Source organism: Nothobranchius furzeri, chromosome 6 (assembly GCF_043380555.1).
Source record: "Nothobranchius furzeri strain GRZ-AD chromosome 6, NfurGRZ-RIMD1, whole genome shotgun sequence".
Taxonomy (NCBI): domain Eukaryota; kingdom Metazoa; phylum Chordata; class Actinopteri; order Cyprinodontiformes; family Nothobranchiidae; genus Nothobranchius; species Nothobranchius furzeri.
In genome coordinates, this window is record NC_091746.1 from 11,336,714 (window position 1) to 11,480,892 (window position 144,179).

Consider the following 144,179-nt stretch of genomic DNA (forward strand, 5'->3'; position numbering starts at 1 on the left):
GCTCCTCGGGACGCGTCTTGCTTGGGCTTCTCTCCTCGAGGCCCTCAGTCAGACTCATTGTTGACATGTGGCAAGACGCTCCTCGGGGCGCGTCTTGCTTGGGCCTCTCTCCTGGAGGCGCTCAGTCAGACCCAGTGTTGACACGTGACAAGACGCTCCTCGGGGCGCGTCTTGCTTGGGCTTCTCTCATGGAGGCCCTCAGTCAGACCCATTGTTGATATGTGGCAAGACGCGTCTCGGGGTGCATCTTGCTTGGGCCTCTCTCCTGGAGGCGCTCAGTCAGACCGAGTGCTAACATGTGGCAAGACGCTCCTCGGGGCGCGTCTTGCTTGGGCTTCTCTCATGGAGGCCCTCAGTCAGACCCATTGTTGATATGTGGCAAGACGCTCCTCGGGGCGAGTCTTGCTTGGGCTTCTCTCTTGGAGGCCCTCATTCAGACCCATTGTTGACATGTGGCAAGACGCTCCTCGGGGCGCGTCTTGCTTGGGCTTTTCTCCTGGAGGCCCTCAGTCAGACCCATTGTTGACATGTGGCAAGACGCTCCTCGGGGCGCGTCTTGCTTGGGCCTCTCTCCTGGAGGCGCTCAGTCAGACCGAGTGCTGACATAAAGCAAGACGCTCCTCGGGGCGCGTCTTGCTTGGGCTTTTCTCCTGGAGGCCCTCAGTCAGACCCATTGTTGACATGTGGCAAGACGCTCCTCGGGGCGCGTCTTGCTTGGGCTTCTCTCATGGAGGCCCTCAGTCAGACCCATTGTTGATATGTGGCAAGACGCTCCTCGGGGCGAGTCTTGCTTGGGCCTCTCTCCTGGAGGTGCTCAGTCAGACCCAGTGTTGACATGGTGCAAGACGCTCCTCGGGGCGCGTCTTGCTTGGGCTTCTCTCTTGGAGGCCCTCAGTCAGACCCATTGTTGACATGTGGAAAGACGCTCCTCGGGGCGCGTCTTGCTTGGGCATCTCTCCTGGAGGCCCTCAGTCAGACCCATTGTTGACATGTGGCAAGACGCTCCTCGGGGCGCGTCTTGCTTGGGTTTCTCTCCTGGAGGCCCTCAGTCAGACCCATTGTTGACATGTGGCAAGACGCTCCTCGGGGCGCGTCTTGCTTGGGCCTCTCTCCTGGAGGCGCTCAGTCAGACCGAGTGCTGACATAAGGCAAGACGCTCCTCGGGGCGCGTCTTGCTGGGGCCTCTCTCCTGGAGGCGCTCAGTCAGACCCAGTGCTTACATGTGGCAAGACGCTCCTCGGGGCGCGTCTTGCTGGGGCTTCTCTCCTGGAGGCGTTCAGTCAGACCGAGTGCTGACATGTGGCAAGACACTCCTCGGGACGCGTCTTGCTTGGGCTTCTCTCCTGGAGGCCCTCAGTCAGACTCATTGTTGACATGTGGCAAGACGCTTCTCGGGGTGCGTCTTGCTTGGTACTCTCTCCTGGAGGCGCTCAGTCAGACCGAGTGCTAACATGTGGCAAGACGCTCCTCGGGGCGCGTCTTGCTTGGGCTTCTCTCCTGGAGGCCCTCAGTCAGACCCATTGTTGACATGTGGCAAGACGCTCCTCGGGGCGCGTCTTGCTTGGGCTTCTCTCCTGGAGGCCCTCAGTCAGACCCATTGTTGACATGTGGCAAGACGCTCCTCGGGGCGCATCTTGCTTGGGCCTCTCTCCTGGAGGCCCTCAGTCAGACCCATTGTTGATATGTGGCAAGACGCTCCTCGGGGCGCGTCTTGCTGGGGCTTCTCTCCTAGAGGAGTTCAGTCAGACCGAGTGCCGACATGTGGCAAGACGCTCCTCGGGACGCGTCTTGCTGGGGCCTCTCTCCTGGAGGCGCTCAGTCAGACCCAGTGCTTACATGTGGCAAGACGCTCCTCGGGGCGCGTCTTGCTTGGGCCTCTCTCCAGGAGGCGCTCAGTCAGACCCAGTGGTGACATGTGACAAGACGCTCCTCGGGGCGCGTCTTGCTTGGGCTTCTCTCATGGAGGCCCTCAGTCAGACCCATTGTTGATATGTGGCAATACGCTCCTCGGGGCACGTCTTGCTGGGGCTTCTCTCCTAGAGGCGTTCAGTCAGACCGAGTGCCGACATGTGGGGAGACGCTCCTCGGGACGCGTCTTGCTTGGGCTTCTCTCCTCGAGGCCCTCAGTCAGACTCATTGTTGACATGTGGCAAGACGCTCCTCGGGGCGCGTTTTGCTTGGGCCTCTCTCCTGGAGGCGCTCAGTCAGACCCAGTGGTGACATGTGACAAGACGCTCCTCGGGGCGCGTCTTGCTTGGGCCTCTCTCTTGGAGAACCTCAGTCAGACCCATTGTTGACATGTGGCAAGACACTCCTCGGGGCGCGTCTTGCTTGGGCTTCTCTCCTGGAGGCCCTCAGTCAGACCCATTGTTGACATGTGGCAAGACACTCCTCGGGGCGCGTCTTGCTTGGGCCTCTTTCCTGGAGGCGCTCAGTCAGACCGAGTGCTGACATAAGGCAAGACGCTCCTCGGGGCGCGTCTTGCTGGGGCCTCTCTCCTGGAGGAGCTCAGTCAGACCCAGTGCGTACATGTGGCAAGACGCTCCTCGGGGCGCGTCTTGCTGGGGCTTCTCTCCTGGAGCCGTTCAGTCAGACCGAGTGCTGACATGTGGCAAGACACTCCTCGGGACGCGTCTTGCTTGGGCTTCTCTCCTGGAGGCCCTCAGTCAGACTCATTGTTGACATGTGGCAAGACGCTTCTCGGGGTGCGTCTTGCTTGGGCCTCTCTCCTGGAGGCGCTCAGTCAGACCGAGTGCTAACATGTGGCAAGACGCTCCTCGGGGCGCGTCTTGCTTGGGCTTCTCTCCTGGAGGCCCTCAGTCAGATTCATTGTTGACATGTGGCAAGACGCTCCTCGGGGCGCGTCTTGCTTGGGCCTCTCTCCTGGAGGCGCTCAGTCAGACCGAGTGCTGACATAAGGCAAGACGCTCCTCGGGGCGCGTCTTGCTTGGGCCTCTCTCCTGGAGGCGCTCAGTCAGACCCAGTGGTGACATGTGGCAAGACGCTCCTCGGGGTGCGTCTTGCTTGGGCCTCTCTCCTGGAGACGCTCAGTCAGACCCAGTGTTGACACGTGACAAGACGCTCCTCGGGGCGCGTCTTGCTTGGGCTTCTCTCATGGAGGCCCTCAGTCAGACCCATTGTTGATATGTTGCAAGACGCGTCTCGGGGTGCATCTTGCTTGGGCCTCTCTCCTGGAGGCGCTCAGTCAGACCGAGTGCTCACATAAAGCAAGACGCTCCTCGGGGCGCGTCTTGCTGGGGCCTCTCTCCTGGAGGCGCTCAGTCAGACCCAGTGCTTACATGTGGCAAGACGCTCCTCGGGGCGCGTCTTGCTTGGGCCTCTCTCCTGGAGGCGCTCAGTCAGACCCAGTGGTGACATGTGGCAAGACGCTCCTCGGGGCGCGTCTTGCTTGGGCATCTCTCTGGGAGACGCTCAGTCAGACCCAGTGTTGACACGTGACAAGACGCTCCTCGGGGCGCGTCTTGCTTGGGCTTCTCTCATGGAGGCCCTCAGTCAGACCCATTGTTGATAAGTGGCAAGAAGCTCCTCGGGGCGCGTCTTGCTTGGGCCTCTCTCCTGGAGGCGCTCAGTCAGACCGAGTGCTGACATGTGGCAAGACGCTCCTCGGGGCGCGTCTTGCTTGGGCTTCTCTCTTGGAGGCCCTCAGTCAGACCCATTGTTGACATGTGGCAAGACGCTCCTCGGGGCGCGTCTTGCTTGGGCTTCTCTCCTGGAGGCCCTCAGTCAGACCCATTGTTTACATGTGGCAAGACGCTCCTCGGGGCGCATCTTGCTTGGGCCTCTCTCCTGGAGGCCCTCTGTCAGCCCCAGTGTTGACATGTGTCAAGACGCTCCTCGGGGTGCGTCTTGCTTGGGCCTCTCTCCTGGAGGCGCTCAGTCAGACCGAGTGCTGACACGTGGCAAGACGCTCCTCGGGGCGCGTCTTGCTTGGGCTTCTCTCCTGGAGGCCCTCAGTCAGACCCATTGTTGACATGTGGCAAGACACTCCTCGGGACGCGTCTTGCTTGGGCTTCTCTCCTGGAGGCCCTCAGTCAGACTCATTGTTGACATGTGGCAAGACACTCCTCGGGACGCTTCTTGGTTGGGCCTCTCTCCTGGAGGCGCTCAGTCAGACCGAGTGCTGACATAAGGCAAGACGCACCTCGGGGCGCGTCTTGCTTGGGCTTCTCTCCTGGAGGCCCTCAGTCAGACCCATTGTTGATATGTGGCAAGACACATCTCGGGGTGCATCTTGCTTGGGCCTCTCTCCTGGAGGCGCTCAGTCAGACCGAGTGCTGACATAAAGCAAGACGCTCCTCGGGGCGCGTCTTGCTGGGGCCTCTCTCCTGGAGGCGCTCAGTCAGACCCAGTGCTTACATGTGGCAAGACGCTCCTCGGGGCGCGTCTTGCTTGGGCCTCTCTCCTGGAGGCGCTCAGTCAGACCCAGTGGTGACATGTGGCAAGACGCTCCTCGGGGCGCGTCTTGCTTGGGCCTCTCTCTGGGAGAGGCTCAGTCAGACCCAGTGTTGACACGTGACAAGACGCTCCTCGGGGCGCGTCTTGCTTGGGCTTCTCTCATGGAGGCCCTCAGTCAGACCCATTGTTGATAAGTGGCAAGACGCTCCTCGGGGCGCGTCTTGCTTGGGCCTCTCTCCTGGAGGCGCTCAGTCAGACCGAGTGCTGACATGTGGCAAGACGCTCCTCGGGGCGCGTCTTGCTTGGGCTTCTCTCCTGGAGGCCCTCAGTCAGACCCGTTGTTTACATGTGGCAAGACGCTCCTCGGGGCGCATCTTGCTTGGGCCTCTCTCCTGGAGGCCCTCTGTCAGCCCCAGTGTTGACATGTGTCAAGACGCTCCTCGGGGTGCGTCTTGCTTGGGCCTCTCTCCTGGAGGCGCTCAGTCAGACCGAGTGCTGACACGTGGCAAGACGCTCCTCGGGGCGCGTCTTGCTTGGGCTTCTCTCCTGGAGGCCCTCAGTCAGACCCATTGTTGACATGTGGCAAGACACTCCTCGGGACGCGTCTTGCTTGGGCTTCTCTCCTGGAGGCCCTCAGTCAGACTCATTGTTGACATGTGGCAAGACACTCCTCGGGACGCGTCTTGCTTGGGCCTCTCTCCTGGAGGCGCTCAGTCAGACCCAGTAGTGACATGTGGCAAGACGCTCCTCGGGGCGCGTCTTGCTTGGGCCTCTCTCCTGGAGACGCTCAGTCAGACCCAGTGTTGACACGTGACAAGACGCTCCTCGGGGCGCGTCTTGCTTGGGCTTCTCTCATGGAGGCCCTCAGTCAGACCCATTGTTGATAAGTGGCAAGACGCTCCTCGGGGCGCGTCTTGCTTGGGCCTCTCTCCTGGAGGCGCTCAGTCAGACCGAGTGCTGACATGTGGCAAGACGCTCCTCGGGGCGCGTCTTGCTTGGGCTTCTCTCCTGGAGGCCCTCAGTCAGACCCATTGTTTACATGTGGCAAGACGCTCCTCGGGGCGCATCTTGCTTGGGCCTCTCTCCTGGAGGCCCTCTGTCAGCCCCAGTGTTGACATGTGTCAAGACGCTCCTCGGGGTGCGTCTTGCTTGGGCCTCTCTCCTGGAGGCGCTCAGTCAGACCGAGTGCTGACACGTGGCAAGACGCTCCTCGGGGCGCGTCTTGCTTGGGCTTCTCTCCTGGAGGCCCTCAGTCAGACCCATTGTTGACATGTGGCAAGACACTCCTCGGGACGCGTCTTGCTTGGGCTTCTCTCCTGGAGGCCCTCAGTCAGACTCATTGTTGACATGTGGCAAGACACTCCTCGGGACGCGTCTTGCTTGGGCCTCTATCCTGGAGGCGCTCAGTCAGACCCAGTGGTGACATGTGTCAAGACGCTCCTCGGGGCGCGTCTTGCTTGGGCCTCTCTCCTGGAGACGCTCAGTCAGACCCAGTGTTGACACGTGACAAGACGCTCCTCGGGGCGCGTCTTGCTTGGGCTTCTCTCATGGAGGCCCTCAGTCAGACCCATTGTTGATATGTGGCAAGACGCTCCTCGGGGCGCGTCTTGCTTGGGCCTCTCTCCTGGAGGCGCTTAGTCAGACCGAGTGCTGACATAAAGCAAGACGCTCCTCGGGGCGCGTCTTGCTGGGGCCTCTCTCCTGGAGGCGCTCAGTCAGACCCAGTGGTGACATGTGGCAAGACGCTCCTCGGGGCGCGTCTTGCTTGGGCCTCTCTCCTGGAGGCGCTCAGTCAGACCGAGTGCTGACATAAGGCAAGACGCACCTCGGGGCGCGTCTTGCTGGGGCCTCTCTCCTGGAGGCGCTCAGTCAGACCCAGTGCTTACATGTGGCAAGACGCTCCTCGGGGCGCGTCTTGCTGGGGCTTCTCTCCTGGAGGCGCTCAGTCAGACCGAGTGCTGACATGTGGCAAGACACTCCTCGGGACGCGTCTTAGTTGGGCTTCTCTCCTGGAGGCCCTCAGTCAGACTCATTGTTGACATGTGGCAAGACGCTCCTCGGGGCGCGTCTTGCTTGGGCCTCTCTCCTGGAGGCGCTCAGTCAGACCCAGTGGTGACATGTGGCAAGACGCTCCTCGGGGCGCGTCTTGCTTGGGCCTCTCTCCTGGAGACGCTCAGTCAGACCCAGTGTTGACACTTGACAAGACGCTCCTCGGGGCGCGTCTTGCTTGGGCTTCTCTCATGGAGGCCCTCAGTCAGACCCATTGTTGATATGTGGCAAGACGCTCCTCGGGGGGCGTCTTGCTTGGGCCTCTCTCCTGGAGGCGCTCAGTCAGACCGAGTGCTGACATGTGGCAAGACGCTCCTCGGGGCGCTTCTTGCTTGGGCTTCTCTCATGGAGGCCCTCAGTCAGACCCATTGTTGATATGTGGCAAGACGCTCCTCGGGGCGAGTCTTGCTTGGGCCTCTCTCCTGGAGGTGCTCAGTCAGACCCAGTGTTGACATGGTGCAAGACGCTCCTCGGGGTGCGTCTTGCTTGGGCTTCTCTCTTGGAGGCCCTCAGTCAGACCCATTGTTGACATGTGGCAAGACGCTCCTCGGGGCGCGTCCTGCTTGGGCCTCTCTCCTGGAGGCGCTCAGTCAGACCGAGTGCTGACATAAGGCAAGACGCTCCTCGGGGCGCATCTTGCTTGGGCTTCTCTCCTGGAGGCCCTCAGTCAGACCCATTGTTGACATGTGGCAAGACAGTCCTCGGGACGCGTCTTGCTTGGGCTTCTCTCCTGGAGGCCCTCAGTCAGACTCATTGTTGACATGTGGCAAGACACTCCTCGGGACGCTTCTTGCTTGGGCCTCTCTCCTGGAGGCGCTCAGTCAGACCGAGTGCTGACATAAGGCAAGACGCACCTCGGGGCGCGTCTTAGTTGGGCTTCTCTCCTGGAGGCCCTCAGTCAGACTCATTGTTGACATGTGGCAAGACGCTCCTCGGGGCGCGTCTTGCTTGGGCCTCTCTCCTGGAGGCGCTCAGTCAGACCCAGTGGTGACATGTGGCAAGACGCTCCTCGGGGCACGTCTTGCTTGGGCCTCTCTCCTGGAGACGCTCAGTCAGACCCAGTGTTGACACGTGACAAGACGCTCCTCGGGGCGCGTCTTGCTTGGGCTTCTCTCATGGAGGCCCTCAGTCAGACCCATTGTTGATATGTGGCAAGACGCTCCTCGGGGCGCGTCTTGCTTGGGCCTCTCTCCTGGAGGCGCTCAGTCAGACCGAGTGCTGACATGTGGCAAGACGCTCCTCGGGGCGCTTCATGCTTGGGCTTCTCTCTTGGAGGCCCTCAGTCAGACCCATTGTTGATATGTGGCAAGACGCTCCTCGGGGCGAGTCTTGCTTGGGCCTCTCTCCTGGAGGTGCTCAGTCAGACCCAGTGTTGACATGGTGCAAGACGCTCCTCGGGGCGCGTCTTGCTTGGGCTTCTCTCTTGGAGGCCCTCAGTCAGACCCATTGTTGACATGTGGCAAGACGCTCCTCGGGGCGCGTCTTGCTTGGGCTTCTCTCCTGGAGGCCCTCAGTCAGACCCATTGTTGACATGTGGCAAGACGCTCCTCGGGGCGCATCTTGCTTGGGCCTCTCTCCTGGAGGCCCTCTGTCAGCCCCAGTGTTGACATGTGTCAAGACGCTCCTCGGGGTGCGTCTTGCTTGGGCCTCTCTCCTGGAGGCGCTCAGTCAGACCGAGTGCTGACACGTGGCAAGACGCTCCTCGGGGCGCGTCTTGCTTGGGCTTCTCTCCTGGAGGCCCTTAGTCAGACCCATTGTTGACATGTGGCAAGACACTCCTCGGGACGCGTCTTGCTTGGGCTTCTCTCCTGGAGGCCCTCAGTCAGACTCTTTGTTGACATGTGGTAAGACACTCCTCGGGACGCGTCTTGCTTGGGCCTCTCTCCTGGAGGCGCTCAGTCAGACCGAGTGCTGACATAAGGCAAGACGCACCTCGGGGCGCGTCTTGCTGGGGCCTCTCTCCTGGAGGCGCTCAGTCAGACCCAGTGCTTACATGTTGCAAGACGCTCCTCGGGGCGCGTCTTGCTGGGGCTTCTCTCCTGGAGGCGTTCAGTCAGACCGAGTGCTGACATGTGGCAAGACACTCCTCGGGACGCGTCTTAGTTGGGCTTCTCTCCTGGAGGCCCTCAGTCAGACTCATTGTTGACATGTGGCAAGACGCTCCTCGGGGCGCGTCTTGCTTGGGCCTCTCTCCTGGAGGCGCTCAGTCAGACCCAGTGGTGACATGTGGCAAGACGCTCCTCGGGGCGCGTCTTGCTTGGGCCTCTCTCCTGGAGACGCTCAGTCAGACCCAGTGTTGACACTTGACAAGACGCTCCTCGGGGCGCGTCTTGCTTGGGCTTCTCTCATGGAGGCCCTCAGTCAGACCCATTGTTGATATGTGGCAAGACGCTCCTCGGGGGGCGTCTTGCTTGGGCCTCTCTCCTGGAGGCGCTCAGTCAGACCGAGTGCTGACATGTGGCAAGACGCTCCTCGGGGCGCTTCTTGCTTGGGCTTCTCTCATGGAGGCCCTCAGTCAGACCCATTGTTGATATGTGGCAAGACGCTCCTCGGGGCGAGTCTTGCTTGGGCCTCTCTCCTGGAGGTGCTCAGTCAGACCCAGTGTTGACATGGTGCAAGACGCTCCTCGGGGTGCGTCTTGCTTGGGCTTCTCTCTTGGAGGCCCTCAGTCAGACCCATTGTTGACATGTGGCAAGACGCTCCTCGGGGCGCGTCCTGCTTGGGCCTCTCTCCTGGAGGCGCTCAGTCAGACCGAGTGCTGACATAAGGCAAGACGCTCCTCGGGGCGCATCTTGCTTGGGCCTCTCTCCTGGAGGCCCTCTGTCAGCCCCAGTGTTGACATGTGTCAAGACGCTCCTCGGGGTGCGTCTAGCTTGGGCCTCTCTCCTGGAGGCGCTCAGTCAGACCGAGTGCTGACACGTGGCAAGACGCTCCTCGGGGCGCGTCTTGCTTGGGCTTCTCTCCTGGAGGCCCTCAGTCAGACCCATTGTTGACATGTGGCAAGACACTCCTCGGGACGCGTCTTGCTTGGGCTTCTCTCCTGGAGGCCCTCAGTCAGACTCATTGTTGACATGTGGCAAGACACTCCTCGGGACGCGTCTTGCTTGGGCCTCTCTCCTGGAGGCGCTCAGTCAGACCCAGTGGTGACATGTGGCAAGACGCTCCTCGGGGCGCGTCTTAGTTGGGCTTCTCTCCTGGAGGCCCTCAGTCAGACTCATTGTTGACATGTGGCAAGACGCTCCTCGGGGCGCGTCTTGCTTGGGCCTCTCTCCTGGAGGCGCTCAGTAAGACCCAGTGGTGACATGTGGCAAGACGCTCCTCGGGGCGCGTCTTGCTTGGGCCTCTCTCCTGGAGACGCTCAGTCAGACCCAGTGTTGACACGTGACAAGACGCTCCTCGGGGCGCGTCTTGCTTGGGCTTCTCTCATGGAGGCCCTCAGTCAGACCCATTGTTGATATGTGGCAAGACGCTCCTCGGGGCGCGTCTTGCTTGGGCCTCTCTCCTGGAGGCGCTCAGTCAGACCGAGTGCTGACATGTGGCAAGACGCTCCTCGGGGCGCTTCATGCTTGGGCTTCTCTCATGGAGGCCCTCAGTCAGACCCATTGTTGATATGTGGCAAGACGCTCCTCGGGGCGAGTCTTGCTTGGGCCTCTCTCCTGGAGGTGCTCAGTCAGACCCAGTGTTGACATGGTGCAAGACGCTCCTCGGGGCGCGTCTTGCTTGGGCTTCTCTCTTGGAGGCCCTCAGTCAGACCCATTGTTGACATGTGGCAAGACGCTCCTCGGGGCGCGTCTTGCTTGGGCTTCTCTCCTGGAGGCCCTCAGTCAGACCCATTGTTGACATGTGGCAAGACGCTCCTCGGGGCGCGTCTTGCTTGGGCCTCTCTCCTGGAGGCGCTCAGTCAGACCGAGTGCTGACATAAGGCAAGACGCTCCTCGGGGCGCATCTTGCTTGGGCCTCTCTCCTGGAGGCCCTCTGTCAGCCCCAGTGTTGACATGTGTCAAGACGCTCCTCGGGGTGCGTCTTGCTTGGGCCTCTCTCCTGGAGGCGCTCAGTCAGACCGAGTGCTGACACGTGGCAAGACGCTCCTCGGGGCGCGTCTTGCTTGGGCTTCTCTCCTGGAGGCCCTCAGTCAGACCCATTGTTGACATGTGGCAAGACACTCCTCGGGACGCGTCTTGCTTGGGCTTCTCTCCTGGAGGCCCTCAGTCAGACTCATTGTTGACATGTGGCAAGACACTCCTCGGGACGCGTCTTGCTTGGGCCTCTCTCCTGGAGGCGCTCAGTCAGACCCAGTGGTGACACGTGACAAGACGCTCCTCGGGGCGCGTCTTGCTTGGGCCTCTCTCCTGGAGGCCCTCTGTCAGCCCCAGTGTTGACATGTGTCAACACGCACCTCGGGGCGCGTCTTGCTGGGGCCTCTCTCCTGGAGGCGCTCAGTCAGACCCAGTGCTTACATGTGGCAAGACTGTCCTCGGGGCGCGTCTTGCTGGGGCTTCTCTCCTGGAGGCGTTCAGTCAGACCGAGTGCTGACATGTGGCAAGACGCTCCTCGGGGCGCGTCTTGCTTGGGCTTCTCTCCTGGAGGCCCTCAGTCAGACCCATTGTTTACATGTGGCAAGACGCTCCTCGGGGCGCATCTTGCTTGGGCCTCTCTCCTGGAGGCCCTCTGTCAGCCCCAGTGCTGACACGTGGCAAGACGCTCCTCGGGGCGCGTCTTGCTTGGGCTTCTCTCCTGGAAGCCCTCAGTCAGACCCATTGTTGACATGTGGCAAGACACTCCTCGGGACGCGTCTTGCTTGGGCTTCTCTCCTGGAGGCCCTCAGTCAGACTCATTGTGGACATGTGGCAAGACACTCCTCGGGACGCGTCTTGCTTGGGCCTCTCTCCTGGAGGCGCTCAGTCAGACCCAGTGGTGACATGTGGCAAGACGCTCCTCGGGGCGCGTCTTGCTTGGGCCTCTCTCCTGGAGACGCTCAGTCAGACCCAGTGTTGACACGTGACAAGACGCTCCTCGGGGCGCGTCTTGCTTGGGCTTCTCTCATGGAGGCCCTCAGTCAGACCCATTGTTGATATGTGGCAAGACGCTCCTCGGGGCGCGTCTTGCTTGGGCCTCTCTCCTGGAGGCGCTCAGTCAGACCGAGAGCTGACATGTGGCAAGACGCTCCTCGGGGCGCGTCTTGCTTGGGCTTCTCTCCTGGAGGCCCTCAGTCAGACCCATTGTTTACATGTGGCAAGACGCTCCTCGGGGTGCATCTTGCTTGGGCCTCTCTCCTGGAGGCCCTCTGTCAGCCCCAGTGTTGACATGTGTCAAGACGCTCCTCGGGGTGCGTCTTGCTTGGGCCTTTCTCCTGGAGGCGCTCAGTCAGACCGAGTGCTGACACGTGGCAAGACGCTCCTCGGGGCGCGTCTTGCTTGGGCTTCTCTCCTGGAGGCCCTCAGTCAGACCCATTGTTGACATGTGGCAAGACACTCCTCGGGACGCGTCTTGCTTGGGCTTCTCTCCTGGAGGCCCTCAGTCAGACTCATTGTTGACATGTGGCAAGACACTCCTCGGGACGCGTCTTGCTTGGGCCTCTCTCCTGGAGGCGTTCAGTCAGACCGAGTGCTGACATAAGGCAAGACGCACCTCGGGGCGCGTCTTGCTGGGGCCTCTCTCCTGGAGGTGCTCAGTCAGACCCAGTGCTTACATGTGGCAAGACGCTCCTCGGGGCGCGTCTTGCTGGGGCTTCTCTCCTGGAGGCGTTCAGTCAGACCGAGTGCTGACATGTGGCAAGACACTCCTCGGGACGCGTCTTAGTTGGGCTTCTCTCCTGGAGGCCCTCAGTCAGACTCATTGTTGACATGTGGCAAGACACTCCTCGGGGCGCATCTTGCTTGGGCCTCTCTCCTGGAGGCGCTCAGTCAGACCCAGTGGTGACATGTGGCAAGACGCTCCTCGGGGCGCGTCTTGCTTGGGCCTCTCTCCTGGAGACGGTCAGTCAGACCCAGTGTGTTGACACGTGACAAGACGCTCCTCGGGGCGCGTCTTGCTTGGGCTTCTCTCATGGAGGCCCTCAGTCAGACCCATTGTTGATATGTGGCAAGACGCTCCTCGGGGCGCGTCTTGCTTGGGCCTCTCTCCTGGAGGCGCTCAGTCAGACCGAGTGCTGACATGTGGCAAGACGCTCCTCGGGGCGCTTCTTGCTTGGGCTTCTCTCATGGAGGCCCTCAGTCAGACCCATTGTTGATATGTGGCAAGACGCTCCTCGGGGCGAGTCTTGCTTGGGCCTCTCTCTCTCCTGGAGGCGCTCAGTCAGACCGAGTGCTAACATGTGGCAAGACGCTCCTCGGGGCGCGTCTTGCTTGGGCTTCTCTCCTGGAGGCCCTCAGTCAGACTCATTGTTGACATGTGGCAAGACGCTCCTCTGGGCGCGTCTTGCTTGGGCCTCTCTCCTGGAGGCGCTCAGTCAGACCGAGTGCTGACATAAGGCAAGACGCTCCTCGGGGCACGTCTTGCTTGGGCCTCTCTCCTGGAGGGGCTCAGTCAGACCCAGTGGTGACATGTGGCAAGACGCTCCTCGGGGCGCGTCTTGCTTGGGCCTCTCTCCTGGAGACGCTCAGTCAGACCCAGTGTTGACACGTGACAAGACGCTCCTCAGGGCACGTCTTGCTTGGGCTTCTCTCATGGAGGCCCTCAGTCAGACCCATTGTTGATATGTGGCAAGACGCTCCTCGAGGCGAGTCTTGCTTGGGCCTCTCTCCTGGAGGCGCTCAGTCAGACCGAGTGCTGACATAAAGCAAGACGCTCCTCGGGGCGCGTCTTGCTGGGGCCTCTCTCCTGGAGGCGCTCAGTCAGACCCAGTGCTTACATGTGGCAAGACGCTCCTCGGGGCGCGTCTTGCTTGGGCCTCTCTCCTGGAGGCGCTCAGTCAGACCCAGTGGTGACATGTGGCAAGACGCTCCTCGGGGCGCGTCTTGCTTGGGCCTCTCTCCTGGAGACGCTCAGTCAGACCCAGTGTTGACACGTGACAAGACGCTCCTCGGGGCGCGTCTTGCTTGGGCTTCTCTCATGGAGGCCCTCAGTCAGACCCATTGTTGATATGTGGCAAGACGCTCCTCGGGGCGCGTCTTGCTTGGGCCTCTCTCCTGGAGGCCCTCTGTCAGCCCCAGTGTTGACATGTGTCAAGACGCTCCTCGGGGTGCGTCTTGCTTGGGCCTCTCTCCTGGAGGCGCTCAGTCAGACCGAGTGCTGACACGTGGCAAGACGCTCCTCGGGGCGCGTCTTGCTTGGGCTTCTCTCCTGGAGGCCCTCAGTCAGACCCATTGTTGACATGTGGCAAGACACTCCTCGGGACGCGTCTTGCTTGGGCCTCTCTCCTGGAGGCGCTCAGTCAGACCGAGTGCTGACATAAAGCAAGACGCTCCTCGGGGCGCGTCTTGCTGGGGCCTCTCTCCTGGAGGCGCTCAGTCAGACCCAGTGCTTACATGTGGCAAGACGCTCCTCGGGGCGCGTCTTGCTTGGGCCTCTCTCCTGGAGGCGCTCAGTCAGACCCAGTGGTGACATGTGGCAAGACGCTCCTCGGGGCGCGTCTTGCTTGGGCCTCTCTCCTGGAGACGCTCAGTCAGACCCAGTGTTGACACGTGACAAGACGCTCCTCGGGGCGCGTCTTGCTTGGGCTTCTCTCATGGAGGCCCTCAGTCAGACCCATTGTTGATATGTGGCAAGACGCTCCTCGGGGCGCGTCTTGCTTGGGCCTCTCTCCTGGAGGCGCTCAGTCAGACCGAGTGCTGACATGTGGCAAGACGCTCCTCGGGGCGCGTCTTGCTTGGGCTTCTCTCCTGGAGGCCCTCAGTCAGACCCATAGTTTACATGTGGCAAGACACTCCTCGGGGCGCATCTTGCTTGGGCCTCTCTCCTGGAGGCCCTCTGTCAGCCCCAGTGTTGACGTGTGTCAAGACGCTCCTCGGGGTGCGTCTTGCTTGGGCCTCTCTCCTGGAGGCGCTCAGTCAGACCGAGTGCTGACACGTGGCAAGACGCTCCTCGGGGCGCGTCTTGCTTGGGCTTCTCTCCTGGAGGCCCTCAGTCAGACTCATTGTTGACATGTGGCAAGACACTCCTCGGGACGCGTCTTGCTTGGTCCTCTCTCCTGGAGGCGCTCAGTCAGACCGAGTGCTGACATAAGGCAAGACGCACCTCGGGGCGCGTCTTGCTGGGGCCTCTCTCCTGGAGGCGCTCAGTCAGACCCAGTGCTTACATGTGGCAAGACGCTCCTCGGGGCGCGTCTTGCTGGGGCTTCTCTCCTGGAGGCGTTCAGTCGGACCGAGTGCTGACATGTGGCAAGACACTCCTCGGGACGCGTCTTAGTTGGGCTTCTCTCCTGGAGGCCCTCAGTCAGACTCATTGTTGACATGTGGCAAGACGCTCCTCGGGGCGCGTCTTGCTTGGGCCTCTCTCCTGGAGGCGCTCAGTCAGACCCAGTGGTGACATGTGGCAAGACGCTCCTCGGGGCGCGTCTTGCTTGGGCCTCTCTCCTGGAGACGCTCAGTCAGACCCAGTTTTGACACGTGACAAGACGCTCCTCGGGGCGCGTCTTGCTTGGGCTTCTCTCATGGAGGCCCTCAGTCAGACCCATTGTTGATATGTGGCAAGACGCTCCTCGGGGCGAGTCTTGCTTGGGCCTCTCTCCTGGAGGTGCTCAGTCAGACCCAGTGTTGACATGGTGCAAGACGCTCCTCGGGGCGCGTCTTGCTTGGGCTTCTCTCTTGGAGGCCCTCAGTCAGACCCATTGTTGACATGTGGCAAGACGCTCCTCGGGGCGCGTCTTGCTTGGGCTTCTCTCCTGGAGCCCCTCAGTCAGACCCATTGTTGACATGTGGCAAGACGCTCCTCGGGGAGCGTCTTGCCACATGTCAGCACTCGGTCTGACTGAACGCCTCCAGGAGAGAAGCCCCAGCAAGACACGCCCCGAGGAGCGTCTTGCCACATGTAAGCACTGGGTCTGACTGAGCGCCTCCAGGAGAGAGGCCCCAGCAAGACGCGCCCCGAGGAGCGTCTTGCCTTATGTCAGCACTCGGTCTGACTGAGCGCCTCCAGGAGAGAGGCCCAAGCAAGACGCGCCCCGAGGAGCGTCTTGCCACATGTCAACAATGGGTCTGACTGAGGGCCTCCAGGAGAGAAGCCCAAGCAAGACGCGCCCCGAGGAGCGTCTTGCCACATGTCAGCACTCGGTCTCACTGAGCGACTCCAGGAGAGAGGCCCAAGCAAGACGCACCCCGAGGAGCGTCTTGACACATGTCAACATTGGGGCGGACAGAGGGCCTCCAGGAGAGAGGCCCAAGCAAGATGCGCCCCGAGGAGCGTCTTGCCACATGTAAACAATGGGTCTGACTGAGGGCCTCCAGGAGAGAAGCCCAAGCAAGACGCGCCCCGAGGAGCGTCTTGCCACATGTAAGCACTGGGTCTGACTGAGCGCCTCCAGGAGAGAGGCCCCAGCAAGACGCGCCCCGAGGAGCGTCTTGCCACATGTAAGCACTGGGTCTGACTGAGCGCCTCCAGGAGAGAGGCCCCAGCAAGACGCGCCCCGAGGTGCGTCTTGCCTTATGTCAGCACTCGGTCTGACTGAGCGCCTCCAGGAGAGAGGCCCAAGCAAGACGCGCCCCGAGGAGCGTCTTGCCACATGTAAGCACTGGGTCTGACTGAGCGCCTCCAGGAGAGAGGCCCCAGCAAGACGCGGCCCGAGGAGCGTCTTGCTTTATGTCAGCACTCGGTCTGACTGAGCGCCTCCAGGAGAGAGGCCCAAGCAAGACGCGCCCCGAGGAGCGTCTTGCCACATGTCAACAATGGGTCTGACTGAGGGCCTCCAGGAGAAAAGCCCAAGCAAGACGCGCCCCGAGGAGCGTCTTGCCACATGTCAACAATGGGTCTGACTGAGCACCTCCAGGAGAGAGGCCCAAGCAAGACTCGCCCCGAGGAGCGTCTTGCACCATGTCAACACTGGGTCTGACTGAGCACCTCCAGGAGAGAGGCCCAAGCAAGACTCGCCCCGAGGAGCGTCTTGCCACATATCAACAATGGGTCTGACTGAGGGCCTCCATGAGAGAAGCCCAAGCAAGACGCGCCCCGAGGAGCGTCTTGCCACATGTTAGCACTCGGTCTGACTGATCGCCTCCAGGAGAGAGGCCCAAGCAAGATGCACCCCGAGACGCGTCTTGCCACATATCAACAATGGGTCTGACTGAGGGCCTCCATGAGAGAAGCCCAAGCAAGACGCGCCCCGAGGAGCGTCTTGTCACGTGTCAACACTGGGTCTGACTGAGCGTCTCCAGGAGAGAGGCCCAAGCAAGACGCGCCCCGAGGAGCGTCTTGCCACATGTCACCACTGGGTCTGACTGAGCCCCTCCAGGAGAGAGGCCCAAGCAAGACGCGCCCCGAGGAGCGTCTTGCCTTATGTCAGCACTCGGTCTGACTGAGCACCTCCAGGAGAGAGGCCCAAGCAAGACGCGCCCCGAGGAGCGTCTTGCCACATGTCAACAATGAGTCTGACTGAGGGCCTCCATGAGAGAAGCCCAAGCAAGACGCGCCCCGAGGAGCGTCTTGCCACATGTCAGCACTCGGTCTGACTGAGCGCCTCCAGGAGAGAGGCCCAAGCAAGACGCGTCCCGAGGAGTGTCTTGCCACATGTCAACAATGAGTCTGACTGAGGGCCTCCTGGAGAGAAGCCCAAGCAAGACGCGTCCCGAGGAGTGTCTTGCCACATGTCAACAATGGGTCTGACTGAGGGCCTCCAGGAGAGAAGCCCAAGCAAAACGCGCCCCGAGGAGCGTCTTGCCACATGTCAGCACTCGGTCTGACTGAGCGCCTCCAGGAGGGAGGCCCAAGCAAGACGCACCCCGAGGAGCGTCTTGACACATGTCAACACTGGGGCTGACAGAGGGCCTCCAGGAGAGAGGCCCAAGCAAGATGCGCCCCGAGGAGCGTCTTGCCACATGTAAACAATGGGTCTGACTGAGGGCCTCCAGGAGAGAAGCCCAAGCAAGACGCGCCCCGAGGAGCGTCTTGCCACATGTCAGCACTCGGTCTGACTGAGCGCCTCCAGGAGAGAGGCCCAAGCAAGACGCGCCCCGAGGAGCGTCTTGCCACATATCAACAATGGGTCTGACTGAGGGCCTCCATGAGAGAAGCCCAAGCAAGACGCGCCCCGAGGAGCGTCTTGTCACGTGTCAACACTGGGTCTGACTGAGCGTCTCCAGGAGAGAGGCCCAAGCAAGACGCGCCCCGAGGAGCGTCTTGCCACATATCAACAATGGGTCTGACTGAGGGCCTCCAGGAGAGAAGCCCAAGCAAGATGCGCCCAAAGGAGCGTCTTGCCACATGTAAACAATGGGTCTGACTGAGGGCCTCCAGGAGAGAAGCCCAAGCAAGACGCGCCCCGTGGAGCGTCTTGCCACATGTCAGCACTCGGTCTGACTGAGCGCCTCCAGGAGAGAGGCCCAAGCAAGACGCGCCCCGAGGAGCGTCTTGCCACATGTCAGCACTCGGTCTGACTGAACGCCTCCAGGAGAGAAGCCCCAGCAAGACACGCCCCGAGGAGCGTCTTGCCACATGTAAGCACTGGGTCTGACTGAGCGCCTCCAGGAGAGAGGCCCCAGCAAGACGCGCCCCGAGGAGCGTCTTGCCACATGTCAACAATGGGTCTGACTGAGGGCCTCCAGGAGAGAAGCCCAAGCAAGACGCGCCCCGAGGAGCGTCTTGCCACATGTCAGCACTCGGTCTCACTGAGCGACTCCAGGAGAGAGGCCCAAGCAAGACGCACCCCGAGGAGCGTCTTGACACATGTCAACATTGGGGCGGACAGAGGGCCTCCAGGAGAGAGGCACAAGCAAGATGCGCCCCGAGGAGCGTCTTGCCACATGTAAACAATGGGTCTGACTGAGGGCCTCCAGGAGAGAAGCCCAAGCAAGACGCGCCCCGAGGAGCGTCTTGCAACATGTAAGCACTGGGTCTGACTGAGCGCCTCCAGGAGAGAGGCCCAAGCAAGACGTGCCCCGAGGAGCGTCTTGCCACATGTAAGCACTGGGTCTGACTGAGCGCCTCCAGGAGAGAGGCCCAAGCAAGACGCGCCCCGAGGAGCGTCTTGCCACGTGTCAACACTGGGTCTGATTGAGGGCCTCCAGGAGAGAAGCCCAAGCAAGACGCGCCCCGAGGAGCGTCTTGCCACATGTCAGCACTCGGTCTGACTGAGCGCCTCCAGGAGAGAGGCCCAAGCAAGACGCACCCCGAGGAGCGTCTTGACACATGTCAACACTGGGTCTGACTGAGCACCTCCAGGAGAGAGGCCCAAGCAAGACTCGCCCCGAGGAGCGTCTTGCCACATATCAACAATGGGTCTGACTGAGGGCCTCCATGAGAGAAGCCCAAGCAAGACGCGCCCCGAGGAGCGTCTTGCCACATGTCAGCACTCGGTCTGACTGAGCGCCTCCAGGAGAGAGGCCCAAGCAAGACGCGCCCCGAGGAGCGTCTTGCCACATGTCAACAATGAGTCTGACTGAGGGCCTCCAGGAGAGAAGCCCAAGCAAGACGCGTCCCGAGGAGTGTCTTGCCACATGTCAGCACTCGGTCTGACTGAACGCCTCCAGGAGAGAAGCCCCAGCAAGACGCGCCCCGAGGAGCGTCTTGCCACATGTAAGCACTGGGTCTGACTGAGCGCCTCCAGGAGAGAGGCCCCAGCAAGACGCGCCCCGAGGTGCGTCTTGCCTTATGTAAGCACTCGGTCTGACTGAGCGCCTCCAGGAGAGAGGCCCAAGCAAGACGCGTCCCGAGGAGTGTCTTGCCACATGTCAACAATGAGTCTGACTGAGGGCCTCCAGGAGAGAAGCCCAAGCAAGACGCGTCCCGAGGAGTGTCTTGCCACATGTCAACAATGGGTCTGACTGAGGGCCTCCAGGAGAGAAGCCCAAGCAAAACGCGCCCCGAGGAGCGTCTTGCCACATGTCAGCACTCGGTCTGACTGAGCGCCTCCAGGAGAGAGGCCCAAGCAAGACGCGCCCCGAGGAGCGTCTTGCCACATATCAACAATGGGTCTGACTGAGGGCCTCCATGAGAGAAGCCCAAGCAAGACGCGCCCCGAGGAGCGTCTTGTCACGTGTCAACACTGGGTCTGACTGAGCGTCTCCAGGAGAGAGGCCCAAGCAAGACGCGCCCCGAGGAGCGTCTTGCCACATGTCACCACTGGGTCTGACTGAGCGCCTCCAGGAGAGAGGCCCAAGCAAGACGCGCCCCGAGGAGCGTCTTGCCACATGTAAGCACTGGGTCTGACTGAGCGCCTCCAGGAGAGAGGCCCCAGCAAGACGCGGCCCGAGGAGCGTCTTGCTTTATGTCAGCACTCGGTCTGACTGGGCGCCTCCAGGAGAGAGGCCCAAGCAAGACGCGCCCCGAGGAGCGTCTTGCCACATGTCAACAATGGGTCTGACTGAGGGCCTCCAGGAGAAAAGCCCAAGCAAGACGCGCCCCGAGGAGCGTCTTGCCACATGTCAACAATGGGTCTGACTGAGCACCTCCAGGAGAGAGGCCCAAGCAAGACTCGCCCCGAGGAGCGTCTTGCACCATGTCAACACTGGGTCTGACTGAGCACCTCCAGGAGAGAGGCCCAAGCAAGACTCGCCCCGAGGAGCGTCTTGCCACATATCAACAATGGGTCTGACTGAGGGCCTCCATGAGAGAAGCCCAAGCAAGACGCGCCCCGAGGAGCGTCTTGCCACATGTTAGCACTCGGTCTGACTGATCGCCTCCAGGAGAGAGGCCCAAGCAAGATGCACCCCGAGACGCGTCTTGCCACATATCAACAATGGGTCTGACTGAGGGCCTCCATGAGAGAAGCCCAAGCAAGACGCGCCCCGAGGAGCGTCTTGTCACGTGTCAACACTGGGTCTGACTGAGCGTCTCCAGGAGAGAGGCCCAAGCAAGACGCGCCCCGAGGAGCGTCTTGCCACATGTCACCACTGGGTCTGACTGAGCCCCTCCAGGAGAGAGGCCCAAGCAAGACGCGCCCCAAGGAGCGTCTTGCCTTATGTCAGCACTCGGTCTGACTGAGCAACTCCAGGAGAGAGGCCCAAGCAAGACGCGCCCCGAGGAGCGTCTTGCCACATGTCAACAATGAGTCTGACTGAGGGCCTCCAGGAGAGAAGCCCAAGCAAGACGCGCCCCGAGGAGCGTCTTGCCACATGTTAGCACTCGGTCTGACTGAGCGCCTCCAGGAGAGAGGCCCAAGCAAGACGCACCCCGAGAAGCGTCTTGCCACATGTCAACAATGAGTCTGACTGAGGGCCTCCAGGAGAGAAGCCCAAGCAAGACGCGTCCCGAGGTGTGTCTTTCCACATATCAGCACTCGGTCTGATTGAACGCCTCCAGGAGAGAAGCCCCAGCAAGACGCGCCCCGAGGAGCGTCTTGCCACATGTAAGCACTGGGTCTGACTGAGCTCCTCCAGGAGAGAGGCCCCAGCAAGACGCGCCCAGAGGAGCGTCTTGCCTTATGTCAGCACTCGGTCTGACTGAGCGCCTCCAGGAGAGAGGCCCAAGCAAGACGCGCCCCGAGGAGCGTCTTGCCACATGTCAACAATGGGTCTGACTGAGGTCCTCCAGGAGAGAAGCCCAAGCAAGACGCGCCCCGAGGAGCGTCTTGCCACATGTCAACAATGGGTCTGACTGAGGGCCTCCAGGAGAGAAGCCCAAGCAAGACGCGCTCCGATGAGCGTCTTGCCACATGTCAACAATGGGTCTGACTGAGGTTCTCCAAGAGAGAAGCCCAAGCAAGACGCGCCCCGAGGAGCGTCTTGCACCATGTCAACACTGGGTCTGACTGAGCACCTCCAGGAGAGAGGCCCAAGCAAGACTCGCCCCGAGGAGCGTCTTGCCACATATCAACAATGGGTCTGACTGAGGGCCTCCATGAGAGAAGCCCAAGCAAGACGCGCCCCAAGGAGCGTCTTGACACATGTCAACACTGGGGCTGACAGAGGGCCTCCAGGAGAGAGGCCCAAGCAAGATGCGCCCCGAGGAGCGTCTTGCCACATGTAAACAATGGGTCTGACTGAGGGCCTCCAGGAGAGAAGCCCAAGCAAGACGCGCCCCGAGGAGCGTCTTGCCACATGTCAGCACTCGGTCTGACTGAGCGCCTCCAGGAGAGAGGCCCAAGCAAGACGCGCCCCGAGGAGCGTCTTGCCACATATCAACAATGGGTCTGACTGAGGGCCTCCATGAGAGAAGCCCAAGCAAGACGCGCCCCGAGGAGCGTCTTGTCACGTGTCAACACTGGGTCTGACTGAGCGTCTCCAGGAGAGAGGCCCAAGCAAGACGCGCCCCGAGGAGCGTCTTGCCACATGTCACCACTGGGTCTGACTGAGCGCCTCCAGGAGAGAGGCCCTTGAAAGACGCGCCCCGAGGAGCGTCTTGCCACATGTAAGCACTGGGTCTGACTGAGCGCCTCCAGGAGAGAGGCCCCAGCAAGACGCGGCCCGAGGAGCGTCTTGCTTTATGTCAGCACTCGGTCTGACTGAGCGCCTCCAGGAGAGAGGCCCAAGCAAGACGCGCCCCGAGGAGCGTCTTGCCACATGTCAACAATGGGTCTGACTGAGGGCCTCCAGGAGAAAAGCCCAAGCAAGACGCGCCCCGAGGAGCATCTTGCCACATGTCAACAATGGGTCTGACTGAGGGCCTCCAAGAGAGAAGCCCAAGCAAGACGCGCCCCGAGGAGCGTCTTGCACCATGTCAACACTGGGTCTGACTGAGCACCTCCAGGAGAGAGGCCCAAGCAAGACTCGCCCCGAGGAGCGTCTTGCCACATATCAACAATGGGTCTGACTGAGGGCCTCCATGAGAGAAGCCCAAGCAAGACGCGCCCCGAGGAGCGTCTTGCCACATGTTAGCACTCGGTCTGACTGAGCGCCTCCAGGAGAGAGGCCCAAGCAAGATGCACCCCGAGACGCGTCTTGCCACATATCAACAATGGGTCTGACTGAGGGCCTCCATGAGAGAAGCCCAAGCAAGACGCGCCCCGAGGATCGTCTTGTCACGTGTCAACACTGGGTCTGACTGAGCGTCTCCAGGAGAGAGGCCCAAGCAAGACGCGCCCCGAGGAGCGTCTTGCCACATGTCAACAATGAGTCTGACTGAGGGCCTCCAGGAGAGAAGCCCAAGCAAGACGCGCCCCGAGGAGCGTCTTGCCACATGTTAGCACTCGGTCTGACTGAGCGCCTCCAGGAGAGAGGCCCAAGCAAGACGCACCCCGAGAAGCGTCTTGCCACATGTCAACAATGAGTCTGACTGAGGGCCTCCAGGAGAGAAGCCCAAGCAAGACGTGTCCCGAGGTGTGTCTTTCCACATGTCAGCACTCGGTCTGACTGAACGCCTCCAGGAGAGAAGCCCCAGCAAGACGCGCCCCGAGGAGCGTCTTGCCACATGTAAGCACTGGGTCTGACTGAGCTCCTCCAGGAGAGAGGCCCCAGCAAGACGCGCCCAGAGGAGCGTCTTGCCTTATGTCAGCACTCGGTCTGACTGAGCGCCTCCAGGAGAGAGGCCCCAGCAAGACGCGCCCCGAGGAGCGTCTTGCCACATGTCAACAATGGGTCTGACTGAGGTCCTCCAGGAGAGAAGCCCAAGCAAGACGCGCCCCGAGGAGCGTCTTGCCACATGTCAACAATGGGTCTGACTGAGGGCCTCCAGGAGAGAAGCCCAAGCAAGACGCGCCCCGAGGACCGTCTTGCCACATGTCAACAATGGGTCTGACTGAGGTTCTCCAAGAGAGAAGCCCAAGCAAGACGCGCCCCGAGGAGCGTCTTGCACCATGTCAACACTGGGTCTGACTGAGCACCTCCAGGAGAGAGGCCCAAGCAAGACTCGCCCCGAGGAGCGTCTTGCCACATATCAACAATGGGTCTGACTGAGGGCCTCCATGAGAGAAGCCCAAGCAAGACGCGCCCCAAGGAGCGTCTTGCCACATGTCAGCACTCGGTCTGACTGAGCGCCTCCAGGAGAGAGGCCCAAGCAAGACGCGCCCCGAGGAGCGTCTTGTCACATGTCACCACTGGGTCTGATTGAGCCCCTCCAGGAGAGAGGCCCAAGCAAAACGCGCCCCGAGGAGCGTCTTGCCACATGTCAACAATGAGTGACTGAGGGCCTCGAGGAGAGAAGCCCAAGCAAGACGCGTCCGGAGGAGCGTCGTGCCACATGTCGGCACTCGGTCTGACTGAACGCCTCTAGGAGAGAAGCCCCAGCAAGACGCGCCCCGAGGAGCGTCTTGCCACATATCAACAATGGGTCTGACTGAGGGCCTCCATGAGAGAAGCCCAAGCAAGACGCGCCCCGAGGAGCGTCTTGTCACATGTCACCACTGGGTCTGACTGAGCGCCTCCTGGAGAGAGGCCCAAGCAAGACGCGCCCCGAGGAGCGTCTTGCCACATGTAAGCACTGGGTCTGACTGAGCGCCTCCAGGAGAGAGGCCCCAGCAAGACGCGCCCCGAGGAGCATCTTACCTTATGTCAGCACTCGGTCTGACTGAGCGCCTCCAGGAGAGAGGCCCAAGCAAGACGCGCCCCGAGGAGCGTCTTGCCACATGTCAACAATGAGTCTGACTGAGGACCTCGAGGAGAGAAGCCCAAGCAAGACGCGTCCCGAGGAGCGTCTTGCCACATGTCGGCACTCGGTCTGACTGAACGCCTCTAGGAGAGAAGCCCCAGCAAGACGCGCCCCGAGGAGCGTCTTGCCACATATCAACAATGGGTCTGACTGAGGGCCTCCAGGAGAGAGGCCCAAGCAAGACGCGCCCCGAGGAGCGTCTTGCCTTATGTCAGCACTCGGTCTGACTGAGCGCCTCCAGGAGAGAGGCCCAAGCAAAACGCGCCCCGAGGAGCGTCTTGCCACATGTCAACAATGAGTCTGACTGAGGGCCTCCAGGAGAGAAGCCCAAGCAAGACGCGCCCCGAGGAGCGACTTGCCACATGTTAGCACTCGGTCTGACTGAGCGCCTCCAGGAGAGAGGCCCAAGCAAGACGCACCCCGAGAAGCGTCTTGCCACATGTCAACAATGAGTCTGACTGAGGGCCTCCAGGAGAGAAGCCCAAGCAAGACGCGTCCCGAGGAGTGTCTTGCCACATGTCAGCACTCGGTCTGACTGAACGCCTCCAGGAGAGAAGCCCCAGCAAGACGCGCCCCGAGGAGCGTCTTGCCACATGTAAGCACTGGGTCTGACTGAGCGCCTCCAGGAGAGAGGCCCCAGCAAGACGCGCCCCGAGGAGCGTCTTGCCTTATGTCAGCACTCGGTCTGACTGAGCGCCTCCAGGAGAGAGGCCCAAGCAAGACGCGCCCCGAGGAGCGTCTTGCCACATGTCAACAATGGGTCTGACTGAGGGCCTCCAGGAGAGAAGCCCAAGCAAGACGCGCCCCGAGGAGCGTCTTGTCACATGTCACCACTGGGTCTGACTGAGCGCCTCCTGGAGAGAGGCCCAAGCAAGACGCGCCCCGAGGAGCGTCTTGCCACATGTAAGCACTGGGTCTGACTGAGCGCCTCCAGGAGAGAGGCCCCAGCAAGACGCGCCCCGAGGAGCGTCTTGCCACATGTCAACAATGAGTCTGACTGAGGACCTCGAGGAGAGAAGCCCAAGCAAGACGCGTCCCGAGGAGCGTCTTGCCACATGTCGGCACTCGGTCTGACTGAACGCCTCTAGGAGAGAAGCCCCAGCAAGACGCGCCCCGAGGAGCGTCTTGACACATATCAACAATGGGTCTGACTGAGGGCCTCCAGGAGAGAGGCCCAAGCAAGACGCGCCCCGAGGAGCGTCTTGCCTTATGTCAGCACTCGGTCTGACTGAGCGCCTCCAGGAGAGAGGCCCAAGCAAAACGCGCCCCGAGGAGCGTCTTGCCACATGTCAACAATGAGTCTGACTGAGGGCCTCCAGGAGAGAAGCCCAAGCAAGACGCGCCCCGAGGAGCGACTTGCCACATGTTAGCACTCGGTCTGACTGAGCGCCTCCAGGAGAGAGGCCCAAGCAAGACGCACCCCGAGAAGCGTCTTGCCACATGTCAACAATGAGTCTGACTGAGGGCCTCCAGGAGAGAAGCCCAAGCAAGACGCGTCCCGAGGAGTGTCTTGCCACATGTCAGCACTCGGTCTGACTGAACGCCTCCAGGAGAGAAGCCCCAGCAAGACGCGCCCCGAGGAGCGTCTTGCCACATGTAAGCACTGGGTCTGACTGAGCGCCTCCAGGAGAGAGGCCCCAGCAAGACGCGCCCCGAGGAGCGTCTTGCCTTATGTCAGCACTCGGTCTGACTGAGCGCCTCCAGGAGAGAGGCCCAAGCAAGACGCGCCCCGAGGAGCGTCTTGCCACATGTCAACAATGGGTCTGACTGAGGGCCTCCAGGAGAGAAGCCCAAGCAAGACGCGCCCCGAGGAGCGTCTTGCCACATGTCAACAATGGGTCTGACTGAGGGCCTCCAAGAGAGAAGCCCAAGCAAGACGCGCCCCGAGGAGCGTCTTGCACCATGTCAACACTGGGTCTGACTGAGCACCTCCAGGAGAGAGGCCCAAGCAAGATGCGCCCCGAGGAGCGTCTTGCCACATGTAAACAATGGGTCTGACTGAGGGCCTCCAGGAGAGAAGCCCAAGCAAGACGCGCCCCGAGGAGCGTCTTGCCACATGTCAGCACTCGGTCTGACTGAGCACCTCCAGGAGAGAGGCCCAAGCAAGACGCGCCCCGAGGAGCGTCTTGCCACATATCAACAATGGGTCTGACTGAGCGCCTCCATGAGAGAAGCCCAAGCAAGACGCGCCCCGAGGAGCGTCTTGTCACGTGTCAACACTGGGTCTGACTGAGCGTCTCCAGGAGAGAGGCCCAAGCAAGACGCGCCCCGAGGAGCATCTTGCCACATGTCACCACTGGGTCTGACTGAGCGCCTCCAGGAGAGAGGCCCAAGCAAGACGCGCCCCGAGGAGCGTCTTGCCACATGTAAGCACTGGGTCTGACTGAGCGCCTCCAGGAGAGAGGCCCCAGCAAGACGCGCCCCGAGGAGCGTCTTGCCTTATGTCAGCACTCGGTCTGACTGAGCGCCTCCAGGAGAGAGGCCCAAGCAAGACGCGCCCCGAGGAGCGTCTTGCCACATGTCAACAATGGGTCTGACTGAGGGCCTCCAGGAGAGAAGCCCAAGCAAGACGCGCCCCGAGGAGCGTCTTGCCACATGTCAACAATGGGTCTGACTGAGGGCCTCCAAGAGAGAAGCCCAAGCAAGACGCGCCCCGAGGAGCGTCTTGCACCATGTCAACACTGGGTCTGACTGAGCACCTCCAGGAGAGAGGCCCAAGCAAGACTCGCCCCGAGGAGCGTCTTGCCACATATCAACAATGGGTCTGACTGAGGGCCTCCATGAGAGAAGCCCAAGCAAGACGCGCCCCGAGGAGCGTCTTGCCACATGTCAGCACTCGGTCTGACTGAGCGCCTCCAGGAGAGAGGCCCAAGCAAGACGCGCCCCGAGGAGCGTCTTGCATCATATCAACAATGGGTCTGACTGAGGGCCTCCATGAGAGAAGCCCAAGCAAGACGCGCCCCGAGGAGCGTCTTGTCACGTGTCAAAACTGGGTCTGACTGAGCGTCTCCAGGAGAGAGGCCCAAGCAAGACGCGCCCCGAGGAGCGTCTTGCCACATGTCAACAATGAGTCTGACTGAGGGCCTCCAGGAGAGAAGCCCAACTAAGACGCGTCCCGAGGAGTGTCTTGCCACATGTCAGCACTCGGTCCGACTGAACGCCTCCAGGAGAGAAGCCCCAGCCAGACGCGCCCTGAGGAGCGTCTTGCCACATGTAAGCACTGGGTCTGACTGAGCGCCTCCAGGAGAGAGGCCCCAGCAAGACGCGCCCCGAGGTGCGTCTTGCCTTATGTCAGCACTCGGTCTGACTGAGCGCCTCCAGGAGAGAGGCCCAAGCAAGACGCGCCCCGAGGAGCGTCTTGCATCATATCAACAATGGGTCTGACTGAGGGCCTCCATGAGAGAAGCCCAAGCAAGACGCGCCCCGAGGAGCGTCTTGTCACGTGTCAAAACTGGGTCTGACTGAGCGTCTCCAGGAGAGAGGCCCAAGCAAGACGCGCCCCGAGGAGCGTCTTGCCACATGTCAACAATGAGTCTGACTGAGGGCCTCCAGGAGAGAAGCCCAACTAAGACGCGTCCCGAGGAGTGTCTTGCCACATGTCAGCACTCGGTCCGACTGAACGCCTCCAGGAGAGAAGCCCCAGCCAGACGCGCCCTGAGGAGCGTCTTGCCACATGTAAGCACTGGGTCTGACTGAGCGCCTCCAGGAGAGAGGCCCCAGCAAGACGCGCCCCGAGGTGCGTCTTGCCTTATGTCAGCACTCGGTCTGACTGAGCGCCTCCAGGAGAGAGGCCCAAGCAAGACGCACCCCGAGGAGCGTCTTGACACACGTCAACACTGGGGCTGACAGAGGGCCTCCAGGAGAGAGGCCCAAGCAAGATGCGCCCCGAGGAGCGTCTTGCCACATGTAAACAATGGGTCTGACTGAGGGCCTCCAGGAGAGAAGCCCAAGCAAGACGCGCCCCGAGGAGCGTCTTGCCACATGTCAGCACTCGGTCTGACTGAGCGCCTCCAGGAGAGAGGCCCAAGCAAGACGCGCCCCGAGGAGCGTCTTGCCACATATCAACAATGGGTCTGACTGAGGGCCTCCATGAGAGAAGCCCAAGCAAGACGCGCCCCGAGGAGCGTCTTGTCACGTGTCAACACTGGGTCTGACTGAGCGTCTCCAGGAGAGAGGCCCAAGCAAGACGCGCCCCGAGGAGCGTCTTGTCACGTGTCAACACTGGGTCTGACTGAGCGTCTCCAAGAGAGAGGCCCAAGCAAGACGCGCCCCGAGGAGCGTCTTGCCACATGTCACCACTGGGTCTGACTGAGCGCCTCCAGGAGAGAGGCCCAAGCAAGACGCGCCCCGAGGAGCGTCTTGCCACATGTCAACAATGAGTCTGACTGAGGGCCTCCAGGAGAGAAGCCCAAGCAAGACGCGCCCCGAGGAGCGTCTTGCCACATGTTAGCACTCGGTCTGACTGAGCGCCTCCAGGAGAGAGGCCCAAGCAAGACGCACCCCGAGAAGCGTCTTGCCACATGTCAACAATGAGTCTGACTGAGGGCCTCCAGGAGAGAAGCCCAAGCAAGACGCGTCCCGAGGAGTGTCTTGCCACATGTCAGCACTCGGTCTGACTGAACGCCTCCAGGAGAGAAGCCCCAGCAAGACGCGCCCCGAGGATCGTCCTGCCACATGTAAGCACTGGGTCTGACTGAGCTCCTCCAGGAGAGAGGCCCCAGCAAGACGCGCCCCGAGGAGCGTCTTGCCTTATGTCAGCACTCGGTCTGACTGAGCGCCTCCAGGAGAGAGGCCCCAGCAAGACGCGCCCCGTGGAGCGTCTTGCCACATGTCAACAATGGGTCTGACTGAGGGCCTCCACGAGAGAAGCCCAAGCAAGACGCGCCCCGAGGAGCGTCTTGCCACATGTCAACAATGGGTCTGACTGAGGTTCTCCAAGAGAGAAGCCCAAGCAAGACGCGCCCCGAGGAGCGTCTTGCACCATGTCAACACTGGGTCTGACTGAGCACCTCCAGGAGAGAGGCCCAAGCAAGACTCGCCCCGAGGAGCGTCTTGCCACATATCAACAATGGGTCTGACTGAGGGCCTCCATGAGAGAAGCCCAAGCAAGACGCGCCCCGAGGAGCGTCTTGCCACATGTCAGCACTCGGTCTGACTGAGCGCCTCCAGGAGAGAGGCCCAAGCAAGACGCGCCCCGAGGAGCGTCTTGCCACATATCAACAATGGGTCTGACTGAGGGCCTCCATGAGAGAAGCCCAAGCAAGACGCGCCCCCCGAGGAGCGTCTTGTCACATGTCACCACTGGGTCTGACTGAGCGCCTCCAGGAGAGAGGCCCAAGCAAGACGCGCCCCGAGGAGCGTCTTGTCACATTTCACCACTGGGTCTGACTGAGCGCCTCCAGGAGAGAGGCCCAAGCAATACGCGCCCCGAGGAGCGTCTTGCCACATGTCAACAATGAGTCTGACTGAGGGCCTCGAGGAGAGAAGCCCAAGCAAGACGCGCCCCGAGGAGCGTCTTGTCACGTGTCAACACTGGGTCTGACTGAGCGTCTCCAGGAGAGAGGCCCAAGCAAGACGCGCCCCGAGGAGCGTCTTGCCACATGTCACCACTGGGTCTGACTGAGCGCCTCCAGGAGAGAGGCCCAAGCAAGACGCGCCCAGAGGAGCGTCTCGCCACATGTCAACAATGAGTCTGACTGAGGGCCTCGAGGAGAGAAGCCCAAGCAAGACGCGCCCCGAGGAGCGTCTTGTCATGTGTCAACACTGGGTCTGACTGAGCGTCTCCAGGAGAGAGGCCCCAGCAAGACGCGCCCCGAGAAGCATCTTGCCTTATGTCAGCACTCGGTCTGACTGAGCGCCTCCAGGAGAGAGGCCCAAGCAAGACGCGCCCCGAGGAGCGTCTTGCCACATGTCAACAATGAGTCTGACTGAGGGCCTCGAGGAGAGAAGCCCAAGCAAGACGCGTCCCGAGGAGCGTCTTGCCACATGTCGGCCCTCGGTCTGACTGAACGCCTCTAGGAGAGAAGCCCCAGCAAGACGCACCCCGAGGAGCGTCTTGCCACATATCAACAATGGGTCTGACTGAGGGCCTCCAGGTGAGAGGCCCAAGCAAGACGCGCCCCGAGGAGCGTCTTGCCTTATGTCAGCACTCGGTCTGACTGAGCGCCTCCAGGAGAGAGGCCCAAGCAAGACGCGCCCCGAGGAGCGTCTTGCCACATGTTAGCACTCAGTCTGACTGAGCGCCTCCAGGAGAGAGGCCCAAGCAAGACGCACCCCGAGAAGCGTCTTGCCACATGTCAACAATGAGTCTGACTGAGGGCCTCCAGGAGAGAAGCCCAAGCAAGACGCGTCCCGAGGAGTGTCTTGCCACATGTCAGCACTCGGTCTGACTGAATGCCTCCAGGAGAGAAGCCCCAGCAAGACAAGCCCCGAGGAGCGTCTTGCCACATGTAAGCACTGGGTCTGACTGAGCGCCTCCAGGAGAGAGGCCCCAGCAAGACGAGCCCCGAGGAGCGTCTTGCCTTATGTCAGCACTCGGTCTGACTGAGCGCCTCCAGGAGAGAGGCCCAAGCAAGACGCGCCCCGAGGAGAGTCTTGCACCATGTCAGCACTCGGTCTGACTGAACGCCTCCAGGAGAGAAGCCCCAGCAAGACGCGCCCCGAGGAGCGTCTTGCCACATGTCAACAATGGGTCTGACTGAGGGCCTCCAAGAGAGAAGCCCAAGCAAGACGCGCCCTGAGGAGCGTCTTGCACCATGTCAACACTGGGTATGACTGAGCCCCTTCAGGAGAGAGGCCCAAGCAAGATGCACCCCGAGGAGCGTCTTGCCACATGTAAACAATGGGTCTGACTGAGGGCCTCCAGGAGAGAAGCCCAAGCAAGACGCGCCCCGAGGAGCGTCTTGTCACGTGTCAACACTGGGTCTGACTGAGCGTCTCCAGGAGAGAGGCCCAAGCAAGACGCGCCCCGAGGAGCATCTTGCCACATGTCACCATTGGGTCTGACTGAGCGCCTCAAAGAGAGAGGCCCAAGCAAGACGCGCCCCGAGGAGCGTCTTGCCACATGTAAGCACTGGGTCTGACTGAGCACCTCCAGGAGAGAGGCCCCAGCAAGACGCGCCCCGAGGAGCGTCTTGCCTTATGTCAGCACTCGGTCTGACTGAGCGCCTCCAGGAGAGAGGCCCAAGCAAGACGCGCCCCGAGGAGCGTCTTGCCACATGTCAACAATGGGTCTGACTGAGGGCCTCCAGGAGAGAAGCCCAAGCAAGACGCGCCCCGAGGAGCGTCTTGCCACATGTCAACAATGGGTCTGACTGAGGGCCTCCAAGAGATAAGCCCAAGCAAGACGCGCACCGAGGAGCGTCTTGCACCATGTCAACACTGGGTCTGACTGAGCACCTCCAGGAGAGAGGCCCAAGCAAGACTCGCCCCGAGGAGCGTCTTGCCACATATCAACAATGGGTCTGACTGAGGGCCTCCATGAGAGAAGCCCAAGCAAGAAGCGCCCCGAGGAGCGTCTTGCCACATGTCAACAATGAGTCTGACTGAGCGCCTCCAGGAGAGAGGCCCAAGCAAGACGCGCCCCGAGGAGCGTCTTGCCACATATCAACAATGGGTCTGACTGAGGGCCTCCATGAGAGAAGCCCAAGCAAGACGCGCCCCGAGGAGCGTCTTGTCACGTGTCAACACTGGGTCTGACTGAGCGTCTCCAGGAGAGAGGCCCAAGCAAGACGTGCCCCGAGGAGCGTCTTGCCACATGTCACCACTGGGTCTGACTGAGCGCCTCCAGGAGAGAGGCCCAAGCAAGACGCGCCCCGAGGAGCGTCTTGCCACATGTAAGCACTGGGTCTGACTGAGCGCCTCCAGGAGAGAGGCCCCAGCAAGACGCGCCCGAGGAGCGTCTTGCTTTATGTCAGCACTCGGTCTGACTGAGCGCCTCCAGGAGAGAGGCCCAAGCAAGACGCGTCCCGAGGAGTGTCTTGCCACATGTCAACAATGGGTCTGACTGAGGGCCTCCAGGAGAGAAGCCCAAGCAAGACGCGCCCCGAGGAGCGTCTTGCCACATGTCAGCACTCGGTCTGACTGAGCGCCTCCAGGAGAGAGACCCAAGCAAGACTCGCCCCGAGGAGCGTCTTGCCACATATCAACAATGGGTCTGACTGAGGGCCTCCATGAGAGAAGCCCAAGCAAGACGCGCCCCGAGGAGCGTCTTGCCACATGTTAGCACTCGGTCTGACTGAGCGCCTCCAGGAGAGAGGCCCAAGCAAGATGCACCCCGAGACGCTTCTTGCCACATATCAACAATGGGTCTGACTGAGGGCCTCCATGAGAGAAGCCCAAGCAAGACGCGCCCCGAGGAGTGTCTTGTCACGTGTCAACACTGGGTCTGACTGAGCGTCTCCAAGAGAGAGGCCCAAGCAAGACGCGCCCCGAGGAGCGTCTTGCCACATGTCACCACTGGGTCTGACTGAGCGCCTCCAGGAGAGAGGCCCAAGCAAGACGCGCCCCGAGGAGCGTCTTGCCACATGTCAACAATGAGTCTGACTGAGGGCCTCCAGGAGAGAAGCCCAAGCAAGACGCGCCCCGAGGAGCGTCTTGCCACATGTTAGCACTCGGTCTGACTGAGCGCCTCCAGGAGAGAGGCCCAAGCAAGACGCACCCCGAGAAGCGTCTTGCCACATGTCAACAATGAGTCTGACTGAGGGCCTCCAGGAGAGAAGCCCAAGCAAGATGCGTCCCGAGGAGTGTCTTGCCACATGTCAGCACTCGGTCTGACTGAACGCCTCCAGGAGAGAAGCCCCAGCAAGACGCGCCCCGAGGATCGTCCTGCCACATGTAAGCACTGGGTCTGACTGAGCTCCTCCAGGAGAGAGGCCCCAGCAAGACGCGCCCCGAGGAGCGTCTTGCCTTATGTCAGCACTCGGTCTGACTGAGCGCCTCCAGGAGAGAGGCCCCAGCAAGACGCGCCCCGAGGAGCGTCTTGCCACATGTCAACAATGGGTCTGACTGAGGGCCTCCAGGAGAGAAGCCCAAGCAAGAAGCGCCCCGAGGAGCGTCTTGCCACATGTCAACAATGGGTCTGACTGAGGTTCTCCAAGAGAGAAGCCCAAGCAAGACGCGCCCCGAGGAGCGTCTTGCACCATGTCAACACTGGGTCTGACTGAGCACCTCCAGGAGAGAGGCCCAAGCAAGACTCGCCCCGAGGAGCGTCTTGCCACATATCAACAATGGGTCTGACTGAGGGCCTCCATGAGAGAAGCCCAAGCAAGACGCGCCCCGAGGAGCGTCTTGCCACATGTCAGCACTCGGTCTTACTGAGCGCCTCCAGGAGAGAAGCCCAAGCAAGACGCGCCCCGAGGAGCGTCTTGCCACATGTCAGCACTCGGTCTGACTGAGCGCCTCCAGGAGAGAGACCCAAGCAAGACTCGCCCCGAGGAGCGTCTTGCCACATATCAACAATGGGTCTGACTGAGGGCCTCCATGAGAGAAGCCCAAGCAAGACGCGCCCCGAGGAGCGTCTTGCCACATGTTAGCACTCGGTCTGACTGAGCGCCTCCAGGAGAGAGGCCCAAGCAAGATGCACCCCGAGACGCTTCTTGCCACATATCAACAATGGGTCTGACTGAGGGCCTCCATGAGAGAAGCCCAAGCAAGACGCGCCCCGAGGAGTGTCTTGTCACGTGTCAACACTGGGTCTGACTGAGCGTCTCCAAGAGAGAGGCCCAAGCAAGACGCGCCCCGAGGAGCGTCTTGCCACATGTCACCACTGGGTCTGACTGAGCGCCTCCAGGAGAGAGGCCCAAGCAAGACGCGCCCCGAGGAGCGTCTTGCCACATGTCAACAATGAGTCTGACTGAGGGCCTCCAGGAGAGAAGCCCAAGCAAGACGCGCCCCGAGGAGCGTCTTGCCACATGTTAGCACTCGGTCTGACTGAGCGCCTCCAGGAGAGAGGCCCAAGCAAGACGCACCCCGAGAAGCGTCTTGCCACATGTCAACAATGAGTCTGACTGAGGGCCTCCAGGAGAGAAGCCCAAGCAAGATGCGTCCCGAGGAGTGTCTTGCCACATGTCAGCACTCGGTCTGACTGAACGCCTCCAGGAGAGAAGCCCCAGCAAGACGCGCCCCGAGGATCGTCCTGCCACATGTAAGCACTGGGTCTGACTGAGCTCCTCCAGGAGAGAGGCCCCAGCAAGACGCGCCCCGAGGAGCGTCTTGCCTTATGTCAGCACTCGGTCTGACTGAGCGCCTCCAGGAGAGAGGCCCCAGCAAGACGCGCCCCGAGGAGCGTCTTGCCACATGTCAACAATGGGTCTGACTGAGGGCCTCCAGGAGAGAAGCCCAAGCAAGAAGCGCCCCGAGGAGCGTCTTGCCACATGTCAACAATGGGTCTGACTGAGGTTCTCCAAGAGAGAAGCCCAAGCAAGACGCGCCCCGAGGAGCGTCTTGCACCATGTCAACACTGGGTCTGACTGAGCACCTCCAGGAGAGAGGCCCAAGCAAGACTCGCCCCGAGGAGCGTCTTGCCACATATCAACAATGGGTCTGACTGAGGGCCTCCATGAGAGAAGCCCAAGCAAGACGCGCCCCGAGGAGCGTCTTGCCACATGTCAGCACTCGGTCTTACTGAGCGCCTCCAGGAGAGAGGCCCAAGCAAGACGCGCCCCGAGGAGCGTCTTGCCACATATCAACAATGGGTCTGACTGAGGGCCTCGATGAGAGAAGCCCAAGCAAGACGCGCCCCCCCCCGAGGAGCGTCTTGTCACATGTCACCACTGGGTCTGACTGAGCGCCTCCAGGAGAGAGGCCCAAGCAAGACGCGCCCCGAGGAGCATCTTGCCACTATTGAGTTGTAAGTGATCTGAACGTTTCATGATGATCGCACATTCCTATAGGGGGTCAAACCATGTCCCAAAAGTCACCGGGCCTGGTGTCACTTTAAAGAAGTAGTCCAGTTACACCTTTGTGGGCTTATAACTTGGCTTCTGAATATCCTAGAGAGGTCAGGTTTGTTTTAGAGTACTCCAATTAACAGCCCCCATTACCACAACAAGGAATGCAGTCATTAGCACTTATGGTTTTTAAATGGCACCCAGAATGATGTTGCACGAAGCACAATTTCACATCATTCTGGGTTCATTTGTGTGAAAACAAGGTCCAATCAGGCTGAAACGTTACAAGAAGGCAGAATCTATTGAGTTGTAAGTGATCTGAACGTTTCATGATGATCGCACATTCCTATAGGGGGTCAAACCATGTCCCAAAGGTCACCGGGCCTGGCGTCACTTTAAAGAAGTAGTCCAGTTACACCTTTGTGGGCTTATAACTTGGCCTCTGAATGTACTAGAGAGATCAGGTTTGTTTTAATGTACTCCAATCAACAGCCCCTACAACCACAAAAAGTAATGGAGTCATTAGCACTTATGGTTTGTAAATGGCACCCAGAATTATGTTGCACGAAGCACAATTTCACATCATTCTGGGTCCATTTGTGTGAAAACAAGGTCCAGTCAGGCTGAAACGTTACAAGAAGGTAGAATCTATTGAGTTGTAAGTGATCTGAACGTTTCATCATGATCTCACATTCCTATAGGGGGTAAAACCATGTCCCAAAGGTCACCAGGCCTGGTGTCACTTTAAAGAAGTAGTCCAGTTACACATTTGTGGGCTTATAACTTGGCTTCTGCATGTCCTAGAGAGATCAGGTTTGTTTTAGTGTACTCCAATCAACAGCCCCTACAACCACAAAAAGGAATGGCGTCATTAGCACTTATGGTTTGTAAATGGCACCCAGAATTATGTTGCACGAAGCACAATTTCACATCATTCTGGGTCCATTTGTGTGAAAACAAGGTCCAATCAGGCTGAAACGTTACAAGAAGGTAGAATCTATTGAGTTGTAAGTGATCTGAACATTTCATGATGATCGCACATTCCTATAGGGGGTAAAACCATGTCCCAAAGGTCACCAGGCCTGGTGTCACTTTAAAGAAGTAGTCCAGTTACACATTTGTGGGCTTATAACTTGGCTTCTGAATATCCTAGAGAGGTCAGGTTTGTTTTAGAGTACTCCAATTAACAGCCCCCATTACCACAAAAAGGAATGGAGTCATTAGCACTTATGCTTTTTAAATGGCACCCAGAATTATGTTGCACGAAGCATAATTTCATATCATTCTGGGTTCATTTGTGTGAAAACAAGGTCCAATCAGGCTGAAACGTTACAAGAAGGTAGAATCTATTGAGTTGAAAGTGATCTGAACGTTTTATGATGATCGCACATTCCCATAGGGGGTAAAACCATGTCCCAAAGGTCACCAGGCCTGGTGTCACTTTAAAGAAGTAGTCCAGTTACACATTTGTGGGCTTATAACTTGGCTTCTGAATGTCCTAGAGAGATCAGGTTTGTTTTAGTGTACTCCAATCAACAGCCCCTACAACCACAAAAAGGAATGGAGTCATTAGCACTTATGGTTTTTAAATGGCACCCAGAATTATGTTGCACGAAGCACAATTTCACATCATTCTGGGTTCATTTGTGTGAAAACAAGGTCCAATAAGGCTGAAACGTTACAAAAAGGTAGAATCTATTGAGTTGTAAGTGATCTGAACGTTTCATGATGATCGCACATTCCTATAGGGGGTCAAACCATGTCCCAAAGGTTACCGGGCCTGGTGTAGCTTTAAAGAAGTAGTCCAGTTACACCTTTGTGGGCTTTTAACTTGGCTTCTGAATATCCTAGAGAGATCAGGTTTGTTTTCATGTACTCCAATCAACAGCCCCTACAACCACAAAAAGGAATGGAGTCATTAGCACTTATGGTTTGTAAATGGTACCCAGAATTATGTTGCACGAAGCACAATTTCACATCATTCTGGGTCCATTTGTGTGAAAACAAGGTCCAATCAGGCTGAAACGTTACAAGAAGGTAGAATCTATTGAGTTGAAAGTGATCTGAACGTTTCATGATGATCGCACATTCCTATAGGGGGTAAAACCATGTCCCAAAGGTCACCAGGCCTGGTGTCACTTTAAAGAAGTAGTCCAGTTACACATTTGTGGGCTTATAACTTGGCTTCTGAATGTCCTAGAGAGATCAGGTTTGTTTTAGTGTACTCCAATCAACAGCCCCTACAACCACAAAAAGGAATGGAGTCATTAGCACTTATGGTTTTTAAATGGCACCCAGAATTATGTTGCACGAAGCACACTTTAACATCATTCTGGGATCATTTGTGTGAAAACAAGGTCCAATAAGGCTGAAACGTTACAAGAAGGTAGAATCTATTGAGTTGTAAGTGATCTGAACGTTTCATGATGATCGCACATTCCTATAGGGGGTCAAACCATGTCCCAAAGGTTACCGGGCCTGGTGTCACTTTAAAGAAGTAGTCCAGTTACACTTTTGTGGGCTTATAACTTGGCTTCTGAATATCCTAGAGAGGTCAGGTTTGTTTTTGAGAACTCCAATTAACAGCCCCCATTACCACAAAAAGGAATGGAGTCATTAGCACTTATGGTTTTTAAATGGCACCCAGAATTATGTTGCACGAAGCACAATTTCACATCATTCTGGGTTCATTTGTGTGAAAACAAGGTCCAATCAGGCTGAAATGTTACAAGAAGGTAGAATCTATTGAGTTGTAAGTGATCTGAACGTTTCATGATGATCGCACATTCCTATAGGGGGGTCAAACCATGTCCCAAAGGTCACCGGGCCTGGTGTCACTTTAAAGAAGTAGTCCAGTTACACCTTTGTGGGCTTATAACTTGGCCTCTGAATGTCCTAGAGAGATCAGGTTTGTTTTAATGTACTCCAATCAACAGCCCCTACAACCACAAAAAGGAATGGAGTCATTAGCACTTATGGTTTTTAAATGGCACCCAGAATTATGTTGCACGAAGCACAATTTCACATCATTCTGGGTCCATTTGTGTGAAAACAAGGTCCAATCAGGCTGAAACGTTACAAGAAGGTAGAATCTATTGAGTTGTAAGTGATCTGAATGTTTCATGATGATCGCACATTCCTATAGGGGGTCAAACTATGTCCCAAAGGTCACCGGGCCTGGTGTCACTTTAAAGTAGTCCAGTTACACATTTGTGGGTTTATAACTTGGCTTCTGAATATCCTAGAGAGGTCAGGTTTGTTTTAGAGTACTCCAATTAACAGCCCCCATTACCCCAAAAAGGAATGGAGTCATTAGCACCTATGGTTTTTAAATGGCACCAAGAATTATGTTGCACGAATCATAATTTCACATCATTCTGGGTTCATTTGTGTGAAAACAAGGTCCAATCAGGCAGAAACGTTACAGGAAGGTAGAATCTATTGAGTTGTAAGTGATCTGAACGTTTCATGATGATCGCACATTCCTAAAGGGGGTCAAACCATGTCCCAAAGGTCACCGGGCCTGGCGTCACTTTAAAGAAGTAGTCCAGTTACACCTTTGTGGGCTTATAACTTGGCTTCTGAATATCCTAGAGAGGTCAGGTTTGTTTTAGAGTACTCCAATTAACAGCCCCTACAACCACAAAAAGGAATGGAGTCATTAGCACTTATGGTTTGTAAATGGCACCCAGAATTATGTTGCACGAAGCACAATTTCACATCATTCTGGGTCCATTTGTGTGAAAACAAGGTCCAGTCAGGCTGAAACGTTACAAGAAGGTAGAATCTATTGAGTTGTAAGTGATCTGAACGTTTCATGTTGATCGCACATTCCTATAGGGGGTAAAACCATGTCCCAAAGGTCACCAGGCCTGGTGTCACTTTAAAGAAGTAGTCCAGTTACACATTTGTGGGCTTATAACTTGGCTTCTGAATGTCCTAGAGAGATCAGGTTTGTTTTAGTGTACTCCAATCAACAGCCCCTACAACCACAAAAAGGAATGGAGTCATTAGCATTTATGGTTTTTAAATGGCACCCAGAATTATGTTGCACGAAGCACAATTTCAGATCATTCTGGGTTCATTTGTGTGAAAACAAGGTCCAATCAGGCTGAAACGTTACAAGAAGGTAGAATCTATTGAGTTGTAAGTGATCTGAACGTTTCATGATGATCGCACATTCCTATAGGGGGTCAAACCATGTCCCAAAGGTCACCGGGCCTGGTGTCACTTTAAAGAAGTAGTCCAGTTACACATTAGTGGGCTTATAACTTGGCTTCTGAATGTCCTAGAGAGATCAGGTTTGTTTTATTGTACTCCAATCAACAGCCCCTACAACCACAAAAAGGAATGGAGTCATTAGCACTTATGGTTTTTAAATGGCACCCAGAATTATGGTGCACGAAGCACAATTTCACATCATTCTGGGTTCATTTGTGTGAAAACAAGGTCCAATCAGGCTGAAACGTTACAAGAAGGTAGAATCTATTGAGTTGTAAGTGATCTGAACGTTTCATGATGATCGCACATTCCTATAGGGTGTCAAACCATGTCCCAAAGGTCACCGGGCCTGGTGTCACTTTAAAGAAGTAGTCCAGTTACACCTTTGTGGGCTTATAACTTGGCTTCTGAATATCCTAGAGAGATCAGGTTTGTTTTAGTGTACTCCAATCAACAGCCCCTACAACCACAAAAAGGAATGGAGTCATTAGCACTTATGGTTTTTAAATGGCACCCAGAAATATGTTGCACGAAGCACAATTTCAGATCATTCTGGGTTCATTTGTGTGAAAACAAGGTCCAATCAGGCTGAAACGTTACAAGAAGGTAGAATCTATTGAGTTGTAAGTGATATGAACGTTTCATGATGATCGCACATTCCTATAGGGGGTCAAACCATGTCCCAAAGGTCACCGGGCCTGGTGTCACTTTAAAGAAGTAGTCCAGTTACACATTAGTGGGCTTATAACTTGGCTTCTGAATGTCCTAGAGAGATCAGGTTTGTTTTAGTGTACTCCAATCAACAGCCCCTACAACCACAAAAAGGATTGGAGTCATTAGCACTTATGGTTTTTAAATGGCACCCAGAATTATGTTGCACGAAGCACAATTTCAGATCATTCTGGGTTCATTTGTGTGAAAACAAGGTCCAATCAGGCTGAAACGTTACAAGAAGGTAGAATCTATTGAGTTGTAAGTGATCTGAACGTTTCATGATGATCCCACATTCCTATAGAGGGTCAAACCATGTCCCAAAGGTCACCGGGCCTGGTGTCACTTTAAAGAAGTAGTCCAGTTACACATTAGTGGGCTTATAACTTGGCTTCTGAATGTCCTAGAGAGATCAGGTTTGTTTTAGTGTACTCCAATCAACAGCCCCTACAACCACAAAAATGAATGGAGTCATTAACACTTATGGTTTTTAAATGGCACCCAGAATTATGTTGCACGAAGCACAATTTCACATCATTCTGGGTTCATTTGTGTGAAAACAAGGTCCAATCAGGCTGAAACGTTACAAGAAGTTAGAATCTATTGAGTTGTAAGTGATCTGAACGTTTCATGATGATCGCACATTCCTATAGGGGGTCAAACCATGTCCCAAAGGTAACCGGGCCTCGTGTCACTTTAAAGTAGTAGTCCAGTTACACCTTTGTGGGCTTATAACTTGGCTTCTGAATATCCTAGAGAGGTCAGGTTTGTTTTAGAGTACTCCAATTAACAGCCCCCATTACCACAAAAAGGAATGCAGTCATTAGCACTTATGGTTTTTAAATGGCACCCAGATTTATGTTGCACGAAGCACAATTTCACATCATTCTGGGTTCATTTGTGTGAAAACAAGGTCCAATCAGGCTGAAACGTTACAAGAAGGCAGAATGTGTTGAGTTGTAAGTGATCTGAACGTTTCATGATGATCGCACATTCCTATAGGGGGTCAAACCATGTCCCAAAGGTCACCGGGCCTGGCGTCACTTTAAAGAAGTAGTCCAGTTACACCTTTGCGGGCTTATAACTTGGCCTCTGAATGTACTAGAGAGATCAGGTTTGTTTTAATGTACTCCAATCAACAGCCCCTACAACCACCAAAAGGAATGGAGTCATTAGCACTTATGGTTTGTAAATGGCACCCAGAATTATGTTGCACGAAGCACAATTTCACATCATTCTGGGTCCATTTGTGTGAAAACAAGGTCCAGTCAGGCTGAAACGTTACAAGAAGGTAGAATCTATTGAGTTGTAAGTGATCTGAACGTTTCATCATGATCGCACATTCCTATAGGGGGTAAAACCATGTCCCAAAGGTCACCAGGCCTGGTGTCACTTTAAAGAAGTAGTCCAGTTACACATTTGTGGGCTTATAACTTGGCTTCTGCATGTCCTAGAGAGATCAGGTTTGTTTTAGTGTACTCCAATAAACAGCCCCTACAACCACAAAAAGGAATGGCGTCATTAGCACTTATGGTTTGTAAATGGCACCCAGAATTATGTTGCACGAAGCACAATTTCACATCATTCTGGGTCCATTTGTGTGAAAACAAGGTCCAATCAGGCTGAAACGTTACAAGAAGGTAGAATCTATTGAGTTGTAAGTGATCTGAACATTTCATGATGATCGCACATTCCTATAGGGGGTACAACCATGTCCCAAAGGTCACCAGGCCTGGTGTCACTTTAAAGAAGTAGTCCAGTTACACATTTGTGGGCTTATAACTTGGCTTCTGAATGTCCTAGAGAGATCAGGTTTGTTTTAGTGTACTCCAATCAACAGTTCCGACAACCACAAAAAGGAATGGAGTCATTAGCACTTATGGTTTTTAAATGGCACCCAGAATTATGTTGCACGAAGCACAATTTCAGAACATTCTGGGTTCATTTGTGTAAAAACAAGGTCCAATCAGGCTGAAACGTTACAAGAAGGTAGAATCTATTGAGTTGTAAGTGATCTGAACGTTTCATGATGATCGCACATTCCTATAGTGGGTCAAACCATGTCCCAACGGTCACCGGGCCTGGTGTCACTTTAAAGAAGTAGTCCAGTTACACCTTTGTGGGCTTATAACTTGGCTTCTGAATATCCTAGAGAGGTCAGGTTTGTTTTAGAGTACTCCAATTAACAGCCCCCATTACCACAAAAAGGAATGGAGTCATTAGCACTTATGCTTTTTAAATGGCACCCAGAATTATGTTGCACGAAGCACAATTTCATATCATTCTGGGTTCATTTGTGTGAAAACAAGGTCCAATCAGGCTGAATCGTTACAAGAAGGTAGAATCTATTGAGTTGTAAGTGATCTGAACGATTCATGATGATCGCACATTCCTAGAGGTGGTCAAACCATGTCCCAAAGGTCACCGGGCCTGGTGTAGTTTTAAAGAAGTAGTCCAGTTACACCTTTGTGGGCTTATAACTTGGCATCTGAATATCCTAGAGAGATCAGGTTTGTTTTAATGTACTCCAATCAACAGCCCCTACAACCACAAAAAGGAATGGAGTCATTAGCACTTATGGTTTGTAAATGGTACCCAGAATTATGTTGCACGAAGCACAATTTCACATCATTCTGGGTTCATTTGTGTGAAAACAAGGTCCAATCAGGCTGAAACGTTACAAGAAGAAAGAATGTGTTGAGTTGTAAGTGATCTGAACGTTTCATGATGATCGCACATTCCTATAGGGGGTCAAACCATGTCCCAAAGGTCACCGGGCCTGGCGTCACTTTAAAGAAGTAGTCCAGTTACACCTTTGCGGGCTTATAACTTGGCCTCTGAATGTACTAGAGAGATCAGGTTTGTTTTAATGTACTCCAATCAACAGCCCCTACAACCACAAAAAGGAATGGAGTCATTAGCACTTATGGTTTGTAAATGGCACCCAGAATTATGTTGCACGAAGCACAATTTCACATCATTCTGGGTCCATTTGTGTGAAAACAAGGTCCAGTCAGGCTGAAACGTTACAAGAAGGTAGAATCTATTGAGTTGTAAGTGATCTGAACGTTTCATCATGATCGCACATTCCTATAGGGGGTAAAACCATGTCCCAAAGGTCACCAGGCCTGGTGTCACTTTAAAGAAGTAGTCCAGTTACACATTTGTGGGCTTATAACTTGGCTTCTGCATGTCCTAGAGAGATCAGGTTTGTTTTAGTGTACTCCAATAAACAGCCCCTACAACCACAAAAAGGAATGGCGTCATTAGCACTTATGGTTTGTAAATGGCACCCAGAATTATGTTGCACGAAGCACAATTTCACATCATTCTGGGTCCATTTGTGTGAAAACAAGGTCCAATCAGGCTGAAACGTTACAAGAAGGTAGAATCTATTGAGTTGTAAGTGATCTGAACATTTCATGATGATCGCACATTCCTATAGGGGGTAAAACCATGTCCCAAAGGTCACCAGGCCTGGTGTCACTTTAAAGAAGTAGTCCAGTTACACATTTGTGGGCTTATAACTTGGCTTCTGAATGTCCTAGAGAGATCAGGTTTGTTTTAGTGTACTCCAATCAACAGTTCCGACAACCACAAAAAGGAATGGAGTCATTAGCACTTATGGTTTTTAAATGGCACCCAGAATTATGTTGCACGAAGCACAATTTCAGAACATTCTGGGTTCATTTGTGTGAAAACAAGGTCCAATCAGGCTGAAACGTTACAAGAAGGTAGAATCTATTGAGTTGTAAGTGATCTGAACGTTTCATGATGATCGCACATTCCTATAGTGGGTCAAACCATGTCCCAACGGTCACCGGGCCTGGTGTCACTATAAAGAAGTAGTCCAGTTACACCTTTGTGGGCTTATAACTTGGCTTCTGAATATCCTAGAGAGGTCAGGTTTGTTTTAGAGTACTCCAATTAACAGCCCCCATTACCACAAAAAGGAATGGAGTCATTAGCACTTATGCTTTTTAAATGGCACCCAGAATTATGTTGCACGAAGCACAATTTCATATCATTCTGGGTTCATTTGTGTGAAAACAAGGTCCAATCAGGCTGAATCGTTACAAGAAGGTAGAATCTATTGAGTTGTAAGTGATCTGAACGTTTCATGATGATCGCACATTCCTAGAGGGGGTCAAACCATGTCCCAAAGGTCACCGGGCCTGGTGTAGTTTTAAAGAAGTGTCCAGTTACACCTTTGTGGGCTTATAACTTGGCCTCTGAATGTCCTAGAGAGATCAGGTTTGTTTTAATGTACTCCAATCAACAGCCCCTACAACCACAAAAAGGAATGGAGTCATTAGCACTTATGGTTTGTAAATGGTACCCAGAATTATGTTGCACGAAGCACAATTTCACATCATTCTGGGTTCATTTGTGTGAAAACAAGGTCCAATCAGGCTGAAACGTTACAAGAAGGCAGAATATATTGAGTTGTAAGTGATCTGAACGTTTCATGATGATCGCACATTCCTATAGGGGGTAAAACCATGTCCCAAAGGTCACCGGGCCTGGCGTCACTTTAAAGAAGTAGTCCAGTTACACCTTTGTGGGCTTATAACTTGGCCTCTGAATGTACTAGAGAGATCGGGTTTGTTTTAATGTACTCCAATCAACAGCCCCTACAACCACAAAAAGGAATGGAGTCATTAGCAGTTATGGTTTGTAAATGGCACCCAGAATTATGTTGCACGAAGCACAATTTCACATCATTCTGGGTCCATTTGTGTGAAAACAAGGTCCAGTCAGGCTGAAACGTTACAAGAAGGGAGAATCTATTGAGTTGTAGGTGATCTGAACGTTTCATCATGATCGCACATTCCTATAGGGGGTAAAACCATGTCCCAAAGGTCACCAGGCCTGGTGTCACTTTAAAGAAGTAGTCCAGTTACACATTTGTGGGCTTATAACTTTGCTTCTGCATGTCCTAGAGAGATCAGGTTTATTTTAGTGTACTCCAATCAACAGCCCCTACAACCACAAAAAGGAATGGCGTCATTAGCACTTATGGTTTGTAAATGGCACCCAGAATTATGTTGCACGAAGCACAATTTCACATCATTCTGTGTCCATTTGTGTGAAAACAAGGTCCAATCAGGCTGAAACGTTACAAGAAGGTAGAATCTATTGAGTTGTAAGTGATCTGAACATTTCATGATGATCGCACATTCCTATAGGGGGTAAAACCATGTCCCAAAGGTCACCAGGCCTGGTGTCACTTTAAAGAAGTAGTCCAGTTACACATTTGTGGGCTTATAACTTGGCTTCTGAATGTCCTAGAGAGATCAGGTTTGTTTTAGTGTACTCCAATCAACAGCCCCTACAACCACAAAATGGAATGGAGTCATTAGCACTTATGGTTTTTAAATGGCACCCAGAATTATGTTGCACGAAGCACAATTTCACATCATTCTGGGTTCATTTGTATGAAAACAAGGTCCAATCAGGCTGAAACGTTACAAGAAGGTAGAATCTATTGAGTTGTAAGTGATCTGAAGGTTTCATGATGATCGCACATTCCTATAGGGTGTCAAACCATGTCCCAAAGGTCACCGGGCCTGGTGTCACTTTAAAGAAGTAGTCCAGTTACACCTTTGTGGGCTTATAACTTGGCTTCTGAATATCCTAGAGAGGTCAGGTTTGTTTTAGAGTACTCCAATTAACAGCCCCCATTACCACAAAAAGGAATGCAGTCATTAGCACCTATGGTTTTTAAATGGCACCCAGAATTATGTTGCACGAAGCACAATTTCACATCATTCTGGGTCCATTTGTGTGAAAACAAGGTCCAATCAGGCTGAAACGTTACAAGAAGGTAGAATCTATTGAGTTGTAAGTGATCTGAACATTTCATGATGATCGCACATTCCTATAGGGGGTAAAACCATGTCCCAAAGGTCACCAGGCCTGGTGTCACTTTAAAGAAGTAGTCCAGTTACACATTTGTGGGCTTATAAATTGGCTTCTGAATGTCCTAGAGAGATCAGGTTTGTTTTAGTGTACTCCAATCAACAGCCCCTACAACCACAAAAAGGAATGGAGTCATTAGCACTTATGGTTTTTAAATGGCACCCAGAAATATGTTGCACGAAGCACAATTTCAGATCATTCTGGGTTCATTTGTGTGAAAACAAGGTCCAATCAGGCTGAAACGTTACAAGAAGGTAGAATCTATTGAGTTGTAAGTGATATGAACGTTTCATGATGATCGCACATTCCTATAGGGGGTCAAACCATGTCCCAAAGGTCACCGGGCCTGGTGTCACTTTAAAGAAGTAGTCCAGTTACACATTAGTGGGCTTATAACTTGGCTTCTGAATGTCCTAGAGAGATCAGGTTTGTTTTAGTGTACTCCAATCAACAGCCCCTACAACCACAAAAAGGAATGGAGTCATTAGCACTTATGGTTTTTAAATGGCACCCAGAATTATGTTGCACGAAGCACAATTTCACATCATTCTGGGTTCATTTGTGTGAAAACAAGGTCCAATCAGGCTGAAACGTTACAAGAAGGCAGAATGTATTGAGTTGTAAGTGATCTGAACGTTTCATGATGATCGCACATTCCTATAGGGGGTAAAACCATGTCCCAAAGGTCACCGGGCCTGGCGTCACTTTAAAGAAGTAGTCCAGTTACACCTTTGTGGGCTTATAACTTGGCCTCTGAATGTACTAGAGAGATCGGGTTTGTTTTAATGTACTCCAATCAACAGCCCCTACAACCACAAAAAGGAATGGAGTCATTAGCACTTATGGTTTGTAAATGGCACCCAGAATTATGTTGCACGAAGCACAATTTCACATCATTCTGGGTCCATTTGTGTGAAAACAAGGTCCAGTCAGGCTGAAACGTTACAAGAAGGGAGAATCTATTGAGTTGTAGGTGATCTGAACGTTTCATCATGATCGCACATTCCTATAGGGGGTAAAACCATGTCCCAAAGGTCACCAGTCCTGGTGTCACTTTAAAGAAGTAGTCCAGTTACACATTTGTGGGCTTATAACTTTGCTTCTGAATGTCCTAGAGAGATCAGGTTTGTTTTAGTGTACTCCAATCAACAGCCCCTACAACCACAAAAAGGAATGGCGTCATTAGCACTTATGGTTTGTAAATGGCACCCAGAATTATGTTGCACGAAGCACAATTTCAGATCATTCTGGGTTCATTTGTGTGAAAACAAGGTCCAATCAGGCTGAAACGTTACAAGAAGGTAGAATCTATTGAGTTGTAAGTGATATGAAAGTTTGATGATGATCGCACATTCCTATAGGTGGTCAAACCATGTCCCAAAGGTCACCGGGCCTGGTGTCACTTTAAAGAAGTAGTCCAGTTACACATTAGTGGGCTTATAACTTGGCTTCTGAATGTCCTAGAGAGATCAGGTTTGTTTTAGTGTACTCCAATCAACAGCCCCTACAACCACAAAAAGGAATGGAGTCATTAACACTTATGGTTTTTAAATGGCACCCAGAATTATGTTGCACGAAGCACAATTTCACATCATTCTGGGTTCATTTGTGTGAAAACAAGGTCCAATCAGGCTGAAACGTTACAAGAAGGTAGAATCTATTGAGTTGTAAGTGATCTGAACGTTTCATGATGATCGCACATTCCTATAGGGGGTCAAACCATGTCCCAAAGGTCACCGGGCCTGGTGTCACTTTAAAGAAATAGTCCAGTTACACCTTTGTGGGCTTATAACTTGGCTTCTGAATATCCTAGAGAGGTCAGGTTTGTTTTAGAGTACTCCAATTAACAGCCCCCATTACCACAAAAAGGAATGCAGTCATTAGCACTTATGGTTTTTAAATGGCACCCAGAATTATGTTGCACGAAGCACAATTTCACATCATTCTGGGTTCATTTGTGTGAAAACAAGGTCCAATCAGGCTGAAACGTTACAAGAAGGCAGAATGTGTTGAGTTGTAAGTGATCTGAACGTTTCATGATGATCGCACATTCCTATAGGGGGTCAAACCATGTCCCAAAGGTCACCGGGCCTGGCGTCACTTTAAAGAAGTAGTCCAGTTACACCTTTGTGGGCTTATAACTTGGCCTCTGAATGTACTAGAGAGATCAGGTTTGTTTTAATGTACTCCAATCAACAGCCCCTACAACCACAAAAAGGAATGGAGTCATTAGCACTTATGGTTTGTAAATGGCACCCAGAATTATGTTGCACGAAGCACAATTTCACATCATTCTGGGTCCATTTGTGTGAAAACAAGGTCCAGTCAGGCTGAAACGTTACAAGAAGGTAGAATCTATTGAGTTGTAAGTGATCTGAACGTTTCATCATGATCGCACATTCCTATAGGGGGTAAAACCATGTCCCAAAGGTCACCAGGCCTGGTGTCACTTTAAAGAAGTAGTCCAGTTACACATTTGTGGGCTTATAACTTGGCTTCTGCATGTCCTAGAGAGATCAGGTTTGTTTTAGTGTACTCCAATAAACAGCCCCTACAACCACAAAAAGGAATGGCGTCATTAGCACTTATGGTTTGTAAATGGCACCCAGAATTATGTTGCACGAAGCACAATTTCATATCATTCTGGGTTCATTTGTGTGAAAACAAGGTCCAATCAGGCTGAAACGTTACAAGAAGGTAGAATCTATTGAGTTGTAAGTGATCTGAACGTTTCATGATGATCGCACATTCCTAGAGGGGGTCAAACCATGTCCCAAAGGTCACCGGGCCTGGTGTAGTTTTAAAGAAGTAGTCCAGTTACACCTTTGTGGGCTTATAACTTGGCCTCTGAATGTCCTAGAGAGATCAGGTTTGTTTTTACTGTACTCCAATCAACAGCCCCTACAACCACAAAAAGGAATGGAGTCATTAGCACTTATGGTTTGTAAATGATACCCAGAATGATGTTGCACGAAGCACAATTTCACATCATTCTGGGTTCATTTGTGTGAAAACAAGGTCCAATCAGGCTGAAACATTACAAGAAGGCAGAATGTATTGAGTTGTAAGTGATCTGAACGTTTCATGATGATCGCACATTCCTATAGGGGGTCAAACCATGTCCCAAAGGTCACCGGGCCTGGCGTCACTTTAAAGAAGTAGTCCAGTTACACCTTTGTGGGCTTATAACTTGGCCTCTTAATGTACTAGAGAGATCAGGTTTGTTTTAATGTACTCCAATCAACAGCCCCTACAACCACAAAAAGGAATGGAGTCATTAGCACTTATGGTTTGTAAATGGCACCCAGAATTATGTTGCACGAAGCACAATTTCACATCATTCTGGGTCCATTTGTGTGAAAACAAGGTCCAGTCAGGCTGAAACGTTACAAGAAGGGAGAATCTATTGAGTTGTAGGTGATATGAACGTTTCATCATGATCGCACATTCCTATAGGGGGTAAAACCATGTCCCAAAGGTCACCAGGCCTGGTGTCACTTTAAAGAAGTAGTCCAGTTACACATTTGTGGGCTTATAACTTTGCTTCTGCATGTCCTAGAGAGATCAGGTTTGTTTTAGTGTACTCCAATCAACAGCCCCTACAACCACAAAAAGGAATGGCGTCATTAGCACTTATGGTTTGTAAATGGCACCCAGAATTATGTTGCACGAAGCACAATTTCACATCATTCTGGGTCCATTTGTGTGAAAACAAGGTCCAATCAGGCTGAAACGTTACAAGAAGGTAGAATCTATTGAGTTGTAAGTGATCTGAACATTTCATGATGATCGCACATTCCTATAGGGGGTAAAACCATGTCCCAAAGGTCACCAGGGCCTGGTGTCACTTTAAAGAAGTAGTCCAGTTACACATTTGTGGGCTTATAACTTGGCTTCTGAATGTCCTAGAGAGATCAGGTTTGTTTTAGTGTACTCCAATCAACAGTTCCTACAACCACAAAAAGGAATGGAGTCATTAGCACTTATGGTTTTTAATTGGCACCCAGAATTATGTTGCACGAAGCACAATTTCCGATCATTCTGGGTTCATTTGTGTGAAAACAAGGTCCAATCAGGCTGAAACGTTACAAGAAGGTAGAATCTATTGAGTTGTAAGTGATCTGAACGTTACATGATGATCGCACATTCCTATAGGGGGTCAAACCATGTCCCAAAGGTTACCGGGCCTGGTGTCACTTTAAAGAAGTAGTCCAGTTACACCTTTGTGGGCTTATAACTTGGCTTCTGAATATCCTAGAGAGGTCAGGTTTGTTTTAGAGAACTCCAATTAACATCCCCCATTACCACAAAAAGGAATGGAGTCATTAGCACTTATGGTTTTTAAATGGCACCCAGAATTATGTTGCACGAAGCACAATTTCACATCATTCTGGGTTCATTTGTGTGAAAACAAGGTCCAATCAGGCTGAAACGTTACAAGAAGGTAGAATCTATTGAGTTGTAAGTGATCTGAACGTTTCATGATGATCGCTCATTCCTATAGTGGGGTCAAACCATGTCCCAAAGGTCACCTGGCCTGGTGTCACTTTAAAGAAGTAGTCCAGTTACACCTTTGTGGGCTTTTAACCTGGCCTCTGAATGTCCTAGAGAGATCAGGTTTGTTTTAATGTACTCCAATCAACAGCCCCTACAACCACAAAAAGGAATGGAGTCATTAGCACTTATGGTTTTTTAATGGCACCCAGAATTATGTTGCACGAAGCACGATTTCACATCATTCTGGGTCCATTTGTGTGAAAACAAGGTCCAATCAGGCTGAAACGTTACAAGAAGGTAGAATCTATTGAGTTGTAAGTGATCTGAACGTTTCATGATGATCGCACATTCCTATAGGGGGTCAAACCATGTCCCAAAGGTCACCGGGCCTGGCGTCACTTTAAAGAAGTAGTCCAGTTACACCTTTGTGGGCTTATAACTTGGCCTCTGAATGTACTAGAGAGATCAGGTTTGTTTTAATGTACTCCAATCAACAGCCCCTACAACCACAAAAAGGAATGGAGTCATTAGCACTTATGGTTTGTAAATGGCACCCAGAATTATGTTGCACGAAGCACAATTTCACATCATTCTGGGTCCATTTGTGTGAAAACAAGGTCCAGTCAGGCTGAAACGTTACAAGAAGGGAGAATCTATTGAGTTGTAGGTGATCTGAACGTTTCATCATGATCGCACATTCCTATAGGGGGTAAAACCATGTCCCAAAGGTCACCAGGCCTGGTGTCACTTTAAAGAAGTAGTCCAGTTACACATTTGTGGGCTTATAACTTTGCTTCTGCATGTCCTAGAGAGATCAGGTTTTTTTAGTGTACTCCAATCAACAGCCCCTACAACCACAAAAAGGAATGGCGTCATTAGCACTTATGGTTTGTAAATGGCACCCAGAATTATGTTACACGAAGCACAATTTCACATCATTCTGGGTCCATTTGTGTGAAAACAAGGTCCAATCAGGCTGAAACGTTACAAGAAGGTAGAATCTATTGAGTTGTAATTGATCTGAACATTTCATGATGATCGCACATTCCTATAGGGGGTAAAACCATGTCCCAAAGGTCACCAGGCCTGGTGTCACTTTAAAGAAGTAGTCCAGTTACACATTTGTGGGCTTATAACTTGGCTTCTGAATGTCCTAGAGAGATCAGGTTTGTTTTAGTGTACTCCAATCAACAGTTCCTACAACCACAAAAAGGAATGGAGTCATTAGCACTTATGGTTTTTAATTGGCACCCAGAATTATGTTGCACGAAGCACAATTTCAGATCATTCTGGGTTCATTTGTGTGAAAACAAGGTCCAATCAGGCTGAAACGTTACAAGAAGGTAGAATCTATTGAGTTGTAAGTGATCTGAACGTTTCATGATGATCGCACATTCCTATAGGGGGTCAAACCATGTCCCAAAGGTCACCGGGCCTGGTGTCACTTTAAAGAAGTAGTCCAGTTACACCTTTGTGGGCTTATAACTTGGCTTCTGAATATCCTAGAGAGGTCAGGTTTGTTTTAGAGTACTCCAATTAACAGCCCCCATTACCACAAAAAGGAATGGAGTCATTAGCACTTATGCTTTTTAAATGGCACCCAGAATTATGTTGCACGAAGCACAATTTCATATCATTCTGGGTTCATTTGTGTGAAAACAAGGTCCAATCAGGCTGAAACGTTACAAGAAGGTAGAATCTATTGAGTTGTAAGCGATCTGAACGTTTCATGATGATCGCACATTCCTATAGGGGGTCAAACCATGTCCCAAAGGTCACCAGGCCTGGTGTAGTTTTAAAGAAGTAGTCCAGTTACACCTTTGTGGGCTTATAACTTGGCCTCTGAATGTCCTAGAGAGATCAGGTTTGTTTTAATGTACTTCAATCAACAGCCCCTACAACCACAAAAAGGAATGGAGTCATTAGCACTTATGGTTTGTAAATGGTACCCAGAATTATGTTGCACGAAGCACAATTTCACATCATTCTGGGTCCATTTGTGTGAAAACAAGGTCCAATCAGGCTGAAACGTTACAAGAAGGTAGAATCTATTGAGTTGTAAGCGATCTGAACGTTTCATGATGATCGCACATTCCTATAGGCGGTCAAACCATGTCCCAAAGGTCACCAGGCCTGGTGTAGTTTTAAAGAAGTAGTCCAGTTACACCTTTGTGGGCTTATAACTTGGCCTCTGAATGTCCTAGAGAGATCAGGTTTGTTTTAATGTACTCCAATCAACAGCCCCTACAACCACAAAAAGGAATGGAGTCATTAGCACTTATGGTTTGTAAATGGTACCCAGAATTATGTTGCACGAAGCACAATTTCACATCATTCTGGGTCCATTTGTGTGAAAACAAGGTCCAATCAGGCTGAAATGTTACAAGAATGTAGAATCTATTGAGTTGTAAGTGATCTGAACGTTTCATGATGATCGCACATTCCTATAGGGGGTAAAACCATGTCCCAAAGGTCACCAGGCCTGGTGTCACTTTAAAGAAGTAGTCCAGTTACACATTTGTGGGCTTATAACTTGGCTTCTGAATGTCCTAGAGAGATCAGGTTTGTTTTAGTGTACTCCAATCAACAGCCCCTACAACCACAAAAAGGAATGGAGTCATTAGCACTTATGGTTTTTAAAAGGCACCCAGAATTATGTTGCACGAAGCACATTTTCACATCATTCTGGGTCCATTTGTGTGAAAACAAGGTCCAATCAGGCTGAAACGTTACAAGAAGGTAGAATCTATTGAGTTGTAAGTGATCTGAACGTTTCATGATGATCACACATTCCTATAGGGGGTCAAACCATGTCCCAAAGGTCAGCGGGCTTGGTGTCACTTTAAAGAAGTAGTCCAGTTACACCTTTGTGGGCTTATAACTTGGCCTCTGAATGTACTAGAGAGATCAGGTTTGTTTTAATGTACTACAATCTACAGCCCCTACAACCACAAAAAGGAATGGAGTCATTAGCACTTATGGTTTGTAAATGGCACCCAGAATTATGTTGCACGAAGCACAATTTCACATCATTCTGGGTCCATTTGTGTGAAAACAAGGTCCAGTCAGGCTGAAACGTTACAAGAAGGGAGAATCTATTGAGTTGTAGGTGATCTGAACGTTTCATCATGATCGCACATTCCTATAGGGGGTAAAACCATGTCCCAAAGGTCACCAGGCCTGGTGTCACTTTAAAGAAGTAGTCCAGTTACACATTTGTGGGCTTATAACTTTGCTTCTGCATGTCCTAGAGAGATCAGGTTTGTTTTAGTGTACTCCAATCAACAGCCCCTACAACCACAAAAAGGAATGGCGTCATTAGCACTTATGGTTTGTAAATGGCACCCAGAATTATGTTGCACGAAGCACAATTTCACATCATTCTGGGTCCATTTGTGTGAAAACAAGGTCCAATCAGGCTGAAACGTTACAAGAAGGTAGAATCTATTGAGTTGTAAGTGATCTGAACATTTCATGATGATCGCACATTCCTATAGGGGGTAAAACCATGTCCCAAAGGTCACCAGGCCTGGTGTCACTTTAAAGAAGTAGTCCAGTTACACCTTTGTGGGCTTATAACTTGGCTTCTGAATATCCTAGAGAGGTCAGGTTTGTTTTAGAGTACTCCAATTAACAGCCCCCATTACCACAAAAAGGAATGGAGTCATTAGCACTTATGCTTTTTAAATGGCACCCAGAATTATGTTGCACGAAGCACAATTTCATATCATTCTGGGTTCATTTGTGTGAAAACAAGGTCCAATCAGGCTGAAACGTTACAAGAAGGTAGAATCTATTGAGTTGTAAGTGATCTGAACGTTTCATGATGATCGCACATTCCTATAGGGGGTCAAACCATGTCCCAAAGGTCACCGGGCCTGGTGTAGTTTTAAAGAAGTAGTCCAGTTACACCTTTGTGGGCTTATAACTTGGCCTCTGAATGTCCTAGAGAGATCAGGTTTGTTTTAATGTACTCCAATCAACAGCCCCTACAACCACAAAAAGGAATGGAGTCATTAGCACTTATGGTTTGTAAATGGTACCCAGAATTATGTTGCACGAAGCACAATTTCACATCATTCTGGGTCCATTTGTGTGAAAACAAGGTCCAATCAGGCTGAAACGTTACAAGAAGGTAGAATCTATTGAGTTGTAAGTGATCTGAACGTTTCATGATGATCGCACATTCCTATAGGGGGTAAAACCATGTCCCAAAGGTCACCAGGCCTGGTGTCACTTTAAAAAAGTAGTCCAGTTACACATTTGTGGGCTTATAACTTGGCTTCTGAATGTCCTAGAGAGATCAGGTTTGTTTTAGTGTACTCCAATCAACAGCCCCTACAACCACAAAAAGGAATGGAGTCATTAGCACTTATGGTTTTTAAAAGGCACCCAGAATTATGTTGCACGAAGCACATTTTCACATCATTCTGGGTTCATTTGTGTGAAAACAAGGTCCAATAAGGCTGAAACGTTACAAGAAGGTAGAAGCTATTGAGTTGTAAGTGATCTGAACGTTTCATGATGATCGCACATTCCTATAGGGGGTCAAACCATGTCCCAAAGGTTACCGGGCCTGGTGTCACTTTAAAGAAGTAGTCCAGTTACACCTTTGTGGGCTTATAACTTGGCTTCTGAATATCCTAGAGAGGTCAGGTTTGTTTTAGAGAACTCCAATTAACATCCCCCATTACCACAAAAAGGAATGGAGTCATTAGCACTTATAGTTTTTAAATGGCACCCAGAATTATGTTGCACGAAGCACAATTTCACATCATTCTGGGTTCATTTGTGTGAAAACAAGGTCCAATCAGGCTGAAACGTTACAAGGAGGTAGAATCTATTGAGTTGTAAGTGATCTGAACGTTTCATGATGATCGCTCATTCCTATAGGGGGGGCAAACCATGTCCCAAAGGTCACCTGGCCTGGTGTCACTTTAAAGAAGTAGTCCAGTTACACCTTTGTGGGCTTTTAACCTGGCCTCTGAATGTCCTAGAGAGATCAGGTTTGTTTTAATGTACTCCAATCAACAGCCCCTACAACCACAAAAAGGAATGGAGTCATTAGCACTTATGGTTTTTAAATGGCACCCAGAATTATGTTGCACGAAGCACAATTTCACATCATTCTGGGTCCATTTGTGTGAAAACAAGGTCCAATCAGGCTGAAACGTTACAAGAAGGTAGAATCTATTGAGTTGTAAGTGATCTGAACGTTTCATGATGATCGCACATTCCTATAGGGGGTCAAACCATGTCCCAAAGGTCACCGGGCCTGGCGTCACTTTAAAGAAGTAGTCCAGTTACACCTTTGTGGGCTTATAACTTGGCCTCTGAATGTACTAGAGAGATCAGGTTTGTTTTAATGTACTCCAATCAACAGCCCCTACAACCACAAAAAGGAATGGAGTCATTAGCACTTATGGTTTTGTTGTAGGGGCTGTTGATTGGAGTATACTAAAACAAACCTGATCTCTGTAGGACATTCAGAAGCCAAGTTATAAGCCCACAAATGTGTAACTGGACTACTTCTTTAGACACCAGATCCGGTGACCTTTGGGACATGGTTTGACCCCCTTAGGAAAGTGCTATCATCATGAAACGTTCAGATCACTTACAACTCAATAGATTCTACCTTCCTGTAACGTTTCAGCCTGATTGGACCTTGTTTTCACACAAATGAACCCAGAATGATGTGAAATTGTGCTTCGTGCAACATAATTCTGGGTGCCATTTAAAAACCATAAGTGCTAATGTCTCCATTCCTTTTTGTGGTTCTAGGGGCTGTTGATTGGAGAACACTAAAACAAACCTGATCGCTCTAGGACATTCAGAAGCCAAGTTATAAGCCCACAAATGTGTAACTGGACTACTTCTTTAAATTGACACCAGATCCGGTGACCTTTGAGACATGGTTTGACCCCCTTAGGAAAGTGCTATCATCATGAAACCTTCAGATCACTTACAACTCAATAGATTCTACCTTCCTGTAACGTTTCAGCCTGATTGGACCTTTTTTTCACACAAATGAACCCAGAATGATGTGAAATTGTGCTTCGTGCAACATAATTCTGGGTGCCATTTAAAAACCATAAGTACTAATGACTCCATTCCTATTTGTGGTTGTAGGGGCTGTTGATTGGAGTACACTAAAACAAACCTAACCTCTCTAGGACATTCAGAAGCCAAGTTATAAGCCCACAAAGGTGTAACTGGACTACTTCTTTAAAGTGACACCAGGCCCGGTGACCTTTGGGACATGGTTTTACCCCATATAGGAATGTGCGATCATCTTGAAACGTTCAGATCACTTACAACTCAATAGATTCTACCTTCTTGTAGCGTTTCAGCCTGATTGGACCTTGTTTTCACACAAATGGACCCAGAATGATGTGAAATTGTGCTTTGTGCAACAAAATTCTGGGTGCCATTTACAAACCATAAGTGCTAATGACTCCATTCCTTTTTGTGGTTGTAGGGGCTGTTGATTGGAGTACACTAAAAAGAACCTGATCTCTCTAGGACATTCAGAAGCCAAGTTATAAGCCCATAATTGTGTAACTGGACTACTTCTTTAAATTGACACCAGATCCGGTGACCTTTGGGACATGGTGTGACCCCCTTAGGAAAATGCTATCATCATGAAACGTTCAGATCACTTTCAACTCAATAGATTCTACCTTCCTGTAATGTTTCAGCCTGATTGGACCTTGTTTTCACACAAATGGACCCAGAATGATGTGAAATTGTGCTTCGTGCAACATAATTCTGGGTGCCAATTACAAACCATAAGTGCTAATGACTCCATTCCTTTTTGTGGTTGTAGGGGCTGTTGATTGGAGTACACTAAAACAACCCTGACCTCTCTAGGACATTCAGAAGCCAAGTTATAAGCCCACAAATGTGTAACTGGACTACTTCTTTAAAGTGACACCAGATCCGGTGACCTTTGGGACATGGTTTGACCCCCTTAGGAAAGTGCGATCATCATGAAACGTTCAGATCACTTACAACTCAATAGATTCTACCTTCCTGTATTGTTTCAGCCTGATTGGACCTTGTTTGCACACAAATGAACCCAGAATGATGTGAAATTGTGCTTCGTGCAACATAATTCTGGGTGCCATTTAAAAACCATAAGTGCTAATGTCTACATTCCTGTTTGTGGTTGTAGGGGCTGTTGATTGGAGTACACTAAAGCAAACCTGATCGCTCTAGGACATTCAGAAGCCAAGTTATAAGCCCACAAATGTGTAACTGGACTACTTCTTTAAATTGACACCAGATCCGGTGACCTTTGGGACATTGTTTGACCCCCTTAGGAAAGGGCTATCATCATGAAACGTTCAAATCCCTTACAACTCAATAGATTCTACCTTCCTGTAACGTTTCAGCCTGATTGGACCTTGTTTTCACACAAATGAACCCAGAATGATGTGAAATTGTGCTTCGTGCAACATAATTCTTTGTGCCATTTAAAAACCATAAGTGCTAATGACTCCATTCCTTTTTGTGGTTGTAGGGGCTGTTGATTGGAGTATACTTAAACAAACCTGATCTCTGTAGGACATTCAGAAGCCAAGTTATAAGCCCACAAATGTGTAACTGGACTACTTCTTTAGACACCAGATCCGGTGACCTTTGGGACATGGTTTGACCCCCTTAGGAAAGTACTATCATCATGAAACGTTCAGATCACTTACAACTCAATAGATTCTACCTTCCTGTAACGTTTCAGCCTGATTGGACCTTATTTTCACACAAATGAACACAGAATGATGTGAAATTGTGCTTCGTGCAACATAATTCTGGGTGCCATTTAAAAACCATAAGTGCTAATGACTCCATTCCTTTTTGTGGTTCTAGGGGCTGTTGATTGGAGAACACTAAAACAAACCTGATCGCTCTAGGACATTCAGAAGCCAAGTTATAAGCCCACAAATGTGTAACTGGACTACTTCTTTAAATTGACACCAGATCCGGTGACCTTTGAGACATTGTTTGACCCCCTTAGGAAAGTGCTATCATCATGAAACCTTCAGATCACTTACAACTCAATAGATTCTACCTTCATGTAACGTTTCAGCCTGATTGGACCTTGTTTTCACACAAATGAACCCAGAATGATGTGAAATTGTGCTTCGTGCAACATAATTCTGGGTGCCATTTACAAACCATAAATGCTAATGACTCCATTCCTTCTTGTGGTTGTAGGGGCTGTTGATTGGAGTACATTAAAACAAACCTGATCTCTCTAGGACATTCAGAAGCCAAGTTATAAGCCCACAAATGTGTAACTAGACTACCTCTTTAAATTGACACCAGATCCGGTGACCTTTGGGACATGGTTTGACCCCCTTAGGAAAGTGCTATCATCATGAAACGTTCAGATCACTTACAACTCAATAGATTCTACCTTCCTGTAACGTTTCAGCCTGATTGGACCTTGTTTTCACACAAATGGACCCAGAATGATGTGAAATTGTGATTCGTGCAACATAATTCTGGGTGCCATTTACAAACCATAAGTGCTAATGACTCCATTCCTTTTTGTGGTTGTAGGGGCTGTTGATTGGAGTACACTAAAACAACCCTGACCTCTCTAGGACATTCAGAAGCCAAGTTATAAGCCCACAAATGTGTAACTGGACTACTTCTTTAAAGTGACACCAGATCCGGTGACCTTTGGGACATGGTTTGACCCCCTTAGGAAAGTGCGATCATCATGAAACGTTCAGATCACTTACAACTCAATAGATTCTACCTTCGTGTATTGTTTCAGCCTGATTGGACCTTGTTTTCACACAAATGAACCCAGAATGATGTGAAATTGTGCTTCGTGCAACATAATTCTGGGTGCCATTTAAAAACCATAAGTGCTAATGTCTACATTCCTGTTTGTGGTTGTAGGGGCTGTTGATTGGAGTACACTAAAGCAAACCTGATCGCTCTAGGACATTCAGAAGCCAAGTTATTACCCCACAAATGTGTAACTGGACTACTTCTTTAAATTGACACCAGATCTGGTGACCTTTGGGACATTGTTTGACCCCCTTAGGAAAGTGCTATCATCATGAAACGTTCAAATCACTTACAACTCAATAGATTCTACCTTCCTGTAACGTTTCAGCCTGATTGGACCTTGTTTTCACACAAATGAACCCAGAATGATGTGAAATTGTGCTTCGTGCAACATAATTCTGGGTGCCATTTAAAAACCATAAGTGCTAATGACTCCATTCCTTTTTGTGGTTGTAGGGGCTGTTGATTGGAGTATACTAAAACAAACCTGATCTCTGTAGGACATTCAGAAGCCAAGTTATAAGCCCACAAATGTGTAACTGGACTACTTCTTTGGACACCAGATCCGGTGACCTTTGGGACATGGTTTGACCCCCTTAGGAAAGTGCTATCATCATGAAACGTTCAGATCACTTACAACTCAATAGATTCTACCTTCCTGTAACGTTTCAGCCTGATTGGACCTTGTTTTCACACAAATGAACCCAGAATGATGTGAAATTGTGCTTCGTGCAACATAATTCTGGGTGCCATTTAAAAACCATAAGTGCTAATGTCTCCATTCCTTTTTGTGGTTCTAGGGGCTGTTGATTGGAGAACACTAAAACAAACCTGATCGCTCTAGGACATTCGGAAGCCAAGTTATAAGCCCACAAATGTGTAACTGGACTACTTCTTTAAATTGACACCAGATCCGGTGACCTTTGAGACATGGTTTGACCCCCTTAGGAAAGTGCTATCATCATGAAACCTTCAGATCACTTACAACTCAATAGATTCTACCTTCCTGTAACGTTTCAGCCTGATTGGACCTTGTTTTCACACAAATGAACCCAGAATGATGTGAAATTGTGCTTCGTGCAACATAATTCTGGGTGCCATTTAAAAACCATAAGTACTAATGACTCCATTCCTATTTGTGGTTGTAGGGGCTGTTGATTGGAGTACACTAAAACAAACCTAACCTCTCTAGGACATTCAGAAGCCAAGTTATAAGCCCACAAAGGTGTAACTGGACTACTTCTTTAAAGTGACACCAGGCCCGGTGACCTTTGGGACATGGTTTTACCCCATATAGGAATGTGCGATCATCTTGAAACGTTCAGATCACTTACAACTCAATAGATTCTACCTTCTTGTAGCGTTTCAGCCTGATTGGACCTTGTTTTCACACAAATGGACCCAGAATGATGTGAAATTGTGCTTCGTGCAACAAAATTCTGGGTGCCATTTACAAACCATAAGTGCTAATGACTCCATTCCTTTTTGTGGTTGTAGGGGCTGTTGATTGGAGTACACTAAAACAAACCTGATCTCTCTAGGACATTCAGAAGCCAAGTTATAAGCCCATAATTGTGTAACTGGACTACTTCTTTAAATTGACACCAGATCCGGTGACCTTTGGGACATGGTGTGACCCCCTTAGGAAAATGCTATCATCATGAAACGTTCAGATCACTTTCAACTCAATAGATTCTACCTTCCTGTAACGTTTCAGCCTGATTGGACCTTGTTTTCACACAAATGGACCCAGAATGATGTGAAATTGTGCTTCGTGCAACATAATTCTGGGTGCCAATTACAAACCATAAGTTTTAATTACTCCATTCCTTTTTGTGGTTGTAGGGGCTGTTGATTGGAGTACACTAAAACAACCCTGACCTCTCTAGGACATTCAGAAGCCAAGTTATAAGCCCACAAATGTGTAACTGGACTACTTCTTTAAAGTGACACCAGATCCGGTGACCTTTGGGACATGGTTTGACCCCCTTAGGAAAGTGCGATCATCATGAAACGTTCAGATCACTTACAACTCAATAGATTCTACCTTCCTGTATTGTTTCAGCCTGATTGGACCTTGTTTTCACACAAATGAACCCAGAATGATGTGAAATTGTGCTTCGTGCAACATAATTCTGGGTGCCATTTAAAAACCATGAGTGCTAATGTCTACATTCCTGTTTGTGGTTGTAGGGGCTGTTGATTGGAGTACACTAAAGCAAACCTTATCGCTCTAGGACATTCAGAAGCCAAGTTATAAGCCCACAAATGTGTAACTGGACTACTTCTTTAAAGTGACACCAGATCCGGTGACCTTTGGGACATGGTTTGACCCCCTTAGGAAAGTGCGATCATCATGAAACGTTCAGATCACTTACAACTCAATAGATTCTACCTTCGTGTATTGTTTCACCCTGATTGCACCTTGTTTTCACACAAATGAACCCAGAATGATGTGAAATTGTGCTTCGTGCAACATAATTCTGGGTGCCATTTAAAAACCATAAGTGCTAATGTCTACATTCCTGTTTGTGGTTGTAGGGGCTGTTGATTGGAGTACACTAAAGCAAACCTGATCGCTCTAGGACATTCAGAAGCCAAGTTATTACCCCACAAATGTGTAACTGGACTACTTCTTTAAATTGACACCAGATCCGGTGACCTTTGGGACATTGTTTGACCCCCTTAGGAAAGTGCTATCATCATGAAACGTTCAAATCACTTACAACTCAATAGATTCTACCTTCCTGTAACGTTTCAGCCTGATTGGACCTTGTTTTCACACAAATGAACCCAGAATGATGTGAAATTGTGCTTCGTGCAACATAATTCTGGGTGCCATTTAAAAACCATAAGTGCTAATGACTCCATTCCTTTTTGTGGTTGTAGGGGCTGTTGATTGGAGTATACTAAAACAAACCTGATCTCTGTAGGACATTCAGAAGCCAAGTTATAAGCCCACAAATGTGTAACTGGACTACTTCTTTAGACACCAGATCCGGTGACCTTTGGGACATGGTTTGACCCCCTTAGGAAAGTGCTATCATCATGAAACGTTCAGATCACTTACAACTCAATAGATTCTACCTTCCTGTAACGTTTCAGCCTGATTGGACCTTGTTTTCACACAAATGAACCCAGAATGATGTGAAATTGTGCTTCGTGCAACATAATTCTGGGTGCCATTTAAAAACCATAAGTGCTAATGTCTCCATTCCTTTTTGTGGTTCTAGGGGCTGTTGATTGGAGAACACTAAAACAAACCTGATCGCTCTAGGACATTCAGAAGCCAAGTTATAAGCCCACAAATGTGTAACTGGACTACTTCTTTAAATTGACACCAGATCCGGTGACCTTTGAGACATGGTTTGACCCCCTTAGGAAAGTGCTATCATCATGAAACCTTCAGATCACTTACAACTCAATAGATTCTACCTTCCTGTAACGTTTCAGCCTGATTGGACCTTGTTTTCACACAAATGAACCCAGAATGATGTGAAATTGTGCTTCGTGCAACATAATTCTGGGTGCCATTTAAAAACCATAAGTACTAATGACTCCATTCCTATTTGTGGTTGTAGGGGCTGTTGATTGGAGTACACTAAAACAAACCTAACCTCTCTAGGACATTCAGAAGCCAAGTTATAAGCCCACAAAGGTGTAACTGGACTACTTCTTTAAAGTGACACCAGGCCCGGTGACCTTTGGGACATGGTTTTACCCCATATAGGAATGTGCGATCATCTTGAAACGTTCAGATCACTTACAACTCAATAGATTCTACCTTCTTGTAGCGTTTCAGCCTGATTGGACCTTGTTTTCACACAAATGGACCCAGAATGATGTGAAATTGTGCTTCGTGCAACAAAATTCTGGGTGCCATTTACAAACCATAAGTGCTAATGACTCCATTCCTTTTTGTGGTTGTAGGGGCTGTTGATTGGAGTACACTAAAACAAACCTGATCTCTCTAGGACATTCAGAAGCCAAGTTATAAGCCCATAATTGTGTAACTGGACTACTTCTTTAAATTGACACCAGATCCGGTGACCTTTGGGACATGGTGTGACCCCCTTAGGAAAATGCTATCATCATGAAACGTTCAGATCACTTTCAACTCAATAGATTCTACCTTCCTGTAACGTTTCAGCCTGATTGGACCTTGTTTTCACACAAATGGACCCAGAATGATGTGAAATTGTGCTTCGTGCAACATAATTCTGGGTGCCAATTACAAACCATAAGTGCTAATGACTCCATTCCTTTTTGTGGTTGTAGAACTGTTGATTGGAGTACACTAAAACAACCCTGACCTCTCTAGGACATTCAGAAGCCAAGTTATAAGCCCACAAATGTGTAACTGGACTACTTCTTTAAAGTGACACCAGATCCGGTGACCTTTGGGACATGGTTTGACCCCCTTAGGAAAGTGCGATCATCATGAAACGTTCAGATCACTTACAACTCAATAGATTCTACCTTCCTGTATTGTTTCAGCCTGATTGGACCTTGTTTTCACACAAATGAACCCAGAATGATGTGAAATTGTGCTTCGTGCAACATAATTCTGGGTGCCATTTAAAAACCATGAGTGCTAATGTCTACATTCCTGTTTGTGGTTGTAGGGGCTGTTGATTGGAGTACACTAAAGCAAACCTGATCGCTCTAGGACATTCAGAAGCCAAGTTATAAGCCCACAAATGTGTAACTGGACTACTTCTTTAAATTGACACCAGATCCGGTGACCTTTGGGAAATGGTTTGACCCCCTTAGGAAAGTGCTATCATCATGAAACGTTCAAATCCCTTACAACTCAATAGATTCTACCTTCCTGTAACGTTTCAGCCTGATTGGACCTTGTTTTCACACAAATGAACCCAGAATGATGTGAAAGTGTGCTTCGTGCAACATAATTCTGGGTGCCATTTAAAAACCATAAGTGCTAATGACTCCATTCCTTTTTGTGGTTGTAGGGGCTGTTGATTGGAGTATACTAAAACAAACCTGATCTCTGTAGGACATTCAGAAGCCAAGTTATAAGCCCACAAATGTGTAACTGGACTACTTCTTTAGACACCAGATCCGGTGACCTTTGGGACATGGTTTGACCCCCTTAGGAAAGTACTATCATCATGAAACGTTCAGATCACTTACAACTCAATAGATTCTACCTTCCTGTAACGTTTCAGCCTGATTGGACCTTGTTTTCACACAAATGAACCCAGAATGATGTGAAATTGTGCTTCGTGCAACATAATTCTGGGTGCCATTTAAAAACCATAAGTGCTAATGTCTCCATTCCTTTTTGTGGTTCTAGGGGCTGTTGATTGGAGAACACTAAAACAAACCTGATCGCTCTAGGACATTCAGAAGCCAAGTTATAAGCCCACAAATGTGTAACTGGACTACTTCTTTAAATTGACACCAGATCCGGTGACCTTTGAGACATTGTTTGACCCCCTTAGGAAAGTGCTATCATCATGAAACCTTCAGATCACTTACAACTCAATAGATTCTACCTTCATGTAACGTTTCAGCCTGATTGGACCTTGTTTTCAAACAAATGGACCCAGAATGATGTGAAATTGTGCTTCGTGCAACATAATTCTGGGTGCCATTTAAAAACCATAAGTGCTAATGACTCCATTCATTTTTGTGGTTGTAGGGGCTGTTGATTGGAGTATACTAAAACAAACCTGATCTCTCTAGGACATTCAGAAGCCAAGTTATAAGCCCACAAAGGTGTAACTGGACTACTTCTTTAAAGTGACACTTGGCCCGGTGACCTTTGGGACATGGTTTGACCCCCTATAGGAATGTGCGATCATCTTGAAGCGTTCAGATCACTTACAACTCAATAGATTCTACCTTCTTGTAGCGTTTCAGCCGGATTGGACCTTGTTTTCACACAAATTGACCCAGAATGATGTGAAATTGTGCTTCGTGCAACATAATTCTGGGTGCCACTTACAAACCATAAGTGCTAATGACTCCATTCCTTTTTGTGGTTGTAGGGGCTGTTGATTGGAGTACATTAAAACAAACCTGATTTCTCTAGGACATTCATAAGCCAAGTTATAAGCCCACAAATGTGTAACTGGACTACTTCTTTAAATTGACACCAGATCCAGTGACCTTTGGGACATGGTTTGACCCCCTTAGGAAAGTGCTATCATCATGAAACGTTCAGATCAGTTACAACTCAATAGATTCTACCTTCTTGTAACGTTTCAGCCTGATTGGACCTTGTTTTCACACAAATGAACCCAGAATGATGTGAAATTGTGCTTCGTGCAACATAATTCTGGGTGCCAATTACAAACCATAAGTGCTAATGACTCCATTCCTTTTTGTGGTTGTAGGGGCTGTTGATTGGAGTACACTAAAACAACCCTGACCTCTCTAGGACATTCAGAAGCCAAGTTATAAGCCCACAAATGTGTAACTGGACTACTTCTTTAAAGTGACACCAGATCCGGTGACCTTTGGGACATGGTTTGACCCCCTTAGGAAAGTGCGATCATCATGAAACGTTCAGATCACTTACAACTCAATAGATTCTACCTTCCTGTATTGTTTCAGCCTGATTGGACCTTGTTTTCACACAAATGAACCCAGAATGATGTGAAATTGTGCTTCGTGCAACATAATTCTGGGTGCCATTTAAAAACCATAAGTGCTAATGTCTACATTCCTGTTTGTGGTTGTAGGGGCTGTTGATTGGAGTACACTAAAGCAAACCTGATCGCTCTAGGACATTCAGAAGCCAAGTTATAAGCCCACAAATGTGTAACTGGACTACTTCTTTAAATTGACACCAGATCCGGTGACCTTTGGGACATTGTTTGACCCCCTTAGGAAAGTGCTATCATCATGAAACGTTCAAATCCCTTACAACTCAATAGATTCTACCTTCCTGTAACGTTTCAGCCTGATTGGACCTTGTTTTCACACAAATGAACCCAGAATGATGTGAAATTGTGCTTCGTGCAACATAATTCTGGGTGCCATTTAAAAACCATAAGTGCTAATGACTCCATTCCTTTTTGTGGTTGTAGGGGCTGTTGATTGGAGTATACTAAAACAAACCTGATCTCTGTAGGACATTCAGAAGCCAAGTTATAAGCCCACAAATGTGTAACTGGACTACTTCTTTAGACCCCAGATCCGGTGACCTTTGGGACATGGTTTGACCCCCTTAGGAAAGTACTATCATCATGAAACGTTCAGATCACTTACAACTCAATAGATTCTACCTTCCTGTAACGTTTCAGCCTGATTGGACCTTGTTTTCACACAAATGAACCCAGAATGATGTGAAATTGTGCTTCGTGCAACATAATTCTCGGTGCCATTTAAAAACCATAAGTGCTAATGTCTCCATTCCTTTTTGTGGTTGTAGGGGCTGTTGATTGGAGAACACTAAAACAAACCTGATCGCTCTAGGACATTCAGAAGCCAAGTTATAAGCCCACAAATGTGTAACTGGACTACTTCTTTAAATTGACACCAGATCCGGTGAACTTTGAGACATTGTTTGACCCCTTAGGAAAGTGCTATCATCATGAAACCTTCAGATCACTTACAACTCAATAGATTCTACCTTCATGTAACGTTTCAGCCTGATTCGACCTTGTTTTCACACAAATGAACCCAGAATGATGTGAAATTGTGCTTCGTGCAACATAATTCTGGGTGCCATTTACAAACCATAAATGCTAATGACTCAATTCCTTCTTGTGGTTGTAGGGGCTGTTGATTGGAGTACATTAAAACAAACCTGATCTCTCTAGGACATTCAGAAGCCAAGTTATAAGCCCACAAATGTGTAACTAGACTACTTCTTTAAATTGACACCAGATCCGGTGACCTTTGGGACATGGTTTGACCCCCTTAGGAAAGTGCTATCATCATGAAACGTTCAGATCACTTACAACTCAATAGATCCTACCTTCTTGTAACGTATCAGCCTGATTGGACCTTGTTTTCAAACAAATGGACCCAGAATGATGTGAAATTGTGCTTCGTGCAACATAATTCTGGGTGCCATTTAAAAACCATAAGTGCTAATGACTCCATTCATTTTTGTGGTTGTAGGGGCTGTTGATTGGAGTATACTAAAACAAACCTGATCTCTCTAGGACATTCAGAAGCCAAGTTATAAGCCCACAAAGGTGTAACTGGACTACTTCTTTAAAGTGACACTTGGCCCGGTGACCTTTGGGACATGGTTTGACCCCCTATAGGAATGTGCGATCATCTTGAAGCGTTCAGATCACTTACAACTCAATAGATTCTACCTTCTTGTAGCGTTTCAGCCGGATTGGACCTTGTTTTCACACAAATTGACCCAGAATGATGTGAAATTGTGCTTCGTGCAACATAATTCTGGGTGCCACTTACAAACCATAAGTGCTAATGACTCCATTCCTTTTTGTGGTTGTAGGGGCTGTTGATTGGAGTACATTAAAACAAACCTGATTTCTCTAGGACATTCATAAGCCAAGTTATAAGCCCACAAATGTGTAACTGGACTACTTCTTTAAATTGACACCAGATCCAGTGACCTTTGGGACATGGTTTGACCCCCTTAGGAAAGTGCTATCATCATGAAACGTTCAGATCACTTACAACTCAATAGATTCTACCTTCTTGTAACGTTTCAGACTGATTGGACCTTGTTTTCACACAAATGAACCCAGAATGATGTGAAATTGTGCTTCGTGCAACATAATTCTGGGTGCCATTTAAAAACCATAAGTGCTAATGACTCCATTCCTTTTTGTAGTTGTAGGGACTGTTGATTGGAGTACACTAAAACAAACCTGACCTCTCTAGGACATTCAGAAGCCAAGTTGTAAGCCCACAAATGTGTAACTGGACTACTTCTTTAAAGTGACACCAGATCCGGTGACCTTTGGGACATGGTTTGACCCCCTTAGGAAAGTGCTATCATCATGAAACGTTCAGATGACTTACAACTCAATAGATTCTACCTTCCTGTAACGTTTCAGCCTGATTGGACCTTGTTTTCACACAAATGAACCCAGAATGATGTGAAATTGTGCTTCGTGCAACATAATTCTGGGTGCCATTTAAAAACCATAAGTGCTAATGACTCCATTCCTTTTTGTGGTTGTAGGGGCTGTGGATTGGAGTATACTAAAACAAACCTGATCTCTCTAGGACATTCAGAAGCCAAGTTATAAGCCCCCAAATGTGTAACTGGACTACTTCTTTAAATTGACACCAGATCCGGTGACCTTTGGGACATGGTTTGACCCCTTTAGGAAAGCGCTATCATCATGAAACGTTCAGATCACTTACAACTCAATAGATTCTACCTTCCTGTATTGTTTCAGCCTGATTGGACCTTGTTTTCACACAAATGAACCCAGAATGATGTGAAATTGTGCTTCGTGCAACATAATTCTGGGTGCCATTTAAAAACCATAAGTCTAATGACTCCATTCCTTTTTGTGGTTGTAGGGGCTGTTGATTGGAGTATACTAAAACAAACCTGATCTCTCTAGGACATTTAGAAGCCAAGTTATAAGCCCACAAATTTGTAACTGGACTACTTCTTTAAATTGACACCAGATCCGGTGACCTTTGGGACATGGTTTGACCCCCTTAGGGAAGTGCTATCATCATGAAACGTTCAGATCACTTACAACTCAATAGATTATACCTTCCTGTAACGTTTCAGCCTGATTGGACCTTGTTTTCACACAAATGAACCCAGAATGATGTGAAATTGTGCTTCGTGCAACATAATTCTGGGTGCCATTTAAAAACCATAAGTGCTAATGACTCCATTCATTTTTGTGGTTGTAGGGACTGTTGATTGGAGTATACTAAAACAAACCTGATCTCTCTAGGACATTCAGAAGCCAAGTTATAAGCCCACAAATGTGTAACTGCACTACTTCTTTAGACACCAGATCCGGTGACCTTTGGGACATGGTTTGACCCCCTTAGGGAAGTGCTATCATCATGAAACGTTCAGATCACTTACAACTTAATAGATTCTACCTTCATGTAATGTTTCAGCCTGATTGGACCTTGTTTTCACACAAATGGACCCAGAATGATGTGAAATTGTGCTTTGTGCAACATAATTCTGGGTGCCATTTACAAACCATAAGTGCTAATGACTCCATTCCTTTTTGTGGTTGTAGGGGCTGTTGATTGGAGTACACTAAAACAAACCTGATCGCTCTAGGACATTAAGAAGCCAAGTTATAAGCCCACAAATGTGTGACTGGACTACTTCTTTAAATTGACACCAGATCCAGTGACCTTTGGGACATGGTTTGTCCCCCTTAGGAAAGTGCTATCATCATGAAACGTTCAGATCACTTACAACTCAATAGATTCTACCTTCCTCTAACATTTCAGCCTGATTGGACCTTGTTTTCATACAAATGAACCCAGAATGATGTGAAATTGTGCTTCGTGCAACGTAATTCTGGGTGCCATTTACAAACCATAAGTGCTAATGACTCCATTCCTTTTTGTGGTTGTAGGGGCTTTTGATTGGAGTACACTAAAACAAACCTAACCTCTCTAGGACATTCAGAAGCCAAGTTATAAGCCCACAAAGGTGTAACTGGACTACTTCTTTAAAGTGACACCAGGCCCGGTGACATTTGGGACATGGTTTGACCCCCTATAGGAATGTGCGATCATCTTGAAACGTTCAGATCACTTACAACTCAATAGATTCTACCTTCCTGTATTGTTTCAGCCTGATTGGACCTTGTTTTTACACAAATGAACCCAGAATGATGTGAAATTGTGCTTCGTGCAACATAATTCTGGGTGCCATTTAAAAACCATAAGTGCTAATGTCTCAATTCCTTTTTGTGGTTGTAGGGGCTGTTGATTGGAGTACACTAAAACAAACCTGATCACTCTAGGACATTAAGAAGCCAAGGTTTAAGCCCACAAATGTGTAACTGGACTACTACTTTAAATTGACACCAGATCCGGTGACCTTTGGGACATGGTTTGACCCCCTTAGGAAAGTGCTATCATCATGAAACGTTCAGATCACTTACAACGCAATAGATTCTACCTTCCTGTAACGTTTCAGCCTGATTGGACCTTGTTTTCACACAAATGAACCCAGAATGATGTGAAATTGTGCTTCGTGCAACATAATTCTGGGTGCCATTTAAAAACCATAAGTCTAATGACTCCATTCCTTTTTGTGGTTGTAGGGGCTGTTGATTGGAGTATACTAAAACAAACCTGATCTCTCTAGGACATTCAGAAGCCAAGTTATAAGCCCACACATTTGTAACTGGACTACTTCTTTAGACACCAGATCCGGTGACCTTTGGGACATGGTTTGACCCCCTTAGGGAAAAGCTATCATCATTAAACGTTCAGATCACTTACAACTTAATAGATTCTACCTTCCTGTTATGTTTCAGCCTGATTGGACCTTGTTTTCACACAAATGGACCCAGAATGATGTGAAATTGTGCTTCGTGCAACATAATTCTGGGTGCCATTTACAAACCATAAGCGCTAATGACTCCATTCCTTTTTGTGGTTGTAGGGGCTGTTGATTGGAGTACACTAAAACAAACCTGACCTCTCTAGGACATTCAGAAGCCAAGTTATATGACCACAAATGTGTAACTGGACTACTTCTTTAAAGTGACACCAGATCCGGTGACCTTTGGGACATGGTTTGACCCCCTTAGGAAAGTGCTATCATCATGAAACGTTCAGATCACTTACAACTCAATAGATTCTACCTTCCTGTAACGTTTCAGCCTGGTTGGACCTTGTTTTCACACAAATGAACCCAGAATGATGTGAAATTTTGCTTCGTGCAACATAATTCTGGGTGCCATTTATAAACCATAAGTGCTAATGACTCCATTCCTTTTTGTGGTTGTAGGGGCTGTTGATTGGAGTACATTAAAACAAACCTGACCTCTCTAGGACATTCAAAAGCCAAGTTATAAGCCCACAAATGTGTAACTGGACTACTACTTTAAATTGACACCAGATCCGGTGACATTTGGGACATGGTTTGACCCCCTTAGGAAAGTGCTATCATCATGAAATGTTCAGATCACTTACAACTCAATAGATTCTACCTTCCTGTAACGTTTCAGCCTGATTGGACCTTGTTTTCACACAAATGAACCCAGAATGATGTGAAATTGTGCTTCGTGCAACATAATTCTGGGTGCCATTTAAAAACCATAAGTGCTAATGACTCCATTCCTTTTTGTGGTTGTAGGGGCTGTTGATTGGAGTATACTAAAACAAACCTGATCTCTCTAGGACATTCAGAAGCCAAGTTATAAGCCCACAAATTTGTAACTGGACTACTTCTTTAGACACCAGATCCGGTGACCTTTGGGACATGGTTTGACCCCCTTAGGGAAAAGCTATCATCATTAAACGTTCAGATCACTTACAACTTAATAGATTCTACCTTCCTGTAACGTTTCAGCCTGATTGGACCTTGTTTTCACACAAATGGACCCAGAATGATGTGAAATTGTGCTTCGTGCAACATAATTCTGGGTGCCAATTACAAACCATAAGTGCTAATGACACCATTCCTTTTTGTGGTTGTAGGGGCTGTTGATTGGAGTACACTAAAACAACCCGTGACCTCTCTAGGACATTCAGAAGCCAAGTTATAAGCCCACAAATGTGTAACTGGACTACTTCTTTAAAGTGACACCAGATCCGGTGACCTTTGGGACATGGTTTGACCCCCTTAGGAAAGTGTGATCATCATGAAACGTTCAGATCACTTACAACTCAATAGATTCTACCTTCCTGTATTGTTTCAGCCTGATTGGACCTTGTTTTCACACAAATGAACCCAGAATGATGTGAAATTGTGCTTCGTGCAACATAATTCTGGGTGCCATTTAAAAACCATGAGTGCTAATGTCTACATTCCTGTTTGTGGTTGTAGGGGCTGTTGATTGGAGTACACTAAAGCAAACCTGATCGCTCTAGGACATTCAGAAGCCAAGTTATAAGCCCACAAATGTGTAACTGGACTACTTCTTTAAATTGACACCAGATCCGGTGACCTTTGGGACATTGTTTGACCCCCTTAGGAAAGTGCTATCATCATGAAACGTTCAAATCCCTTACAACTCAATAGATTCTACCTTCCTGTAACGTTTCAGCCTGATTGGACCTTGTTTTCACACAAATGAACCCAGAATGATGTGAAATTGTGCTTCGTGCAACATAATTCTGGGTGCCATTTAAAAACCATAAGTGCTAATGACTCCATTCCTTTTTGTGGTTGTAGGGGCTGTTGATTGGAGTATACTAAAACAAACCTGATCTCTGTAGGACATTCAGAAGCCAAGTTATAAGCCCACAAATGTGTAACTGGACTACTTCTTTAGACACCAGATCCGGTGACCTTTGGGACATGGTTTGACCCCCTTAGGAAAGTACTATCATCATGAAACGTTCAGATCACTTACAACTCAATAGATTCTACCTTCCTGTAACGTTTCAGCCTGATTGGACCTTGTTTTCACACAAATGTACCCAGAATGATGTGAAATTGTGCTTCGTGCAACATAATTCTGGGTGCCATTTAAAAACCATAAGTGCTAATGTCTCCATTCCTTTTTGTGGTTCTAGGGGCTGTTGATTGGAGAACACTAAAACAAACCTGATCGCTCTAGGACATTCAGAAGCCAAGTTATAAGCCCACAAATGTGTAACTGGACTACTTCTTTAAATTGACACCAGATCCGGTGACCTTTGAGACATTGTTTGACCCCCTTAGGAAAGTGCTATCATCATGAAACCTTCAGATCACTTACAACTCAATAGATTCTACCTTCATGTAACGTTTCAGCCTGATTGGACCTTGTTTTCACACAAATGAACCCAGAATGATGTGAAATTGTGCTTCGTGCAACATAATTCTGGGTGCCATTTACAAACCATAAATGCTAATGACTCAATTCCTTCTTGTGGTTGTAGGGGCTGTTGATTGGAGTACATTAAAACAAACCTGATCTCTCTAGGACATTCAGAAGCCAAGTTATAAGCCCACAAATGTGTAACTAGACTACTTCTTTAAATTGACACCAGATCCGGTGACCTTTGGGACATGGTTTGACCCCCTTAGGAAAGTGCTATCATCATGAAACGTTCAGATCACTTACAACTCAATAGATTCTACCTTCTTGTAACGTATCAGCCTGATTGGACCTTGTTTTCAAACAAATGGACCCAGAATGATGTGAAATTGTGCTTCGTGCAACATAATTCTGGGTGCCATTTAAAAACCATAAGTGCTAATGACTCCATTCATTTTTGTGGTTGTAGGGGCTGTTGATTGGAGTATACTAAAACAAACCTGATCCCTCTAGGACATTCAGAAGCCAAGTTATAAGCCCACAAAGGTGTAACTGGACTACTTCTTTAAAGTGACACTTGGCCCGGTGACCTTTGGGACATGGTTTGACCCCCTATAGGAATGTGCGATCATCTTGAAGCGTTCAGATCACTTACAACTCAATAGATTCTACCTTCTTGTAGCGTTTCAGCCGGATTGGACCTTGTTTTCACACAAATTGACCCAGAATGATGTGAAATTGTGCTTCGTGCAACATAATTCTGGGTGCCACTTACAAACCATAAGTGCTAATGACTCCATTCCTTTTTGTGGTTGTAGGGGCTGTTGATTGGAGTACATTAAAACAAACCTGATTTCTCTAGGACATTCATAAGCCAAGTTATAAGCCCACAAATGTGTAACTGGACTACTTCTTTAAAGTGACACCAGATCCGGTGACCTTTGGGACATGGTTTGACCCCCTTAGGAAAGTGCTATCATCATGAAACGTTCAGATCACTTACAACTCAATAGATTCTACCTTCCTGTAACGTTTCAGCCTGATTGGACCTTGTTTTCACACAAATGAACCCAGAATGATGTGAAATTGTGCTTCGTGCAACATAATTCTGGGTGCCATTTAAAAACCATAAGTGTTAATGACTCCATTCCTTTTTGTGGTTGTAGGGGCTGTGGATTGGAGTATACTAAAACAAACCTGATCTCTCTAGGACATTCAGAAGCCAAGTTATAAGCCCCCAAATGTGTAACTGGACTACTTCTTTAAATTGACACCAGATCCGGTGACCTTTGGGACATGGTTTGACCCCCTTAGGAAAGCGCTATCATCATGAAACGTTCAGATCACTTACAACTCAATAGATTCTACCTTCCTGTATTGTTTCAGCCTGATTGGACCTTGTTTTCACACAAATGAACCCAGAATGATGTGAAATTGTGCTTCGTGCAACATAATTCTGGGTGCCATTTAAAAACCATAAGTCTAATGACTCCATTCCTTTTTGTGGTTGTAGGGGCTGTTGATTGGAGTATACTAAAACAAACCTGATCTCTCTAGGACATTTAGAAGCCAAGTTATAAGCCCACAAATTTGTAACTGGACTACTTCTTTAGACACCAGATCCGGTGACATTTGGGACATGGTTTGACCCCCTTAGGGAAGTGCTATCATCATGAAACGTTCAGATCACTTACAACTTAATAGATTCTACCTTCCTGTAATGTTTCAGCCTGATTGGACATTGTTTTCACACAAATGGACCCAGAATGATGTGAAATTGTGCTTCGTGCAACATAATTCTGGGTGCCATTTACAAACCATAAGTGCTAATGACTCCATTCCTTTTTGTGGTTGTAGGGGCTGTTGATTGGAGTACACTAAAACAAACCTGACCTCTCTAGGACATTCAGAAGCCAAGTTATAAGCCCACAAATGTGTAACTGGACTACTTCTTTAAAGTGACACCAGATCCGGTGACCTTTGGGACATGGTTTGACCCCCTTAGGAAAGTGCTATCATCATGAAACGTTCAGATCACTTACAACTCAATAGATTATACCTTCCTGTAACGTTTCAGCCTGATTGGACCTTGTTTTCACACAAATGAACCCAGAATGATGTGAAATTGTGCTTCGTGCAACATAATTCTGGGTGCCATTTAAAAACCATAAGTGCTAATGACTCCATTCATTTTTGTGGTTGTAGGGACTGTTGATTGGAGTATACTAAAACAAACCTGATCTCTCTAGGACATTCAGAAGCCAAGTTATAAGCCCACAAATGTGTAACTGCACTACTTCTTTAGACACCAGATCCGGTGACCTTTGGGACATGGTTTGACCCCCTTAGGGAAGTGCTATCATCATGAAACGTTCAGATCACTTACAACTTAATAGATTCTACCTTCATGTAATGTTTCAGCCTGATTGGACCTTGTTTTCACACAAATGGACCCAGAATTATGTGAAATTGTGCTTTGTGCAACATAATTCTGGGTGCCATTTACAAACCATAAGTGCTAATGACTCCATTCCTTTTTGTGGTTGTAGGGGCTGTTGATTGGAGTACACTAAAACAAACCTGATCGCTCTAGGACATTAAGAAGCCAAGTTATAAGCCCACAAATGTGTAACTGGACTACTTCTTTAAATTGACACCAGATCCAGTGACCTTTGGGACATGGTTTGTCCCCCTTAGGAAAGTGCTATCATCATGAAACGTTCAGATCACTTACAACTCAATAGATTCTACCTTCCTGTAACATTTCAGCCTGATTGGACCTTGTTTTCATACAAATGAACCCAGAATGATGTGAAATTGTGCTTCGTGCAACGTAATTCTGGGTGCCATTTACAAACCATAAGTGCTAATGACTCCATTCCTTTTTGTGGTTGTAGGGGCTTTTGATTGGAGTACACTAAAACAAACCTAACCTCTCTAGGACATTCAGAAGCCAAGTTATAAGCCCACAAAGGTGTAACTGGACTACTTCTTTAAAGTGACACCAGGCCCGGTGACATTTGGGACATGGTTTGACCCCCTATAGGAATGTGCGATCATCTTGAAACGTTCAGATCACTTACAACTCAATAGATTCTACCTTCCTGTATTGTTTCAGCCTGATTGGACCTTGTTTTCACACAAATGAACCCAGAATGATGTGAAATTGTGCTTCGTGCAACATAATTCTGGGTGCCATTTAAAAACCATAAGTGCTAATGTCTCAATTCCTTTTTGTGGTTGTAGGGGCTGTTGATTGGAGTACACTAAAACAAACCTGATCACTCTAGGACATTAAGAAGCCAAGGTTTAAGCCCACAAATGTGTAACTGGACTACTACTTTAAATTGACACCAGATCCGGTGACATTTGGGACATGGTTTGACCCCCTTAGGAAAGTGCTATCATCATGAAACGTTCAGATCACTTACAACGCAATAGATTCTACCTTCCTGTAACGTTTCAGCCTGATTGGACCTTGTTTTCACACAAATGAACCCAGAATGATGTGAAATTGTGCTTCGTGCAACATAATTCTGGGTGCCATTTAAAAACCATAAGTCTAATGACTCCATTCCTTTTTGTGGTTGTAGGGGCTGTTGATTGGAGTATACTAAAACAAACCTGATCTCTCTAGGACATTCAGAAGCCAAGTTATAAGCCCACACATTTGTAACTGGACTACTTCTTTAGACACCAGATCCGGTGACCTTTGGGACATGGTTTGACCCCCTTAGGGAAAAGCTATCATCATTAAACGTTCAGATCACTTACAACTTAATAGATTCTACCTTCCTGTAATGTTTCAGCCTGATTGGACCTTGTTTTCACACAAATGGACCCAGAATGATGTGAAATTGTGCTTCGTGCAACATAATTCTGGGTGCCATTTACAAACCATAAGCGCTAATTACTCCATTCCTTTTTGTGGTTGTAGGGGCTGTTGATTGGAGTACACTAAAACAAACCTGACCTCTCTAGGACATTCAGAAGCCAAGTTATAAGACCACAAATGTGTAACTGGACTACTTCTTTAAAGTGACACCAGATCCGGTGACCTTTGGGACATGGTTTGACCCCCTTAGGAAAGTGCTATCATCATGAAACGTTCAGATCACTTACAACTCAATAGATTCTACCTTCCTGTAACGTTTCAGCCTGGTTGGACCTTGTTTTCACACAAATGAACCCAGAATGATGTGAAATTTTGCTTCGTGCAACATAATTCTGGGTGCCATTTACAAACCATAAGTGCTAATGACTCCATTCCTTTTTGTGGTTGTAGGTGCTGTGTATTGGAGTACATTAAAACAAACCTGACCTCTCTAGGACATTCAAAAGCCAAGTTATAAGCCCACAAATGTGTAACTGGACTACTACTTTAAATTGACACCAGATCCGGTGACATTTGGGACATGGTTTGACCCCCTTAGGAAAGTGCTATCATCATGAAATGTTCAGATCACTTACAACTCAATAGATTCTACCTTCCTGTAACGTTTCAGCCTGATTGGACCTTGTTTTCACACAAATGAACCCAGAATGATGTGAAATTGTGCTTCGTGCAACATAATTCTGGGTGCCATTTAAAAACCATAAGTGCTAATGACTCCATTCCTTTTTGTGGTTGTAGGGGCTGTTGATTGGAGTATACTAAAACAAACCTGATCTCTCTAGGACATTCAGAAGCCAAGTTATAAGCCCACAAATTTGTAACTGGACTACTTCTTTAGACACCAGATCCGGTGACCTTTGGGACATGGTTTGACCCCCTTAGGGAAAAGCTATCATCATTAAACGTTCAGATCACTTACAACTTAATAGATTCTACCTTCCTGTAATGTTTCAGCCTTATTGGACCTTGTTTTCACACAAATGGACCCAGAATGATGTGAAATTGTGCTTCGTGCAACATAATTCTGGGTGCCATTTACAAACCATAAGCGCTAATGACTCCATTCCTTTTTGTGGTTGTAGGGGCTGTTGATTGGAGTACACTAAAACAAACCTGACCTCTCTAGGACATTCAGAAGCCAAGTTATAAGCCCACAAATGTGTAACTGGACTACTTCTTTAAAGTGACACCAGATCCGGTGACCTTTGGGACATGGTTTGACCCCCTTAGGAAAGTGCTATCATCATGAAACGTTCAGATCACTTACAACTCAATAGATTCTACCTTCCTGTAACGTTTCAGCCTGATTGGACCTTGTTTTCACACAAATGAACCCAGAATGATGTGAAATTTTGCTTCGTGCAACATAATTCTGGGTGCCATTTACAAACCATAAGTGCTAATGACTCCATTCCTTTTTGTGGTTGTAGGGGCTGTTGATTGGAGTACATTAAAACAAACCTGACCTCTCTAGGACATTCAAAAGCCAAGTTATAAGCCCACAAATGTGTAACTGGACTACTACTTTAAATTGACACCAGATCCAGTGACATTTGGGACATGGTTTGACACCCTTAGGAAAGTGCTATCATCATGAAATGTTCAGATCACTTACAACTTAATAGATTCTACCTTCCTGTAACGTTTCAGCCTGATTGGACCTTGTTTTCACACAAATGAACCCAAAATGATGTGAAATTGTGCTTCGTGCAACATAATTCTGGGTGCCATTTAAAAACCATAAGTGCTAATGACTCCATTCCTTTTTGGGGTTGTAGGGGCTGTTGATTGGAGTACACTAAAACAAACCTGATCTCTCTAGGACATTCAGAAGCCAAGTTATAAGCCCACAAATTTGTAACTGGACTACTTCTTTAGACACCAGATCCGGTGACCTTTGGGACATGGTTTGACCCCCTTAGGAAAGTGCTATCATCATGAAACGTTCAGATCACTTACAACTCAATAGATTCTACCTTCCTGTAACGTTTCAGCCTGATTGGACCTTGTTTTCACACAAATGGACCCAGAATGATGTGAAATTGTGCTTCGTGCAACATAATTCTGGGTCCCATTTACAAACCATAAATGCTAATGACTCCATTCCTTTTTGTGGTTGTAGGAGCTGTTGATTGGAGTACATTAAAACAAACCTGACCTCTCTAGGACATTCAAAAGCCAAGTTATAAGCCCACAAATGTGTAACTGGACTACTACTTTAAATTGACACCAGATCCGGTGACATTTGGGACATGGTTTGACCCCCTTAGGAAAGTGCTATCATCATGAAATGTTCAGATCACTTACAACTCAATAGATTCTACCTTCCTGTAACGTTTCAGCCTGATTGGACCTTGTTTTCACACAAATGAACCCAGAATGATGTGAAATTGTGCTTCGTGCAACATAATTCTGGGTGACATTTAAAAACCATAAGTGCTAATGACTCCATTCCTTTTTGTGGTTGTAGGGGCTGTTGATTGGAGTACACTAAAACAAACCTGATCGCTCTAACACATTCAGGAACCAAGTTATAAGCCCACAAATGTGTAACTGGACTACTTCTTTAAATTGACACCAGATCCGGTGACATTTGGGACATGGTTTGACCCCCTTAGGAAAGTGCTATCATCATGAAACGTTCAGATCACTTACAACTCAATAGATTCTACCTTCCTGTAACATTTCAGCCTGATTGGACCTTGTTTTCATACAAATGAACCCAGAATGATGTGAAATTGTGCTTCGTGCAACGTAATTCTGGGTGCCATTTACAAACCATAAGTGCTAATGACTCCATTCCTTTTTGTGGTTGTAGGGGCTTTTGATTGGAGTACACTAAAACAAACCTAACCTCTCTAGGACATTCAGAAGCCAAGTTATAGGCCCATAAATGTGTAACTGGACTACTTCTTTAAAGTGACACCAGGCCCGGTGACATTTGGGACATGGTTTGACCCCCTATAGGAATGTGCGATCATCTTGAAACGTTCAGATCACTTACAACTCAATAGATTCTACCTTCCTGTATTGTTTCAGCCTGATTGGACCTTGTTTTTACACAAATGAACCCAGAATGATGTGAAATTGTGCTTCGTGCAACATAATTCTGGGTGCCATTTAAAAACCATAAGTGCTAATGTCTCCATTCCTTTTTGTGGTTGTAGGGGCTGTTGATTGGAGTACACTAAAACAAACCTGATCGCTCTAGGACATTCCGAAGCCAAGGTTTAAGCCCACAAATGTGTAACTGGACTACTTCTTTAAATTGACACCAGATCCGGTGACCTTTGGGACATGGTTTGACCCCCTTAGGAAAGTGCTATCATCATGAAATGTTCAGATCACTTACAACTCAATAGATTCTACCTTTTTGTAACGTTTCAGCCTGATTGGACCTTGTTTTCACACAAATGGACCCAGAATGATGTGAAATAGTGCTTCGTGCAACATAATTCTGGGTGCCATTTACAAACCATAAGTGCTAATGACTCCATTCCTTTTTGTGGTTGTAGGGGCTGTTGATTGGAGTATACTAAAACAAACCTGATCTCTCTAGGACATTCAGAAGCCAAGTTATAAGCCCACAAATTTGTAACTGGACTACTTCTTTAGACACAAGATCCGGTGACCTTTGGGACATGGTTTGACCCCCTTTGGGAAAAGCTATCATCATGAAACGTTCAGATCACTTACAACTTAATAGATTCTACCTTCCTGTAATGTTTCAGCCTGATTGGACCTTGTTTTCACACAAATGGACCCAGAATGATGTGAAATTGTGCTTCGTGCAACATAATTCTGGGTGCCATTTACAAACCATAAGCGCTAATGACTCCATTCCTTTTTGTGGTTGTAGGGGCTGTTGATTGGAGTACACTAAAACAAACCTGACCTCTCTAGGACATTCAGAAGCCAAGTTATAAGCCCACAAATGTGTAACTGGACTACTTCTTTAAAGTGACACCAGATCCGGTGACCTTTGGGACATGGTTTGACCCCCTTAGGAAAGTGCTATCATCATGAAACGTTCAGATCACTTACAACTCAATAGAGTCTACCTTCCTGTAACGTTTCAGCCTGATTGGACCTTGTTTTCACACAAATGAACCCAGAAAGATGTGAAATTTTGCTTCGTGCAACATAATTCTGGGTGCCATTTACAAACCATAAGCGCTAATGACTCCATTCCTTTTTGTGGTTGTAGGGGCTGTTGATTGGAGTACACTAAAACAAACCTGACCTCTCTAGGACATTCAAAAGCCAAGTTATAAGCCCACAAATGTGTAACTGGACTACTACTTTAAATTGACACCAGATCCGGTGACATTTGGGACATGGTTTGACCCCCTTAGGAAAGTGCTATCATCATGAAATGTTCAGATCACTTACAACTCGATAGATTCTACCTTCCTGTAACGTTTCAGCCTGATTGGACCTTGTTTTCACACAAATGAACCCAGAATGATGTGAAATTGTGCTTCGTGCAACATAATTCTGGGTGACATTTAAAAACCATAAGTGCTAATGACTCCATTCCTTTTTGTGGTTGTAGGGGCTGTTGATTGGAGTACACTAAAACAAACCTGATCGCTCTAACACATTCAGGAACCAAGTTATAAGCCCACAAATGTGTAACTGGACTACTTCTTTAAATTGACACCAGATCCGGTGACATTTGGGACATGGTTTGACCCCCTTAGGAAAGTGCTATCATCATGAAACGTTCAGATCACTTACAACTCAATAGATTCTACCTTCCTGTAACATTTCAGCCTGATTGGACCTTGTTTTCATACAAATGAACCCAGAATGATGTGAAATTGTGCTTCGTGCAACGTAATTCTGGGTGCCATTTACAAACCATAAGTGCTAATGACTCCATTCCTTTTTGTGGTTGTAGGGGCTTTTGATTGGAGTACACTAAAACAAACCTAACCTCTCTAGGACATTCAGAAGCCAAGTTATAGGCCCATAAATGTGTAACTGGACTACTTCTTTAAAGTGACACCAGGCCCGGTGACATTTGGGACATGGTTTGACCCCCTATAGGAATGTGCGATCATCTTGAAACGTTCAGATCACCTACAACTCAATAGATTCTACCTTCCTGTATTGTTTCAGCCTGATTGGACCTTGTTTTTACACAAATGAACCCAGAATGATGTGAAATTGTGCTTCGTGCAACATAATTCTGGGTGCCATTTAAAAACCATAAGTGCTAATGTCTCCATTCCTTTTTGTGGTTGTAGGGGCTGTTGATTGGAGTACACTAAAACAAACCTGATCGCTCTAGGACATTCCGAAGCCAAGGTTTAAGCCCACAAATGTGTAACTGGACTACTTCTTTAAATTGACACCAGATCCAGTGACCTTTGGGACATGGTTTGACCCCCTTAGGAAAGTGCTATCATCATGAAATGTTCAGATCACTTACAACTCAATAGATTCTACCTTTTTGTAACGTTTCAGCCTGATTGGACCTTGTTTTCACACAAATGGACCCAGAATGATGTGAAATAGTGCTTCGTGCAACATAATTCTGGGTGCCATTTACAAACCATAAGTGCTAATGACTCCATTCCTTTTTGTGGTTGTAGGGGCTGTTGATTGGAGTATACTAAAACAAACCTGATCTCTCTAGGACATTCAGAAGCCAAGTTATAAGCCCACAAATTTGTAACTGGACTACTTCTTTAGACACAAGATCCGGTGACCTTTGGGACATGGTTTGACCCCCTTTGGGAAAAGCTATCATCATGAAACGTTCAGATCACTTACAACTTAATAGATTCTACCTTCCTGTAATGTTTCAGCCTGATTGGACCTTGTTTTCACACAAATGGTCCCAGAATGATGTGAAATTGTGCTTCGTGCAACATAATTCTGGGTGCCATTTACAAACCATAAGCGCTAATGACTCCATTCCTTTTTGTGGTTGTAGGGGCTGTTGATTGGAGTACACTAAAACAAACCTGACCTCTCTAGGACATTCAGAAGCCAAGTTATAAGCCCACAAATGTGTAACTGGACTACTTCTTTAAAGTGACACCAGATCCGGTGACCTTTGGGACATGGTTTGACCCCCTTAGGAAAGTGCTATCATCATGAAACGTTCAGATCACTTACAACTCAATAGAGTCTACCTTCCTGTAACGTTTCAGCCTGATTGGACCTTGTTTTCACACAAATGAACCCAGAAAGATGTGAAATTTTGCTTCGTGCAACATAATTCTGGGTGCCATTTACAAACCATAAGCGCTAATGACTCCATTCCTTTTTGTGGTTGTAGGGGCTGTTGATTGGAGTACACTAAAACAAACCTGACCTCTCTAGGACATTCAAAAGCCAAGTTATAAGCCCACAAATGTGTAACTGGACTACTACTTTAAATTGACACCAGATCCGGTGACATTTGGGACATGGTTTGACCCCCTTAGGAAAGTGCTATCATCATGAAATGTTCAGATCACTTACAACTCGATAGATTCTACCTTCCTGTAACGTTTCAGCCTGATTGGACCTTGTTTTCACACAAATGAACCCAGAATGATGTGAAATTGTGCTTCGTGCAACATAATTCTGGGTGCCATTTAAAAACCATAAGTGCTAATGACTCCATTCCTTTTTGTGGTTGTAGGGGCTGTTGATTGGAGTACACTAAAACAAACCTGATCGCTCTAGGACATTCAGAAGCCAAGTTATAAGCCCACAAATGTGTAACTGGACTACTTCTTTAAATTGACACCAGATCCAGTGACCTTTGGGACATGGTTTGACCCCCTTAGGAAAGTGCTATCATCATGAAACGTTCAGATCACTTACAACTCAATAGATTCTACCTTCCTGTAACATTTCAGCCTGATTGGACCTTGTTTTCATACAAATGAACCCAGAATGATGTGAAATTGTGCTTCGTGCAACGTATTTCTGGGTGCCATTTACAAACCATAAGTGCTAATGACTCCATTCCTTTTTGTGGTTGTAGGGGCTTTTGATTGGAGTACACTAAAACAAACCTAACCTCTCTAGGACATTCAGAAGCCAAGTTATAAGCCCACAAAGGTGTAACTGGACTACTTCTTTAAAGTGACACCAGGCCCGGTGACATTTGGGACATGGTTTGACCCCCTATAGGAATGTGCGATCATCTTGAAACGTTCAGATCAATTACAACTCAATAGATTCTACCTTCCTGTATTGTTTCAGCCTGATTGGACCTTGTTTTTACACAAATGAACCCAGAATGATGTGAAATTGTGCTTCGTGCAACATAATTCTGGGTGCCATTTAAAAACCATAAGTGCTAATGTCTCCATTCCTTTTTGTGGTTGTAGGGGCTGTTGATTGGAGTACACTAAAACAAACCTGATCGCTCTAGGACATTCAGAAGCCAAGGTTTAAGCCCACAAATGTGTAACTGGACTACTTCTTTAAATTGACACCAGATCCGGTGACATTTGGGACATGGTTTGACCCCCTTAGGAAAGTGCTATCATCATGAAATGTTCAGATCACTTACAACGCAATAGATTCTACCTTCCTGTAACGTTTCAGCCTGATTGGACCTTGTTTTCACACAAATGAACCCAGAATGATGTGAAATTGTGCTTCGTGCAACATAATTCTGGGTGCCATTTAAAAACCATAAGTCTAATGACTCCATTCCTTTTTGTGGTTGTAGGGGCTGTTGATTGGAGTATACTAAAACAAACCTGATCTCTCTAGGACATTCAGAAGCCAAGTTATAAGCCCACAAATTTGTAACTGGACTACTTCTTTAGACACCAGATCCGGTGACCTTTGGGATATGGTTTGACCCCCTTAGGGAAGTGCTATCATCATGAAACGTTCAGATCACTTACACCTTAATAGATTCTACCTTCCTGTAATGTTTCAGCCTGATTGGACATTGTTTTCACACAAATGGACCCAGAATGATGTGAAATTGTGCTTCGTGCAACATAATTCTGGGTGCCATTTACAAACCATAAGTGCTAATGACTCCATTCCTTTTTGTGGTTGTAGGGGCTGTTGATTGGAGTACACTAAAACAAACCTGACCTCTCTAGGACATTCAGAAGCCAAGTTATAAGCCCACAAATGTGTAACTGGACTACTTCTTTAAAGTGACACCAGATCCGGTGACCTTTGGGACATGGTTTGACCCCCTTAGGAAAGTGCTATCATCATGAAACGTTCAGATCACTTACAACTCAATAGATTCTACCTTCCTGTAACGTTTCAGCCTGATTGGACCTTGTTTTCACACAAATGGACCCAGAATGATGTTAAATTGTGCTTCGTGCAACATAATTCTGGGTGCCATTTAAAAAACATAAGTGCTAATGACTCCATTCCTTTTTGTGGTTGTAGGGGCTGTTGATTGGAGTACACTAAAATAAACCTGATCTCTCTAGGACATTCAGAAGCCAAGTTATACGCCCACAAATGTGTAACTGGACTACTTCTTTAATTGACACCAGATCCGGTGACCTTTGGGACATGGTTTGACCCCCTTAGGAATGTGCTATCATCATGAAACGTTCAGATCACTTACAACTCAATAGATTCTACCTTCCTGTAACGTTTCAGCCTGATTGGACCTTGTTTTCACACAAATGGACCCAGAATGATGTGAAATTGTGCTTCGTGCAACAAAATTCTGGGTGCCATTTACAAACCATAAGTGCTAATGACTCCATTCCTTTTTGTGGTTGTAGGGGCTGTTGATTGGAGTACACTAAAACAAACCTAACCTCTCTAGGACATTCAGAAGCCAAGTTATAAGCCCACAAAGGTGTAACTGGACTACTTATTTAAAGTGACACCAGGCCCGGTGACCTTTGGGACATGGTTTTACCCCATATAGGAATGTGCGATCATCTTGAAACGTTCAGATCACTTACAACTCAATAGATTCTACCTTCCTGTATTGTTTCAGCCTGATTGGACCTTGTTTTCACACAAATGGACCCAGAATGATGTGAAATTGTGCTTCGTGCAACATAATTCTGGGTGCCATTTACAAACCATAAGCGCTAATGACTCCATTCCTTTTTGTGGTTGTAGGGGCTGTTGATTGGAGTACACTAAAACAAACCTGACCTCTCTAGGACATTCAGAAGCCAAGTTATAAGCCCACAAATGTGTAACTGGACTACTTCTTTAAAGTGACACCAGATCCGGTGACATTTGGGACATGGTTTGACCCCCTTAGGAAAGTGCTATCATCATGAAACGTTCAGATCACTTACAACTCAATAGATTCTACCTTCCTGTAACGTTTCAGCCTGATTGGACCTTGTTTTCACACAAATGGACCCAGAATGATGTGAAATTGTGCTTCGTGCAACATAATTCTGGGTCCCATTTACAAACCATAAATGCTAATGACTCCATTCCTTTTTGTGGTTGTAGGGGCTGTTGATTGGAGTACATTAAAACAAACCTGACCTCTCTAGGACATTCAAAAGCCAAGTTATAAGCCCACAAATGTGTAACTGGACTACTACTTTAAATTGACACCAGATCCGGTGACATTTGGGACATGGTTTGACCCCCTTAGGAAAGTGCTATCATCATGAAATGTTCAGATCACTTACAACTCAATAGATTCTACCTTCCTGTAACGTTTCAGCCTGATTGGACCTTGTTTTCACACAAATGAACCCAGAATGATGTGAAATTGTGCTTCGTGCAACATAATTCTGGGTGACATTTAAAAACCATAAGTGCTAATGACTCCATTCCTTTTTGTGGTTGTAGGGGCTGTTGATTGGAGTACACTAAAACAAACCTGATCGCTCTAGCACATTCAGAAGCCAAGTTATAAGCCCACAAATGTGTAACTGGACTACTTCTTTAAATTGACACCAGATCCGGTGACCTTTGGGACATGGTTTGACCCCCTTAGGAAAGTGCTATCATCATGAAACGTTCAGATCACTTACAACTCAATAGATTCTACCTTCCTGTAACATTTCAGACTGATTGGACCTTGTTTTCATACAAATGAACCCAGAATGATGTGAAATTGTGCTTCGTGCAACGTAATTCTGGGTGCCATTTACAAACCATAAGTGCTAATGACTCCATTCCTTTTTGTGGTTGTAGGGGCTTTTGATTGGAGTACACTAAAACAAACCTAACCTCTCTAGGACATTCAGAAGCCAAGTTATAAGCCCATAAAGGTGTAACTGGACTACTTCTTTAAAGTGACACCAGGCCCGGTGACATTTGGGACATGGTTTGACCCCCTATAGGAATGTGCGATCATCTTGAAACGTTCAGATCACTTACAACTCAATAGATTCTACCTTCCTGTATTGTTTCAGCCTGATTGGACCTTGTTTTTACACAAATGAACCCAGAATGATGTGAAATTGTGCTTCGTGCAACATAATTCTGGGTGCCATTTAAAAACCATAAGTGCTAATGTCTCCATTCCTTTTTGTGGTTGTAGGGGCTGTTGATTGGAGTACACTAAAACAAACCTGATCGCTCTAGGACATTCCGAAGCCAAGGTTTAAGCCCACAAATGTGTAACTGGACTACTTCTTTAAATTGACACCAGATCCGGTGACCTTTGGGACATGGTTTGACCCCCTTAGGAAAGTGCTATCATCATGAAATGTTCAGATCACTTACAACTCAATAGATTCTACCTTTTTGTAACGTTTCAGCCTGATTGGACCTTGTTTTCACACAAATGGACCCAGAATGATGTGAAATAGTGCTTCGTGCAACATAATTCTGGGTGCCATTTACAAACCATAAGTGCTAATGACTCCTTTCCTTTTTGTGGTTGTAGGGGCTGTTGATTGGAGTATACTAAAACAAACCTGATCTCTCTAGGACATTCAGAAGCCAAGTTATAAGCCCACAAATTTGTAACTGGACTACTTCTTTAGACACAAGATCCGGTGACCTTTGGGACATGGTTTGACCCCCTTTGGGAAAAGCTATCATCATGAAACGTTCAGATCACTTACAACTTAATAGATTCTACCTTCCTGTAATGTTTCAGCCTGATTGGACCTTGTTTTCACACAAATGGACCCAGAATGATGTGAAATTGTGCTTCGTGCAACATAATTCTGGGTGCCATTTACAAACCATAAGCGCTAATGACTCCATTCCTTTTTGTGGTTGTAGGGGCTGTTGATTGGAGTACACTAAAACAAACCTGACCTCTCTAGGACATTCAGAAGCCAAGTTATAAGCCCACAAATGTGTAACTGGACTACTTCTTTAAAGTGACACCAGATCTGGTGACCTTTGGGACATGGTTTGACCCCCTTAGGAAAGTGCTATCATCATGAAACGTTCAGATCACTTACAACTCAATAGAGTCTACCTTCCTGTAACGTTTCAGCCTGATTGGACCTTGTTTTCACACAAATGAACCCAGAAAGATGTGAAATGTTGCTTCGTGCAACATAATTCTGGGTGCCATTTACAAACCATAAGCGCTAATGACTCCATTCCTTTTTGTGGTTGTAGGGGCTGTTGATTGGAGTACACTAAAACAAACCTGACCTCTCTAGGACATTCAAAAGCCAAGTTATAAGCCCACAAATGTGTAACTGGACTACTACTTTAAATTGACACCAGATCCGGTGACATTTGGGACATGGTTTGACCCCCTTAGGAAAGTGCTATCATCATGAAATGTTCAGATCACTTACAACTCGATAGATTCTACCTTCCTGTAACGTTTCAGCCTGATTGGACCTTGTTTTCACACAAATGAACCCAGAATGATGTGAAATTGTGCTTCGTGCAACATAATTCTGGGTGCCATTTAAAAACCATAAGTGCTAATGACTCCATTCCTTTTTGTGGTTGTAGGGGCTGTTGATTGGAGTACACTAAAACAAACCTGATCGCTCTAGGACATTCAGAAGCCAAGTTATAAGCCCACAAATGTGTAACTGGACTACTTCTTTAAATTGACACCAGATCCAGTGACCTTTGGGACATGGTTTGACCCCCTTAGGAAAGTGCTATCATCATGAAACGTTCAGATCACTTACAACTCAATAGATTCTACCTTCCTGTAATATTTCAGCCTGATTGGACCTTGTTTTCATACAAATGAACCCAGAATGATGTGAAATTGTGCTTCGTGCAACGTAATTCTGGGTGCCATTTACAAACCATAAGTGCTAATGACTCCATTCCTTTTTGTGGTTGTAGGGGCTTTTGATTGGAGTACACTAAAACAAACCTAACCTCTCTAGGACATTCAGAAGCCAAGTTATAAGCCCACAAAGGTGTAACTGGACTACTTCTTTAAAGTGACACCAGGCCCGGTGACCTTTGGGACATGGTTTTACCCCATATAGGAATGTGCGATCATCTTGAAACGTTCAGATCAATTACAACTCAATAGATTCTACCTTCCTGTATTGTTTCAGCCTGATTGGACCTTGTTTTTACACAAATGAACCCAGAATGATGTGAAATTGTGCTTCGTGCAACATAATTCTGGGTGCCATTTAAAAACCATAAGTGCTAATGTCTCCATTCCTTTTTGTGGTTGTAGGGGCTGTTGATTGGAGTACACTAAAACAAACCTGATCGCTCTAGGACATTCAGAAGCCAAGGTTTAAGCCCACAAAAGTGTAACTGGACTACTTCTTTAAATTGACACCAGATCCGGTGACATTTGGGACATGGTTTGACCCCCTTAGGAAAGTGCTATCATCATGAAACATTCAGATCACTTACAACGCAATAGATTCTACCTTCCTGTAACGTTTCAGCCTGATTGGACCTTGTTTTCACACAAATGAACCCAGAATGATGTGAAATTGTGCTTCGTGCAACATAATTCTGGGTGCCATTTAAAAACCATAAGTCTAATGACTCCATTCCTTTTTGTGGTTGTAGGGGCTGTTGATTGGAGTATACTAAAACAAACCTGATCTCTCTAGGACATTCAGAAGCCAAGTTATAAGCCCACAAATTTGTAACTGGACTACTTCTTTAGACACCAGATCCGGTGACCTTTGGGATATGGTTTGACCCCCTTAGGGAAGTGCTATCATCATGAAACGTTCAGATCACTTACACCTTAATAGATTCTACCTTCCTGTAATGTTTCAGCCTGATTGGACATTGTTTTCACACAAATGGACCCAGAATGATGTGAAATTGTGCTTCGTGCAACATAATTCTGGGTGCCATTTACAAACCATAAGTGCTAATGACTCCATTCCTTTTTGTGGTTGTAGGGGCTGTTGATTGGAGTACACTAAAACAAACCTGACCTCTCTAGGACATTCAGAAGCCAAGTTATAAGCCCACAAATGTGTAACTGGACTACTTCTTTAAAGTGACACCAGATCCGGTGACCTTTGGGACATGGTTTGACCCCCTTAGGAAAGTGCTATCATCATGAAACGTTCAGATCACTTACAACTCAATAGATTCTACCTTCCTGTAACGTTTCAGCCTGATTGGACCTTGTTTTCACACAAATGGACCCAGAATGATGTTAAATTGTGCTTCGTGCAACATAATTCTGGGTGCCATTTAAAAAACATAAGTGCTAAAGACTCCATTCCTTTTTGTGGTTGTAGGGGCTGTTGATTGGAGTACACTAAAATAAACCTGATCTCTCTAGGACATTCAGAAGCCAAGTTATACGCCCACAAATGTGTAACTGGACTACTTCTTTAAATTGACACCAGATCCGGTGACCATTGGGACATGGTTTGACCCCCTTAGGAAAGTGCTATCATCATGAAACGTTCAGATCACTTACAACTCAATAGATTCTACCTTCCTGTAACGTTTCAGCCTGATTGGACCTTGTTTTCACACAAATGGACCCAGAATGATGTGAAATTGTGCTTCGTGCAACAAAATTCTGGGTGCCATTTACAAACCATAAGTGCTAATGACTCCATTCCTTTTTGTGGTTGTAGGGGCTGTTGATTGGAGTACACTAAAACAAACCTAACCTCTCTAGGACATTCAGAAGCCAAGTTATAAGCCCACAAAGGTGTAACTGGACTACTTATTTAAAGTGACACCAGGCCCGGTGACCTTTGGGACATGGTTTTACCCCATATAGGAATGTGCGATCATCTTGAAACGTTCAGATCACTTACAACTCAATAGATTCTACCTTCCTGTATTGTTTCAGCCTGATTGGACCTTGTTTTCACACAAATGAACCCAGAATGATGTGAAATTGTGCTTCGTGCAACATAATTCTGGGTGCCATTTAAAAACCATAAGTGCTAATGTCTACATTCCTGTTTGTGGTTGTAGGGGCTGTTGATTGGAGTACACTAAAGCAAACCTGATCGCTCTAGGACATTCAGAAGCCAAGTTATAAGCCCACAAATGTGTAACTGGACTACTTCTTTAAATTGACACCAGATCCGGTGACCTTTGGGACATTGTTTGACCCCCTTAGGAAAGTGCTATCATCATGAAATGTTCAAATCACTTACAACTCAATAGATTCTACCTTCCTGTAACGTTTCAGCCTGATTGGACCTTGTTTTCACACAAATGAACCCAGAATAATGTGAAATTGTGCTTCGTGCAACATAATTCTGGGTGCCATTTAAAAACCATAAGTGCTAATGACTCCATTCCTTTTTGTGGTTGTAGGGGCTGTTGATTGGAGTATACTAAAACAAACCTGATCTCTGTAGGACATTCAGAAGCCAAGTTATAAGCCCACAAATGTGTAACTGGACTACTTCTTTAGACACCAGATCCGGTGACCTTTGGGACATGGTTTCACCCCCTTAGGAAAGTGCTATCATCATGAAACGTTCAGATCACTTACAACTCAATAGATTCTACCTTCCTGTAACGTTTCAGCCTGATTGGACCTTGTTTTCACACAAATGAACCCAGAATGATGTGAAATTGTGCTTCGTGCAACATAATTCTGGGTGCCATTTTAAAACCATAAGTGCTAATGTCTCCATTCCTTTTTGTGGTTCTAGGGGCTGTTGATTGGAGTACACTAAAACAAACCTGATCGCTCTAGGACATTCAGAAGCCAAGTTATAAGCCCACAAATGTGTAACTGGACTACTTCTTTAAATTGACACCAGATCCGGTGACCTTTGAGACATGGTTTGACCCCCTTAGGAAAGTGCTATCATCATGAAACCTTCAGATCACTTACAACTCAATAGATTCTACCTTCATGTAACGTTTCAGCCTGATTGGACCTTGTTTTCACACAAATGAACCCAGAATGAGGTGAAATTGTGCTTCGTGCAACATAAATCTGGGTGCCATTTACAAACCATAAATGCTAATGACTCCATTCCTTTTTGTGGTTGTAGGGGCTGTTGATTGGAGTACATTAAAACAAACCTGATCTCTCTAGGACATTCAGAAGCCAAGTTATAAGCCCACAAATGTGTAACTGGACTACTTCTTTAAATTGACACCAGATCCGGTGACCTTTGGGACATGGTTTGACCCCCTTAGGAAAGTGCTATCATCATGCAACGTTCAGATCACTTACAACTCAATAGATTCTACCTTCTTGTAACGTATCAGCATGATTGGACCTTGTTTTCACACAAATGGACCCAGAATGATGTGAAATTGTGCTTCGTGCAACATAATTCTGGGTGCGATTTAAAAACCATAAGTGCTAATGACTCCATTCCTTTTTGTGGTTGTAGGGGCTGTTGATTGGAGTATACTAAAACAAACCTGATCTCTCTAGGACATTCAGAAGCCAAGTTATAAGCCCACAAATGTGTAACTGGACTACTTCTTTAAAGTGACACTTGGCCCGGTGACCTTTGGGACATGGTTTGACCCCCTATAGGAATGTGCGATCATCTTGAAACGTTCATATCACTTACAACTCAAAAGATTCTACCTTCTTGTAGCGTTTCAGCCGGATTGGACCTTGTTTTCACACAAATTGACCCAGAATGATGTGAAATTGTGCTTCGTGCAACATAATTCTGGGTGCCATTTAAAAACCATAAGTGCTAATGTCTACATTCATGTTTGTGGTTGTAGGGGCTGTTGATTGGAGTACACTAAAGCAAACCTGATCGCTCTAGGACATTCAGAAGCCAAGTTATAAGCCCACAAATGTGTAACTGGACTACTTCTTTAAATTGACACCAGATCCGGTGACCTTTGGGACATTGTTTGACCCCCTTAGGAAAGTGCTATCATCATGAAATGTTGAAATCACTTACAACTCAATAGATTCTACCTTCCTGTAACGTTTCAGCCTGATTGGACCTTGTTTTCACACAAATGAACCCAGAATGATGTGAAATTGTGCTTCGTGCAACATAATTCTGGGTGCCATTTAAAAACCATAAGTGCTAATGTCTCCATTCCTTTTTGTGGTTCTAGGGGCTGTTGATTGGAGTACACTAAAACAAACCTGATCGCTCTAGGACATTCAGAAGCCAAGTTATAAGCCCACAAATGTGTAACTGGACTACTTCTTTAAATTGACACCAGATCCGGTGACCTTTGGGACATTGTTTGACCCCCTTAGGAAAGTGCTATCATCATGAAATGTTGAAATCACTTACAACTCAATAGATTCTACCTTCCTGTAACGTTTCAGCCTGATTGGACCTTGTTTTCACACAAATGAACCCAGAATGATGTGAAATTGTGCTTCGTGCAACATAATTCTGGGTGCCATTTAAAAACCATAAGTGCTAATGTCTCCATTCCTTTTTGTGGTTCTAGGGGCTGTTGATTGGAGTACACTAAAACAAACCTGATCGCTCTAGGACATTCAGAAGCCAAGTTATAAGCCCACAAATGTGTAACTGGACTACTTCTTTAAATTGACACCAGATCCGGTGACCTTTGAGACATGGTTTGACCCCCTTAGGAAAGTGCTATCATCATGAAACCTTCAGATCACTTACAACTCAATAGATTCTACCTTCATGTAACGTTTCAGCCTGATTGGACCTTGTTTTCACACAAATGAACCCAGAATGATGTGAAATTGTGCTTCGTGCAACATAATTCTGGGTGCCATTTACAAACCATAAATGCTAATGACTCCATTCCTTTTTGTGGTTGTAGGGGCTGTTGATTGGAGTACATTAAAACAAACCTGATCTCTCTAGGACATTCAGAAGCCAAGTTATAAGCCCACAAATGTGTAACTGGACTACTTCTTTAAATTGACACCAGATCCGGTGACCTTTGGGACATGGTTTGACCCCCTTAGGAAAGTGCTATCATCATGAAACGTTCAGATCACTTACAACTCAATAGATTCTACCTTCTTGTAACGTATCAGCCTGATTGGACCTTGTTTTCACACAAATGGACCCAGAATGATGTGAAATTGTGCTTCGTGCAACATAATTCTGGGTGCCATTTACAAACCATAAGTGCTAATGACTCCATTCCTTTTTGTGGTTGTAGGGGCTGTTGATTGGAGTACACTAAAACAAACCTGAACTCTCTAGGACATTCAGAAGCCAAGTTATAAGCCCACAAAGGTGTAACTGGACTACTTCTTTAAAGTGACACTTGGCCCGGTGACCTTTGGGACATGGTTTGACCCCCTATAGGAATGTGCGATCATCTTAAAACGTTCAGATCTCTTACAACTCAAAAGATTCTACCTTCTTGTAGCGTTTCAGCCGGATTGGACCTTGTTTTCACACAAATTGACCCAGAATGATGTGAAATTGTGCTTCGTGCAACATAATTCTGGGTGCCACTTACAAACCATAAGTGCTAATGACTCCATTCCTTTTTGTGGTTGTAGGGGCTGTTGATTGGAGTACATTAAAACAAACCTGATCTCTCTAGGACATTCATAAGCCAAGTTATAAGCCCACAAATGTGTAACTGGACTACTTCTTTAAATTGACACCAGATCCAGTGACCTTTGGGACATGGTTTGACCCCCTTAGGAAAGTGCTATCATCATGAAACGTTCAGATCAGTTACAACTCAATAGATTCTACCTTCCTGTAACGTTTCAGCCTGATTGGACCTTGTTTTCACACAAATGAACCCAGAATGATGTGAAATTGTGCTTCGTGCAACATAATTCTGGGTGCCATTTAAAAACCATAAGTGCTAATGACTCCATTCCTTTTTGTAGTTGTAGGGACTGTTGATTGGAGTACACTAAAACAAACCTGATCGCTCTAGGACATTCAGAAGCCAAGTTATAAGCCCACAAATGTGTAACTGGACTACTTCTTTAAAGTGACACCAGATCCGGTGACCTTTGGGACATGGTTTGACCCCCTTAGGAAAGTGCTATCATCATGAAACGTTCAGATCACTTACAACTCAATAGATTCTACCTTCCTGTAACGTTTCAGCCTGATTGGACCTTGTTTTCACACAAATGAACCCAGAATGATGTGAAATTGTGCTTCGTGCAACATAATTCTGGGTGCCATTTAAAAACCATAAGTGCTAATGACTCCATTCCTTTTTGTGGTTGTAGGGGCTGTTGATTGGAGTACACTAAAACAAACCTAACCTCTCTAGGACATTCAGAAGACAAGTTATAAGCCCACAAAGGTGTAACTGGACTACTTCTTTAAAGTGACACCAGATCCGGTGACCTTTGGGACATGGTTTGACCCCCTTAGGAAAGTGCTATTATCATGAAACGTTCAGATCACTTACAACTCAATAGATTCTACCTTCCTGTAACGTTTCAGCCTGATTGGACCTTGTTTTCACACAAATGAACCCAGAATGATGTGAAATTGTGCTTCGTGCAACATAATTCTGGGTGCCATTTAAAAACCATAAGTGCTAATGACTCCATTCCTTTTTGTGGTTGTAGGGGCTGTTGATTGGAGTACACTAAAATAAACCTGATCTCTCTAGGACATTCAGAAGCCAAGTTATAAGCCCACAAATGTGTAACTGGACTACTTCTTTAAATTGACACCAGATCCGGTGACCTTTGGGACATGGTTTGACCCCCTTAGGAAAGTGCTATCATCATGAAACGTTCAGATCACTTACAACTCAATAGATTCTACCTTCCTGTAACGTTTCAGCCTGATTGGACCTTGTTTTCACACAAATGGACCCAGAATGATGTGAAATTGTGCTTCGTGCAACATAATTCTGGGTGCCATTTACAAACCATAAGTGCTAATGACTCCATTCCTTTTTGTGGTTGTAGGGGCTGTTGATTGGAGTACACTAAAACAAACCTAACCTCTCTAGGACATTCAGAAGTCAAGTTATAAGCCCACAAAGGTGTAACTGGACTACTTCTTTAAAGTGACACCAGGCCCGGTGACCTTTGGGACATGATTTTACCCCCTATAGGAATGTGCGATCATCTTGAAACGTTCAGATCACTTACAACTCAATAGATTCTACCTTCTTGTAGCGTTTCAGCCGGATTGGACCTTGTTTTCACACAAATTGACCCAGAATGATGTGAAATTGTGCTTCGTGCAACATAATTCTGGGTGCCACTTACAAACCATAAGTGCTAATGACTCCATTCCTTTTTGTGGTTGTAGGGGCTGTTGATTGGAGTACATTAAAACAAACCTGATCTCTCTAGGACATTCAGAGGCCAAGTTATAAGCCCACAAATGTGTAACTGGACTACTTCTTTAAATTGACACCAGATCCGGTGACCTTTGGGACATGGTTTGACCCCCTTAGGAAAGTGCTATCATCATGAAACGTTCAGATCACTTACAACTCAATAGATTCTACCTTCCTGTAACATTTCAGCCTTATTGGACCTTGTTTTCATACAAATGAACCCAGAATGATGTGAAATTGTGCTTCGTGCAACGTAATTCTGGGTGCCATTTAAAAACCATAAGTGCTAATGACTCCATTCCTTTTTGTGGTTGTAGGGGCTTTTGAATGGAGTACACTAAAACAAACCTAACCTCTCTAGGACATTCAGAAGCCAAGTTATAAGCCCACAAAGGTGTAACTGGACTAATTCTTTAAAGTGACACCAGGCCCTGTGACATTTGGGACATGGTTTGAACCCCTATAGGAATGTGCGATCATCTTGAAACGTTCAGATCACTTACAACTCAATAGATTCTACCTTCTTGTAGCGTTTCAGCCGGATTGGACCTTGTTTTCACACAAATTGACCCAGAATGATGTGAAATTGTGCTTCGTGCAACATAATTCTGGGTGCCACTTACAAACCATAAGTGCTAATGACTCCATTCCTTTTTGTGGTTGTAGGGGCTGTTGATTGGAGTACATTAAAACAAACCTGATCTCTCTTGGACATTCAGAAGCCAAGTTATAAGCCCACAAATGTGTAACTGGACTACTTCTTTAAATTGACACCAGATCCGGTGACCTTTGGGACATGGTTTGACCCCCTTAGGAAAGTGCTATCATCATGAAACGTTCAGATCACTTACAACTCAATAGATTCTACCTTCCTGTAACATTTCAGCCTTATTGGACCTTGTTTTCATACAAATGAACCCAGAATGATGTGAAATTGTGCTTCGTGCAACGTAATTCTGGGTGCCATTTAAAAACCATAAGTGCTAATGACTCCATTCCTTTTTGTGGTTGTAGGGGCTTTTGAATGGAGTACACTAAAACAAACCTAACCTCTCTAGGACATTCAGAAGCCAAGTTATAAGCCCACAAAGGTGTAACTGGACTAATTCTTTAAAGTGACACCAGGCCCTGTGACATTTGGGACATGGTTTGAACCCCTATAGGAATGTGCGATCATCTTGAAACGTTCAGATCACTTACAACTCAATAGATTCTACCTTCCTGTATTGTTTCAGCCTGATTGGACCTTGTTTTTACACAAATGAACCCAGAATGATGTGAAATTGTGCTTCGTGCAACATAATTCTGGGTGCCATTTAAAAACCATAAGTGCTAATGTCTCCATTCCTTTTTGTGGTTGTAGGGGCTGTTGATTGGAGTACACTAAAACAAACCTGATCGCTCTAGGACATTCAGAAGCCAAGGTTTAAGCCCACAAATGTGTAACTGGACTACTTCTTTAAATTGACACCAGATCCGGTGACCTTTGGGACATGGTTTGACCCCCTTAGGAAAGTGCTATCATCATGAAACGTTCAGATCACTTACAACGCAATAGATTCTACCTTCCTGTAACGTTTCAGCCTGATTGGACCTTGTTTTCACACAAATGAACCCAGAATGATGTGAAATTGTGCTTCGTGCAACATAATTCTGGGTGCCATTTAAAAACCATAAGTCTAATGACTCCATTCCTTTTTGTGGTTGTAGGGGCTGTTGATTGGAGTATACTAAAACAAACCTGATCTCTCTAGGACATTCAGAAGCCAAGTTATAAGCCCACAAATGTGTAACTGGACTACTTCTTTAAAGTGACACCAGATCCGGTGACCTTTGGGACATGGTTTGACCCCCTTAGGAAAGTGCTATCATCATGAAACGTTCAGATCACTTACAACTCAATAGATTCTACCTTCCTGTAACGTTTCAGCCTGATTGGACCTTGTTTTCACACAAATGAACCCAGAATGATGTGAAATTGTGCTTCGTGCAACATAATTCTGGGTGCCATTTAAAAACCATAAGTGCTAATGACTCCATTCCTTTTTGTGGTTGTAGGGGCTGTTGATTGGAGTACACTAAAACAAACCTAACCTCTCTAGGACATTCAGAAGACAAGTTATAAGCCCACAAAGGTGTAACTGGACTACTTCTTTAAAGTGACACCAGATCCGGTGACCTTTGGGACATGGTTTGACCCCCTTAGGAAAGTGCTATTATCATGAAACGTTCAGATCACTTACAACTCAATAGATTCTACCTTCCTGTAACGTTTCAGCCTGATTGGACCTTGTTTTCACACAAATGAACCCAGAATGATGTGAAATTGTGCTTCGTGCAACATAATTCTGGGTGCCATTTAAAAACCATAAGTGCTAATGACTCCATTCCTTTTTGTGGTTGTAGGGGCTGTTGATTGGAGTACACTAAAATAAACCTGATCTCTCTAGGACATTCAGAAGCCAAGTTATAAGCCCACAAATGTGTAACTGGACTACTTCTTTAAATTGACACCAGATCCGGTGACCTTTGGGACATGGTTTGACCCCCTTAGGAAAGTGCTATCATCATGAAACGTTCAGATCACTTACAACTCAATAGATTCTACCTTCCTGTAACGTTTCAGCCTGATTGGACCTTGTTTTCACACAAATGGACCCAGAATGATGTGAAATTGTGCTTCGTGCAACATAATTCTGGGTGCCATTTACAAACCATAAGTGCTAATGACTCCATTCCTTTTTGTGGTTGTAGGGGCTGTTGATTGGAGTACACTAAAACAAACCTAACCTCTCTAGGACATTCAGAAGTCAAGTTATAAGCCCACAAAGGTGTAACTGGACTACTTCTTTAAAGTGACACCAGGCCCGGTGACCTTTGGGACATGATTTTACCCCCTATAGGAATGTGCGATCATCTTGAAACGTTCAGATCACTTACAACTCAATAGATTCTACCTTCTTGTAGCGTTTCAGCCTGATTGGACCTTGTTTTCACACAAATGGACCCAGAATGATGTGAAATTGTGCTTCGTGCAACATAATTCTGGGTGCCATTTACAAACCATAAGTGCTAATGACTCCATTCCTTTTTGTGGTTGTAGGGGCTGTTGATTGGAGTACACTAAAACAAACCTGAACTCTCTAGGACATTCAGAAGCCAAGTTATAAGCCCACAAATGTGTAACTGGACTACTTCTTTAAATTGACACCAGATCCGGTGACCTTTGGGACATGGTGTGACCCCCTTAGGAAAATGCTATCATCATGAAACGTTCAGATCACTTACAACTCAATAGATTCTACCTTCCTGTAACGTTTCAGCCTGATTGGACCTTGTTTTCACACAAATGGACCCAGAATGAGGTGAAATTGTGCTTCGTGCAACATAATTCTGGGTGCCATTTACAAACCATAAGTGCTAATGGCTCCATCCCTTTTTGTGGTTGTAGGGGCTGTTAATTGGAGTACACTAAAATAAACCTGATCTCTCTAGGACATTCAGAAGCCAAGTTATAAGCCCACAAATGTGTAACTGGACTACTTCTTTAAAGTGACACCAGGCCTGGTGACCTTTGGGACATGGTTTGACCCCCTATAGGAATGTGCGATCATCATGAAACGTTCAGATCACTTACAACTCAATAGATTCTACCTTCTTGTAACGTTTCAGCCTGATTGGACCTTGTTTTCACACAAATGAACCCAGAATGATGTGAAATTGTGCTTCGTGCAACATAATTCTGGGTGCCATTTAAAAACCATAAGTGCTAATGACTCCATTCCTTTTTGTGGTAATGGGGGCTGTTACTTGGAGTACTCTAAAACAAACCTGACCTCTCTAGGATATTCAGTAGCCAAGTTATAAGCCCACAAAGGTGTAACTGGACTACTTCTTTAAATTGACACCATATCCGGTGACCTTTGGGACATGGTTTGACCCCCTAAAGGAATGTGCTATCATCATGAAACGTTCAGATCACTTACAATTCAATAGATTCTACCTTCCTGTAACGTTTCTGCCTGATTGGACCTTGTTTTCACACAAATGAACCCAGAATGATGTGAAATTGTGCTTCGTGCAACATAATTCTGGGTGGCATTTAAAAACCATAAGTGCTAATGACTCCATTCCTTTTTGTGGTTGTAGGGGCTGTTGATTGGAGTACTCTAAAACAAACCTGACCTCTCTAGGATATTCAGTAGCCAAGTTATAAGCCCACAAAGGTGTAACTGGACTACTTCTTTAAAGTGACACCAGATCCGGTGACCTTTGGGACATGGTTTGACCCCCTTAGGAAAGTGCTGTCATCATGAAACGTTCAGATCACTTACAACTCAATAGATTCTACCTTCCTGTAACGTTTCTGCCTGATTGGACCTTGTTTTCACACAAATGAACACAGAATGATGTGAAATTGTGCTTCGTGCAACATAATTCTGGGTGCCATTTAAAAACCATAAGTGCTAATGACACCATTCCTTTTTGTGGTTGTATGGGCTGTTGATTGGAGTACACTAAAACAAACCTGATCTCTCTAGGACATTCAGAAGCAAAGTTATAAGCCCACAAAGGTGTAACTGGACTACTTCTTTAAATTGACACCAGATCCGGTGACCTTTGGGACATGGTTTGACCCCCCTTAGGAAAGTGCTATCATCATGAAACTGGACAGTACTCCAATTAACAGCCCCCATTACCACAAAAAGGAATGGAGTCATTAGCACTTATGCTTTTTAAATGGCACCCAGAATTATGTTGCACGAAGCACAATTTCATATCATTCTGGGTTCATTTGTGTGAAAACAAGGTCCAATCAGGCTGAAACGTTACAAGAAGGTAGAATCTATTGAGTTGTAAGCGATCTGAACGTTTCATGATGATCGCACATTCCTATAGGGGGTCAAACCATGTCCCAAAGGTCACCAGGCCTGGTGTAGTTTTAAAGAAGTAGTCCAGTTACACCTTTGTGGGCTTATAACTTGGCCTCTGAATGTCCTAGAGAGATCAGGTTTGTTTTAATGTACTCCAATCAACAGCCCCTACAACCACAAAAAGGAATGGAGTCATTAGCACTTATGGTTTGTAAATGGTACCCAGAATTATGTTGCACGAAGCACAATTTCACATCATTCTGGGTCCATTTGTGTGAAAACAAGGTCCAATCAGGCTGAAACGTTACAAGAAGGTAGAATCTATTGAGTTGTAAGTGATCTGAACGTTTCATGATGATCGCACATTCCTATAGGGGGTAAAACCATGTCCCAAAGGTCACCAGGCCTGGTGTCACTTTAAAGAAGTAGTCCAGTTTCACATTTGTGGGCTTATAACTTGGCTTCTGCATGTCCTAGAGAGATCAGGTTTGTTTTAGTGTACTCCAATAAACAGCCCCTACAACCACAAAAAGGAATGGCGTCATTAGCACTTATGGTTTGTAAATGGCACCCAGAATTTTGTTGCACGAAGCACAATTTCACATCATTCTGGGTCCATTTGTGTGAAAACAAGGTCCAATCAGTCTGAAACGTTACAAGAAGGTAGAATCTATTGAGTTGTAAGTGATCTGAACATTTCATGATGATCGCACATTCCTATAGGGGGTAAAACCATGTCCCAAAGGTCACCAGGCCTGGTGTCACTTTAAAGAAGTAGTCCAGTTACACATTTGTGGGCTTATAACTTGGCTTCTGAATGTCCTAGAGAGATCAGGTTTCAGATCACTTACAACTCAATAGATTCTACCTTCCTGTATTGTTTCACCCTGATTGGACCTTGTTTTCACACAAATGAACCCAGAATGATGTGAAATTGTGCTTCGTGCAACATAATTCTGGGTGCCATTTAAAAACCATAAGTGCTAATGTCTACATTCCTGTTTGTGGTTGTAGGGGCTGTTGATTGGAGTACACTAAAGCAAACCTGATCGCTCTAGGACATTCAGAAGCCAAGTTATAAGCCCACAAATGTGTAACTGGACTACTTCTTTAAAGTGACACTAGATCCGGTGACATTTGGGACATGGTTTGACCCCCTTAGGAAAGTGCGATCATCATGAAACGTTCAGATCACTTACAACTCAATAGATTCTACCTTCGTGTATTGTTTCAGCCTGATTGGACCTTGTTTTCACACAAATGAACCCAGAATGATGTGAAATTGTGCTTCGTGCAACATAATTCTGGGTGCCATTTAAAAACCATAAGTGCTAATGTCTACATTCCTGTTTGTGGTTGTAGGGGCTGTTGATTGGAGTACACTAAAGCAAACCTGATCGCTCTAGGACATTCAGAAGCCAAGTTATTACCCCACAAATGTGTAACTGGACTACTTCTTTAAATTGACACCAGATCCGGTGACCTTTGGGACATGGTTTGACCCCCTTAGGAAAGTGCTATCATCATGAAACGTTCAGATCACTTACAACTCAATAGATTCTACCTTCTTGTAACGTTTCAGCCTGATTGGACCTTGTTTTCACACAAATGGACCCAGAATGATGTGAAATTGTGCTTCGTGCAACATAATTCTGGGTGCCATTTACAAACCATAAGTGCTAATGACTCCATTCCTTTTTGTGGTTGTAGGGGCTGTTGATTGGAGTACACTAAAACAAACCTAACCTCTCTAGGACATTCAGAAGTCAAGTTATAAGCCCACAAAGGTGTAACTGGACTACTTCTTTAAAGTGACACCAGGCCCGGTGACCTTTGGGACATGATTTTACCCCCTATAGGAATGTGCGATCATCTTGAAACGTTCAGATCACTTACAACTCAATAGATTCTACCTTCTTGTAGCGTTTCAGCCTGATTGGACCTTGTTTTCACACAAATGGACCCAGAATGATGTGAAATTGTGCTTCGTGCAACATAATTCTGGGTGCCATTTACAAACCATAAGTGCTAATGACTCCATTCCTTTTTGTGGTTGTAGGGGCTGTTGATTGGAGTACACTAAAACAAACCTGAACTCTCTAGGACATTCAGAAGCCAAGTTATAAGCCCACAAATGTGTAACTGGACTACTTCTTTAAATTGACACCAGATCCGGTGACCTTTGGGACATGGTGTGACCCCCTTAGGAAAATGCTATCATCATGAAACGTTCAGATCACTTACAACTCAATAGATTCTACCTTCCTGTAACGTTTCAGCCTGATTGGACCTTGTTTTCACACAAATGGACCCAGAATGAGGTGAAATTGTGCTTCGTGCAACATAATTCTGGGTGCCATTTACAAACCATAAGTGCTAATGACTCCATTCCTTTTTGTGGTTGTAGGGGCTGTTGATTGGAGTACACTAAAACAACCCTGACCTCTCTAGGACATTCAGAAGCCAAGTTATAAGCCCACAAATGTGTAACTGGACAGTACTCCAATTAACAGCCCCCATTACCACAAAAAGGAATGGAGTCATTAGCACTTATGCTTTTTAAATGGCACCCAGAATTATGTTGCACGAAGCACAATTTCATATCATTCTGGGTTCATTTGTGTGAAAACAAGGTCCAATCAGGCTGAAACGTTACAAGAAGGTAGAATCTATTGAGTTGTAAGCGATCTGAACGTTTCATGATGATCGCACATTCCTATAGGGGGTCAAACCATGTCCCAAAGGTCACCAGGCCTGGTGTAGTTTTAAAGAAGTAGTCCAGTTACACCTTTGTGGGCTTATAACTTGGCCTCTGAATGTCCTAGAGAGATCAGGTTTGTTTTAATGTACTCCAATCAACAGCCCCTACAACCACAAAAAGGAATGGCGTCATTAGCACTTATGGTTTGTAAATGGCACCCAGAATTTTGTTGCACGAAGCACAATTTCACATCATTCTGGGTCCATTTGTGTGAAAACAAGGTCCAATCAGTCTGAAACGTTACAAGAAGGTAGAATCTATTGAGTTGTAAGTGATCTGAACATTTCATGATGATCGCACATTCCTATAGGGGGTAAAACCATGTCCCAAAGGTCACCAGGCCTGGTGTCACTTTAAAGAAGTAGTCCAGTTACACATTTGTGGGCTTATAACTTGGCTTCTGAATGTCCTAGAGAGATCAGGTTTCAGATCACTTACAACTCAATAGATTCTACCTTCCTGTATTGTTTCACCCTGATTGGACCTTGTTTTCACACAAATGAACCCAGAATGATGTGAAATTGTGCTTCGTGCAACATAATTCTGGGTGCCATTTAAAAACCATAAGTGCTAATCTCTACATTCCTGTTTGTGGTTGTAGGGGCTGTTGATTGGAGTACACTAAAGCAAACCTGATCGCTCTAGGACATTCAGAAGCCAAGTTATAAGCCCACAAATGTGTAACTGGACTACTTCTTTAAAGTGACACTAGATCCGGTGACATTTGGGACATGGTTTGACCCCCTTAGGAAAGTGCGATCATCATGAAACGTTCAGATCACTTACAACTCAATAGATTCTACCTTCGTGTATTGTTTCAGCCTGATTGGACCTTGTTTTCACACAAATGAACCCAGAATGATGTGAAATTGTGCTTCGTGCAACATAATTCTGGGTGCCATTTAAAAACCATAAGTGCTAATGTCTACATTCCTGTTTGTGGTTGTAGGGGCTGTTGATTGGAGTACACTAAAGCAAACCTGATCGCTCTAGGACATTCAGAAGCCAAGTTATTACCCCACAAATGTGTAACTGGACTACTTCTTTAAATTGACACCAGATCCGGTGACCTTTGGGACATTGTTTGACCCCCTTAGGAAAGTGCTATCATCATGAAACGTTCAAATCACTTACAACTCAATAGATTCTACCTTCCTGTAACGTTTCAGCCTGATTGGACCTTGTTTTCACACAAATGAACCCAGAATGATGTGAAATTGTGCTTCGTGCAACATAATTCTGGGTGCCATTTAAAAACCATAAGTGCTAATGACTCCATTCCTTTTTGTGGTTGTAGGGGCTGTTGATTGGAGTATACTAAAACAAACCTGATCTCTGTAGGACATTCAGAAGCCAAGTTTTAAGCCCACAAATGTGTAACTGGACTACTTCTTTAGACACCAGATCCGGTGACCTTTGGGACATGGTTTGACCCCCTTAGGAAAGTGCTATCATCATGAAACGTTCAGATCACTTACAACTCAATAGATTCTACCTTCCTGTAACGTTTCAGCCTGATTGGACCTTGTTTTCACACAAATGAACCCAGAATCATGTGAAATTGTGCTTCGTGCAACATAATTCTGGGTGCCATTTAAAAACCATAAGTGCTAATGTCTCCATTCCTTTTTGTGGTTCTAGGGGCTGTTGATTGGAGAACACTAAAACAAACCTGATCGCTCTAGGACATTCAGAAGCCAAGTTATAAGCCCACAAATGTGTAACTGGACTACTTCTTTAAATTGACACCAGATCCGGTGACCTTTGAGACATGGTTTGACCCCCTTAGGAAAGTGCTATCATCATGAAACCTTCAGATCACTTACAACTCAATAGATTCTACCTTCCTGTAACGTTTCAGCCTGATTGGACCTTGTTTTCACACAAATGAACCCAGAATGATGTGAAATTGTGCTTCGTGCAACATAATTCTGGGTGCCATTTAAAAACCATAAGTACTAATGACTCCATTCCTATTTGTGGTTGTAGGGGCTGTTGATTGGAGTACACTAAAACAAACCTAACCTCTCTAGTACATTCAGAAGCCAAGTTATAAGCCCACAAAGGTGTAACTGGACTACTTCTTTAAAGTGACACCAGGCCCGGTGACCTTTGGGACATGGTTTTACCCCATATAGGAATGTGCGATCATCTTGAAACGTTCAGATCACTTACAACTCAATAGATTCTACCTTCGTGTATTGTTTCAGCCTGATTGGACCTTGTTTTCACACAAATGAACCCAGAATGATGTGAAATTGTGCTTCGTGCAACATAATTCTGGGTGCCATTTAAAAACCATAAGTGCTAATGTCTACATTCCTGTTTGTGGTTGTAGGGGCTGTTGATTGGAGTACACTAAAGCAAACCTGATCGCTCTAGGACATTCAGAAGCCAAGTTATTACCCCACAAATGTGTAACTGGACTACTTCTTTAAATTGACACCAGATCCGGTGACCTTTGGGACATAGTTTGACCCCCTTAGGAAAGTGCTATCATCATGAAACGTTCAAATCACTTACAACTCAATAGATTCTACCTTCCTGTAACGTTTCAGCCTGATTGGACCTTGTTTTCACACAAATGAACCCAGAATGATGTGAAATTGTGCTTCGTGCAACATAATTCTGGGTGCCATTTAAAAACCATAAGTGCTAATGACTCCATTCCTTTTTGTGGTTGTAGGGGCTGTTGATTGGAGTATACTAAAACAAACCTGATCTCTGTAGGACATTCAGAAGCCAAGTTATAAGTCCACAAATGTGTAACTGGACTACTTCTTTAGACACCAGATCCGGTGACCTTTGGGACATGGTTTGACCCCCTTAGGAAAGTGCTATCATCATGAAACGTTCAGATCACTTACAACTCAATAGATTCTACCTTCCTGTAAAGTTTCAGCCTGATTGGACCTTGTTTTCACACAAATGAACCCAGAATGATGTGAAATTGTGCTTCGTGCAACATAATTCTGGGTGCCATTTAAAAACCATAAGTGCTAATGTCTCCATTCCTTTTTGTGGTTCTAGGGGCTGTTGATTGGAGAACACTAAAACAAACCTGATCGCTCTAGGACATTCAGAAGCCAAGTTATAAGCCCACAAATGTGTAACTGGACTACTTCTTTAAAGTGACACCAGGCCCGGTGACCTTTGGGACATGGTTTTACCCCATATAGGAATGTGCGATCATCTTGAAACGTTCAGATCACTTACAACTCAATAGATTCTACCTTTGTGTATTGTTTCAGCCTGATTGGACCTTGTTTTCACACAAATGAACCCAGAATGATGTGAAATTGTGCTTCGTGCAACATAATTCTGGGTGCCATTTAAAAACCATAAGTGCTAATGTCTACATTCCTGTTTGTGGTTGTAGGGGCTGTTGATTGGAGTACACTAAAGCAAACCTGATCGCTCTAGGACATTCAGAAGCCAAGTTATTACCCCACAAATGTGTAACTGGACTACTTCTTTAAATTGACACCAGATCCGGTGACCTTTGGGACATTGTTTGACCCCCTTAGGATAGTGCTATCATCATGAAACGTTCAAATCACTTACAACTCAATAGATTCTACCTTCCTGTAACGTTTCAGCCTGATTGGACCTTGTTTTCACACAAATGAACCCAGAATGATGTGAAATTGTGCTTCGTGCAACATAATTCTGGGTGCCATTTAAAAACCATAAGTGCTAATGACTCCATTCCTTTTTGTGGTTGTAGGGGCTGTTGATTGGAGTATACTAAAACAAACCTGATCTCTGTAGGACATTCAGAAGCCAAGTTATAAGCCCACAAATGTGTAACTGGACTACTTCTTTAGACACCAGATCCGGTGACCTTTGGGACATGGTTTGACCCCCTTAGGAAAGTGCTATCATCATGAAACGTTCAGATCACTTACAACTCAATAGATTCTACCTTCCTGTAACGTTTCAGCCTGATTGGACCTTGTTTTCACACAAATGAACCCAGAATGATGTGAAATTGTGCTTCGTGCAACATAATTCTGGGTGCCATTTAAAAACCATAAGTGCTAATGTCTCCATTCCTTTTTGTGGTTCTAGGGGCTGTTGATTGGAGAACACTAAAACAAACCTGATCGCTCTAGGACATTCAGAAGCCAAGTTATAAGCCCACAAATGTGTAACTGGACTACTTCTTTAAATTGACACCAGATCCGGTGACCTTTGAGACATGGTTTGACCCCCTTAGGAAAGTGCTATCATCATGAAACCTTCAGATCACTTACAACTCAATAGATTCTACCTTCCTGTAACGTTTCAGCCTGATTGGACCTTGTTTTCACACAAATGAACCCAGAATGATGTGAAATTGTGCTTCGTGCAACATAATTCTGGGTGCCATTTAAAAACCATAAGTACTAATGACTCCATTCCTATTTGTGGTTGTAGGGGCTGTTGATTGGAGTACACTAAAACAAACCTAACCTCTCTAGGACATTCAGAAGCCAAGTTATAAGCCCACAAAGGTGTAACTGGACTACTTCTTTAAAGTGACACCAGGCCCGGTGACCTTTGGGACATGGTTTTACCCCATATAGGAATGTGCGATCATCTTGAAACGTTCAGATCACTTACAACTCAATAGATTCTACCTTCTTGTAGCGTTTCAGCCTGATTGGACCTTGTTTTCACACAAATAGACCCAGAATGATGTGAAATTGTGCTTCGTGCAACATAATTCTGGGTGCCATTTACAAACAATAAGTGCTAATGACTCCATTCCTTTTTGTGGTTGTAGGGGCTGTTGATTAGAGTACACTAAAACAAACCTGATCTCTCTAGGACATTCAGAAGCCAAGTTATAAGCCCACAAATGTGTAACTGGACTACTTCTTTAAATTGACACCAGATCCGGTGACTTTTGGGACATGGTTTGACCCCCTTAGGAAAGTGCTATCATCATGAAACGTTCAGATCACTTGCAACTCAATAGATTCTACCTTCCTGTATCGTTTCAGCCTGATTGGACCTTGTTTTCACACAAATGAACACAGAATGATGTGAAATTGTGCTTCGTGCAACATAATTCTGGGTGCCATTTAAAAACCATAAGTGCTAATGACTCCATTCCTTTTTTGGGGTAACGGGGGCTGTTAATTGGAGTACGCTAAAACAAACCTGATCTCTCTAGGACATTCAGAAGCCAAGTTATAAGCCCACAAATGTGTAACTGGACTACTTCTTTAAATTGACACCAGTTCCGGTGACCTTTGGGACATGGTTTGACCCCATTAGGAAAGTGCTATCATCATGAAACGTTCAGATCACTTACAACTCAGTAGATTCTACCTTCCTGTAACGTTTCAGCCTGATTGGACCTTGTTTTCACACAAATGAACCCAGAATGATGTGAAATTGTGCTTCGTGCAACATAATTCTGGGTGCCATTTACAAACCATAAGTGCTAATATCTCCATTCCTTTTTGTGGTTGTAGGGGCTGTTGATTGGAGTACATTAAAACAAACCTGATCTCTGTAGGACATTCAGAAGCCAAGTTATAAGCCCACAAAGGTGTAACTGGACTACTTCTTTAAAGTGACACCAGGCCCGGTGACCTTTGGGAAATGGTTTTACCCCCTATAGGAATGTGTGATCATCTTGAAACGTTCAGATCACTTACAACTCAATAGATTCTACCTTCTTGTAGCGTTTCAGCCTGATTGGACCTTGTTTTCACACAAATGGACCCAGAATGATGTGAAATTGTGCATCGTGCAACATAATTCTGGGTGCCATTTACAAACCATAAGTGCTAATGACTCCATTCCTTTTTGTGTTTGTAGGGGTTCTTGATTGGAGTACATTAAAACAAACCTGATCTCTCTAGGACATTCAGAAGCCAAGTTATAAGCCCACAAATGTGTAACTGGACTACTTCTTTAAATTGACACTAGATCCGGTGACCTTTGGGACATGGTTTGACCCCCTTAGGAAAGTGCTATCATCATGAAACGTTCAGATCACTTACAACTCAATACATTCTACCTTCCTGTAACGTTTCAACCTGATTGGACCTTGTTTTCACACAAATGAACCCAGAATGATGTGAAATTGTGCTTCGTGCAACATAATTCTGGGTGCCATTTACATACCACAAGTGCTAATGACTCCATTCCTTTTTGTGGTTGTAGGGGCTGTTGATTGGAGTACACTAAAACAAACCTGATCTCTCTAGGACATTCAGAAGCCAAGTTATAAGCCCACAAATGTGTAACTGGACTACTTCTTTAAATTGACACCAGTTCCGGTGACCTTTGGGACATGGTTTGACCCCATTAGGAAAGTGCTATCATCATGAAACGTTCAGATCACTTACAACTCAGTAGATTCTACCTTCCTGTAACGTTTCAGCCTGATTGGACCTTGTTTTCACACAAATGAACCCAGAATGATGTGAAATTGTGCTTCGTGCAACATAATTCTGGGTGCCATTTACAAACCATAAGTGCTAATATCTCCATTCCTTTTTGTGGTTGTAGGGGCTGTTGATTGGAGTACATTAAAACAAACCTGATCTCTGTAGGACATTCAGAAGCCAAGTTATAAGACCACAAAGGTGTAACTGGACTACTTCTTTAAAGTGACACCAGGCCCGGTGACCTTTGGGAAATGGTTTTACCCCCTATAGGAATGTGCGATCATCTTGAAACGTTCAGATCACTTACAACTCAAAAGATTCTACCTTCTTGTAGCGTTTCAGCCTGATTGGACCTTGTTTTCACACAAATGGACCCAGAATGATGTGAAATTGTGCATCGTGCAACATAATTCTGGGTGCCATTTACAAACCATAAGTGCTAATTACTCCATTCCTTTTTGTGTTTGTAGGGACTCTTGATTGGAGTACATTAAAACAAACCTGATCTCTCTAGGACATTCAGAAGCCAAGTTATAAGCCCACAAATGTGTAACTGGACTACTTCTTTAAATTGACACTAGATCCGGTGACCTTTGGGACATGATTTGACCCCCTTAGGAAAGTGCTATCATCATGAAACGTTCAGATCACTTACAACTCAATACATTCTACCTTCCTGTAACGTTTCAACCTGATTGGACCTTGTTTTCACACAAATGAACCCAGAATGATGTGAAATTGTGCTTCGTGCAACATAATTCTGGGTGCCATTTACATACCATAAGTGCTAATGACTCCATTCCTTTTTGTGGTTGTAGGGGCTGTTGATTGGAGTACATTAAAACAAACCTGATATCTCTAGGACATTCAGAAGCCAAGTTATAAGCCCACAAATGTGTAACTGGAATACTTCTTTAAATTGACACCAGATCCGGTGACCTTTGCGACATGGTTTGACCCCCTTAGGAAAGTGCTATCATCATGAAACGTTCAGATCACTTACAACTAAATAGATTCTACCTTCCTGTAACGTTTCAGCCTGATTGGACCTTGTTTTCACACAAATGAACCCAGAATGATGTGAAATGGTGCTTCGTGCAACATAATTTTGGGTGCCATTTACAAACCATAAAAGCTAATGACTCCATTCCTTTTTGTGGTTGTAGGGGCTGTTGATTGGAGTACATTAAAACAAACCTGATTTCTCTAGGACATTCAGAAGCCAAGTTATAAGCCCACAAATGTGTAACTGGACTACTTCTTTAAATTGACACCAGATCCGGTGACCTTTGGGACATGGTTTGACCCTCTTAGGAAAGTGCTATCATCATGAAACGTTCAGATCACTTACAACTCAATAGATTCTACCTTCTTGTAACGTTTCAGCCTGATTGGACCTTGTTTTCACACAAATGGACCCAGAATGATGTGAAATTGTGCTTCGTGCAACATAATTCTGGGTGCCATTTACAAACCATAAGTGCTAATGACTCCATTCCTTTTTGTGGTTGTAGGGGCTGTTGATTGGAGTTCACTAAAACAAACCTGACCTCTCTAGGACATTCAGAAGCCAAGTTATAAGCCCACAAAGGTGTAACTGGACTACTTCTTTAAAGTGACACCAGGCCCGGTGACCTTTGGGACATGGTTTGACCCCCTACGGGAATGTGAGATCATCATGAAACGTTCAGATCACTTACAACTCAATAGATTCTACCTTCTTGTAATGTTTCAGCCTGATTGGACTTTGTTTTCACACAAATGGACCCAGAATGATGTGAAATTGTGCTTCGTGCAACATAATTCTGGGTGCCATTTACAAACCATAAGGCTAATGACTCCATTCCTTTTGTGGTTGTAGGGGCTGTTGATTGGAGTACACTAAAACAAACCTGATCTCTCTAGGACATTCAGAAGCCAAGTTATAAGCCCACAAATGTGTAACTGGACTACTTCTTTAAATTGACACCAGATCCGGTGACCTTTGGGACATGGTTTGATCCCCTTAGGAAAGCGCTATCATCATGAAACGTTCAGATCACTTACAACTAAATAGATTCTACCTTCCTGTAACGTTTCAGCCTGATTGGACCTTGTTTTCACATAATTGGACCCAGAATTATGTGAAATTGTGCTTCGTGCAACATAATTCTGGGTGCCATTTACAAACCATAAGTGCTAATGACTCCATTCCTTTTTGTGGTTGTAGGGGCTGTTGATTGGAGTACATTAAAACAAACCTGATCTCTCTAGGACATTCAGAAGCCAAGTTATAAGCCCACAAATGTGTAACTGGACTACTTCTTTAAATTGACACCAGATCCGGTGACCTTTGGGACATAGTTTGACCCCCTTAGGAAAGTGCTATCATCATGAAACGTTCAGATCACTTACAACTCAATAGATTCTACCTTCCTGTAACGTTTCAGCCTGATTGGACCTTGTTTTCACACAAATGGACCCAGAATGATGTGAAATTGTGCTTCGTGCAACATAATTCTGGGTGCCATTTACAAACCATAAGTGCTAATGACTCCATTCCTTTTTGTGGTTGTAGGGGCTGTTAATTGGAGAACACTAAAACAAACCTAACCTCTCTAGGACATTCAGAAGCCAAGTTATAAGCCCACAAAGGTGTAACTGGACTACTTTAAAGTGACACCAGGCCCGGTGACCTTTGGGACATGGTTTTACCCCCTATAGGAATGAGTGATCATCTTGAAACGTTCAGATCACTTACAACTCAAGAGATTCTACCTTCTTGTAGCGTTTCAGCCTGATTGGACCTTGTTATCACACAAATGGACCCAGAATGATGCGAAATTGTGCTTCGTGCAACATAATTCTGGGTGCCATTTACAAACCTTAAGTGCTAATGACTCCATTCCTTTTTGTGGTTGTAGGGGCTGTTGATTGGAGTACACTAAAGCAAACCTGATCTCTCTAGGACATTCAGAAGCCAAGTTATAAGCCCACAAATGTGTAACTGGACTACTTCTTTAAATTGACACCAGATCCGGTGACCTTTGGCACATGGTTTGACCCCCTTAGGAAAGTGCTATCATCATGAAACGTTCAGATCACTTACAACTCAATAGATTCTACCTTCCTGTAACGTTTCAGCCTGATTGGACCTTGTTTTCACACAAATGAACCCAGAATGATGTGAAATTGTGCTTCGTGCAACATAATTCTGGGTGCCATTTACAAACCATAAGAGCTAATGACTCCATTCCTTTTTGTGGTTTTAGGGGCTGTTGATTGGAGTACACTAAAACAAACTAACCTCTCTAGGACATTCAGAAGCCAAGTTATAAGCCCACAAAGGTGTAACTGGACTACTACTTTAAAGTGACACCAGGCCCGGTGACCTTTGGGACATGGTTTTACCCCCTATAGGAATGTGCGATCATCTTGAAACGTTCAGATCACTTACAACTCAATAGATTCTACCTTCTTGTAGTGTTTCAGCCTGATTGGACCTTGTTTTCACACAAATGGACCCAGAATGATGTGAAATTGTGCTTCGTGCAACATAATTCTGGGTGCCATTTACAAACCATAAGTGCTAATGACTCCATTCCTTTTGTTGTTGTAGGGGCTGTTGATTGGAGTACACTAAAACAAACCTGATCTCTCTAGGACATTCAGAAGCCAAGTTATAAGCCCACAAATGTGTAACTGGACTACTTCTTTAAATTGACACCAGATCCGGTGACCTTTGGGACATGGTTTGATCCCCTTAGGAAAGCGCTATCATCATGAAACGTTCAGATCACTTACAACTAAATAGATTCTACCTTCCTGTAACGTTTCAGCCTGATTGGACCTTGTTTTCACACAAATGAACCCAGAATGATGTGAAATTGTGCTTCGTGCAACATAATTCTGGGTGCCATTTACAAACCATAAATGCTAATGACTCCATTCATTTTTGTGGTTGTAGGGGCTGTTGATTGGAGTACACTAAAACAAACCTGATCTCTCTAGGACATTCAGAAGCCAAGTTATAAGCCCACAAATGTGTAACTGGACTACTTCTTTAAATTGACACTAGATCCGGTGACCTTTGGGACATGGTTTGACCCCCTTAGGAAAGTGCTATCATCATGAAACGTTCAGATCACTTACAACTCAATACATTCTACCTTCCTGTAACGTTTCAACCTGATTGGACCTTGTTTTCACACAAATGAACCCAGAATGATGTGAAATTGTGCTTCGTGCAACATAATTCTGGGTGCCATTTACATACCACAAGTGCTAATGACTCCATTCCTTTTTGTGGTTGTAGGGGCTGTTGATTGGAGTACACTAAAACAAACCTGATCTCTCTAGGACATTCAGAAGCCAAGTTATAAGCCCACAAATGTGTAACTGGACTACTTCTTTAAATTGACACCAGTTCCGGTGACCTTTGGGACATGGTTTGACCCCATTAGGAAAGTGCTATCATCATGAAACGTTCAGATCACTTACAACTCAGTAGATTCTACCTTCCTGTAACGTTTCAGCCTGATTGGACCTTGTTTTCACACAAATGAACCCAGAATGATGTGAAATTGTGCTTCGTGCAACATAATTCTGGGTGCCATTTACAAACCATAAGTGCTAATATCTCCATTCCTTTTTGTGGTTGTAGGGGCTGTTGATTGGAGTACATTAAAACAAACCTGATCTCTGTAGGACATTCAGAAGCCAAGTTATAAGACCACAAAGGTGTAACTGGACTACTTCTTTAAAGTGACACCAGGCCCGGTGACCTTTGGGAAATGGTTTTACCCCCTATAGGAATGTGCGATCATCTTGAAACGTTCAGATCACTTACAACTCAAAAGATTCTACCTTCTTGTAGCGTTTCAGCCTGATTGGACCTTGTTTTCACACAAATGGACCCAGAATGATGTGAAATTGTGCATCGTGCAACATAATTCTGGGTGCCATTTACAAACCATAAGTGCTAATTACTCCATTCCTTTTTGTGTTTGTAGGGACTCTTGATTGGAGTACATTAAAACAAACCTGATCTCTCTAGGACATTCAGAAGCCAAGTTATAAGCCCACAAATGTGTAACTGGACTACTTCTTTAAATTGACACTAGATCCGGTGACCTTTGGGACATGGTTTGACCCCCTTAGGAAAGTGCTATCATCATGAAACGTTCAGATCACTTACAACTCAATACATTCTACCTTCCTGTAACGTTTCAACCTGATTGGACCTTGTTTTCACACAAATGAACCCAGAATGATGTGAAATTGTGCTTCGTGCAACATAATTCTGGGTGCCATTTACATACCATAAGTGCTAATGACTCCATTCCTTTTTGTGGTTGTAGGGGCTGTTGATTGGAGTACATTAAAACAAACCTGATATCTCTAGGACATTCAGAAGCCAAGTTATAAGCCCACAAATGTGTAACTGGAATACTTCTTTAAATTGACACCAGATCCGGTGACCTTTGCGACATGGTTTGACCCCCTTAGGAAAGTGCTATCATCATGAAACGTTCAGATCACTTACAACTAAATAGATTCTACCTTCCTGTAACGTTTCAGCCTGATTGGACCTTGTTTTCACACAAATGAACCCAGAATGATGTGAAATGGTGCTTCGTGCAACATAATTTTGGGTGCCATTTACAAACCATAAAAGCTAATGACTCCATTCCTTTTTGTGGTTGTAGGGGCTGTTGATTGGAGTACATTAAAACAAACCTGATTTCTCTAGGACATTCAGAAGCCAAGTTATAAGCCCACAAATGTGTAACTGGACTACTTCTTTAAATTGACACCAGATCCGGTGACCTTTGGGACATGGTTTGACCCTCTTAGGAAAGTGCTATCATCATGAAACGTTCAGATCACTTACAACTCAATAGATTCTACCTTCTTGTAACGTTTCAGCCTGATTGGACCTTGTTTTCACACAAATGGACCCAGAATGATGTGAAATTGTGCTTCGTGCAACATAATTCTGGGTGCCATTTACAAACCATAAGTGCTAATGACTCCATTCCTTTTTGTGGTTGTAGGGGCTGTTGATTGGAGTTCACTAAAACAAACCTGACCTCTCTAGGACATTCAGAAGCCAAGTTATAAGCCCACAAAGGTGTAACTGGACTACTTCTTTAAAGTGACACCAGGCCCGGTGACCTTTGGGACATGGTTTGACCCCCTACGGGAATGTGAGATCATCATGAAACGTTCAGATCACTTACAACTCAATAGATTCTACCTTCTTGTAATGTTTCAGCCTGATTGGACTTTGTTTTCACACAAATGGACCCAGAATGATGTGAAATTGTGCTTCGTGCAACATAATTCTGGGTGCCATTTACAAACCATAAGGCTAATGACTCCATTCCTTTTGTGGTTGTAGGGGCTGTTGATTGGAGTACACTAAAACAAACCTGATCTCTCTAGGACATTCAGAAGCCAAGTTATAAGCCCACAAATGTGTAACTGGACTACTTCTTTAAATTGACACCAGATCCGGTGACCTTTGGGACATGGTTTGATCCCCTTAGGAAAGCGCTATCATCATGAAACGTTCAGATCACTTACAACTAAATAGATTCTACCTTCCTGTAACGTTTCAGCCTGATTGGACCTTGTTTTCACATAATTGGACCCAGAATTATGTGAAATTGTGCTTCGTGCAACATAATTCTGGGTGCCATTTACAAACCATAAGTGCTAATGACTCCATTCCTTTTTGTGGTTGTAGGGGCTGTTGATTGGAGTACATTAAAACAAACCTGATCTCTCTAGGACATTCAGAAGCCAAGTTATAAGCCCACAAATGTGTAACTGGACTACTTCTTTAAATTGACACCAGATCCGGTGACCTTTGGGACATAGTTTGACCCCCTTAGGAAAGTGCTATCATCATGAAACGTTCAGATCACTTACAACTCAATAGATTCTACCTTCCTGTAACGTTTCAGCCTGATTGGACCTTGTTTTCACACAAATGGACCCAGAATGATGTGAAATTGTGCTTCGTGCAACATAATTCTGGGTGCCATTTACAAACCATAAGTGCTAATGACTCCATTCCTTTTTGTGGTTGTAGGGGCTGTTGATTGGAGAACACTAAAACAAACCTAACCTCTCTAGGACATTCAGAAGCCAAGTTATAAGCCCACAAAGGTGTAACTGGACTACTTTAAAGTGACACCAGGCCCGGTGAGCTTTGGGACATGGTTTTACCCCCTATAGGAATGAGTGATCATCTTGAAACGTTCAGATCACTTACAACTCAAGAGATTCTACCTTCTTGTAGCGTTTCAGCCTGATTGGACCTTGTTATCACACAAATGGACCCAGAATGATGCGAAATTGTGCTTCGTGCAACATAATTCTGGGTGCCATTTACAAACCTTAAGTGCTAATGACTCCATTCCTTTTTGTGGTTGTAGGGGCTGTTGATTGGAGTACACTAAAGCAAACCTGATCTCTCTAGGACATTCAGAAGCCAAGTTATAAGCCCACAAATGTGTAACTGGACTACTTCTTTAAATTGACACCAGATCCGGTGACCTTTGGCACATGGTTTGACCCCCTTAGGAAAGTGCTATCATCATGAAACGTTCAGATCACTTACAACTCAATAGATTCTACCTTCCTGTAACGTTTCAGCCTGATTGGACCTTGTTTTCACACAAATGAACCCAGAATGATGTGAAATTGTGCTTCGTGCAACATAATTCTGGGTGCCATTTACAAACCATAAGAGCTAATGACTCCATTCCTTTTTGTGGTTTTAGGGGCTGTTGATTGGAGTACACTAAAACAAACTAACCTCTCTAGGACATTCAGAAGCCAAGTTATAAGCCCACAAAGGTGTAACTGGACTACTACTTTAAAGTGACACCAGGCCCGGTGACCTTTGGGACATGGTTTTACCCCCTATAGGAATGTGCGATCATCTTGAAACGTTCAGATCACTTACAACTCAATAGATTCTACCTTCTTGTAGTGTTTCAGCCTGATTGGACCTTGTTTTCACACAAATGGACCCAGAATGATGTGAAATTGTGCTTCGTGCAACATAATTCTGGGTGCCATTTACAAACCATAAGTGCTAATGACTCCATTCCTTTTGTGGTTGTAGGGGCTGTTGATTGGAGTACACTAAAACAAACCTGATCTCTCTAGGACATTCAGAAGCCAAGTTATAAGCCCACAAATGTGTAACTGGACTACTTCTTTAAATTGACACCAGATCCGGTGACCTTTGGGACATGGTTTGATCCCCTTAGGAAAGCGCTATCATCATGAAACGTTCAGATCACTTACAACTAAATAGATTCTACCTTCCTGTAACGTTTCAGCCTGATTGGACCTTGTTTTCACACAAATGAACCCAGAATGATGTGAAATTGTGCTTCGTGCAACATAATTCTGGGTGCCATTTACAAACCATAAATGCTAATGACTCCATTCATTTTTGTGGTTGTAGGGGCTGTTGATTGGAGTACATTAAAAAAAAACCTGATCTCTCTAGGACATTCAGAAGCCAAGTTATAAGCCCACAAATGTGTAACTGGACTACTTCTTTAAATTGACACCAGATCCGGTGACCTTTGGGTCATGGTTTGACCCCCTTAGGAAAGTGCTATCATCATGAAACGTTCAGATCACTTACAACTCAATAGATTCTACCTTCTTGTAACGTATCAGCCTGATTGGACCTTGTTTTCACACAAATGGACCCAGAATGATGTGAAATTGTGCTTCGTGCAACATAATTCTGGGTGCCATTTACAAACCATAAGTGCTAATGACTCCATTCCTTTTTGTGGTTGTAGGGGCTGTTGATTGGAGTACACTAAAACAAACCTGATCTCTCTAGGACATTCAGAAGCCAAGTTATAAGCCCACAAAGGTGTAACTGGACTACTTCTTTAAAGTGACACTTGGCCCGGTGACCTTTGGGACATGGTTTGACCCCCTATAGGAATGTGCGATCATCTTGAAACGTTCAGATCACTTACAACTCAATAGATTCTACCTTCTTGTAGCGTTTCAGCCGGATTGGACCTTGTTTTCACACAAATTGACCCAGAATGAAGTGAAATTGTGCTTCGTGCAACATAATTCTGGGTGCCACTTACAAACCATAAGTGCTAATTACTCCATTCCTTTTTGTAGTTGTAGGGACTGTTGACTGGAGTACACTAAAATAAACCTGATCTCTCTAGGACATTCAGAAGCCAAGTTATAAGCCCACAAATGTGTAACTGGACTACTTCTTTAAATTGACACCAGATCCGGTGACCTTTGGGACATGGTTTGACCCCCTTAGGAAAGTGCTATCATCATGAAACGTTCAGATCACTTACAACTCAATAGATTCTACCTTCCTGTAACGTTTCAGCCTGATTGGACCTTGTTTTCACACAAATGGACCCAGAATGATGTGAAATTGTGCTTCGTGCAACATAATTCTGGGTGCCATTTACAAACCATAAGTGCTAATGACTCCATTCCTTTTTGTGGTTGTAGGGGCTGTTGATTGGAGAACACTAAAACAAACCTAACCTCTCTAGGACATTCAGAAGCCAAGTTATAAGCCCACAAAGGTGTAACTGGACTACTTCTTTAAAGTGACACCAGGCTCGGTGACCTTTGGGACATGGTTTTACCCCCTATAGGAATGTGCGATCATCTTGAAATGTTCAGATCACTTACAACTCAATAGATTCTACCTTCTTGTAGCGTTTCAGCCTGATTGGACCTTGTTTTCACACAAATGGACCCAGAATGATGTGAAATTGTGCTTCGTGCAACATAATTCTGGGTGCCATTTACAAACCATAAGTGCTAATGACTCCATTCCTTTTTGTGGTTGTAGGGGCTGTTGATTGGAGTACACTAAAACAAACCTGATCTCTCTAGGACATTCAGAAGCCAAGTTATAAGCCCACAAATGTGTAACTGGACTACTTCTTTAAATTGACACCAGATCCGGTGATCTTTGGGACATGGTTTGACCCCCTTAGGAAAGTGCTATCATCATGAAACGTTCAGATCACTTACAACTAAATAGATTCTACCTTCCTGTAACGTTTCAGCCTGATTGGACCTTGTTTTCACACAAATGAACCCAGAATGATGTGAAATTGTGCTTCGTGCAACATAATTCTGGGTGCCATTTACAAACCATAAATGCTAATGACTCCATTCATTTTTGTGGTTGTAGGGGCTGTTGATTGGAGTACATTAAAAAAAACCTGATCTCTCTAGGACATTCAGAAGCCAAGTTATAAGCCCACAAATGTGTAACTGGACTACTTCTTTAAATTGACACCAGATCCGGTGACCTTTGGGTCATGGTTTGACCCCCTTAGGAAAGTGCTATCATCATGAAACGTTCAGATCACTTACAACTCAATAGATTCTACCTTCTTGTAACGTATCAGCCTGATTGGACCTTGTTTTCACACAAATGGACCCAGAATGATGTGAAATTGTGCTTCGTGCAACATAATTCTGGGTGCCATTTACAAACCATAAGTGCTAATGACTCCATTCCTTTTTGTGGTTGTAGGGGCTGTTGATTGGAGTACACTAAAACAAACCTGATCTCTCTAGGACATTCAGAAGCCAAGTTATAAGCCCACAAAGGTGTAACTGGACTACTTCTTTAAAGTGACACTTGGCCCGGTGACCTTTGGGACATGGTTTGACCCCCTATAGGAATGTGCGATCATCTTGAAACGTTCAGATCACTTACAACTCAATAGATTCTACCTTCTTGTAGCGTTTCAGCCGGATTGGACCTTGTTTTCACACAAATTGACCCAGAATGAAGTGAAATTGTGCTTCGTGCAACATAATTCTGGGTGCCACTTACAAACCATAAGTGCTAATTACTCCATTCCTTTTTGTAGTTGTAGGGACTGTTGACTGGAGTACACTAAAATAAACCTGATCTCTCTAGGACATTCAGAAGCCAAGTTATAAGCCCACAAATGTGTAACTGGACTACTTCTTTAAATTGACACCAGATCCGGTGACCTTTGGGACATGGTTTGACCCCCTTAGGAAAGTGCTATCATCATGAAACGTTCAGATCACTTACAACTCAATAGATTCTACCTTCCTGTAACGTTTCAGCCTGATTGGACCTTGTTTTCACACAAATGGACCCAGAATGATGTGAAATTGTGCTTCGTGCAACATAATTCTGGGTGCCATTTACAAACCATAAGTGCTAATGACTCCATTCCTTTTTGTGGTTGTAGGGGCTGTTGATTGGAGAACACTAAAACAAACCTAACCTCTCTAGGACATTCAGAAGCCAAGTTATAAGCCCACAAAGGTGTAACTGGACTACTTCTTTAAAGTGACACCAGGCTCGGTGACCTTTGGGACATGGTTTTACCCCCTATAGGAATGTGCGATCATCTTGAAATGTTCAGATCACTTACAACTCAATAGATTCTACCTTCTTGTAGCGTTTCAGCCTGATTGGACCTTGTTTTCACACAAATGGACCCAGAATGATGTGAAATTGTGCTTCGTGCAACATAATTCTGGGTGCCATTTACAAACCATAAGTGCTAATGACTCCATTCCTTTTTGTGGTTGTAGGGGCTGTTGATTGGAGTACACTAAAACAAACCTGATCTCTCTAGGACATTCAGAAGCCAAGTTATAAGCCCACAAATGTGTAACTGGACTACTTCTTTAAATTGACACCAGATCCGGTGATCTTTGGGACATGGTTTGACCCCCTTAGGAAAGTGCTATCATCATGAAACGTTCAGATCACTTACAACTCAGTAGATTCTACCTTCCTGTAACGTTTCAGCCTGATTGGACCTTGTTTTCACACAAATGAACCCAGAATGATGTGAAATTGTGCTTCGTGCAACATAATTCTGGGTGCCATTTAAAAACCATAAGTGCTAATGTCTCCATTCCTTTTTGTGGTTGTAGGGGCTGTTGATTGGAGTACACTAAAACAAACCTGACCTCTATAGGACATTCAGAAGCCAAGTTATAAGCCCACAAAGGTGTAACTGGACTACTTCTTTAAAGTGACACCAGGCCCGGTGACCTTTGGGACATGGTTTGACCCCCTATGGGAATGTGAGATCATCATGAAACGTTCAGATCACTTACAACTCAATAGATTCTACCTTCTTGTAATGTTTCAGCCTGATTGGACCTTGTTTTCACACAAATGGACCCAGAATGATGTGAAATTGTGCTTCGTGCAACATAATTCTGGGTGCCATTTACAAACCCTAAGGCTAATGACTCCATTCCTTTTGTGGTTGTAGGGGCTGTTGATTGGAGTACACTAAAACAAACCTGATCTCTCTAGGACATTCCGAAGCCAAGTTATAAGCCCACAAATGTGTAACTGGACTACTTCTTTAAATTCACACCAGATCCGGTGACCTTTGGGACATGGTTTGATCCCCTTAGGAAAGCGCTATCATCATGAAACGTTCAGATCACTTACAACTAAATAGATTCTACCTTCCTGTAACGTTTCAGCCTGATTGGACCTTGTTTTCACACAAATGAACCCAGAATGATGTGAAATTGTGCTTCGTGCAACATAATTCTGGGTGCCATTTACAAACCATAAATGCTAATGACTCCATTCCTTTTTGTGGTTGTAGGGGCTGTTGATTGGAGTACATTAAAACAAACCTGATCTCTCTAGGACATTCAGAAGCCAAGTTATAAGCCCACAAATGTGTAACTGGACTACTTCTTTAAATTGACACCAGATCCGGTGACCTTTGGGACATGGTTTGACCCCCTTAGGAAAGTGCTATCATCATGAAACGTTCAGATCACTTACAACTCAATAGATTCTACCTTCTTGTAACGTATCAGCCTGATTGGACCTTGTTTTCACACAAATGGACCCAGAATGATGTGAAATTGTGCTTCGTGCAACATAATTCTGGGTGCCATTTACAAACCATAAGTGCTAATGACTCCATTCCTTTTTGTGGTTGTAGGGGCTGTTGATTGGAGTATACTAAAACAAACCTGATCTCTCTAGGACATTCAGAAGCCAAGTTATAAGCCCACAAATGTGTAACTGGACTACTTCTTTAAATTGACACCAGATCCGGTGACCTTTGGGACATGGTTTGACCCCCTTAGGAAAGCGCTATCATCATGAAACGTTCAGATCACTTACAACTCAATAGATTCTAGCTTCCAGTAACGTTTCAGCCTGATTGGACCTTGTTTTCACACAAATGAACCCAGAATGATGTGAAATTGTGCTTCGTGCAAAATAATTCTGGGTGCCATTTACAAACCATAAGTGCTAATGACTCCATTACTTTTGTGGTTGTAGGGGCTGTTGATTGGAGTACACTAAAACAAACCTGAACTCTCTAGGACATTCAGAAGCCAAGTTATAAGCCCACAAATGTGTAACTGGACTACTTCTTTAAATTGACACCAGATCCGGTGACCTTTGGGACATGGTGTGACCCCCTTAGGAAAATGCTATCATCATGAAACGTTCAGATCACTTACAACTCAATAGATTCTACCTTCCTGTAACGTTTCAGCCTGATTGGACCTTGTTTTCACACAAATGGACCCAGAATGAGGTGAAATTGTGCTTCGTGCAACATAATTCTGGGTGCCATTTACAAACCATAAGTGCTAATGACTCCATTCCTTTTTGTGGTTGTAGGGGCTGTTGATTGGAGTACACTAAAACAACCCTGACCTCTCTAGGACATTCAGAAGCCAAGTTATAAGCCCACAAATGTGTAACTGGACAGTACTCCAATTAACAGCCCCCATTACCACAAAAAGGAATGGAGTCATTAGCACTTATGCTTTTTAAATGGCACCCAGAATTATGTTGCACGAAGCACAATTTCATATCATTCTGGGTTCATTTGTGTGAAAACAAGGTCCAATCAGGCTGAAACGTTACAAGAAGGTAGAATCTATTGAGTTGTAAGCGATCTGAACGTTTCATGATGATCGCACATTCCTATAGGGGGTCAAACCATGTCCCAAAGGTCACCAGGCCTGGTGTAGTTTTAAAGAAGTAGTCCAGTTACACCTTTGTGGGCTTATAACTTGGCCTCTGAATGTCCTAGAGAGATCAGGTTTGTTTTAATGTACTCCAATCAACAGCCCCTACAACCACAAAAAGGAATGGCGTCATTAGCACTTATGGTTTGTAAATGGCACCCAGAATTTTGTTGCACGAAGCACAATTTCACATCATTCTGGGTCCATTTGTGTGAAAACAAGGTCCAATCAGTCTGAAACGTTACAAGAAGGTAGAATCTATTGAGTTGTAAGTGATCTGAACATTTCATGATGATCGCACATTCCTATAGGGGGTAAAACCATGTCCCAAAGGTCACCAGGCCTGGTGTCACTTTAAAGAAGTAGTCCAGTTACACATTTGTGGGCTTATAACTTGGCTTCTGAATGTCCTAGAGAGATCAGGTTTCAGATCACTTACAACTCAATAGATTCTACCTTCCTGTATTGTTTCACCCTGATTGGACCTTGTTTTCACACAAATGAACCCAGAATGATGTGAAATTGTGCTTCGTGCAACATAATTCTGGGTGCCATTTAAAAACCATAAGTGCTAATGTCTACATTCCTGTTTGTGGTTGTAGGGGCTGTTGATTGGAGTACACTAAAGCAAACCTGATCGCTCTAGGACATTCAGAAGCCAAGTTATAAGCCCACAAATGTGTAACTGGACTACTTCTTTAAAGTGACACTAGATCCGGTGACATTTGGGACATGGTTTGACCCCCTTAGGAAAGTGCGATCATCATGAAACGTTCAGATCACTTACAACTCAATAGATTCTACCTTCGTGTATTGTTTCAGCCTGATTGGACCTTGTTTTCACACAAATGAACCCAGAATGATGTGAAATTGTGCTTCGTGCAACATAATTCTGGGTGCCATTTAAAAACCATAAGTGCTAATGTCTACATTCCTGTTTGTGGTTGTAGGGGCTGTTGATTGGAGTACACTAAAGCAAACCTGATCGCTCTAGGACATTCAGAAGCCAAGTTATTACCCCACAAATGTGTAACTGGACTACTTCTTTAAATTGACACCAGATCCGGTGACCTTTGGGACATTGTTTGACCCCCTTAGGAAAGTGCTATCATCATGAAACGTTCAAATCACTTACAACTCAATAGATTCTACCTTCCTGTAACGTTTCAGCCTGATTGGACCTTGTTTTCACACAAATGAACCCAGAATGATGTGAAATTGTGCTTCGTGCAACATAATTCTGGGTGCCATTTAAAAACCATAAGTGCTAATGACTCCATTCCTTTTTGTGGTTGTAGGGGCTGTTGATTGGAGTATACTAAAACAAACCTGATCTCTGTAGGACATTCAGAAGCCAAGTTATAAGCCCACAAATGTGTAACTGGACTACTTCTTTAGACACCAGATCCGGTGACCTTTGGGACATGGTTTGACCCCCTTAGGAAAGTGCTATCATCATGAAACGTTCAGATCACTTACAACTCAATAGATTCTACCTTCCTGTAACGTTTCAGCCTGATTGGACCTTGTTTTCACACAAATGAACCCAGAATGATGTGAAATTGTGCTTCGTGCAACATAATTCTGGGTGCCATTTAAAAACCATAAGTGCTAATGTCTCCATTCCTTTTTGTGGTTCTAGGGGCTGTTGATTGGAGAACACTAAAACAAACCTGATCGCTCTAGGACATTCAGAAGCCAAGTTATAAGCCCACAAATGTGTAACTGGACTACTTCTTTAAATTGACACCAGATCCGGTGACCTTTGAGACATGGTTTGACCCCCTTAGGAAAGTGCTATCATCATGAAACCTTCAGATCACTTACAACTCAATAGATTCTACCTTCCTGTAACGTTTCAGCCTGATTGGACCTTGTTTTCACACAAATGAACCCAGAATGATGTGAAATTGTGCTTCGTGCAACATAATTCTGGGTGCCATTTAAAAACCATAAGTACTAATGACTCCATTCCTATTTGTGGTTGTAGGGGCTGTTGATTGGAGTACACTAAAACAAACCTAACCTCTCTAGGACATTCAGAAGCCAAGTTATAAGCCCACAAAGGTGTAACTGGACTACTTCTTTAAAGTGACACCAGGCCCGGTGACCTTTGGGACATGGTTTTACCCCATATAGGAATGTGCGATCATCTTGAAACGTTCAGATCACTTACAACTCAATAGATTCTACCTTCGTGTATTGTTTCAGCCTGATTGGACCTTGTTTTCACACAAATGAACCCAGAATGATGTGAAATTGTGCTTCGTGCAACATAATTCTGGGTGCCATTTAAAAACCATAAGTGCTAATGTCTACATTCCTGTTTGTGGTTGTAGGGGCTGTTGATTGGAGTACACTAAAGCAAACCTGATCGCTCTAGGACATTCAGAAGCCAAGTTATTACCCCACAAATGTGTAACTGGACTACTTCTTTAAATTGACACCAGATCCGGTGACCTTTGGGACATTGTTTGACCCCCTTAGGAAAGTGCTATCATCATGAAACGTTCAAATCACTTACAACTCAATAGATTCTACCTTCCTGTAACGTTTCAGCCTGATTGGACCTTGTTTTCACACAAATGAACCCAGAATGATGTGAAATTGTGCTTCGTGCAACATAATTCTGGGTGCCATTTAAAAACCATAAGTGCTAATGACTCCATTCCTTTTTGTGGTTGTAGGGGCTGTTGATTGGAGTATACTAAAACAAACCTGATCTCTGTAGGACATTCAGAAGCCAAGTTATAAGCCCACAAATGTGTAACTGGACTACTTCTTTAGACACCAGATCCGGTGACCTTTGGGACATGGTTTGACCCCCTTAGGAAAGTGCTATCATCATGAAACGTTCAGATCACTTACAACTCAATAGATTCTACCTTCCTGTAACGTTTCAGCCTGATTGGACCTTGTTTTCACACAAATGAACCCAGAATGATGTGAAATTGTGCTTCGTGCAACATAATTCTGGGTGCCATTTAAAAACCATAAGTGCTAATGTCTCCATTCCTTTTTGTGGTTCTAGGGGCTGTTGATTGGAGAACACTAAAACAAACCTGATCGCTCTAGGACATTCAGAAGCCAAGTTATAAGCCCACAAATGTGTAACTGGACTACTTCTTTAAAGTGACACCAGGCCCGGTGACCTTTGGGACATGGTTTTACCCCATATAGGAATGTGCGATCATCTTGAAACGTTCAGATCACTTACAACTCAATAGATTCTACCTTTGTGTATTGTTTCAGCCTGATTGGACCTTGTTTTCACACAAATGAACCCAGAATGATGTGAAATTGTGCTTCGTGCAACATAATTCTGGGTGCCATTTAAAAACCATAAGTGCTAATGTCTACATTCCTGTTTGTGGTTGTAGGGGCTGTTGATTGGAGTACACTAAAGCAAACCTGATCGCTCTAGGACATTCAGAAGCCAAGTTATTACCCCACAAATGTGTAACTGGACTACTTCTTTAAATTGACACCAGATCCGGTGACCTTTGGGACATTGTTTGACCCCCTTAGGATAGTGCTATCATCATGAAACGTTCAAATCACTTACAACTCAATAGATTCTACCTTCCTGTAACGTTTCAGCCTGATTGGACCTTGTTTTCACACAAATGAACCCAGAATGATGTGAAATTGTGCTTCGTGCAACATAATTCTGGGTGCCATTTAAAAACCATAAGTGCTAATGACTCCATTCCTTTTTGTGGTTGTAGGGGCTGTTGATTGGAGTATACTAAAACAAACCTGATCTCTGTAGGACATTCAGAAGCCAAGTTATAAGCCCACAAATGTGTAACTGGACTACTTCTTTAGACACCAGATCCGGTGACCTTTGGGACATGGTTTGACCCCCTTAGGAAAGTGCTATCATCATGAAACGTTCAGATCACTTACAACTCAATAGATTCTACCTTCCTGTAACGTTTCAGCCTGATTGGACCTTGTTTTCACACAAATGAACCCAGAATGATGTGAAATTGTGCTTCGTGCAACATAATTCTGGGTGCCATTTAAAAACCATAAGTGCTAATGTCTCCATTCCTTTTTGTGGTTCTAGGGGCTGTTGATTGGAGAACACTAAAACAAACCTGATCGCTCTAGGACATTCAGAAGCCAAGTTATAAGCCCACAAATGTGTAACTGGACTACTTCTTTAAATTGACACCAGATCCGGTGACCTTTGAGACATGGTTTGACCCCCTTAGGAAAGTGCTATCATCATGAAACCTTCAGATCACTTACAACTCAATAGATTCTACCTTCCTGTAACGTTTCAGCCTGATTGGACCTTGTTTTCACACAAATGAACCCAGAATGATGTGAAATTGTGCTTCGTGCAACATAATTCTGGGTGCCATTTAAAAACCATAAGTACTAATGACTCCATTCCTATTTGTGGTTGTAGGGGCTGTTGATTGGAGTACACTAAAACAAACCTAACCTCTCTAGGACATTCAGAAGCCAAGTTATAAGCCCACAAAGGTGTAACTGGACTACTTCTTTAAAGTGACACCAGGCCCGGTGACCTTTGGGACATGGTTTTACCCCATATAGGAATGTGCGATCATCTTGAAACGTTCAGATCACTTACAACTCAATAGATTCTACCTTCTTGTAGCGTTTCAGCCTGATTGGACCTTGTTTTCACACAAATGGACCCAGAATGATGTGAAATTGTGCTTCGTGCAACATAATTCTGGGTGCCATTTACAAACAATAAGTGCTAATGACTCCATTCCTTTTTGTGGTTGTAGGGGCTGTTGATTAGAGTACACTAAAACAAACCTGATCTCTCTAGGACATTCAGAAGCCAAGTTATAAGCCCACAAATGTGTAACTGGACTACTTCTTTAAATTGACACCAGATCCGGTGACTTTTGGGACATGGTTTGACCCCCTTAGGAAAGTGCTATCATCATGAAACGTTCAGATCACTTGCAACTCAATAGATTCTACCTTCCTGTATCGTTTCAGCCTGATTGGACCTTGTTTTCACACAAATGAACACAGAATGATGTGAAATTGTGCTTCGTGCAACATAATTCTGGGTGCCATTTAAAAACCATAAGTGCTAATGACTCCATTCCTTTTTTGGGGTAACGGGGGCTGTTAATTGGAGTACGCTAAAACAAACCTGATCTCTCTAGGACATTCAGAAGCCAAGTTATAAGCCCACAAATGTGTAACTGGACTACTTCTTTAAATTGACACCAGTTCCGGTGACCTTTGGGACATGGTTTGACCCCATTAGGAAAGTGCTATCATCATGAAACGTTCAGATCACTTACAACTCAGTAGATTCTACCTTCCTGTAACGTTTCAGCCTGATTGGACCTTGTTTTCACACAAATGAACCCAGAATGATGTGAAATTGTGCTTCGTGCAACATAATTCTGGGTGCCATTTACAAACCATAAGTGCTAATATCTCCATTCCTTTTTGTGGTTGTAGGGGCTTGTTCTAAAATAAAATGTTTTATTTTATTTTAATTACCTTAAAAGACTCAAAGTCTCTTTTTACACTTTATATTTATTTAATCAGGATCGTTGTCAAGTCGACGCCAGAAACAATGAAACACAACTTGAATATTAGAGGAACAACAAGGCTTTATTCAACCAGCATTCATACAAGTTATCAATCATGAACAAAACATTTCTCTTACCGTTGCTTATGGGTGGAGAGCTGAACACCCCAGTTAGAAAACGTAATCCATGATAACACATGTAATCCAAGAACCTCGTCAGGTAGAATCCAACAAGCAGCTCTAACAGCTCTGAGCTCTGCTCTGCTCCTTATACATTCCCTGATGTGCGTGCAAAGCTGCACACCTCCACCAGGATTACCTTGATTACATCCTCATGATCACATTATGTTCGGCTCTCCTTGATTACATCCTCATGATAAGTGTGATTGACAAACAGTAGTGATCAATAACTTGTATAAAGCAATTATACAACAGATGACAAGTTCATTTTTATTACATTCCACTCTTGAACTTTTCATCTAATTTATGTAACATATCCATCACCATTTCCCCATCAAAACCAACGTCATTTATAACATACCTTGTAGTTCCACTTTAATTTTCATCGTAGTCTTTGCATTATTACCCAATTTATTTCTCTTCTTAATCGAATAACATACCAACAAATAATAAGATTACACAATGTTAGAATGCTGATTATAATTAATGCTGCAATCATAGGTGGAATTAGCACTTTATTAGCGGTACTCGACATGCCTGTAAATATATCCCACCAATGATGAGCGGAAGCCTGTTCAATCAATGTAGCAACATGTTTTATTTCCCCTTGTGCCACAAGAGTAGACACCATGAGCCTGGAAAGGTTGGACCTATGAGAGTCAATCAATTTTGCCACTTCAGTGGAACCATCCAATGCGCATTTGAATCGTTCCAGTGAGAGTGTCCAAGGGGAGTGTAAAACCTCCCATTGTATCTTAGTCAGCCGACTAGATACAGTGTAATTACTCAACCAATAGGTCACGTTATTCCATTCCCACATATGTATACCCTTGAGACAACCTGAAAAGGGAACTGAAGGTACCTGTGGGGAATTGGTCATTGTAGCCACGCATAAGGTGTTAGGACCCACCTGCCAAAACTGTTCCTCTGGGGGTGTGACCGTCCAATCACAGAGTACGACCCTTGAATCAGTGAAACATGGATTGCTATGTCCTTTTACCAATGGGCAGGCTAAACCCTTATCAGTCTCATCACAGTGTTTTACTTCATATGTTCGATTTGTTTTAACATCCCACCACTCTCCACTAACATGGAGATACCAAAACCCTTTAGTGGTTATCACCGGCAGTATCTGATATCTACACACAGTCATTACTGATGTCATATTATACTGATCCCAGTATCCAGTACACATAGATTTATTACAAATCGTCATTTCTGCATGTAGCTGTAGCCATAATGAACTACTGATGTTCCATAATGTTCGCCATGCATGATAGTTATTACTCATTACCTGTATTTGAAACCTATTTCTCTGTGTCTCAACATGAATAGTCTGCAAGGAACAGACTGTCCAATTACCTATGTGTGACAAATTATGCAATGCATCATAAGTTTCATTCCAAAGCTTTAGATTCCATTTAAATACACTTTTCCACACATCACTTTCTTCTAACTGACTAGATACAGTCGAAGGCATCCATCTTGCAGTCTTGGTGACAGCTTGTGCGGTGTATTCTCCAGTGTTGGACAGCATAGTTCGTGTCACCTCATTGTCTGCTGTGTTAGCCAGACCATACAAAGTTCCAGTTCCTCCTAGCACGGTGTCATACCATGCTCGCCTCCTCCTGTTACAAGGCGGAATAGGAGGGAATTTCACAGTCCATCGCACATATTCGGCTACCCTTAACATATCACCAATGGATCGGAACTCCTCCGTTTCCCAGCCGGGAATCGGCACGGGAATCGGCGTTCCCTCCCCAGAAGCACTCGGCTCCTTTTTGCTTCTCCAAAAACACTTCATTGTTGCTGGAATAGCTTGACTGATCCTGTTCGTGACGCCAAAAATGTTCTAAAATAAAATGTTTTATTTTATTTTAATTACCTTAAAAGACTCAAAGTCTCTTTTTACACTTTATATTTATTTAATCAGGATCGTTGTCAAGTCGACGCCAGAAACAATGAAACACAACTTGAATATTAGAGGAACAACAAGGCTTTATTCAACCAGCATTCATACAAGTTATCAATCATGAACAAAACATTTCTCTTACCGTTGCTTATGGGTGGAGAGCTGAACACCCCAGTTAGAAAACGTAATCCATGATAACACATGTAATCCAAGAACCTCGTCAGGTAGAATCCAACAAGCAGCTCTAACAGCTCTGAGCTCTGCTCTGCTCCTTATACATTCCCTGATGTGCGTGCAAAGCTGCACACCTCCACCAGGATTACCTTGATTACATCCTCATGATCACATTATGTTCGGCTCTCCTTGATTACATCCTCATGATAAGTGTGATTGACAAACAGTAGTGATCAATAACTTGTATAAAGCAATTATACAACAGATGACAAGTTCATTTTTATTACAGGGCTGTTGATTGGAGTACATTAAAACAAACCTGATCTCTGTAGGACATTCAGAAGCCAAGTTATAAGCCCACAAAGGTGTAACTGGACTACTTCTTTAAAGTGACACCAGGCCCGGTGACCTTTGGGAAATGGTTTTACCCCCTATAGGAATGTGTGATCATCTTGAAACGTTCAGATCACTTACAACTCAATAGATTCTACCTTCTTGTAGCGTTTCAGCCTGATTGGACCTTGTTTTCACACAAATGGACCCAGAATGATGTGAAATTGTGCATCGTGCAACATAATTCTGGGTGCCATTTACAAACCATAAGTGCTAATGACTCCATTCCTTTTTGTGTTTGTAGGGGTTCTTGATTGGAGTACATTAAAACAAACCTGATCTCTCTAGGACATTCAGAAGCCAAGTTATAAGCCCACAAATGTGTAACTGGACTACTTCTTTAAATTGACACTAGATCCGGTGACCTTTGGGACATGGTTTGACCCCCTTAGGAAAGTGCTATCATCATGAAACGTTCAGATCACTTACAACTCAATACATTCTACCTTCCTGTAACGTTTCAACCTGATTGGACCTTGTTTTCACACAAATGAACCCAGAATGATGTGAAATTGTGCTTCGTGCAACATAATTCTGGGTGCCATTTACATACCACAAGTGCTAATGACTCCATTCCTTTTTGTGGTTGTAGGGGCTGTTGATTGGAGTACACTAAAACAAACCTGATCTCTCTAGGACATTCAGAAGCCAAGTTATAAGCCCACAAATGTGTAACTGGACTACTTCTTTAAATTGACACCAGTTCCGGTGACCTTTGGGACATGGTTTGACCCCATTAGGAAAGTGCTATCATCATGAAACGTTCAGATCACTTACAACTCAGTAGATTCTACCTTCCTGTAACGTTTCAGCCTGATTGGACCTTGTTTTCACACAAATGAACCCAGAATGATGTGAAATTGTGCTTCGTGCAACATAATTCTGGGTGCCATTTACAAACCATAAGTGCTAATATCTCCATTCCTTTTTGTGGTTGTAGGGGCTGTTGATTGGAGTACATTAAAACAAACCTGATCTCTGTAGGACATTCAGAAGCCAAGTTATAAGACCACAAAGGTGTAACTGGACTACTTCTTTAAAGTGACACCAGGCCCGGTGACCTTTGGGAAATGGTTTTACCCCCTATAGGAATGTGCGATCATCTTGAAACGTTCAGATCACTTACAACTCAAAAGATTCTACCTTCTTGTAGCGTTTCAGCCTGATTGGACCTTGTTTTCACACAAATGGACCCAGAATGATGTGAAATTGTGCATCGTGCAACATAATTCTGGGTGCCATTTACAAACCATAAGTGCTAATTACTCCATTCCTTTTTGTGTTTGTAGGGACTCTTGATTGGAGTACATTAAAACAAACCTGATCTCTCTAGGACATTCAGAAGCCAAGTTATAAGCCCACAAATGTGTAACTGGACTACTTCTTTAAATTGACACTAGATCCGGTGACCTTTGGGACATGGTTTGACCCCCTTAGGAAAGTGCTATCATCATGAAACGTTCAGATCACTTACAACTCAATACATTCTACCTTCCTGTAACGTTTCAACCTGATTGGACCTTGTTTTCACACAAATGAACCCAGAATGATGTGAAATTGTGCTTCGTGCAACATAATTCTGGGTGCCATTTACATACCATAAGTGCTAATGACTCCATTCCTTTTTGTGGTTGTAGGGGCTGTTGATTGGAGTACATTAAAACAAACCTGATATCTCTAGGACATTCAGAAGCCAAGTTATAAGCCCACAAATGTGTAACTGGAATACTTCTTTAAATTGACACCAGATCCGGTGACCTTTGCGACATGGTTTGACCCCCTTAGGAAAGTGCTATCATCATGAAACGTTCAGATCACTTACAACTAAATAGATTCTACCTTCCTGTAACGTTTCAGCCTGATTGGACCTTGTTTTCACACAAATGAACCCAGAATGATGTGAAATGGTGCTTCGTGCAACATAATTTTGGGTGCCATTTACAAACCATAAAAGCTAATGACTCCATTCCTTTTTGTGGTTGTAGGGGCTGTTGATTGGAGTACATTAAAACAAACCTGATTTCTCTAGGACATTCAGAAGCCAAGTTATAAGCCCACAAATGTGTAACTGGACTACTTCTTTAAATTGACACCAGATCCGGTGACCTTTGGGACATGGTTTGACCCTCTTAGGAAAGTGCTATCATCATGAAACGTTCAGATCACTTACAACTCAATAGATTCTACCTTCTTGTAACGTTTCAGCCTGATTGGACCTTGTTTTCACACAAATGGACCCAGAATGATGTGAAATTGTGCTTCGTGCAACATAATTCTGGGTGCCATTTACAAACCATAAGTGCTAATGACTCCATTCCTTTTTGTGGTTGTAGGGGCTGTTGATTGGAGTTCCCTAAAACAAACCTGACCTCTCTAGGACATTCAGAAGCCAAGTTATAAGCCCACAAAGGTGTAACTGGACTACTTCTTTAAAGTGACACCAGGCCCGGTGACCTTTGGGACATGGTTTGACCCCCTACGGGAATGTGAGATCATCATGAAACGTTCAGATCACTTACAACTCAATAGATTCTACCTTCTTGTAATGTTTCAGCCTGATTGGACTTTGTTTTCACACAAATGGACCCAGAATGATGTGAAATTGTGCTTCGTGCAACATAATTCTGGGTGCCATTTACAAACCATAAGGCTAATGACTCCATTCCTTTTGTGGTTGTAGGGGCTGTTGATTGGAGTACACTAAAACAAACCTGATCTCTCTAGGACATTCAGAAGCCAAGTTATAAGCCCACAAATGTGTAACTGGACTACTTCTTTAAATTGACACCAGATCCGGTGACCTTTGGGACATGGTTTGATCCCCTTAGGAAAGCGCTATCATCATGAAACGTTCAGATCACTTACAACTAAATAGATTCTACCTTCCTGTAACGTTTCAGCCTGATTGGACCTTGTTTTCACATAATTGGACCCAGAATTATGTGAAATTGTGCTTCGTGCAACATAATTCTGGGTGCCATTTACAAACCATAAGTGCTAATGACTCCATTCCTTTTTGTGGTTGTAGGGGCTGTTGATTGGAGTACATTAAAACAAACCTGATCTCTCTAGGACATTCAGAAGCCAAGTTATAAGCCCACAAATGTGTAACTGGACTACTTCTTTAAATTGACACCAGATCCGGTGACCTTTGGGACATAGTTTGACCCCCTTAGGAAAGTGCTATCATCATGAAACGTTCAGATCACTTACAACTCAATAGATTCTACCTTCCTGTAACGTTTCAGCCTGATTGGACCTTGTTTTCACACAAATGGACCCAGAATGATGTGAAATTGTGCTTCGTGCAACATAATTCTGGGTGCCATTTACAAACCATAAGTGCTAATGACTCCATTCCTTTTTGTGGTTGTAGGGGCTGTTGATTGGAGAACACTAAAACAAACCTAACCTCTCTAGGACATTCAGAAGCCAAGTTATAAGCCCACAAAGGTGTAACTGGACTACTTTAAAGTGACACCAGGCCCGGTGACCTTTGGGACATGGTTTTACCCCCTATAGGAATGAGTGATCATCTTGAAACGTTCAGATCACTTACAACTCAAGAGATTCTACCTTCTTGTAGCGTTTCAGCCTGATTGGACCTTGTTATCACACAAATGGACCCAGAATGATGCGAAATTGTGCTTCGTGCAACATAATTCTGGGTGCCATTTACAAACCTTAAGTGCTAATGACTCCATTCCTTTTTGTGGTTGTAGGGGCTGTTGATTGGAGTACACTAAAGCAAACCTGATCTCTCTAGGACATTCAGAAGCCAAGTTATAAGCCCACAAATGTGTAACTGGACTACTTCTTTAAATTGACACCAGATCCGGTGACCTTTGGCACATGGTTTGACCCCCTTAGGAAAGTGCTATCATCATGAAACGTTCAGATCACTTACAACTCAATAGATTCTACCTTCCTGTAACGTTTCAGCCTGATTGGACCTTGTTTTCACACAAATGAACCCAGAATGATGTGAAATTGTGCTTCGTGCAACATAATTCTGGGTGCCATTTACAAACCATAAGAGCTAATGACTCCATTCCTTTTTGTGGTTTTAGGGGCTGTTGATTGGAGTACACTAAAACAAACTAACCTCTCTAGGACATTCAGAAGCCAAGTTATAAGCCCACAAAGGTGTAACTGGACTACTACTTTAAAGTGACACCAGGCCCGGTGACCTTTGGGACATGGTTTTACCCCCTATAGGAATGTGCGATCATCTTGAAACGTTCAGATCACTTACAACTCAATAGATTCTACCTTCTTGTAGTGTTTCAGCCTGATTGGACCTTGTTTTCACACAAATGGACCCAGAATGATGTGAAATTGTGCTTCGTGCAACATAATTCTGGGTGCCATTTACAAACCATAAGTGCTAATGACTCCATTCCTTTTGTGGTTGTAGGGGCTGTTGATTGGAGTACACTAAAACAAACCTGATCTCTCTAGGACATTCAGAAGCCAAGTTATAAGCCCACAAATGTGTAACTGGACTACTTCTTTAAATTGACACCAGATCCGGTGACCTTTGGGACATGGTTTGATCCCCTTAGGAAAGCGCTATCATCATGAAACGTTCAGATCACTTACAACTAAATAGATTCTACCTTCCTGTAACGTTTCAGCCTGATTGGACCTTGTTTTCACACAAATGAACCCAGAATGATGTGAAATTGTGCTTCGTGCAACATAATTCTGGGTGCCATTTACAAACCATAAATGCTAATGACTCCATTCATTTTTGTGGTTGTAGGGGCTGTTGATTGGAGTACATTAAAAAAAAACCTGATCTCTCTAGGACATTCAGAAGCCAAGTTATAAGCCCACAAATGTGTAACTGGACTACTTCTTTAAATTGACACCAGATCCGGTGACCTTTGGGTCATGGTTTGACCCCCTTAGGAAAGTGCTATCATCATGAAACGTTCAGATCACTTACAACTCAATAGATTCTACCTTCTTGTAACGTATCAGCCTGATTGGACCTTGTTTTCACACAAATGGACCCAGAATGATGTGAAATTGTGCTTCGTGCAACATAATTCTGGGTGCCATTTACAAACCATAAGTGCTAATGACTCCATTCCTTTTTGTGGTTGTAGGGGCTGTTGATTGGAGTACACTAAAACAAACCTGATCTCTCTAGGACATTCAGAAGCCAAGTTATAAGCCCACAAAGGTGTAACTGGACTACTTCTTTAAAGTGACACTTGGCCCGGTGACCTTTGGGACATGGTTTGACCCCCTATAGGAATGTGCGATCATCTTGAAACGTTCAGATCACTTACAACTCAATAGATTCTACCTTCTTGTAGCGTTTCAGCCGGATTGGACCTTGTTTTCACACAAATTGACCCAGAATGAAGTGAAATTGTGCTTCGTGCAACATAATTCTGGGTGCCACTTACAAACCATAAGTGCTAATTACTCCATTCCTTTTTGTAGTTGTAGGGACTGTTGACTGGAGTACACTAAAATAAACCTGATCTCTCTAGGACATTCAGAAGCCAAGTTATAAGCCCACAAATGTGTAACTGGACTACTTCTTTAAATTGACACCAGATCCGGTGACCTTTGGGACATGGTTTGACCCCCTTAGGAAAGTGCTATCATCATGAAACGTTCAGATCACTTACAACTCAATAGATTCTACCTTCCTGTAACGTTTCAGCCTGATTGGACCTTGTTTTCACACAAATGGACCCAGAATGATGTGAAATTGTGCTTCGTGCAACATAATTCTGGGTGCCATTTACAAACCATAAGTGCTAATGACTCCATTCCTTTTTGTGGTTGTAGGGGCTGTTGATTGGAGAACACTAAAACAAACCTAACCTCTCTAGGACATTCAGAAGCCAAGTTATAAGCCCACAAAGGTGTAACTGGACTACTTCTTTAAAGTGACACCAGGCTCGGTGACCTTTGGGACATGGTTTTACCCCCTATAGGAATGTGCGATCATCTTGAAATGTTCAGATCACTTACAACTCAATAGATTCTACCTTCTTGTAGCGTTTCAGCCTGATTGGACCTTGTTTTCACACAAATGGACCCAGAATGATGTGAAATTGTGCTTCGTGCAACATAATTCTGGGTGCCATTTACAAACCATAAGTGCTAATGACTCCATTCCTTTTTGTGGTTGTAGGGGCTGTTGATTGGAGTACACTAAAACAAACCTGATCTCTCTAGGACATTCAGAAGCCAAGTTATAAGCCCACAAATGTGTAACTGGACTACTTCTTTAAATTGACACCAGATCCGGTGATCTTTGGGACATGGTTTGACCCCCTTAGGAAAGTGCTATCATCATGAAACGTTCAGATCACTTACAACTAAATAGATTCTACCTTCCTGTAACGTTTCAGCCTGATTGGACCTTGTTTTCACACAAATGAACCCAGAATGATGTGAAATTGTGCTTCGTGCAACATAATTCTGGGTGCCATTTACAAACCATAAATGCTAATGACTCCATTCATTTTTGTGGTTGTAGGGGCTGTTGATTGGAGTACATTAAAAAAAACCTGATCTCTCTAGGACATTCAGAAGCCAAGTTATAAGCCCACAAATGTGTAACTGGACTACTTCTTTAAATTGACACCAGATCCGGTGACCTTTGGGTCATGGTTTGACCCCCTTAGGAAAGTGCTATCATCATGAAACGTTCAGATCACTTACAACTCAATAGATTCTACCTTCTTGTAACGTATCAGCCTGATTGGACCTTGTTTTCACACAAATGGACCCAGAATGATGTGAAATTGTGCTTCGTGCAACATAATTCTGGGTGCCATTTACAAACCATAAGTGCTAATGACTCCATTCCTTTTTGTGGTTGTAGGGGCTGTTGATTGGAGTACACTAAAACAAACCTGATCTCTCTAGGACATTCAGAAGCCAAGTTATAAGCCCACAAAGGTGTAACTGGACTACTTCTTTAAAGTGACACTTGGCCCGGTGACCTTTGGGACATGGTTTGACCCCCTATAGGAATGTGCGATCATCTTGAAACGTTCAGATCACTTACAACTCAATAGATTCTACCTTCTTGTAGCGTTTCAGCCGGATTGGACCTTGTTTTCACACAAATTGACCCAGAATGAAGTGAAATTGTGCTTCGTGCAACATAATTCTGGGTGCCACTTACAAACCATAAGTGCTAATTACTCCATTCCTTTTTGTAGTTGTAGGGACTGTTGACTGGAGTACACTAAAATAAACCTGATCTCTCTAGGACATTCAGAAGCCAAGTTATAAGCCCACAAATGTGTAACTGGACTACTTCTTTAAATTGACACCAGATCCGGTGACCTTTGGGACATGGTTTGACCCCCTTAGGAAAGTGCTATCATCATGAAACGTTCAGATCACTTACAACTCAATAGATTCTACCTTCCTGTAACGTTTCAGCCTGATTGGACCTTGTTTTCACACAAATGGACCCAGAATGATGTGAAATTGTGCTTCGTGCAACATAATTCTGGGTGCCATTTACAAACCATAAGTGCTAATGACTCCATTCCTTTTTGTGGTTGTAGGGGCTGTTGATTGGAGAACACTAAAACAAACCTAACCTCTCTAGGACATTCAGAAGCCAAGTTATAAGCCCACAAAGGTGTAACTGGACTACTTCTTTAAAGTGACACCAGGCTCGGTGACCTTTGGGACATGGTTTTACCCCCTATAGGAATGTGCGATCATCTTGAAATGTTCAGATCACTTACAACTCAATAGATTCTACCTTCTTGTAGCGTTTCAGCCTGATTGGACCTTGTTTTCACACAAATGGACCCAGAATGATGTGAAATTGTGCTTCGTGCAACATAATTCTGGGTGCCATTTACAAACCATAAGTGCTAATGACTCCATTCCTTTTTGTGGTTGTAGGGGCTGTTGATTGGAGTACACTAAAACAAACCTGATCTCTCTAGGACATTCAGAAGCCAAGTTATAAGCCCACAAATGTGTAACTGGACTACTTCTTTAAATTGACACCAGATCCGGTGATCTTTGGGACATGGTTTGACCCCCTTAGGAAAGTGCTATCATCATGAAACGTTCAGATCACTTACAACTCAGTAGATTCTACCTTCCTGTAACGTTTCAGCCTGATTGGACCTTGTTTTCACACAAATGAACCCAGAATGATGTGAAATTGTGCTTCGTGCAACATAATTCTGGGTGCCATTTAAAAACCATAAGTGCTAATGTCTCCATTCCTTTTTGTGGTTGTAGGGGCTGTTGATTGGAGTACACTAAAACAAACCTGACCTCTATAGGACATTCAGAAGCCAAGTTATAAGCCCACAAAGGTGTAACTGGACTACTTCTTTAAAGTGACACCAGGCCCGGTGACCTTTGGGACATGGTTTGACCCCCTATGGGAATGTGAGATCATCATGAAACGTTCAGATCACTTACAACTCAATAGATTCTACCTTCTTGTAATGTTTCAGCCTGATTGGACCTTGTTTTCACACAAATGGACCCAGAATGATGTGAAATTGTGCTTCGTGCAACATAATTCTGGGTGCCATTTACAAACCCTAAGGCTAATGACTCCATTCCTTTTGTGGTTGTAGGGGCTGTTGATTGGAGTACACTAAAACAAACCTGATCTCTCTAGGACATTCCGAAGCCAAGTTATAAGCCCACAAATGTGTAACTGGACTACTTCTTTAAATTCACACCAGATCCGGTGACCTTTGGGACATGGTTTGATCCCCTTAGGAAAGCGCTATCATCATGAAACGTTCAGATCACTTACAACTAAATAGATTCTACCTTCCTGTAACGTTTCAGCCTGATTGGACCTTGTTTTCACACAAATGAACCCAGAATGATGTGAAATTGTGCTTCGTGCAACATAATTCTGGGTGCCATTTACAAACCATAAATGCTAATGACTCCATTCCTTTTTGTGGTTGTAGGGGCTGTTGATTGGAGTACATTAAAACAAACCTGATCTCTCTAGGACATTCAGAAGCCAAGTTATAAGCCCACAAATGTGTAACTGGACTACTTCTTTAAATTGACACCAGATCCGGTGACCTTTGGGACATGGTTTGACCCCCTTAGGAAAGTGCTATCATCATGAAACGTTCAGATCACTTACAACTCAATAGATTCTACCTTCTTGTAACGTATCAGCCTGATTGGACCTTGTTTTCACACAAATGGACCCAGAATGATGTGAAATTGTGCTTCGTGCAACATAATTCTGGGTGCCATTTACAAACCATAAGTGCTAATGACTCCATTCCTTTTTGTGGTTGTAGGGGCTGTTGATTGGAGTATACTAAAACAAACCTGATCTCTCTAGGACATTCAGAAGCCAAGTTATAAGCCCACAAATGTGTAACTGGACTACTTCTTTAAATTGACACCAGATCCGGTGACCTTTGGGACATGGTTTGACCCCCTTAGGAAAGCGCTATCATCATGAAACGTTCAGATCACTTACAACTCAATAGATTCTAGCTTCCAGTAACGTTTCAGCCTGATTGGACCTTGTTTTCACACAAATGAACCCAGAATGATGTGAAATTGTGCTTCGTGCAAAATAATTCTGGGTGCCATTTACAAACCATAAGTGCTAATGACTCCATTCCTTTTGTGGTTGTAGGGGCTGTTGATTGGAGTACACTAAAACAAACCTAACCTCTCTAGGACATTCAGAAGCCAAGTTATAAGCCCACAAATGTGTAACTGGACTACTTCTTTAAATTCACACCAGATCCGGTGACCTTTGGGACATGGTTTGATCCCCTTAGGAAAGCGCTATCATCATGAAACGTTCAGATCACTTACAACTAAATAGATTCTACCTTCCTGTAACGTTTCAGCCTGATTGGACCTTGTTTTCACACAAATGAACCCAGAATGATGTGAAATTGTGCTTCGTGCAACATAATTCTGGGTGCCATTTACAAACCATAAATGCTAATGACTCCATTCCTTTTTGTGGTTGTAGGGGCTGTTGATTGGAGTACATTAAAACAAACCTGATCTCTCTAGGACATTCAGAAGCCAAGTTATAAGCCCACAAATGTGTAACTGGACTACTTCTTTAAATTGACACCAGATCCGGTGACCTTTGGGACATGGTTTGACCCCCTTAGGAAAGTGCTATCATCATGAAACGTTCAGATCACTTACAACTCAATAGATTCTACCTTCTTGTAACGTATCAGCCTGATTGGACCTTGTTTTCACACAAATGGACCCAGAATGATGTGAAATTGTGCTTCGTGCAACATAATTCTGGGTGCCATTTACAAACCATAAGTGCTAATGACTCCATTCCTTTTTGTGGTTGTAGGGGCTGTTGATTGGAGTATACTAAAACAAACCTGATCTCTCTAGGACATTCAGAAGCCAAGTTATAAGCCCACAAATGTGTAACTGGACTACTTCTTTAAATTGACACCAGATCCGGTGACCTTTGGGACATGGTTTGACCCCCTTAGGAAAGCGCTATCATCATGAAACGTTCAGATCACTTACAACTCAATAGATTCTAGCTTCCAGTAACGTTTCAGCCTGATTGGACCTTGTTTTCACACAAATGTCCCCAGAATGATGTGAAATTGTGCTTCGTGCAAAATAATTCTGGGTGCCATTTACAAACCATAAGTGCTAATGACTCCATTCCTTTTTGTGGTTGTAGGGGCTGTTGATTGGAGTACACCAAAACAAACCTAACCTCTCTAGGACATTCAGAAGCCAAGTTATAAGCCCACAAAGGTGTAACTGGACTACTTTAAAGTGACACTTGGCCCGGTGACCTTTGGGACATGGTTTGACCCCCTATAGGAATGTGCGATCATCTTGAAACGTTCAGATCACTTACAACTCAATAGATTCTACCTTCTTGTAGCGTTTCAGCCGGATTGGACCTTGTGTTCACACAAATTGACCCAGAATGATGTGAAATTGTGCTTCGTGCAACATAATTCTGGGTGCCACTTACAAACTATAAGTGCTAATGACTCCATTCCTTTTTGTGGTTGTAGGGGCTGTTGATTGGAGTACATTAAAACAAACCTGATCTCTCTAGGACATTCAGAAGCCAAGTTATAAGCCCACAAATGTGTAACTGGACTACTTCTTTAAATTGACACCAGATCCGCTGACCTTTGGGACATGGTTTGACCCCCTTAGGAAAGTGCTATCATCATGAAACGTTCAGATCACTTACAACTCAATAGATTCTACCTTCCTGTAACGTTTCAGCCTGATTGGACCTTGTTTTCACACAAATGGACCCAGAATGATGTGAAATTGTGCTTCGTGCAACATAATTCTGGGTGTCATTTACAAACCATAAGTGCTAATGACTCCATTCCTTTTTGTGGTTGTAGGGGCTGTTGATTGGATTACACTAAAACAAACCTAACCTCTCTAGGACATTCAGAAGCCAAGTTATAAGCCCACAAAGGTGTAACTGGACTACTTCTTTAAAGTGACACCAG